At 60.3% G+C, this 120570-nt stretch overlaps 6 protein-coding genes across 12 annotated transcripts; 3 read left to right on the forward strand and 3 right to left on the reverse strand.

The window, feature by feature from the left end:
* Positions 1 to 476: 476 nt before the first annotated feature.
* LOC140628613 (A-kinase anchor protein 17A-like) lies at positions 477 to 11664 on the reverse strand. Of its 3 annotated transcripts, none has more exons than XM_072817955.1 (5): positions 11569 to 11664; positions 6936 to 7713; positions 6297 to 6445; positions 3572 to 3812; positions 477 to 2397 (listed from the first exon to the last, which is right to left on the reverse strand). In XM_072817955.1, exons 2-5 carry the CDS (start codon positions 7695 to 7697, stop codon positions 1450 to 1452), a joined length of 2100 nt encoding a protein of 699 aa, XP_072674056.1. In that variant the 5' UTR covers positions 7698 to 7713; positions 11569 to 11664; the 3' UTR covers positions 477 to 1449. The 3 variants fall into 3 exon arrangements, with proteins under 3 accessions (XP_072674056.1, XP_072674055.1, XP_072674054.1); XM_072817954.1 differs by having other exon boundaries at positions 11515 to 11656; XM_072817953.1 differs by lacking the exon at positions 11569 to 11664 and adding an exon at positions 8949 to 9184.
* Positions 11665 to 29527: 17863 nt separating this feature from the next.
* On the forward strand, positions 29528 to 66456 carry LOC140627722 (S-geranylgeranyl-glutathione receptor P2RY8-like). Of its 2 annotated transcripts, none has more exons than XM_072816265.1 (2): positions 29528 to 29664; positions 63140 to 66456. In XM_072816265.1, exon 2 carries the CDS (start codon positions 63168 to 63170, stop codon positions 64242 to 64244), a length of 1077 nt encoding a protein of 358 aa, XP_072672366.1. In that variant the 5' UTR covers positions 29528 to 29664; positions 63140 to 63167; the 3' UTR covers positions 64245 to 66456. The 2 variants fall into 2 exon arrangements, with proteins under 2 accessions (XP_072672366.1, XP_072672367.1); XM_072816266.1 differs by lacking the exon at positions 29528 to 29664 and adding an exon at positions 45637 to 45838.
* On the forward strand, positions 29528 to 90118 carry LOC140627721 (probable bifunctional dTTP/UTP pyrophosphatase/methyltransferase protein). Of its 2 annotated transcripts, none has more exons than XM_072816263.1 (13): positions 29528 to 29664; positions 73785 to 73916; positions 76055 to 76102; positions 76226 to 76290; positions 77661 to 77722; positions 78176 to 78284; positions 78923 to 79292; positions 80930 to 81092; positions 83394 to 83569; positions 85079 to 85196; positions 85857 to 86000; positions 87935 to 88057; positions 89394 to 90118. In XM_072816263.1, the coding sequence occupies exons 2-13, from the start codon at positions 73866 to 73868 to the stop codon at positions 89618 to 89620; spliced, it is 1656 nt and encodes a 551-aa protein (XP_072672364.1). In that variant the 5' UTR covers positions 29528 to 29664; positions 73785 to 73865; the 3' UTR covers positions 89621 to 90118. The 2 variants fall into 2 exon arrangements, with proteins under 2 accessions (XP_072672364.1, XP_072672363.1); XM_072816262.1 differs by lacking the exon at positions 29528 to 29664 and adding an exon at positions 72465 to 72621.
* LOC140628574 (uncharacterized) lies at positions 87664 to 94728 on the reverse strand. The gene is made up of 6 exons (XM_072817836.1): positions 94696 to 94728; positions 94338 to 94597; positions 94086 to 94194; positions 93800 to 93980; positions 89250 to 91306; positions 87664 to 88633 (listed from the first exon to the last, which is right to left on the reverse strand). The coding sequence occupies exons 1-5, from the start codon at positions 94726 to 94728 to the stop codon at positions 90312 to 90314; spliced, it is 1578 nt and encodes a 525-aa protein (XP_072673937.1). The 3' UTR covers positions 87664 to 88633; positions 89250 to 90311.
* Positions 94556 to 98114, forward strand: LOC140627724 (ADP/ATP translocase 3). Its single transcript, XM_072816270.1, has 4 exons — positions 94556 to 94837; positions 95823 to 96309; positions 96901 to 97041; positions 97539 to 98114. The coding sequence occupies exons 1-4, from the start codon at positions 94727 to 94729 to the stop codon at positions 97694 to 97696; spliced, it is 897 nt and encodes a 298-aa protein (XP_072672371.1). The 5' UTR covers positions 94556 to 94726; the 3' UTR covers positions 97697 to 98114.
* A 1373-nt stretch (positions 98115 to 99487) lies between these two features.
* On the reverse strand, positions 99488 to 114574 carry LOC140627723 (interleukin-3 receptor subunit alpha-like). Of its 3 annotated transcripts, none has more exons than XM_072816267.1 (12): positions 114475 to 114574; positions 113106 to 113197; positions 109591 to 109709; positions 107457 to 107574; positions 107018 to 107156; positions 106765 to 106940; positions 105208 to 105323; positions 103328 to 103354; positions 102580 to 102691; positions 101025 to 101127; positions 99934 to 100007; positions 99488 to 99677 (listed from the first exon to the last, which is right to left on the reverse strand). In XM_072816267.1, the coding sequence occupies exons 1-12, from the start codon at positions 114486 to 114488 to the stop codon at positions 99550 to 99552; spliced, it is 1218 nt and encodes a 405-aa protein (XP_072672368.1). In that variant the 5' UTR covers positions 114489 to 114574; the 3' UTR covers positions 99488 to 99549. The 3 variants fall into 3 exon arrangements, with proteins under 3 accessions (XP_072672368.1, XP_072672369.1, XP_072672370.1); XM_072816268.1 differs by having other exon boundaries at positions 99934 to 100015; XM_072816269.1 differs by having other exon boundaries at positions 114426 to 114551.
* Between the last annotated feature and the right edge of the window lie 5996 nt (positions 114575 to 120570).

Consider the following 120570-nt stretch of genomic DNA (forward strand, 5'->3'; position numbering starts at 1 on the left):
GAAAGAAAGACGCGAGTGTGCCGTGTCCATCTCGGTTTGTGCCAGGGAGCTGGGGTGCAGGAGGCCTGTGACCAGCCGTCCACATGCGGACAAGATCTGCGTGTTAGCGACACACGGGCGGGTGGAGGGATGGTTAGCGTCTGCAGTCCCAGCAGGAGCGCCGACTCCTGCCTGTTACGAGGCCAGGTGAGAAAAGAGCGACTTTCACCTTGATTGACTTTAGAAAGCGGCTCTTTAGCTTTCGTGAATCTGCTAGAGTCTAGCTCAGTAAATCGAACGCCTCTTAGGACGCAGGATCCTCCTTCCACGGGCAGAGTTCACAGCGACAGCCCTACGAAGTGCATCGTTGCCCACGAGCGAGCGGCTCTAAAGGAAGCGATGATTTCGATCTGTGTCAGAGCTGCTCAACTACGCTCAGCCCAGGAACGCAGCCCCAAGAGCTTAAACAAACAAACAGAAAGGCTGGAAAATATTAGTTCATTGGAAAAAGGTTTTATTTCACAAAAAAATGCAAACTGGAATAAACACCATCTTTCCTAACGCAAACATTACAGCTATTTTTAAGTGTTTCTTGAGCTTCACTTGGAGAAGCAAATGATTATAAAATTTAACAAGTTTTTAGCCTTAAATCTGTTTGAAACGTTCCAAGTAAAAATAATTTAGCAAAACAGCTTCTTAAAAAAACCACACACGCTAACCTCGACTAGAAACCAAAGCTTTTAACCAACCCCCTTTTTTTTTCTTTATATGCTTAATCACCAGTTTGTAACGTGAACGTCTCTGAAGCGAACGAGCATCGGACCGTGCTGGGGGCGCCCCCCGCGCACCGACGCCTTAGAAAGCACGTCTGAGTGTTGACCTTAAGGACTGGCACGGTCTCCAGGCATGACGTGACGGGTCACCAGCGCCGCCGGGTGCTACTGGCATCCTAACTGCGCTTCCCAATCAGTTAAAATCACAAAAGAAAAAGAAAAAAAAAAAAAAAAAAAAACACACCACCAGGGCAGGGCCTTTTCGAATTTTCGTGGCCCTGTGGGACCATGGCCGTCTGTCCATACGTGACCGTCTGTCCCCAGTGACGTGCAACCAGCCTCCCGAGAATCAGCGCACATGCGGGTGCCCCCAAAGGGGACAGAGACGCTGCTCCGCCTGCGTGTACAGGGGGCTCTGCACTCGTCACCACTCGGCAAGCGCGTTTCCTGACTGAGAGGGAATCGGTGACGTTAAAGCTATCGGATCAACAGTTTGAAGGGACAACTAAAGCTAGCGACTGAGGGCTGCGCGTTCCGACACAAGGGCCGCCAGAGGCTCACCAAGGGACACTTGCAAGGTGCGGCCGTCCTGCCCGGTGGCCCCCTGGCTGCGCTCTGCGGAGGCCGGGCAGAGGAGGGGCCAGAGCGCCACAGGGCCTCGTCTCCGCGGGACGGCCACGTGCGGGAACGCCCTGCATTACCTGTTCCAGGTGCTGCGGTGCCGGCTGGGGGACCCTGAGCGCGACCGGTCGCGGTCGCTGCGGCGGTGGCGGCTGCGCTTCCTGCCCGAGCCGCCCCTGCGGTCGCGGCTCCGCTCCCTGCGGCTGGAGCGCTCCCTGCTGTGGGACCTGCGGGAGCGGTTGTGGTCGGGGCTCGCACTGCGCCGCGGAGGGCTGTCGTCCTGGCGCGAGTGCTTCTTGTGCTGCCGCCGCTCCTTCCGCGGCTGCCTCCCGTCCTCCCGGCTGCCAGCCCGCCGCGGCCGGCTCCTCTCCCGCTTGTGTCTGTCGTCCTCCCCCCGGCCCCCGCTGGACCGGCCGCGGCTCCCGCTGGGCTCGCGGTTGCACTTGTCTTGCTCCGAACGAGTGTCCTTTTTGGGTACGCTCTGGTCACAGGCGGCGGGCACGCCCTTGGGTTGCTGGTTGTTGTCGGGAATGCAGGCGAGGACGCCGGGGCACCTCTTCTCAGGCGAGCCGTCCCCCGCGGCGGCCAGCCGAGCGCTCAGGCCTTCCCTGCACTGGGCCTCCTCAGCCAGGCTCCCGTTCACATTTTTGGGCGTGCTGTCGGCCTCCGGCCGGGGCGGGGTCTCCCTCGGGGTGCCGGGGGGCGGCTGGCCCACGAGGGGGTGCAGGGAGGCCGCGCCCACGCAGCCGGCCGACACGGTCTGCAGGATGTCCAGCACGGGCTGCAGCAGGTCTGCGTGGGAGACGCCGAGCTCGTCCTGCGTGTGCGGGTCGTCGGCCTTCTTGCTCAGCAGGATGCTCAGCAGGCGCTCCCGCAGCTCCCGCTCCTTGCGCTGCAGCCCCAGCGCGCGCTCCTTCTCCTCCTCCACGCGCCGCAGCTCGGCCTCCTGCAGCCGCCGCCTCTCCTCCAGCTGCTGCAGCCGCAGCGTCTCCTCCTTCTGCTCCTGCTCCTGCAGCTTCATGGCCTGCAGCACAAAGGGGAAGACGCGGACATGTACCTCGCGCACCCCACACGCTCCCAGGAGGCGCTGGGTTTGTGGATGCCCTGAGGCCTGGGGGTACCGGGTGGACGCTCCGGCCGGAGTGCGGCCCGCCCGTCCCTACCACGCCCGGGCCGTCATGCGTCCGAGCGAGAAGGAAACCCCGAGGCGAAGCTACGTGGCACAGCCCCGGGGCGGGCATTCCGGGTGGGGCCTGGCCCCTCCGAGGCGCACACGGGGCCTGCTGTGAGGTCGCAAGCGGTCACCAGCGTCAGGGAGCTGAGATTACGAGGCGGACACACGCTGCCGTGGCCGCCGCGGGACGTGCGGGGCCTGGCCTGGGTTAGCGTCTTCAATATTCACCATGAAACAAGAGCTGAGCTGCCACGTCTCAGCGCGCCTGCCAGTCTCCTTCCCGGGGACTTATCACAACTGTAATTAGACAACAGGTTATGGGGTCGCCCCGCGCCTGACTCCGCGGGGCACGCGGCCTGCCCAAGCACAAGGAGTGCCGGGCGGGGTCCCCGCGCGTCCCCGGCCCCCGGCTCGCAGGAGTTACCGGTCGGGCCTCCGGAAGGAGCGGGTGGGAGGAACGAGGCGGCTCTCAGCTCTGAGGCGCTCATCCGCAGCGCGCCGGCTGACACCTGTCAGATCCAGGGCCGCGGACGAGGGACGTGGGCCGACCAGGCCCCATGGCGCCCGCTGAGCCCCGCAGGGACGCCGCCGCACGGGCCCTGTCTAGCAGCGGGCTCGGCCCTCAGCCTCCCGCCGCCCCTGGCCGCTGGCCTGTGGGGTCAGAGCAAAGCCCACGGTCCCGACGGTCCCGGGCACAGCATCTGCCGCAGGCGGGCATCCGCAGGGGCCTAGGGGAGCTCGGCCACTCCCGCCGCCCGGGCAACGGTGACCCTGCGTGCCTGCTCCTTGCGGGCTTCGGGGACCGAGTCTGGGAGGCGTGAGTGCAGGTGACGCTCGTCACGGCGCTACAAGCTCTGCGCAACGACACACCCTAGCATCTGGGACCAGGCAGGAAGGCTACAAGCTACCGACGATGGCGTGGCTGTGAGCACAAACGTCCGTTCTCACGGGGCGGCGGCCGCCACCTCCCGCTCCGGGCCGCTGGCCAGACCCCCACGCCCGCCCATCCACGCGCCCACCGTACCTTGGCCCTGCTCAGCAGCTCGGCGATCAGCCTGATGGACTGCAGGTTGCGCTGGGCCAGCAGCAGCTTGCGCTCTTCCAGCTTGATCTTCTCCTGCAGCTTCTTCTGCTCCTCCGCCTGCAGCTTCTCCAGCTTCTTCTGGTTCCGACGGAACTCGCGATCGCGCTGCTTCTGCTCCCTCTTGCGCAGCTTCTCCTCCCGCTTCCTCTCTCTCTCCAGCTCTTCGAGTTCCTTCTGTTTCCTGCGCAAAATACATGAGGGCTCCGTGAGGCATCTACGCCGCGCCGCGGGTCAGCGCTCAGGACGCGGTCAGCGGGCACAACTAGGCAAGCGCGGACAGCATGGCCACCGGGGCACGTGCACAAGCGCCGCCCTTCTCTTCATCCCCGTGGATAAGGATGGGGGACAGGAGTACTCCCCTACTACTGGGACGGGTGGTAAGTTTCTGCGGAATCTGAGGAACTGGAGAACGGGCAGGCGCACGCCGGAGCGAGAATTTTCAGGACCTTGGGAGGGAGTATCCTACTAACCAAGCTCAAGCCTCAGAATAGAAGGGGTGGCTCTAATGGCACAGGGAGATCAGGTCTGAACAACACACACACAGGTCCAGAGGCCAGCAGCGGCCCCGGGATGCAGTACCAGGCAGGAGCACCGGGCAGGAGCACTGCGCAGGACTACTAGGGAAGAGCAGCAGGCAGGAGCACTAAGCAAGAGCGCCAGGCAGGACTAGTAGGCAGGAGCACCAAGCAGAACTAGTAGGCAAGAGCATTAGGCATGAGCACCAGGGAGGACTACTAGGCAAGGGAAGCAGGGAGGAGCAGCAGGCAAGAGCACCAGGCAGGAACACTGAGCAGGAGCACTGGGCAGGAGCACCGAGCAGAAGCACTGAGCAGGACTACTAGCCAAGAACACCAGGCAGGACTACTAGGCAAGAGCACCAGGTGGGAGCAGCAGGGAGGACCCCTAGGCAGGAACACTGAGCAGGAGCACTGGGCAGGAGCACCGAGTAGGAGCACTGAGCAGGACTACTAGCCAAGAACACCAGGCAGGACTACTAGGCAAGAGCACCAGGCGGGAGCACCAAGCAGGACTACTAGGCAGGACGACTAGGCAGGATCACCAGGCAGTACCGAGACACAGCGTGCCTGCCCCACAAGCCACACAAGTGGACAGGAGAGGAACGCTGGACCCGGGGCCAGTGCAGGAGGTGGAGAGGAGCGTCAGGACACACCCAATGCCCAGTGGCATGCCAGCCCATGACAGCATGGGGGGCGCACAGAGGAGGTCGTGCACACAGCAGCCGGTTCAGGGAATAACTGTGGGTACAGGCAACGCTGAGATGTAACAGCCCCCATCGCTAGGGCTCTGCAAACACGGACGAGTACACGTGTGTGTGGTCACACGGAACGTTCTGGGGGCGTTCTGCTCCGGGAACCACTGAAGACAGAACAGTATGTGCCCTGCAACCCCCCGTGAATGAGATTCCAGAAGAGACAAACGTGCACAGACGGGACAGCGAGGACGGTGGTCAGGAGCTCAGAGATCCCCGAGGCGCGGCCGCTTCCACACAGCCGGCCACCGCCTCAGCACAACCCCTGCAGACAGGCCTTCCTCTCACACGAACCCCACGGAGCCCAAGAACTCACACCCTCCGTGTTCCAGGGGTGGGGGCCCCAACGTGAGGATGGCGAGCGGCCAGAGCAGCAGGCTCTGCAGGCCCCGGCCCTGCCCCTTCGCGGCTCGCCATGACCGCAGCACCCGCAGCACCTGCGCTGCCCCCCGTCTGGGAGCCCCGTGTGCCCAGCTCGCCTGCAGCCCACACACAGGGAAGGCCGGTCCTCAGGCCGCGTGCGCACGTGTCCCACCACTAACACCCAGGGAGTGGGGCCGCACAGGGAACCCTGCCCGCTGGGGGCGTGTGGGTCGTGATCAGCAGGCACACGCACGGCGAAGGGCTGGGCTGCTGGGATAGTGCCGAGGTCAGAGGAGCCGCCCGTGCCCTTCCCGCCCCGGCCCCAGAGGTGCTGACCCAGGGAGCGGCCGGGCAGTGTGACATCCCCAGCACATCCCCAGGAGTGGCGTCCACGGCACAGCTCCGCGCCAGCACGCACCCCACTGCCCCGCAACCACCCCGCCACCACACGCTCCCAGGAGGGATCCGGGAGGGGAGCTGGGTCAGCAGTGACGCACACGGTCTGCACCCACCACCCCCGACGGGACGCTGGAGCGGGAGCAGTGCGCAGCGTGGCCCTCCGTCTGCAGTAGAGCGGAAGCTACGGAAGCAAACCTACGCGCGGCAGCCGAGGAGCGCGGAGTCCGCTCGACGCACGGATAAACCGCAAGACCAGGCGCAGGTGAACCCGGACACCACACGCACATCCAGCCTGCACACACACGACACCCACAGGAGGCTCTGCATGGAAGGCGCCATCTAGGCCCCTGGGAGGCACGTGCATGCACCTGCACACAGAGATGTGCACACACACACACACACACGACAACCACAGGAGACTCTGCATGGAAGGCGCCCTCCAGGCCCCTGGCAGGCACATGCTCACACCTGCACACTCAAACGTGCACACACACACACACGACGCCCACAGGAGGCTCTACACAGAAGGCGCCGTCCAGGCCCCCAGCGGGCACGTGCTCACACCTGCACACAGACTCACGCACACAGCGGGCATCCAGGGGCCGTGTACAGCCCTCGCGTGTGCACACACACCTTTCCTCCGCTCGCTGCCTCTCCTCGGCCTCTTTCTCTCTGCGCTTTTGCTCTTCCCTCTGCTGCTCCAACTCCTGAAGCTTCTGCCTCTCGAGCTGCCGCTTCTTAATGGAGGCGTCGCTCAGGTGTTTGGTGGAGTCGAAGGAAACCTTCGAGAGAAGAGAGCGCAGTGACCCACGGGCGCGCCACAGGACAGGCGGCCCCAGGCGGCTCCGCTCACGAGCAGGGAACCCCGCCCCCACAGGTGGCCCCACCCAGGACGTGGGGTCCACAGGCAGGCGTGCCTCGGACACGCGAACACACAGGGCCAGTGATACTCTGCCCTGCGCTCCCGTGTGAAGCCGGGATGCCAGCGGGGCGCGCGCTCTGAGACACGGCTGGCCTGCCCCGTTTGCTGGCAGGGAAGCCCGTCATGCTCCTCAGGGACAGTGTGTTCCCCTCCCCCCCAGCAGGGCCCCTCCGTCCCCTGGACCTGCACCACCAGCCGGCCGCCACAGGCCCCCCTCCGCCGCCGAGGGCCCCCGCAGCCTGGCTCCTCCGCAGGGCCGCCTGTGCGCCTGCCCACACCCGGAGCCGCATGCCACACGAGGGGCACGCTGCCCCCCACCGCCCGCAGCAGGCGGCCCGGCGGGGGCTCACCTTGATGTTGCACGCCACGGCCTTTCCGTCCTCCCCCTTGTACATGAGCTTCATGCCGCGCAGGGCGCTCATGGCCTGGATGAAGCCCACGTACTCGCGGTACTGCACGTAGGCCTCGAAGTTCAAGTGGCCCCCGAAACTGAAGGTGTGGAAGTTGCGCCCGGTCATCTCCTCGCGGTAGGGGTCCAGCATGGGGATGTCCACGTTCCGGATCTCCCCGAACTTCTCAAACACCTTGACCAGGACCTCCTCGCTGGGCTTCTCGGAGCCCGACTCCTTGAGGGCGAACCACTTGCAGGGCAGCCCCTCCAGGTGGATGGTGTCCGGCCGCTCCCCGGGCAGCGTCTCGTTCATGTCCTTGGCATCACGGAAGAAAGAGTCCCAGTCGTGGCGGGTGGGGAAGTCGATCTTGAACTCGGCGGCGCGCACCTTGAGGATGTCGGAGAAGCCGCTGAGCTTGATGGTCTTGCCATCCAGACAGGCCAGGAACGACTTGACCAGGCTCTTGTTCTCCACCTCGCCCTCGAAGCGGATGAAGTCCATGGTGCTCTTGGAGATGCGCAGCGTGGAGAACTGGTGGTTGTGCACCATGCCCTTCAGCCTCTCCATCACCTCCCAGTTGGAGATGGACTTCCCGGGCTGCTTCAGCTGCGGGAGCGCCACGCTGATGGTCATCTTCGTGATGGGCTTCAGGTACAGGCCGTACGGGGGGCACAGCTCCACCGCCTCAGACGTGTCGTGGACTATGGTAGCTGCGGCCATAGCCGGGACCTCGGGCCTGAAACACAGACACGGGCGGTCAGGGTGGGCGCGGAGAGCAGCGTGCACGCGCCCGGCCCCACGGCAGGCCTGCGGACACCGGCGTGCTTCTCTGCCGTGCCACGGGCACACCTGTCTGCTGCACTAAAACACGCCGTCACCTGCCCTCATGTTTTGTGTTTTTTAATCAGAGGAAACCAGGCTGACGAGAACCTCTAAGAGCAGCCGAGTGCACCAGCCTTTGTGGGTGCCCAGCAGCAGCAGCAGCGGGGCTCCCAGGGCCGTGGACCAACACTGCTAGGGGCTCCCACTGCCGTCCACGGGCGACATGCGGGCTGGGAGCAGCACCCAGGTCCCCCGGGCTGCAGGCTCAGAGGCTGGGGCAGGAAGGGGCACGAAGGGGCAGGAAGGGGCAGGAAGGCGCTCGGCTGCAGCCGGAGGAGGGTGTGCGCAGGTGGTGGCCCGGAGGAAGCAGGAAGGAAGTTCCCGGCTGACACATCCACCGACAACTGCCCCATGGACTCCCGTTCCCTCCGCACCCGCCATCAAGGGACAAGCACAAGGGCCCCTGCACAGCTGGGGCTCCCTGTGGGCACCCGTCCTCTTGCACCCTCTCTGAGCCCCCCCTTCTGCTCGGACCAGTGCGCGGCTTCCGGAGAGATCCGAGCTGCAGGCACGAGCCCAAACGGTACAGGTGGCTGCCTCCGCTGACACCCACGGGCTGGGAAGCTTCCCCACAGGCCCTGAGGCTCAGGTGGGGCGGGGTGTGCAGGGCACAGGAGCCCCCAGCCCAGTCTAGGGGGGTGCAGTAGGACAGTGACCTCCCACACAGGAGCAGCTGCAAGGCAGAGACTCCCAGCCTGGTCTAGGAGGAGCCCCATACTGCAGAAATGCAGTAGGAGAGTGACCCCCACAGAGGAGCAGCTGCAGGGCAGAGGAGTCCCCAGCCTGGTCTAGAGGGGAGCCCCACACGGGAGGGTGCAGTAGGACAGTGACCTCCATAGAGGAGCAGCTACAGGGCAGAGGAGCCCCCAGCCCGGTCTAGGGGGGAGCCCTACACCAGAGGTTGCAGTAGAGCAGTGAACCCCACACAGGGGGTGCAGGGCAGAGGAGTCTCCAGCCTGGTCTAGGGGGAAGCCCCACACTGGGGGGGGGGGGTACAGTAGGGGAGTGACCCCCACACAGGAGCAGCTGCAGGGCAGAGGAGCCCCCAGCCTGGTCTGGGGGGAGCCCAACACAGGGGGGGGTGCGTACAGTAGGGCAGTGACCCGCACACAGGGGGGTGCAGGGCAGAGGAGCCCCCAGGCCGGTCTTGGGGTTGAGGGGCTCTGGTGCTGGCTGAGACCCCAGACGTCTGCCCAGGACAGCAAGGGCCATCCGGGAGCCTGAGCAGACGGGGCAGTGCCCCCCCCAACAGCACCATCCACACCCACTCCATGACCCGGGTACCCCAGGGCCGTCCCCGTAACCCCCATCCCTGGTGGCTGCCCCGGCCCGTCCCTGTGCCCCGCCCCCAGCACGTCCTTCAATGCGTCACTGCCAGCCGCTCCCACCAATAGCTCCCCAGGCTCCCCAAGCCCCGGGACAGCCTGCGACACCGGCCCTTTACCCCAGCGTCTAGGGCACCAGGGCAGCCCCCAGGACTCTGAGCCTGTGTAGCAGCAGCAGCCCCTGTGTCCCCCACGGCCTGCCCCCCACTGCAGTACCCGTGCTGTCCGCAGCCCCCCGCCCCGACCTGACCCCGCCGTCACGCCCACACTCCATGACCCCCTTCCAGCCCACAGCCCCCAGGACCCGGGCCGGCCCCTGTAACCGCCGGAGACCCGCAGACAGCAGCCCTCGGAGCCCCGCCCCCTCCCGCAGCCCCACGAGACTGGTGCCCCCAGGCCTCCAGCCGCAGCCCCCCCTCCCGGCTCCACGGAGCCCCCAGCCACGCCGCAGAGCCCCTAACCCTGAGTCCAGCCCTGCACCGCAGACCCTCGCCTGCCGTACGTCCCCCGCACCCAGCCCCTGCCCTTCCCCGACTGCAGCGCCCTGCTATCTAGGCCCCCTGCTCGGGGAACCCCGGCCTCGCAGATCCCCTCCCCCTCCCCCCGCCCCCCCAGCACCCGGCCAGCAAACCCCAGCCCAACCACCCACCCAAGTGCCCGCCGCCCTCGCAGACTCCGGACCCGCCCGCCCCGCCCCGCCCCGCCCCGACGCCCCCTCCCCGCTCCCCGCAGCTCCTAGGCTCTCTGGACCCCGTCGTCTCAGCACCCCCAGCCCCGCAGACACCCCCACACCCCCTAACGTCCTCAGGGCCCCAGGCCATCCGTGACGCCGACGCCGCCCCCAGGCCATCCGCAGCCCCCGGAGCCCGGCCCCCTGCACACACGGCCCCGGGGCCGCTGGTCGTCCAGGTCCCAGCCCACCCCTCCGCAACGACCCCCTGCCCCACCGAGGCTGACGTCCTACCCAGCGGCCCCGGCAGCCCTCCACGCCGGGGCCCCAGGAGCTCCCACACCTCGCAGACCCCGCCCCCTGGAAGCCCCGCCCCGTAGGCCCCGCTCCGTAGGCCCCGCTCCGTGCCCCTGGAAGCCCCGCCCCCGGGACACCCAGACCTCGTAGGCCCCCCCGCGGTGCCCCGCAGACCCCGCCCCCTGGAAGCCCCGCCCCTGGAAGCCCCGCCCCCGCAGCGCCCAGACCTCGTAGGCCCCTGCCCCTGTGCCCCGGGGGCCCCCCCGCAGACTCCGCCCCCGCAGGCCCCTCCCCCGGTGCCCCGCAGACTCCGCCCCCGGAAGCCCCGCCCCCGCAGCACCCAGACCTCGCAGGCCCTTCCCGTGCCCCCGCTGACCCCGCCCCCTGGAAGCTCGGTCCCCGCAGCACCCAGACCCCGCAGATCCCTCCCCCCACCGTGTCTCCGCCGTAGCCGACCGCGGACCCCCCGCAGCACCGAGACTAGGAGGCCCCTCCCCCCGGGGCCCCCAGGGCCCCCGCAGACTCCGCCCCTGGAAGCCCCGCCCCCGCAGCGCCCAGACCTCGCACACCCCTCCCCGCAGTGCCCCCGGTCCCCGCCCCGCCGTCGCACACCCCGGCCTCCCTGGAAGCCCCGGCCCCGCAGCACCCAGAACCCGTAGACCCCGGCCCACCCCCCGGAAGCCCCTGCGCCCATGCACCCCTCCCCTCGCTGCCCCCCGGGCCCCCGCGCTCGCAGACCCCGGCTCCCCGACCGGAGCACCCAGACCCCTCGCCGCTCCCCCCGCTCCCCCCGGTGACCCCGGCCCACCCCCGGAAGCCCCAGCCCCCGGAGCGCCCGTCCCCTCGCTGCCCCCGGAGCCCCCCGGAGCCCCCGCCCTCGCAGACCCGGTAGACCCCTCCCGTGCGTGCCCCCGGTGCCCTCCGCCCTCGCAGACCCCGGTTCCCGGCTGCCCCCGGAGCCCCCGCCCTCGCAGACCCCGGTCCCCGGCTGCCCCCCGGAGCCCCCAGACCCGGCAGACCCTCCCGTGGGTGCCCCCGGTGCCCTCCGCCCTCGCAGACCTGGTTCCCGGCTGCCCCCGGAGCCCCCGCCCTCGCAGACCCCGGTCCCCGGCTGCCCCCCGGGGCCCCCAGACCCCGTCCCCGTGCCCCCGGTGCCCCCCGCCGGGCACCGAGACCCCTCGCCCCTCCCTCGGTGCCCCCGGTGCCCTCGCAGACGGCCCCCGGACCCCCGGACCCCCGGCCCGCAGAGCGCCCCTCCCCCTCGGTGCCCCCGCTGCCCCCCGCCCTCAGCGACCCCAGCCCCCCCCCCGCCGGAAGCCCCGGCCCCGTCCGCGGAAACGGCTGGTCACGGGGTGTCGCTCACCGGCGCGGGGCTCCGCCTGCGCCCCCGGCCACCGCCGCCCAGGCCCGAGCTCACCGCCGACCCGCGACGACCCCGCAGCCGCGGCCTCTCCGCCCGGCGCCGCCACCCTCCGCCGGAGGCGCCCCCGACGCCACTCGCCGTCGCCGCCGCCCGCCCCCGTGACGCACTTCCGCTTCCGGCGCTCGTGGCCGCGGAAGCGGCCGCGCGGCGGCTCCCCGTTTCGTCTGCCGGGCCTGGCCCCGCCCCGGAGGCGGGACTTCCGGGGGGCCCCCGCGAGGGGGGGGCGGGCCGGCCCGGGCTTGGCACTGCGCGTGCGCGAGTCCGCCCCGCCCCCCAGGCGCCAGCTGTGCCCGCGTCCAGCCGGAGGCCTCACCTGGGCCGCGCTTCTGCGGCAGGTGCACGGGCCGCGCCGGGCCCCTCGCGCTGTCGGGACCACGCACCGCCTGCCGCCGCGCCGCACGGTCAACGCGGAGCTCACTTATTTACTACTTAGTTACTATTATTTACTACGCGTCTGGATTGCGGAATTGAAGTTACAATGTAACCACGTCGAAGTATGTAACGGGATAGACACCCACGTCTTCGTGCTTTAGCGCCCTCGCGTCTCTCCTCCTCGTGTAGTTTGTTCTGACACACAATTCACTTTGAAATATGATTTGTTTCTTAAAGATTTAAAGTATTTTAAGTGAACGTTTTTATTTCACCTGTTTATTTATTTATTTATTTATTTTTAATTTTTTTTTTAAGGTATTTATTTATTTGTGATAGTCACAGAGAGAGAGAGAGGCAGAGACACAGGCAGAGGGAGAAGCAGGCTCCATGCACCGGGAGCCCGACGTGGGATTCGATCCCGGGTCTCCAGGATCGCGCCCTGGGCCAAAGGCAGGCGCCAAACCGCTGCGCCATCCAGGGATCCCTCACCTGTTTATTTAAATGAACATATTTATGCACATGCATATGCTCATTATAAAACTTGCAAATCCACATAAAATACTTTCAATGTGTAATATGTCATGATCTTTGACACGCGTATCTGTAAATGATGCATTAAGTTAACACATTAAGCTCCCACAGTAGGCGAGACACTGTATGAGGCAGGTGTTGAGGGAGGGGCACGTGGGTGGCTCCGGCCTGGTGAGCCTCCAACTCTTGTTTTCAGCTCAGGTCATGATCTGGGGATCATGGGGTCAAGCCCCCCTCCCCCCCCCCCGGGTGGGCAGGCTGTATGCTCAGCGGGCCATCCTGCTTCTCCCTCTCTCTCTCCTCCGCCCCCCTCGTCACACACTCTCAGTCTCGCTCTATCAAATAAATAAAATCTTAAGGGGGAAAAAAAAAGTATGTCACAAGACCGCCAAGTGAAAATCCAGGGTGGCAGAGCAAGCACACAGATCCTCTGTCGTTTGCACAGGTGCCAAAACCTGAGCTTCGGAGGGGGCCGGAGTGGGTGCAGGGACCCTGGTGTCACGTGGGGCTCCTGGCTCTCTGGGTGTCTGGTAGGTGTGAGTCACGTCGTCTGGGTGTCTTCTGCGTGTGAGTCACACCGTGCTGTTCATAAGCCGCCCATGACAGCGAACATGATCATGCACCCCTGGAGAGGACGACACAGAGGGTCTGTGGGCCCCGGGTTGGGGAGGGGCGGGAGTGGGGACCAGTCTTTGAACCCAGACAGGCTTCTGGGTGGGAGGTGCGGCTTTGCCGTCCTTATATAACTCCTCCTCCGTGTTGGGAATGGAGAGGTGCTTGGGATTCTCGTTAAAACCTTCTCCCCAAGGCTGCTTGCGAGTCGATGGCGCGTTTCCCCGGGGAACTGTTAAATTTGGAAACTGTTTTTCCTCTCTGTTCTCTGAAGCATTTGCAAAGCAAATTGAGAAATGAGATACTCTTTCAGGACCGGCACACCTAAGACGCGGTTGTAAGAATTAAAAAAAAAAAAAAAAAGTTCAAGGAAACCTCTTCTGTGTTTGAGCAAGATACCCCTCTTCTGGATGCACCTCAGAAATAGAGAAACAAAGTCCCTAATACCTGCAGCTCTGCCCTAGTGCACTAGTATGGTGAGAGCATAGCTGCATAAGTTACCCTCGCTGAGTGAGGATGAAGGCTGGCAGGATGATGGGATTCGCTCCCGGGGTGCTATGCCGAAGGTGAAGGCATTTTGCAGTTGTCATTAAAGTCCGTAATGAGTTCGTGCAAGCTAATCAGAAGCAAAAATCCGTCCTGGGTGAGCCTGGCCCAATCAGGTGTAGAAGTCAGGATTAAGACAGGCGTGAGATCTGCAGCAGCTGAGACACAGCCTGCTTGCCCTAAAAAAGAATCAAACCGCCTTATGGAGAAGATCATTTGGCAGGAACTGCCGGGTGGCCTCTAGGAGGTGAAGGTGTCACCGTTCCCACCACAGGGAACTGAGTTCTGCTAGTAACCAGTTAGCTTATAAGACAGCCCGGTGTCTCCAGTGAGACCCCACCGTCCCCAGTGCTGGTTGACATCTTCCCTCCGTGTGTGTCTGTCTCTAGGCCTCTGCTCTTCATAAGGACACCAGTCATGCTGGGTTAGAGCTGACTATCCATCCATCCACCCCTCTATCCATCCATCCACCCATCTATCCATCCATCAAGCCACGTATCCATCCATCCACCATCTATGCATCCATCAGCCCATCTATCCATCCAACAACCCATCTACCCATTTATCCACCCCCTCACTGACATCTCCATTCCACCATCCAACAATTTATACAGCCAGCCCTCCCTCTGTCCCTCCCTCTACCTCATAAATCATGCCTCTGAAGCCTTAATTCAAAACAACTCCTTTCCACCAGGTGGCGCACCCAGCACCCTAACGAACACTGGTGGGAGCTCTGCCGTTTTAATCCTCTAGTGTGGTTGGAAGCCAAGGTCTTGAGGGTCACTTAGTTAATCCCTCATCCATCCTCAGCAGAGACCTGTCCAGTGGTTTCCCATGAACGTTACCCTATTTACGAAATCCACCCTAGGCAACTCGTGCTCTTCCTGGAAAGTTCTCTATCGATCCCAGAACTTTTAACTCAACAAGTGCCTGACTAGTTCTAAAGCAGCAAGATAAAAAGAAAAGGGAATTCTGTTGTCTCCGCACCATGAGGGGGAGGCCGTGTGGGAACGTCACGCTCTCCTCTGCTGGTGTTGGGTATGTTAACTTCCCTGATTTTCCAAAGGAAATTGAACAATGTCTACTAATTACCATTTCTACTGTGCCCACATTCTCTTCGATTTGGCAATTCCATTGCTGGTAATTCATCCCAGAGGATTATTCCCTGTGGGTATACAAAGAAACATGTGCAAGTTATATTGCACGTATGTCTGTACATACCCAGATACTTATATAAGTATGTGCAGCACATTCACGTATCAGGGGTATCTGGATTAAACATATATATATATTTTTAAGGTATACAAAGCATATGTGCAATTAATGCTTCTGGCAGCATTAATTATGAGAATGGGAAGCAGCTCAATGCACACATACAGGGTTCTGAGTCAGCCACATATTGCACCCCTACGCTGAGTCAGGCATCATTGTACTCACCCAAGAGGAGGCGACATTACAGGAAGATGGCATGTTGCAGATATGTCATAGGCTCCCAGTGTTGTGATGGTTTGGTATTCCATGGTGACTTCAGAGTGTGCAACAGCACTTGGGGGTGGTGGAACCATGGCACTGGAAAAGATGGAGAAAGGGGGATGAAGAAGGATAGAGGACTTGTAGCTAAATTAAAGGTGTCCAGCTGAATTGCAGGGGTCGTGGGTAGGAAGGATAAGAATCACCCCGAGGTCCCCGGCTCTGGCCACTGGGTGAGACTGACGACATACACTCCATCATAGGAAAATCAATTAGGAGAAGGCTCTGTTTGGCGCAGGAAGGAGGCAGGTGAGTCCAGTTGGGATGATGTTGGTTTGGAGATGCCTGAAGCCCTGATGGAACTGCCCAGTAAGATCCGGAGATCTGAGTGAGTCCAGGAGGAGGAAGAACCGTGACATTGGAGCTGCAACCCTGAGACAGTGAACTAAGCCATCCATCCTTCCATCTACCAATTCAACCATCTCTCCCTCGATCCATCCACCCATTCAATTATCAATCCATCCATTCATCTATCCAACAATTCAATTATCCATCTATCCATCCATCCAGCAATTCATGCATCCACCCATCCATCCACGTATCTACCCATCCATCTATACTAGCGTCGATCTGTGACAAGTTGCGTGGGATATTGCCAACCTAGGAAGATCACCTGAGCCTTGCCATCAGTTAAAAAAAACAAAAAAACAAAAAAAACACTTGATACTCTCGTTGTGGCTGACCTTTAGTCTCACCTCCTTCTGGAGGTTCACGATAATATCTTCAGTCTTCACACCCTCTTGGAGGTTAAGACTAATAAAGCATGTCTCGAAGCCCTCATCATAAACCACATCACTATATGGTCAAGTGATCAAAGCTCCCAGGCAAACAAAGACAGGACAGGACATGCCGTGGCCTGGACATCACCTACCAGGAGCCGGGGCAGAGACCAGACCTCCTTTTATGTCAGGCTGAGTCTTCACCACATGAAAACAAAGTGCACAAGTCCTACAATTTATGGTAAGCAGTTTGAAAGGAGATGTGAAATAAAGCATGGCTAGGACAGGGAGGGGTCCCCTCAAGAGATCACAGCAGAAGCCTTAAGGGCGGATGTGCACGACAGCTTGTTGAAGGAAGTTGAGGGTATCCTGGCCTCTGGGGGCAGAGTGGTTTCCCCTAGGCAGGTACTGGGGAGTGGGGTGTGCTTGAATATGCTTGGAGGACTGACATTCCATGAGAAAGATCCTACAAACCTCCTGCGGGCTCCCACGCAGAATGGAGCTCTTGTGGGTCTAGGGGCAAAGCTGAACCCACAACCAGCTCTCCGCATCCAGGTGGAGGCTGTGGTTGTGTCTCACTGCTTTAAGCCCAACTTAACCCCTACATCCCCTCACCCACGTGGCCTGTCCAGATCGTACAGAGAAACGTGGTGCTTCCTGGACCTGAATGTTTGTTCGCAGAGTGTCCCCCTCTGTTCGTTCTAAGACTGACTCTACATTTCCTACATGGTTTGTTCCTGCTTTAGAGACATGGGTTTGGTGTCTTCATGCCTTGGGTTTTTCTACATGGGTTCAAATACGGCTTTAGTGCTTCTCTGTGATTTCTTGAAAGAGGAGTAGAAAAATCAGATGTAGAGATCAGATCAAAGGGCAGCCTCAGAACAAGAGATAAATATGCAAAACCAAGATATAGAAGTGTCCCTTCCTTTGATAGAAATGGTGTCCTCGTACTTCTCACCAGCGTACAGGACTTCTGCTTTTCTCTCCTTAGGGTCATTGGGGTATGATCCAGAATAGCATGTAAGATGCCAGGCTAGCGAGAACTGAACCAGGAAGGAGTGTGGCCTTCAGAGCAAACTGTGCAGGGATGGGCCACCTGGAAAGTTCAAGTGACAAGTGACCATTGCGAGAGGCCCAGGAGAGCAGCCCCATTATGAGGCCTCCAACAAAGAAGGCCTACCAGGGAGACCCGTAGGCAGGGTCCAAGCCTGAGACATCACTGAAAATTCCAGTGACCAGATAACTGAGGTAGGATCCAATGTCAGGGCTCTGGCAACCTCTGCACTCTCCATCCACTCATATCCACCCATCTATGCATCCATGCATCCACCCACTCATCCATCCATATACTCATCCATCCGTCCATCCATTATCCATCCATCATCCATCCATCCATCTACCCCTCCATCCATCCATCATCCATCCATCCATGCATCCATCCACCCATCCATCCATCCGCCCATCCATCCACCCATCCATCCATCCGCCCATCCATCCATCTCATCCATCCATCCATCCATCCACCCTTCCATCCATCCATCCACCCATCCATCCACTCACCCATCTCTGCATCCACCCACCCATCTATCCAACCATTCATCCATCCATCCATCCATCCATCCATCCACCAATCTGTCCTTCCAGATTTACATTTCTACCCTCTTGACTTTAACGGGAAGCATGCTCATCACACATATTTCTCAAACCCTCCTTCGTCACCTATTTCGTGTTTCAACTGAAAGAATGTCCACGTTGGACAATTTCTCTCGACCCAATGACCATCAACCTCTCATGCTTAATCAATCCACCTCGCGGGTCCCATCCCTATTCCAAACAGCAATGTTTAGCTCATCGCCAATGTCTGTAACCGCATTTGTTGTTCTCAGCAGCGTGTGAGGGGATCATCGTTGCGTTGGTCAGCGCGTCCGGGGCGCTTGTTTGCATCGCCTTCCCCAAGGAGATGCACTCGGCACACAGAGAGTCCATGTGTTATTTGTTTGGCGCAGTAGCTGGGTTGCTCTCACATGTCGGTTACCAAGGCTTGCAGGACGCTGGGTAGCCAACATTCAAGGTGGGGCTTCCGTGGGTGTTCCGCTCCCCAGCATGAGGAGGGAAGGTGTGGCTGGTTCATTTCCTGCCTTCTTCCGGTTGCTTGTCACCTTATCAGTCACCAGGCATTGTGTGGCCACCGTGACAAGACTCTCATGCTGAATCCCAGGTACATGTAGAGCTGGGAGGGGTGTTGGCCACCACGTCCCCACTCCCTCCTTCCATGTAGCAGGGCTCAGCAGCCAGCGTGGCCAGGACTCCATGCCCATGTCCCTCCATAAACTGGCCAGTCTCCTGGTACTCACAGCATGACCCTCCCATCCTGGGCAGCTGGAGGAACAAAACCTGACCTCCTTGCTTTTTCCCTTGTGTGTGGAAGGCCAGTGGAGACCTGCCCTGGGAGGGCAAGCTGGCCATGCAGCAAGGGGACAATGGTGGATCAGCTGGCCCACAAAGCCCAACAGGAGCAGGATCTTCTCCCTGGGACAGTTGTCCATGGAAGCACGGTGCCCTTCACAAGCTCCACATCTCAGTCATTTCTTCCTAATAAATACCTATGAGCCTCGGTGCCAGGCGGGCAACCATCACAGGCCTCCCCTCCCCTCGTGAAGGCAGCAGAAACAATTCAGCAACTTTACCAAAGCATGCACCACCTGCATGCTTGCAATCACACCTGGCCCACTCAGCCTTCTCGGAAACCCTTTTGGAGATTGGAGAATAGGAAAGAAAAAAAAAGTCTTATCAGTGGCACAAACAGGAGCCCTCCTCCCTTGGCCCCAGTCCCAAAGGCGTCAGCCCGGTTATCTTCAAACGGGTATTTTTCTGGGCGGAGGTGGAGTTTACGTCACATAAAATTCACCATCTTGAAGTGAACGGTGCAATGGCATTTAGCGCACATGCTCCCGGTTGTGCAACCACCGGCTCTACTTAGTTCCAGAACATTCTCATGTCCCCAAAGGACACCCCCCATCCGCATTAGGCAGTCTCTCCCCGTCCCACTCCCCAGCGCCTGGCAGTCAGTAAATCACTTTTTTCTGCCCTAGATTCACCTGTGTTGGACATTTCATGTCAATAGAATCAGACGCCGTGCAGCCCTCGTGTGTCCGGCTTCTCTCATGAGCGTCGTATGTTCACGGTCCATCCACGGGATAGCAAGTGTCACACCTTCACGGAGTCATATTCTCCTCTAAGGCTTCCCCTCAAGCATTATTTTAGCTTTGAAAGAGCCACGGGGCATCACTCCGCGGGTTTCATAAACCAGATTTGTTCTCAGCAAGAGTTCTGGGAGCAGGTGTGAAGCCGACAGCGTCCCCCTGTGAAAGCCCACCTAGCAGGCGCCCGGGTACCTGTGGGATGGGCAGGTGCAATGCGTCAGACCTAGAAAGCTGCGTGTTGCATGAACAACAGCTGCGGACGAGTGACAGGACCCCGCGTGAGCCACGCCACCGTCATCAGGGTTCAGAGATGTACCTGCGAGACTGTAATACCAGAGATTGTACTACCTGTGAGAAAAGGAATGCCCCGGCTCAGGCGTGGCCACTGGAAGGTTTCGGGGAGAGGGGAGGACCAGATGGGGTTTGTTCTTTGCCTCGTAGGCGTTGCGTTCTCCGTGGGGTCCTCCGGCGGTCGGCTCCCTGCGGACAGATTTTTCTCTGCTCTGCATGAATCAGATAAACAAACAGGTGAGCCCTCCAGCTTCTCGGCGCGTAAGGCCATCCGTTCATCATGGTTAATTCTACATGTCACCCTGGCTGGGGCATGGCGCTCAGATATGTAGCCAGGTACTATTCTGGGTCTTTCTGTGATGCTATTTTGTGATGGCACATTGAAATCAGTGGATTTTGAGTAGAAGACATTGCCTTCCCTAACGTTGGTGGGCCTCGTCCAATCAGTTGAAGAAGACAAACGCACAGAAAATGAGCTCCCCAGAGCAAGAAGGAATTCAGGCTGCAGAACAGCCTTCGGGCTCAAACCATCGGTCTTCATCGGGTCCCCAGACTGCTGCTTCCACCTGCAGATTCTGGAATTGCATCTGCACAAGTGTGTGAGCCAACCCCTTAAAATAAAGCTCTCTCTGTATCTATGCATCTCATTGGCCCAGCTCAATAGACAGACACCCACATACACAGATGATTGATATGTAAATGATAGATAAATACATAGATACATAGGTGATGGGTGGCTGGGTGGCTGGGTGGGTGGATGGATGGATACGTAGATACATAGCTAATGGATAGTTAGATGATGGATACATGGGTGATGGATAAACGACGGATGGGTGGATAGATATAGAGATGCCACATAGGGAGATAGGTCGATAGATGATTGATAAATAAATTATAGATAAGCATATAGATACATAGATGGTGGATGGATGGATGGTGGATTGATCGATCAGTCGATGGATAAATGGACAGATGGATGGATGGTGGATGGATAGAAATGATTGACAGGTAGATGATGGATCAATACAGACCTCACAGACACACACACACACACACACAGGTGTAGACAGACAAATGAGGCTGTTTGCTCCATTTCTGAGCTCTGGAAAACAGGAGAGTCTGAGAAGCAGGGAAGACGTGCCCCTGGCCCCAAGCAGGACTGTGTTCGCTGTGACCACAGGACTTGAGACGAGGGGTGGCGTCACGCTGACCCCAGAGGAAAACCCCAAACCACATAGGGTGGGTGCAGTCTGTGGGTGGACCCACAAGTACCAGACAGACGCCTCAGGATCAGCCCCTTGACTGTTGCAGAAGCTCGCGGAGATCCTGGACACCCAGGCAAGCCCCCGACACCCCACCCCTGCTGCAGACCAGCCCTCCTTGGGAGCTGAGGGCTTCGGGAAGCCTGTCGAGGAAGGAGCGGGGCTGGCGGAGACCCCTCAGGAGGCCGACTGGCGGCCCGGCCCTCCCACAGCGCTGGTGCTGCATCCAGGGCCCAGGGAGACCCCACGTCCAGTCCTGGCCACCCATGCTGAGGGGTCAGGGTGATGCAGGGGTCAGCACAGAGAAGGCAGGGGCGGTACCGCCACCCGTCCCCCCTACCAGTGACATGCTAGGCGGCCCGTCTCCTGGGGTCGCCCTGGGCCGTGACACTTTCTCAGACGCGCCCCGGTGCTGGGGAGCTTTTGGCATTTCGGAGGCCTGCTGGCCGGGGATTTTGTAGGACGCACCACTGTTGGGGTTTACTCGTGTGGGTGCTCTTCTCACGGTGAGACTGGGGTTGTGGGTTTCGGGGAGCACCAGCACCGAGGGGACGCGGCTCTGTGGTCACCTCATATCCCGCACACCTGCTCTCCGCCCGACTCGTTCCCCGTGGACGCCAACCTTGACCACCAGGCCCCGGCGTCTCTGCTGGGTGTCTCCACTCTCAGGCCGCGACTTCCCCAGCCATGTCCTCCCAGGTCCCACAGCACCTGATCCCCCACTAGACATGCAGTCCTTTGGCGTCGATGAGGTCGTTCCCAAAGCCTTCAGAACGCGTCGATTAACAGGAGCCACTTCATGAACTTTACCTCCAGGCAAGACGAGACCCGGGATGAGGAATCCCAAGGTCAAACAGGGAAGACGCCCTGACCTGGTGGGTTCAGCAAGCGGGCGAGGGCCCCTGAGGATTCGGGACACCCAGGGACGCCTGGCGGGGCCCAGGTGGAGCCGCACCTGCGCACCTGCCGCTCCAGGGCTCTGTCCCCGTGCGCTTTCTCGCTGACATGGTGGCTGTGTCCCGAATCCCCATCCTGTGTGCACAGCAAGCGCTGCAGCACACGTATGTCTGGCATTCCCAAGCTCTCCACGGCGCGGGTGTCTAAAAACGAGCCAGGCGTGCACGTGGGAGGGTCGTGACGGCCAACCACCCGCCAGGTTATCGATGACCCACACCCCAGAGCACTTTCCAGCGTGGCCCCTGGGGCGCAGAGCCCAGTCCAGGTCGGACTCCCCGCAGATGGTTGCGACAGAGCGCCGCACGTTTGCCGAGGACGGGCTGCGTGTGCGCCTGTGTGTACCCAGGCCCGTGTGCGTGTGACCATCATGGCTTTGTCCGGGGGCACAGGCGCCTAGGGGCAGCTGTGACATCGCACCAGAGATGCACCCACCGTGCTGCTTCATGGGAAACGCATGCCAAGACGCTCGGAGTCTGCAGAAATGTGGATAAAATGTGCTGTGTGAAAAAAAAAAAAAATGTGCTGTGTGTGCGATGTTATATAAAAACTATATTATATTGTGTATGGATCATGTTATATTGTACACGGACTATTATGTATTGATTATGTCATATAGATTATATTAGGTTATACACACTTGTATACCACTGGTGTATTATATAATCCATCATATAAAATACATAAGTACAGCATTTAAAAATATATATAATTATATATAACATGGTATATCTGTTAATATATTATAATTATATGTTTGGGGATCCCTGGGTGGCTCAGCGGTTTAGCAGCTGCCTTCAGCCCAGGGTGTGATCCTGGAGACCCAGGATTGAGTCCCGCGTCAGCCTCCCCTGCATGGAGCCTGCTTCTCCCTCTGCCTGTGTCTCTGCCTCTCTCTCTCTCTCTCTCTCTCTCATGAATAAATTTTTTAAAGATCTTTAAAAAAATTATATGCATACATGTACATATCTATATAATATGTAACAATATATAATGTATAATCAAACAATATATAATATACAGCTATATGTTATAAATGTAAATATATATATAATTATATAATACATAGCATGTGTGTATATATTATATAGACATGTATGTACAAAAAAAGACATGTATGTACATTATATGTATATATTGTACATATATATTATATATGTATATTAACACATTACATTATCTATAATCTATAATGTGTATATAATGTAACAGTACATAATATATAAGTATATATTACATATAAAATATATAATTATGTAATACATAGTATATGTGTACATATAATATATTGTATTATAATTATGTGTACATATGTTGTATAATAATTATATGCATTTGTATATTATATGTATATGTTATGTATATACATATAGGATATATATAAAATATATATACTGGGGATCCCTGGGTGGCGCAGCGGTGTGGCGCCTGCCTTTGGCCCAGGGCGCGATCCTGGAGACCCGGGATCGAGTCCCGCATTGGGCTCCCTGCATGGAGCCTGCTTCTCCCTCTGCCTGGGTCTCTGCCTCTCTCTCTCTCTCTCTCTCTCTCTCTCTGTGACTATCATAAATAAAAATAAATAAATAAAATAAAATCTCAAGGCATTGATAATGCTCTTGAATAAAAAAAATAAAAATAAAATATATATACTATAATAACACAACAATCTGTAACATAAAATATGTAAATCATAAACTATGAATATATATAGTTTATATATTTTTGATTATAGATTATATTAAATGATCATACAATATACTATGTTATCTGTAACATATTTCATTTTGTGTCTTTTGTATTTTAAATCTGTGTTTTATGTATTTACATCGTAAAGTGTCTATTACGCCTTGTATGTATTTTTACATACGATTTCATGTTTTGAATGATGAAGATAATGTGTCGGTTCTGGGGGTACCTTGGGGGGGGTAGGTTCTGGGGGGACCCTGGGGGGGCTGTTCTGGGGGGTGGGTTTTCGGGGGCACCCTGGGGGGGTAGGTTCTGGGGGGACCCTGGGGGGTAGGTTCTGGGGGGGACCCTGGGGGGGTAGGTTCTTGGGGGGAACCTGGGGAGTTGGTTCTGGGGGGACCTTGGGGAGGACTCTGGGTGGTAGGTTCTGGGGGGACCCTCGGGGGGACCTTGGGGGGTAGGTTCTGGGGGGACTCTGGGGGGTAGGTTCTGCGGGGGTAGGTTCTGGGGGGACCCGGGGGTAGGTTCTGGGGGGACTGGGGGGTAGGTTCTGGGGGGGGCCTCAGGCACCACAGGGTGACGGCCGCTGGTGATATTGTGGTCACTTGTGATAGCGCCTTGGAACGCTCGCAGTCTCGGGGGTTTCAAATATGGGAGCTTTTAAAAATGATGTAATAAGCAATCAGTAAATCAGTAATAAAGTGGGGAGCTTTTAGAAAGGCAACTCATCCCTGAATCACAATGAAGAATAAAATGGGGCAGTTTGGAGCGCTGGGTGCATGGGGAGAAGTCGGCCGTGCCCTCCCGTGTGGCTTCCCGGGTGCGGGCATCACCCGCCTTGCACAAGCACATGCAACGTGTCCCCAGGACCCTGTGAGCATCACTCCCCTACCCCGAGGTCTTCCGTGGGGGCAGCAGGTGTCAGAGCCTGCTGAGCCCCATCCACCCTCGGGCCGGCCTCGTTGAGGCGTCTCTCTCCGGGACCCCGGACACGTCCCACCGTTTGCCTGCTGGACACGTGGCGTGTTGGCCCAGGGCGTGGAGAGCACGATGCAAACCGCTGGCCCCTGGGGTGCAAGACGAGGGGGGAGGGTGGGTGACACGGCGACGCCCCTGCGGCCTGGCAGCGGGCCACCTTCACGCGGACCCTGCAGCGCAGCTGGGCCTCCTGCAGCCGCCAGCCCGTTTCCTTGCACCGTCTCACCGATGCCAACTAGAGAGCAACGGCCACCGCCAGATGGGGGCCCAGATAGGGAGCGGCGCTGCGCGCAGGGCGGGTGCGGCTTCCCTTCCTGCGTCGTCGCCCAGCTCCGGGGACGGGCGCAGGGAGCCACCCAGGGGGGCACAGAAGGGAAGCCGGTGACGGACAGACGGAGCAGGACGGCAGCACAACTGATGCGAGGCTCCCGCGGACGCACGCGGCGTGCTGGGGGTCCGCGCCACCTCCCGGGGTCCGGTGGGGCTGGGCTTCCCGCGTGGGCAGCCCCATCCCCTCCTTGGTGCCGGGTGACCCGCTCTGCCCAGAACAGCGAGCGCGCGGTGCACCCGCAGGAGAGCCCCCCAGATGCACAGGTGTGGGTACCAGCAGGGCTGGGCGCCTGCCGCCTTGGCACCGGCCATCCCTAGGTGGCCCTGCCATGCGCTCACTCCTCCGTGCGTCCCGCCGCCCGCCGCGGGGCGGGAAAGCATCGCGGCAACCGGGCAGAGAGCGCGCTGGCGGAGGTCCCCCCACGCATCTCCGTGCAGGCGCAATGCCCGCGTATCGCACACCCCGAGGGACGGGGACCCGTGGATTCATCCGCAGACGCACACGTCTGCAGCGCTCCCCTGTGCCCGGACCAAGGGCTGATGGTTAAGACGAGCCGGGGTGCACGCAGGTGTCCACCATGGCACCACGGATCGGGACGCCGCGCTGTCCGGGGGCGGAGGTGGAAACCCCGCTGCCCTGCGCACGGATCCGGACGCGTCGGGATGAACGCTCCACGACGCTGAGGACCTAAAACGTGCAGAACCAAGCAGAGACACAGACGCAGGCTCCTGGTCGCCCGCGCTGCTGACCGCTGACCCGCACTGACCCCTCCCGGGGACCGGGACCAGACCTCCCGTGGTCCCGAACCAGACTCAGGCGGTGCCCGTGCGCCCTGGGCCGTGCGCCTGGAGATCAGACGTGCAAACCACGTCACGGAGCACAAACATTGCCGCCGGTTGGTTAGTTAGTTACTTAGTCCCTGCTGGACGGACAGACAGCCATGCCGCGGGCTGTGCTTCCCGCACATTGTCTGGGTCCCGTGTGCCCCAGACCCCGCGGGTGGCTGCCGGGTGAGTCTGACCGCAGCTCCCTGCGCTCAGCCCCAGCTGCCCACTGACGACCCTGGTCCCTGGAGGTGGCCTCAAAACCCAGTTCTGACCACGGGTGACATGCGAAGTGAGCTGCATGGATGCTGACCAAAATGCTGCTGTCTTAACGGCGAAGCCGAGCTCGGAGGACAGCAGGCTGCACAGCTCTTGTCCTTCTCCCGAAACTGTGACATGGAAGGAGCAGGTGCTCCCGGGGTCTCCATCCCAAGCATAGGAGCAGGTAAATGTGTCCCCAGGGGGGCAGGTTGTCTGTGACCCCTCTGCCTCCCGCCCTCTGACACCATCCAGGGGTGCCTTCTAGGGCCCGGGCTGCCTCTGGGGACGCGCATGCTGCAGACGGCGGGGATGCATGAGGAGACGAGTCTGCGGTTGGCAGGCCAGTGGAGCCCTCTGACCCCCGTGACCACCCCCTTAGGAGGTGCCCTGCGGGAGCTCGCGGTCTGAGGGGGATCCCCCACAAGAAGGGAACTCATGCCATTGGAAGGAACCGGCTGTGTCCAGCAGGTCTCAGCCTGGCCTCTCCGTCCCCAGCTGGGGGCCTGGGTGGGGGGGCAGACAGCCGTCCACATGCCAGGAACTGTGCGTCCTTGCCAGACCGTACACGGTGCTCTGATGAAGCCCAGCCTGGTTTCCCAGGCCCCAAGCTGCTATTTTGGAAACTGCAGATTCCTGTCCCTTGCTCAGAACCAGTCCCTGGCTCCCCAGGGCACAGGGACATCCGGTCCCTCTGGCGTCCTTACGGCCAGCCCCAAAGGAGCCAGCCACAGAGAGTCAGTTGGCCCATACCCAGCGGCTCCCTTAGCAGCAGGATGAGACATTTCTGGGCTCTGGGGCACTTTCCAGACCCCACGAAGGACACTAGTCCATGTGTATGCCGGGTGCACGCCCCCCAGCATGACCATGGCAACGTGCATTCACAGCTGGCCTCGACTGTGCAGCTTAATGGCCACCGTCCTCATTGTTCTGCCCTGACGACAGCCACATGCATGGGGGGGAGGTGCACAGAGCAGAGCTCAGAAACTCAGCCTTCATGCCTGATGTGGCCCCCAACTTGGTTTTGTCAATAAAGTTTTATTGGAATGCTGCTGTGCCCGTTTGGTTACATATGGCCTCTGGTGTGTTCATGACAACCGCAGAGTCTGGGACACCTTGGTGGCCCAGTGGTTGAGTATCTGCCTTTGGCCCAGGGCGTGACCCCAGGGTCCTGGGATCAAGTCCTGCATCGGGATCCCCACAGGGAGCCTGCTTCTTTCTCCCTCTGCCTGTGTCTCTGCCTCTCTCTGTCTCTCATGAATAAATACATAAAATCTTTAGGAAGAAAAAAAAGAACCATGTGGATCTCAAAAGTGCAAATATTTATGGTCTTCTTCCTTACGGTCGCAGTGTTCCAACCATGAGCTATAGCTGCGTGTCCACACCGGGGTCTCGACTCCAGGATGCAGGCTTGGACACATATGGCCAATGGGGATGGATCCGGCACACAGGTATTCATCTCATCGTTTGAAGGCCGTAACTCTTGCCCTGGGGTTGTTCTACGACTGGCTGCTAGAACCCGTCCCCGTTTGGAAGTAACGGGACAGTGGATACAGGTGAATCCCATCTGATCTGGTTGAAGATGAGAGAACTTACCTCAGGAAGACAAAGGCCCAGTGAGTCACTCAGCATCCTAGAGCTCATATCTACCCAACAGGCCCTACAGATCTGGGATCTGTTAGGTACAGCGTCCTGTGGATACTGGTACATAGCACCATCTCCCAGAAGCCCGGCAGCCTGGACTCTTGAATGGCAACCATCAACGGTGTCGTGGCGGAGATGGGCCCACACCTTCTGCAGCATGTCAGCGCCAAGACCTCGTCCGTGTGGGGCTGACCCGTTCATCATGCGTGGGAACTTCCAACACAAGACCGCCACAGTCTATACGTGCATGGCATTCGTAAATAGACAGGAGGAAGAGTGGGTGGACAATAGTCCTAGGTCAATAGATGCGTGATGGATGATAAATACATAGGTCCATATGATGGATGGATAGATGGACGATGGATGGACACATATGATATGATGGATGGATAGATACATGGATACGATGGATGGATGGATGAACGGATGGTTATGATAGATAATAGAATGATAGACCAATAGGTACATATGATAGACATGCTACGATAGATGATGGATACGATGGATGTATGGGGAGATATGTAGATAAGTATGATAGATGCATAGGGAAGTAGGTATGATGGATGGATGGCTGATGGCTGATGGATGGATATGTAGATACATAGAGATAAGAGATGAATAGATCAATGCACTGAGGCATGGACAGATGGGTGGGTGCATAGATGGATGGAGCTGATGGATGGATGGGTAGATGGGTAGAGGTGACGACGAACAGATCGATGGATGAAGGGTGGACAGATGAATGGGTGCAAAGATATGAAAGGACAGATAAATGATAGAGAAGATAAATATGGATGATGGCTGATACATGATTGGCAAATAGATAATGTATGTACAGGGATGAGAGCTGGATAGACGCTGCTCGGTATTGACACATAGAGGTGGGTAGCAAGAGACTCATAGGGTAGCTACTTATTGATAGGTACTAATAGATTTTTTTTTAAGATTTATTTATTTATTCATGATAGACAGAGAGAGAGAGAGAGAGAGAGAGAGGCAGAGACACAGGAGGAGGGAGAAGCAGGCTCCATGCAGGGAGCCGGATGAGGGACTCGATCCCGGGAGTCCAGGATCGGGCCCTGGGCCAAAGGCAGGCGCCAAACCTCTGCACCACCCAGGGATCCCCGATACTAATAGATATCGATAGATACGGACACACGGCTGATAGGGTGAGACATGGATTCGGAAGAGCGGTGGAAGGAGATAAGTAGTTGACAACAGGTGGCCGATACTTGGACAACTGAGAGATGCGCAGAAATACAGTAGATAAATGATGACTATGTCCTCAATGGACGGTGTGTCCCCGATGGGCAGGTGACAGATATGCGCAGATAGGGTCTATGCAAGGCACACCGAGGGACCGCCGAGCCTTCCCCCGCGGCAGAGCGGCCCGGCCTGAACCTTCCAGAACATCGGCCCGGTGTCCGCAGAACTGTCCCCTTGCACGGAACACAGGTGCCAGACCCCGGAACGCCGCGCGCTGGCTGGCGCACCTTTCCAGCACCTTCCCCCTCCCTCCCATCGCTCATCCGCATGTGAATCCACCCGGTTGAGTTGTGGAAACGTCCGTGTGCACCTTGCAGCGTGAACGCGGCGCCCCGGACCCCCCCCACCTCCACCCCCGCCCCCCGAGGGCCGTGGAGGGACCGCAGCCAGGCGCACCCCATGGCACGTGAAAACGTGTCGCAATGCGCACAACGCCAGGATGTGCAACGAAATATGGTCTGCTGGCCGTTTTCTTTTCACTCTCTCTCTGTCTCTCTTTTTTTTTTTTTAGTTGAAAAACACAAAACAAAACAACAGAAACAGGAATTAGGTCCGTGTGGGTGGGCGTGCGCGCTCCCCCGCCCGTGTGCCCGCCAGCCCGCGCGCCCGCGAAGGAGGAGGCCGTGGTGGCGCAGGCAGGGGCGCCTGGAGGTTGCGGGGCGGCGCGCCCCGGGGCTGCAGGGTCTCCCCGCCGCCTGGCGCGAGCTGCCCCCGCCTCCGGGGCTGCGGGGGCCCGCACCCCGCCTCGGGCAGGGCGGCGGGGGAGCCTCCCGGGGCCTGGCCCTCGACAGCGCGCACCGACGGTTCGTTGCACAGGAAATTTCAAAACGAGTTTCCTCTGTACCCACCCTGCCTGCCGGGCGGCTGCGCCCCGGGAGGTGGGAGGTGGGCTCCGCGGCGCATTTGCATTCGCCGCCGGCCCGGGGTGACGTGGGGCGGGAGCGCAGGCCGGGCCTCTGCTGACACGGGCCTTTCCGAGGGGGCCGCCCCTCCGCCGGCAGCCGCGGGCAGAATGAGGACGGCGGGCTTCCTGAGTGCAGGCGCCGGGGCCCCGCGCCGCCGGGCGGCCCTCTGACACTGCAGGTGAGCCCGCGCTGCGCCCGCGCCGCCCTGGGGGCGAGGGGAGGCCCGGCGGCCGCGGCGGGGTGTCGGGGGCGCACGCGGGGGCCACCCCCGGAGCCGCGGCAGCCCCCCGCAGCGCTGCGCCCTGCCCCGGGACCCGGTGCCGAGCCGTTGGGCGCGGAAACTGCCCCCAGCAGCCACAGGGTGGAGGGCACCTGTCCGGGGGCGCAGCCTTGAACGCCACCGCGGGGTCCCGGCGGATCCCCCGAGGCAGTGGGTGTTGCAGCAGGTGCACAGCCGCCCTCCGCCCGCCGCCCCCCAGCACCCTCCGCGTCTAGGCAGCAGGGAGTAGGGCCCCCCCCCCCCCCCCCGCCGCGCTCCTCCGCAGCGGGTCACACGGGAGGACGCCCAATGCTACACCACGTGCTTCTCCGCGCAAACTGAACCCCGCTTCTTGGGGGGGGGGGGAGAACCTGGTCGTGTTGCTGGTGCAGTGCGTGCCCCGGGCTGCGGAGACTGCGGGGACCCGGGGACCCGGGGACCAGGCGCTCCCCTGTCGCCCCAGAAAGACGCCCATGGCGCTGCGGGGAATGTGCCCTCCCCAGTCGCCTCGGGCACGCGCGGCCACGGAGTCTGGGTTTTTTTAATGCTTTTTTTCTTTTTGGAGGTTTCTGTGCTGCCGGCATGGCGTTTCTGTGGCCACTGGCACACCCAGCGTGGGCGCAGGTGGAGGGGTGTGTCCCTGCCATGGCGCCCAGTGCCGGTGATGGCGCCCGGGAGGATGGATGTGAGCCGCCGGAGGGTGCTGGGTTCTGCATGACGTCCCCAATATCCTGGCTGGGGCCCTGACCCAGGGTGCGGGTAGGGCAGCTGGGCCCTCTGCAAGGCTCATCTGGGACCCCTAACCTGGGGTGTGGGTGGGGCAGCCGGGCCCTTGCAAGGCTCACCTGGGACCCCTGACCTGGGTGCAGGTGGGGCAGCTGAGCCCTCTGCAAGGCTCACCTGGGACCCCTGACCCGGGATGCGGGTGGGGCAGCTGGGCCCTCTGCAAGGCTCACCTGGGACCCCTGATCCGGGATGCAGGTGGGGCAGCTGGGCCCTCTGCAAGGCTCACCTGGGACCCCTACCCAACCATTCACTGTGTTGTTGTGTTCAGGACAAGGCAGTGGTGGGCAGGAAGGGACAGTTGGTGACAGGGTAGCAGGTAGCAGGTGGGTAAACACCACTCACTGCCCCCCTGGAGAACCCCTTGGCCGGGCAGGTGGGCCCTGCCTGTGCCTCCTCTTGCTGTCACCACCGGCCGGCAATGCACCGCGGCTGCGGGCCCCCCTTTCAAATTCCCCTTCATGGCTCTGGAGCCGACAGGGTGGGTGGGCAGGATCCGGAGAGCCCCATGTGCACCTGCCACCGCGCGCTGCCTCCCCGACTTGGAGCCCCCAGGAGGTGATCCCTACCTGCCACGGCCCCTATTGGCTTCTCCCCTGGGGCCAAGAACACCACAGGGAATCAAGACCCTGTGACCGTGTTCAGGGAGCAGCTGCAGGGACGTCCCTGGGGACATTAATCTGGGCATTAAAGAAGTCGTCACGTGCCAGGCTCTGTGCTGTTTTGGGCAGAGGGGAAAAATTCAAAATATTGAGATGCAGACCTGGGCTCCAGATTGCAAGGCGCTGAGGTGGGAAGAAATCCAGGAGGGCTTCCCGGACGAGGGTTTCCCTCGCCGGGTCCATGTGGTGCCAGGGATGTTGTGAATGGGAGCAGGGGTGGGGACCGGCTGTGTGTGTGTTCCGCGTGGGACCGGGGACGATCCCAAGAGGAAGGTCACATTTTAGCACCCATCCTAGAAAAGCCACAGAAGCTTCCAGAATCAAGTCTCAGATACACACAGGACCAGGGCATGGTCTCTCTGATAGGGCACTGGTGGCATTCAGGCTGTGTTACTCTGTTGTGCACTCTAGGGCATTGGGTGGCGTCCCTGGTCTGCACTTGCCAGACGCCAGTACCATTTCTTCCTCCCACATTGGGCTGTCCAGAAACATCTGCAGGCATTGCCCTATGTCCCCTGGGGTGAGAGGCTAAGTCGCGACTGGTCATGAACCACCGTGATACAGATGATAGATAGAGATGGATAGGTGGGTGGACAGATAACAGATAGATATGGGTGGATAGGTGGACAGATAACTGGATGAATGGATGGATAGATGATGGATACACAACAGATAGATATGGATGGACAGTTGGGTGGATGGATGGGCCGATGGATGGATGGAGGGATGGATAGATGAAGGTATGGATGGAGGAATGAAAGAGTGGATGGTGATGGGTGAATTCATGGATAAGTGGAAGGATGGATGGATGCATGGATGGGTTGATGGATGGATGGGAAGATGGATGGATGCATGCATGGATGGATGGATAAAGGGTTGGGTGGATGGGTTGTTGGGTGAGTGCATGATCAATGGAAGGATGGATGGAAGGATGGATGGGTATGTGGAGGGATGGATGGAGGGATAGAGGGCTGGGTGGAGGATGCATGGATGGATAAAGGGTTGGGTGGATGGGTTGCTGGGTGAGTGCATGGGTCAATGGAAGGATGCATGGAGCACTGGGTGCATGGATGGGTGCCGGGTGCATGGACCAATGAACCAAGAACAGATGTAGGTTGCCAGTCCCTCTGTTGGGATCTGTCTCTTACAGCAGCTGTGACAAATGAGCCCAGGCTGGCGGCAGGAATACGGGAGACGCTCTGGCGCTCTGCACAGGCGATGGCCGCACAGCCTGCTGGGTGCACCCAAAGCCACGGCAGTGCGCACTTTAACATGGAGCGCTGTGTCTCGGTGTCCAAAAGAGAGGGCGGAAGAAAACAGCTGTCCAGTGCCCGTGCTCTTACTTCCTCGTCCCATGCCCTGCACACTGTCTGCAGGACACACTGGCAGGGTGCTGGGTGGGTGCCCCGGGCTCTGACTCACGCTCACAGGAAGCTGGCGAAGGGGCGTTCCTGAAAGCCCCGCCACGAGAGGCACAGCCCCGGCTACGGCTGGCCGGTTTCCTTCCCTGAGCCCAGCCCCCTCCCAAATAAACACTGCCCTCGCCATGCCACTCGTAAGCGGGCGTGCAAACGGCGGCCTGGCCCAGTTTCTGCACGTGGGGTCTGTGCAGCGCGTCCTCCCGCCTGTGGTTTTCGTTTCTAGCTCCTGCCTTCCTCGCCGCTGGGTTCCGCGCAGGCTGCTCTGCCCAGGTGCCAGGCTCTCTGCACATCGCTGTCGGTGAAGACGGATCGTAGGGGAGAGAAGATGGGGGAGCAGGGAGATTGTGAAGGGAGCAGAGAAATGTTGAGGGACGCAGACTTTTTGGGAACAGAGCTAATTGGAGATGCGCGGTAAAGATCACGGCCCCGTGGTCCGCGTTCGGGGATCTCAGTGGGGTCACAGGGATGGGCTGAGCGCACTTTCCCCGAGCATGGTGACGGGCCACAGGGGCGCAGCCAGAGTGACCCCACTCACAGCATTTGACCTAGACTCCAGCCCAACACAAGAATCGCCCTCAGATCCTCTTTCCCAGTAAGAGTAGTTTCCATTTTGCTCATCACATCAGACAACTTCCTTAGTGCCTTGTACTTGTCCTCAGACTCTGGGAAGCAGGATGTCAACCCCAGGTCAGGTGCCTGGGACTTCCCGAATGGCACTTGGGGGACACGGGCCTGAGCCCCTACCTGGTGTCATCCCTACGTGTCCACCAGGCGTGCACCAAACACCCCACCTGCCTTCTCTGCACCCACCCAGCAGCAGACTACAGACTCCACGCCATGCCCAGGCTCTGTGACCCCTTCTTCTGATCTGGGCATGTGCAGTAGCCCCGGCACACTTGGGTACGACCCACCGTGTTACACCTCATGCACCCACATGGCACGCCCCACGACAGGTCCCCATACAAACACAGAGACCACAGGACACAGCGATTCCACTCACAAGCATGTACCCCAGACAATTCAAAACGGCCTCGAACAGGTGCTTCATCTTGGCGGCATGGTTCCCACCACCAAGCGTAGGGGGAAACCCAGACCCCCCATCAACGGAAGGAGGGATGAATATACTCAGAGAATGAATGGGGTGGGGCCGTGTATGACTGGGATATAAGTCAATCATTATTGGTGCTGCTGGGAGGGGCAATGAGGATGGGGATGTCCTAGTCCATTGGGGTGACCATAGCTAAACACCACAGGCAGACATTGATTCCTGACAGCTTTGGAGGCCGGAAGCCTGAGGTCAGGGTGTGGCTGATTTTGTGTCTGGGGAAAGCCCGCTTCCTGGTCTACAGTGATCTCTGTGCTGCCTGCTGAGGGAGGGAGGGTGGATACGAAGTGTCCACAGGAAGCACCAGTGGTGCCCTGATGTGGCCTGGGGATTGAATAGAATGGGAACTACTGTCCTAATGTTGGGGGCAGGGAGACCAGCCACGTAGATTTGCCTGGGAAGCAGGGGGTCCTAAGAGGCAGGACTTTGGGAACCAGCATGGGGACCATCCCAGCAAAATGCGTTTGGGAGCTGAGTGGTGGACCCCGAGAGTATGTGTCCATGTCCCAATCAGCCAGAAGCTGTGGAGCTTATGTAGAAACAGGGTCTTTGCAGATGGGATGATGGGAAGGCTCTGAGATGAGGTCATCATGGATCAGGTGGCCCTAAAAGCGATGAGGGGGGTCCTTGTAAGACACAGAGGAGGAGACATAGACCCAGAGGAGGAGCCACATGAGGATGGAGGCGGAGATGGGAGGTGCAGATACAGGATAAGATTGGATAGATAGCTAGATAATAGGTAGATGGAGATGGAGAGCGAGACGAGAGATGCATAGGTGGATGGATGGATGGAGGGATGGATGGATGATGGATGGATGGATGATGGATGGAGAGATGGATGGATGGATAGAGGGATGGATGGATGATGGATGGAGAGATGGATGGATAGATACACGTAATAGATGGTTAAATATGATGGATGGATAGATACATAGATATGATGGATGGGTGGATGGATGAATTGATTAGATGATGGATGAATAGAGATGGATGGATGGATGGATGGATGGATGGATGGATGGATGGAGGAATGGATAGAGGGAGGGATGGATGGATGGAGGGATGGATAAATAGACAGTCGCTCATGCTAGACAAGGACTTCTAGCCTCACCAGTGCTGACATCTGGGGCTGGATGCCTCTCTGGTGTGGGTGTCCTGGGCACTGTGGATGCTGAGCAGCATCTCTGGTCCCAGGAGCACCCCCCATTCCAGTGTGACCAGCAGAAATTTCCATGGACATTGCAGAGCATGCACTGGGGGCCCAGTCACCCCCAGGCAGAAACTCCTTTGCCCACGCTGAACCTGGTCAGGCAGGCACATTGGCTACATCTTACGGGCCGACCACCCACATCATTGAGGGACAGTGGCTTCTTCTTGGGGTCTTGGGAACATCCAATGATACTGAGAAGAAAAATCCACACACGTTTCAAATGCAGTGTGTTAGCACCGAGGCCAGCCTGGGTTGGGGGGGGGGTTCCTCCCTGAAGCCCCAGGGTATCTGTCTGGGACTCTGTGATGAGGATGGATCAGGAACAGCCTCTGAGCTCATGTGAAGCCCAGGATGTGGTACATGGGGACCACGCGCCCCCTGGATGGCCCCTCCATGGACCGCACATGGTGTGGCCTCTCCGTGAGCAGGTGTGTGCAAGGTGGGGCCTGCCATGAGTTTGTGTCTTCCGTGCAGATCCTCAAACACCACCAGCTGTGCATCTGACCACGGCCACACCATGACCTAAGGCTTAACCTCTATTTCCTCTTCCATGACACGACAAAAATACTATTCTCTCCCCTGCTCTCGTGGGTACCGTGCTCACACACAGGCCCCAGGTGACATAGGCTGCGCAGATACCCTGCAAATGACATGCCCTTGAGCGACAGGAGAGGACTCAGCTTGGCAGCTTAGCTTCGGGCCGTGGCTTCACCCAACGTCAGCTCAGCACTCCGTGTGATGCGTATATGGTTACTCCGTGGGGCCTTGTGAGTGAAATCCGCTCTGTGGCTCCGCCACGGAAAAACACGTCAAGTTAGGGAACAAGCATTATTAGCTCCGTGACTGGCTTCTGGTATCAAAGCTGGGTGGGTGCCCGGGTTTTCACACCACAGCCTGGTTTGGTGAGTGACAGACGGGGGCTGATGCTCTGAAGGACTCAAGCGAGTCAAGGTGATTCCACCATGGCTTCAAGCACGTACCCAGGGCCTCCTCCATCTCCCCACCTTCTGGACCCTCCTGACTGCTCAGGAGCAGGTGGTGGGTTGCATCTGGAGAACGGCCTCCAGGCCCCTGCTGGTGGTGGGACGGAGTTCCCGGGATGTTCTGACTGGAACCAGGGACCCAGTCCCTGAACTTTTCCCAAGACCAAGGTGTCCATCTCCTTGGGCTGGCCTACCCCTTGGGGCCCCGGGTCTCTGATGCTTCTGGCAAGGTTGCATCTCAACATCTGCCTACGTCTCATCTGGGTTGAGCTGCCCTGATTCATGCCCGGCGCTTCCACGTTAGCTGATTCTGTCGTTGAACATCCCGGGGTCTGCCTGGAGAGGGGATGTGCAGTTCATAGGCTACGTGGGCTATGTCTTTGGAACGCAGGGGGTCTTAGAAGTAGGAGAGAGAAAGGCATTCAGCTTCTGCACGGGAAAAAATTAGGATCAGCACCTAGGGTGTTGCTGCTCGGGGGGGTTGTGTATTGATGGACATTCTCAACAGACGTAGACTGGGGTGGTTGGTTTTTTTGTGTGAACATGACCTCGGGGGTGCATCTGGGTGTGTCTGGGTGAGAGGAGCCTTGCATCAGGGGACTGAGTAGGGCAGACGGCCTTCCCTAGGATGTGTGGGCCGCGTGCAATCCTGCAATCCTTTCCCGGCCCGCGGAGAACAGAAGGTGGGTGAAGGAGAATCAGCTCCCTCTGCCTCACTGTCTCCAAGCTGAGATGTGTGTCCTCTCCTGCCTTCAGAGTGGGGGGTTCCCAGTCTGCTTTCCTGGGCCTCCCGCTGCAGACAGGAGACCGTGGGGCTTCTCACCCTCCAGAATCATGTGAGCCAATTCCTTTAAGAGATCTCTTCCTATATATGTCAATTGTGTGTCTCCTACTGTTTCTCTGAGGAATGCTGGCTCACATAAGAGGCAGAGGATGGGAAGATGGATGGATGGATGGATGGATAGATAGATGGTGGTGGATGAGTGGAAAGTTGGATAGATATGATGGATGGATATGATGGATGGATCGATGGATCAATGGATGGATCAATGGATGGATCAACAAATATGGATGGATGGATGGATGGATGGATGGATAGATAGATGGATGGATGATGGATCAATGGATGGATCAATGGATGGATCAATGGATGGATCAACAAATATGATGGAGGGATGGATGGATAGATAAGAGATTATGGATGGATATGATGGATGGATGGATGGATGGATGGATGGATGGATGATGGATCAATGAATGGATCAATGGATGGATCAATGGATATGATGAATGAATGGATGGATAGATAAGAGATTATGGATGGATGGATGGATAGATAGATAGCATGGATGGATGGATGGATGGGTAGATTGATGGATGGATGGATCAATGGATGAAAATGATGGATAGATGGATAAATGCTAGGTAATGGATAGATAGGTGGATGGATAGATGGATAGATAGGTAGATGGTAGACGGAAAGATCTGTATCTACCCCAGGGACAGACAGATAAAGAAAAAGAGATATTTTAAGGAATGGACTCATAGGACTGTGGAGGCCGGCAAGTCTGAAGTCTGCAGGGTCGACCAGCAGGCTGAGCCCCAGGGAAATGCGGATGCTGCATCCTGAGTGTGAAAGACACATGGACACAGATTTCCTGCTTCATCACAGCAGGTCCGTCTGTTTCCTCCGATGGCCTTCAACTGATCAGACAAGGGCCACCCATTCCCAAGAAGGAGGGCCGCCTGCCTTACTCGAAGTCCGTGGATTGAAATGCTAATCCCATCCAAACGAAATGCCCACGGCAACCTGTAGACTCGCGTCTGACCACAGATGTGGATACCGTGGTGCCGCCAAGTGGACACACAACACCACTGTCACGTGGCAGAGAGGCAACATGGCTTGTTATGTTTTGGTTTTCGCACTCACCTTTGTGTGAATGTATCCTCTCATTTCTCACCTCCCCCCCCCCCCGGTTTTATTGAGATATAACTGACACCTAATGATGCGTGAGCCACAGGTGGACAATCTAATAATACAGCGTGTGACATGCACATTCGAAGCTTTGTTCGAATCGATAAACACGGTTTTCGGTTATTCAGGTTCGGAGGGAATAAGAAAGAACCCTCCGGATAGTTTACGGGGTGAAAGAAAGACGACGGCAGACGTCTCCTCTTGCATTTTCTTAATCTAACTCATGATCGTCTGAGCTTCTTCCCTGGAAACCAAAGTGACATTTTTCATGACGTCCGCAGAAACTCATCAGAAGTATCAGGACACGATGGCTCAAGTTTTCAATTTTCTTTCCTGGGGTGAATGTTGTGAAATCCAGCAAGTAGGGTATGAAATGTGGTTGCAAAGACCCCACAGATGAACAGAGGGGCCCACTGCCCACTGTGGGATCCTCATCGCTGTCTTCGCATAGAGATAAAGATCTGCTTCTCATGATATTATCAGTTTTGCAACACTCAACCCAGTGGCCTCCACACGACCCAGGAAACCCAGCCCCTGTCCTGCCTCGGAGAGGCCCTTCGGTTCACGGTGGGAGGTGGGGTGTGAGGTTGTGCATCGGCAGGAGCACACGCCACCCTGGTAAGAAGATGCGTGCGCATGGGGAAGTGATAGGTTCCTCATTAGGCAGCGAGCTCACAGAACAAGGTGTCTACTTCGAGAGGTACCAGACCAACGTGTGAACGTGGATAGGTTGCCCTTGTGGATACGGGACCGGGTTATTATGGGGTGAATTCCATCCCTGGAGAATTCAGCTGTCGGAGTCCTCACCCCGAGACTCAGGATAGGACCCCAGTCATAGGGGTGTTGCAGGTGTCATTAGGTAAAACGAAGGTCACCGTGGAGTATGGTGGGTCCCTACTCTGATATGACCGGTGTCCTTATGAAAGGGAGAAATTTGGGCGCAGACCCAGAGGGATGACCAAGGGAGGACACAGGGAGAAGTTGGGGTCTACACGTCAAGGAGAGAGACCTCAAGAGGAACCAGCCTGGCCCCCCCACCCCAGATCTCAGATTCTCAGCCTCCAAGATGGGGAGACACAGGTATTGGTTCATTCTTCCATGAGAAAATAAGTCGCAGATGCAGGTAGTGTTTATAGCAACCGCAGGAAGCCCGTACCGTCGGGATGAGTTCCTACACAGCGTCAGGACGCCAACCACCGTGGTTTTCTTCTCTGCTTCCTGCCCCCAACCTGCGACTTCTCAGAAGTGGAGACCAGTCCCGCAGAGGAGAAAACACCACCAGCGTCTGGGGGAGGATGGCCTGTCTCCCCTGGAGCCCTCGTTGGCCTGCGGGCCTCAGTGTGGTGTGTGGGCGACTTTGGCGGGGGGTAGGGGGGGGACTCGCGGTGTCCAGCTGGGACCTCCAGCTGGGACCTTGTAGGGACAGACGGACGGGCATGCACTGCTCCATGGCATTGGGTCTCCCGTCAACTATCCAATGGGGTGCCCCAGGGGTCAGAGGCCATGATGATTATATGGACAGGCCTCAGGCCTCAGGCCTGGATTTCCTCATCTAAACGCTGGACCCCACGGGCGTAAGGATCAGCTCTGCACAGTCACCAAAGAGGGGGTCTGCTGGGTCTGCAGCAAACCTCACACATTTCAAAGGCTTGAACGCTTTCCCTATATGGCTTTCCCACCCCGACTGAGCTGGAAACCGTTAACAAACGGCTGACCCTAGAGTCTTCCACTGCTGGACCCTTCTGAGTAACCCACAGGCCAAAAATGGTGATAAAACCTGGAAGGATTTTTGAATGATTGGCATCGCCGGCAGACACGGCCCTAGAGGTGCCCACATCCTTGTCCCCACGTGGTAGGGACACTGCCGTAGGCGCCTCCGGGATCTGGAAAAGGCGGGGAAACAGATTTTTCCCTTAGCACAGCCACGAGGAACCAGCTCTGCCAACGCGTCAACGTGCAGCTGGGGAAATGGATGTGGGGTTCCGGCCACGACAAGGGCAAGAGCACAGACACCTGTCGTGTGAAGCCTGTGGTGGTTGTTACAGCGTGAGGGTCACGCACGGGATGATTAAGACCCAGGGCATCGGGGATCCCTGGGTGGCGCAGCGATTTGGCGCCTGCCTTTGGCCCAGGGCATGATCCTGGAGACCCGGGATCGAATCCCACATCGGGCTCCCGGTGCATGGAGCCTGCTTCTCCCTCTGCCTGTGTCTCTGCCTCTCTCTCTCTCTCTCTCTCTCTCTCTCTCTGTGACTATCATAAATAAATAAAGAAAAAAATATTTAAAAAAAAGACCCAGGGCATCAAAGCACCTCGTGGGTGGAACCAAAGCGGGGAACAGAGGCAAATTCATAGCCTCGAATCCATATGTGACACAAGAAGAAAGATCGGCGTGCTCACGGCCCAAGATTCCATCTGAAGGATCTAGAAAGGACGAGCTGAATCCAAAATAAAGGAGAAAGAAGGAAATGATGAGGGGCACCTGGGTGGCTCAGTGGCCAAGCATCCGCTTTTGGCTCAGGTCATGACTCCGGGGGTCCTAGGATCAAGTCCCACATTAGGTTCCCCGCAGGGAGCCTGCTTCTCCCTCTGCCTGTGTCTCTACGTCTCTCTGTGTCTCTCATGAATAAATAAATTTTTTAAAAAAGGGAAAATGATGAAATGACATCAGTAGAACTGGGGGGAAAAAAAAAAACATGTACAGAACGGGAAGAAAAAATACGTGGGGCTTATCCTATAGCTGTGGGATCCCGGGTTGGGGTAACGCTGGCGCCCGCCGCACAGGGTTGTTTTAAGGGCTCACCTCAGCTGCACCCGCTAGGAAGTGGCCGCCAAACGCCCACCATTTCCCATCAGTCCCGGCAGAGCCAGCGCCGCCTCGGGTCGCGGAAACACCTTCCGAAAGCAGCGCTCGTTTGCCACCAAAGCGTCGCGGCCACGTGTCGGCCTCCCGAGCAGAGCCGTCAGAACCAGGGAGCCACTAAACTAAACAGAACAAAACGACGAATTCCCGACACACGTGTGAGATCCCGAGCCCCGTGGTTGAGTTCGATCGGGTCATGGATCACTTAACGCGCGGTTGCGTGCCCCGAGCTGCCTTCGGTGACGACTGGGCGCCTGGTGTCCTCGTAGGTAGGAAGGCTAGTGGGGGGATTGTTGGGGGAGCGGAAGTTCTCAGGCCCCCAGCGGTCTGGGGGGGCTGCGGCGAGGTGGGAGCGGGCACATTCCCGGTGAGATGCTCCCGTTGGTTGCAGAGACCGTTTGGCCGGGATGGCCGTGAGCGCCGGGTTCTCCCGCCTTGCACACGGACCCTGAAGCCTGGAGCACCCCGTCACCCAGATCACCCTTCTGGAAAACACAAAAGCCGAAATGTCGGGGTCCGTCGGAGGTTGTCTGACCTTCTGACGCACGCGCGACCACCTACAAACCAAGGCCGTCTCCGAGCGCTGCGCCCTCCCGGCTCGGAGTCTCCGTGTCTCCGTGTGCGAAGACTGAGGGCGCAAGGGGTCGGAGATGCCCAGGGCACCCGGGATCTTGCCCTCGTTGGGGAGGGGGCAGCACACTGGGGGGGGGCGCGAGGATGGGGCGCACACGGAACTCGTTTTAGATCAGCTGGTGACAACGGAAATAAGGCGGTTTCTTTTCCAAGCGACGTGGGACGGAAACGCGAGCTCCGAAAGTGGTAAATTCTCCGTGAAGAAGAGGAAGAAACCCGACTAGGACGCGTCCCCCGGCGGCCCTGGAGGAGATGCCCAGCTCGCTCATATCCAACACCAGGACCCCGAAATGTGAAGGATCCCGCGGCGCGCGGTCCTGGGGGCACCTGTGTCGATGGCCGGGGAAGTGACTCGTTCACCAAGCAGGTGCACGGGCCCGCGCGGGGGAAGCTCTGGATTCACGGGAGGCTGACGACAAAACGGGCATTTTCCCTTTAAAATCCCTTTAAAATCCTCCGTCCTCCCCGTCCCAGAGAGGGAAGAGCTGCCAGTTGGACGCACGGACACTTTTCAACGTGGCAGGGCCATTTGCCACTCGTTTGTGGATTCATGGCGGGGAATCCCACGGATTGTGCACGATTTCCACACCCCCCGCAGGTGGACGTGTCACCCCACGAGTTGGCCAAGACGTTGGTGGAGCGAGTCGTGGAGGCTCCGTACGGGGACACCGAGTCCTCCTCCTGGGCGCCTTGTAAGGCGAGTGCCGGCTGCAGCGCCGAAGGGAAGCGAACAGGAGCTGAAGCCGCGCCTTTCGCGGGGCGACGTTCCGTGTTATTCCGAGTGTGGGAAAACCTTGGCCACAGTCCAAGCTCATTCGGGAAGTGACATCGGCGACGTTTCTCACCACCGGGTCTCATCGTGGCGGGTCAGAGCGTGGGATGTATTCACGTCCCTCGCATCAGCGGGACCAGGATGTCCGCCGACTCAGAAGCAGCCTTTGAGCCCGGAGGCCGGCCCGGCGGACAGGAAGTGAAACACACGCGTGCACACCTGTTTTTACGGCTATGACTTGCACAGGGTCAGAGACCAAAGCCTTTCAGGCGTGTCCCTAAGATGACACTAGGCTCTGAACGTGCAGACGCGGGGATCACGCTTCTGGGGCCCCAGGCGTCCCCGGGCTGCTGGTGCGTCCCTCCCGTCCCTGCCGCCATCGTCACGGGGCCCCTTGTCTGTGTCTCTCCTATTGATGTTACAAGGACACCTGCCATTGGACTTATAAGGACCACGCGACCCAGGGTGAGCTCATCCCGGGTCCTTGAGTTCATCACATCTGCAAAGAGCCCCCCTCCCAGTTCCCCAGTAAAGCCCCATCCACAGGCTCCGGGGGTTGGGATGGGCTCAGATCCTTTTGGGGTCACCCTCCCACCACATTGGAGGCGCTGAATGAGAGCTTGCTGGGTGGATGCGATGAGCGGGGTCTGGTTCCTCGCAGGGCCACCGGCTGTCCCACAGGGGGGACCCCCGGTTGGGGCCAAGGCGTGGGCGGAGCAAGAGGTGCAGAGCCGCCCGGCGGGGTGCATGTGGGGGAAACAGCCAGGGCCCGTGAAGGTGAGCAGAAAGAGGAACCGGCCCCAGGTGGGGCCCTCATCCCCAACAGCAGCCCCAGGTTGGGGTGGGGGAGGGAGCCAGAGCGGAGCAGGTGAGAACATGGATACGTGGACCCGTGGTGTTTGCCGTGGGTACGCGGCGGCGATGGCCCCGCCAGCCTAGAAAAGGCTTTCCGTGCAAATACAGAAGTGAAACCCAAACAGAAGTATGGGGACGGGCAAGCTCCCTCCCCCGGCGGGACGCTGCCCGCGACTCCCGCCTCGGACACTTCCACCACCTGCAGTGTCGCCCCGGGAATCACCATGCAGGCCCCCCACAAACACACACTCACAAGGCAGGAGGGGAGAGCTGACCGCGACCCCCCAACCCCGCCGGCCCCAGGACACGCGCACACACCCTAGCCGGGTCCCTGCACCCCCTGGGGCTGGTGAAAACCTCAGGGTCGAAACCCCCCACCCGCATCCCGCAGGACAGAAGCGAGAGCTGGGAGCCCCCGCCCCGCTGGACGGCGGCTGGGAAGGCCCCGAGGTCGGGGATCACTTCCCTCCCGCCCGGGACATCCCGCTCGCGTCTGGGGAGGAGGTGTGACCAGCCTGGCCCTGCCGCCGGGGACTCTCTGGGCTCACCCTGAAAGTCCCTGCTCCCGGGAAGCCCCTGGGCGCCCGAAATGCGGGGCCCTGACTCCCTGGGTGTACTGCGAGGCCGGCCCTGGGCGACACCTCCTGAGGACACCCACCGCCCCCTCGCGCCCGGGTTTCATCCGGGAACTGCAAGCTGCACCTAACCCTCAAAAAGAGCACCCGGAGCATTTAGGTTTTTTTCCCCCGTCCCGCCCACATCTGCGACTTGCAGGGACCGCGTGGACCACATGCGGGGCACCCGCTGTTCCCATCAGGGCGCGCGGCGGTTCCTCATCCCCCCGGGGCCCACCACGCGCGGACCTGACGGCTCCTGGGGCCCCATATACGTGGGATCACACAGGGTCTAGGCCGTGTCACCGAGCGCCACGTCCCGAGGATGCAGTGACGTCATAGCAGGTGCAGGATCACAGCAGGTGCGGAGCATCCTTCGTTTTGAAGGCGGCGTCACCATCCACCGGGCGCGCGCGCGCACGCGGACCACGTCCAGCGTATCAGGCGCTCAAAGGATCTTCAAAGCAGAGCGACCCCGGCGTCCGGGGACCCCAGTGCTGCGGACAGACCCTGAAGAATTGAACTCGACACCCCGCGGGGTCCTGACCCCGCTACAACCAGGAGTGAGGACGCGCCACGTGCGCAGCGGGGATGAGCAGGTGCGCAAATCCTCCACGGCGCGCGCAGCCTCCCGCTGAACATCTGGTCCTCCGCAGCCGGGCTGTCCCAGGGCTTCCTACGGGGCCCTCAACCCCATCTGTGGCCCTACAACCTGCAGGGCACGCGCGGGCAGGCCGCGCTGTGACCCCAACACCTCGAAACCCGCATGTGCCGTGGTCTCAGCCCGGGAACCGCACCCTAGTGCGCGCATCCCGCAGGCGAATCCCCGGGGCCCAGGTTCGGATGCTTTGCAAACGGAGGGGTTGGGGCGTTTGTGGACGATATTGGGGGGGGGGTTGCCAGCCGTATGCCGGTCGGCTGACCCGCGTGGAGGTGGGCAGGTGCCCCTGGGTCGTCCGGGCCGCGCGGACCCCGCATCACGGGTCCTTCGCGGGGCAAGAGCGGCAGGAGAGAGAAAGTCAGGGTGGCGACCTCGGGGCGCTCGGCAGGCTCAGCGGACGGCGGAGGGACACGGGGTCTGGAGGCGCCGGCGTCCAGGTGCCCAGCGCGCCCGTGGATTGGAGCCCGGGGAGCCCCGCGTGGGGCTTTGCGCGCAGGGCGGCGGGAGAGCACAGGTGCGCGCTGCAGGCTGCAGGCTGCACCCGCGCCGACCCCCGTCCCCGCTGCGTTTGGCGAGGGGAGCATCACACGTGTCACGTAGGCACCAACAGGTGTCCCCGTCCGTCCCTGGGGCAGCGGCGGCTCCGGGGGGTGCGGGGCGGGGGAGGCTCGTGCCTGAAGCGCGGAGCGCATCCCGCGCGTCTCCGAGGGCAGCCGGGCTCGCGCTCACCCCACGCACCATCCCCCGCAGGTGCGCACGCGTGTGCACACCTGGGGCGGCTTGGGCAGCGGAGATTTAGGGATCCCGGGCCCACACGCGCGGTCTGAGGTCGGCGGGGTGTAGACGCCGCGTGCTCACGTGCGTGTCTCCCCCGTTCCTATAAGGACCCCACTGCTCTGGGGTCAGGGCCACCCTGGTGACCTCCTTGTGCCCTCGCCGCCTCTCTAGTGACCCCGCGCGCATGCAATCCCACTCTGAGGCTGCGGGCCCTAAGGGGGGGGGGCGACAGGGTTCAGCTGCCCACTTGGGAATCCCACGTGGCCGGCTGAGCTCTTCCCGCAGCCAAGTGGACACATCTGCGTGAAAAGTGGAGCAAAAGCGAGCGGTTTTAGACGTGTTCTGCGCGTGCGCCCCGGACAACTCCGCTGAAACCTTATTTTTCATCACTTTTTTTTAAACTTGCATATAAAAAAATATGCAAAACCCCCTGCAGTGACCCAGGGCACCCTGTCCCCCCCCCATGTGCCGCCCACGGGAGTCGCTGTGAAAAAGAGGAAGTTTTCCCATGCCCTGCGGTTGTGCCCCAGGGCTCCGCCTTTCATGAACTTTTTGCGACGAATTAAATCTCCAGATGACAAGCTGCCGTTAGCAGCAGCCGGCTGGGTCCCCCCCGGGAGGATTGGGGACCCTGTCGCAGTCTCTGGGGGGGACGGACAGCAGGGCCCGGTGGCCACGCGTCCTTCTGCAAGGTGACAGCCGCCTCTGCAGCTGCTGGAAGGTCCGCAGCGCTCGGTGCACACAAGCCCCACGGGGTCAGCTCGCCCAGGACTGTCGCCGTAAGTCGTGGGGGCCTTGCCACCTGGAGACCGCCCCCCCATGGGGACCCCCTAGAGACCCCGCCGGCGCCCGGGACCGCAGCCCAGAACCTCCCCGGTGCACCTGCCAGATGCTGCGGGATGGCGCGGTGTCCGTGGGGTGCAGGGGCTCCGGAGTCACCCCCCTCACATCCCGCGACCGCATGCCCCTCGGCCCGCGTGACCCTTGTCCCAACACCTGCCTTCCGGCCTTTCTTCTTTCTGTCTCTCTTTCCTTTTCTCTCTTTCCCTCTTCTTTCTTTCTGGTTTTGGTTTCACCGGGGCGGGGGATGTTGTTTTCGACTTTTGCGCATCGTGCTGAGGCGGAGGGCGGGCGGGTGGCCTTGGGGGCCGCGGCCACGGGGGCTGGGTCCTGAGCGCTGTCACGAGGCAGGTGCTGGGGCCCCGGTGGCCGAGGCCAAGACCCTCGGGGATCCGCCCAGATCCGGGCCCGAAGCCAGCGAGCGCAGGGCAAGGCGGGGGCCTCAGGCAGGGGTGTGGATGTGCACCCAGGGCGTCGGGGCGGGCATGGTGGGCCGCTCTGGAATCCTGTTCCCGACCTGAGGGGACCCGGCTCCCCGGGCACGAGCACCAGGCTTGCGGTCGCACACAACACGCTTGACTCCTGCCGTCTCGGGTCCAGAGGAAACTGTCAAAGGGGGTAACTGGAAATGCAGTGGGCATCAGGTGTGGCTGGATCCAGCACAGCAGTGGTGCTCAGCGCCTGCTCTGTCACCTCCACTGTTTCAGCCTGGAACCGTCCCCATCTGTCATGTGGGAGGGGGCAGTCCAGGCACCCGGTGTGGACAGACACGGGGCCCCAACTGGCTGGACCCGCTCGGATAGAGGAGATCGCAAATGGGAAAGACACCCCTCCTCCCAGAGCGTCGTGAGGTGGAGGGGACCCAGGTGTCCCCGTAGCAGGGGGATGACAGGGAAGGGCCCCAGGAGTTCCTGCAGAGGGCGATATGACAGGGAGGGGACCCAGCTGTCTCTGCAGCAGGGGGACATGATGGAGATGGGACTCTGGTGTCACTGCAGCACAGGGACATGAGAGGAGAGGACCCTGGTGTCCCTGCAGCAAGGAGACATGAGGGAGAAGGGACTCAGGTGTCCTTGCAGCAGGGGGACATTAGGGGAAGGGACTCAGGTGTCACTGCAGCAGGGCGATGACAGGAAGGGGCCCCAGGAGTCCCTGCAGCAGGGGAACATGAGGGGAAGGGACCCAGGTGTCCCTGCAGCAGGAGGACATTAGGGGGAAGAGACCCAGGTGTCCCTGCAGCAGGGAGACATTAGGGGAGGGGACCCAGGGATCACTGCAGAAGGGGGACACTAAGGGGAGGGCACCCAGGTGTCATTGCAGAAGGGAGACACTAAGGGGAGGGCACCCAGGTGTCCCTGCAGCAGGAGGACATTAGGGGGAGGAGACCCAGGTGTCCCTGCAGCAGGGGGACATTAGGGGAGGGGACCCAGGTGTCCCTGCAGAAGGGGGACCTGAAGGGAGGGGACCCAGGTGTCACAGCAGCAGGGGGACATTAGGGGAGGGGACTCAGGTGTCCTTGCAGCAGGTGGACAGCAGACAGAGTTCGAAGAGCTGGGGCTGCCGTCCCAGGGTGCTCGGAGGTGCTGGGTGAACGTGCCTAGGGCCATCCCTCCGTTCATCCATCACACCCTCACACTTCCCGTGTCCCTCTCTCATTCTGTCCCCCGTCCCCCTCCCCCTGCCATCTCCCTCATGCTAGAGATCCTGCTGTGTGGCCTGCACTCCCCCACTCTGCGTTTAGGGAGAAGGCCCCGTGTGAACGCGTCTAAAGTCAGGACAGAGCTGTCACCCGGCCAGGCCTGGAGGGGAGCCTGAGCCAGCGGCGTCACTTCCATGCCGCGTGCAGGTGCACGGGTGTCAGAGAGGACAGGGCGCACACGGGCTGGCGGGGAGGGACCCCAGGCCCGTGCCCGTGGAGTGGTGATGGGCTGCGTTGGCACAGGAACGGCAGGGAGACGGTGGCGCCTCGGGGAGCAGGTCCCCCCGGGGAGGGCCGACAGCGCATCTCGGCCCCGGGCCACCACGGTGCGCAAGGGAGGCATCCAGCGCATCCTGTGTGCCCGAGGTGGAAGCTGGGAACATCCCTCGCGACGTGTGTTCAGAGCCGCTGTGCACGGACCGGCCTCACTGCTTCCCCCCAGGGACGTGCCAGCAGAAGGCCCGTGGGCTCCCCCAAGCCTTTCTGCGTGTGCATGAGGCTGGGGACCCCCGGGGGCCTCCCCAGACAAGGGGACGCTGCTCACCCCCTCTGCTCTTGTGTCTCCGTGTTCTGACTTGTGCCCCCACCCGGGGTTCACACCCTGAAGCTGGACACAGGGCACGGGCAGAACTGAGACAGGACGGCGTGCCGGGCTCACGCATCACTGTGCAGGGCGTGCGGGATTCTCCACCCGAGGAGGGGAGACGTGCGCCTGTTTCCTAGAGGCGCGTGTTGTGAGGACGGCTCTAGCAGAACGGGTTTGCAAGCTCTGCACGGGCCGGCGCTCCGCCCCAGCCTTCCCGTCACCCCGAGACCTGTGCCAGGAAGGTAGCTGTCTGTGGCCTTGGGATTGAAGGAAATGAGAACAGAGCCCCCTGGGAACCTCGAACCCATAAACACCGGCTTCCTGGGAGAAAGTGTTGTGTAATGAGTGAAGGTGGCTGTTGTCACCCCTTCCTCTTTGCTCAGGTCACACCACGGGTTCAACTGGCCATGGTGACCACAGGCTAGGACACGTGGGCGGCCAGCTCCAGACACCCCAGCAGTGACCGGAGGGGTGGGGACGCCTGAGCAAAGAGAGGGAAGTCTCAGAGGGGCAAACCGGGGGGCGGGGGGGGGGCGGTGAGCAGGGAGCCAGGAGGACCCGGGTGCGAGAGCCCGCTAGGACACAGGGAAGTTAAACCTTAATGTCCTCAGGCTTCTCCTTGCCGCCATGCGTGAGGCATTTGTCTGTATTGAGATATAATCCACACGGCCCACAAGCAACCCGTTAAAGTAGACAATTCAGAGGCATTCAGTACATTCACGACGGTGTACAGCCACCACCTGTATCTCGTTCCAGAACATTCTCCTCCGCAGGGAGACCCCATCCCCATAGTGCAGTCCCCTCCCCCTCTTTCTTGGAAGCCCCAGGTGACCAGCAACCTGCTCTCTCTCTGTGGGCTTCTCTGTCCTGGACGTTTCGTGTAAATAGGATGACACAGAGTGTGGCTTTTAGCGTCTGCTTATCTCCCTGAGCATCGTGTTTTCCAGGTCCAATCATGTGGTAGCGGGTGTCGGAGCATCACCCCTTTTTCATGGCTGGGTCATATTCCATTGTGTGCATGGACCGTCTTCTGCTCATGTATCCACCCGTTGATCGAAATTTGGGTTGTTTCCACCTTTTGGGTGGTTTGAATCGTGCTGTTATGCACATGGGCCTACATGTTTGTGTGTGGACACATGGTCTTCATTTCTCTTGGGGTTTACGCAGGAGCAGAACTGCTAAGTGATAGGTAGGTAGGTTGGTAGGTAGGTAGATGATAGATAACATATCGATGGACAGATGGACTGACAGATAATGGATGGATGGTGAGATAGATACACAAATCCATAGATTGGATGGATGGATGAACAGATGGATGATTAGATGGATAGAGATGATAGATAGATAGATAGATAGATAGATAGATAGATAGATAGATAATAGATAAACAATAGATAAACAATAGATATAGATGGATAAATGGACTGATGGATGAGGGATGGATGGAAAGAGATGGTAGATGTTGGAGATAGATAAATAAATTAGATACACAGATGATGGATGGATAGATACATATGGATGGGTAGATGGATGGATGGATGATGGATGGAGATGACAGATACATATATACATAAATATATAGATGGACTGATGGATGGATGGATGATTATGATGGATGAATGGAGATGATAGATGATTGGGTGGATGGATGGATGATGGATGAATGGAGATGATTGATGGATGGATGACGGATGGATGATGGATGGATGATGAATAGTGAATGAATGGAGATGATTGATGGATGGATGACGGATGGATGATGGATGGATGATGAATAGTGAATGAATGGAGATGATTGATGGATGGATGACGGATGGATGATGGATGGATGATGAATAGTGAATGAATGGAGATGATGGATGGATGGATGGATGGGCAGAGATGACAGGTAGATGATACACAGGTAACACATGTCGGTGCATAGATGCATGCACAGTCTACATAGGTGGGTGGGAACATCCACGTGGAATACTTCCCCCTCCACTGCCTTTGCTTCAATGCACCGTTCACCATCTTACTTGAGGAAGAGCTCACTTGCTCATAGAACCCTCCTTCATAAGGAGCCGGCCCTGCTGACACCCTGATTTGGGACTCCTGGCCTCCAGAGCTGGAACAGAGAACTTTCCCATTGTTTTAAATTCCCAACTTGTGGTCCCATGTTGCCGCAGGCACAGAAAAGCAATACTGTCCCATCCTCCACAGTGGAAACTGGGCTCACAGAGGGCGGTCCCTGCCCAGGGCCATCCAGCTCCCACTGGAAGAGCTGGGTCTTGAACCCAGGTCTCACTAACCAAATCCCCTCCCAGGCTAGGCTCTCATCACTAGGCCATCATGCCCCCCATGGGACACACCACACCATAGGGCAGGCCATTAATTTCACATGGAAAAAACCATAAATGGGTCTACGTGGGGGATTTCCCCTTCCCCCACCCCCAAGTCACCCAAGTTTTCCTTTCATTCATGTCATGAGCCTGCTTGTTTGATGAGACAATAAACATCTCATTTCATATCAATTTTACCTGTGGAGGGGGGACCTGCAGATGAGCTTCAATTAACAAGTGACGTCTCTCTTAAGCAGGATGATGAACTGTGCATTGAAGGGAGGCAAGGGAGGGAAACTATGTGAGGCAGACGTGCCTCCCTCCTCATCTCTTTGTCTACACAGTCCATCTGTGTGTCTGTCATCTACCTGTCTACCTGTAGCCATCATCCACCCACCTGTCATCTACCAGCTATCCATCCATCCACCTACCTGTCCATCTATGTCTATCTGTTATCTATGTCTCTATATCTATCCATCTGCTCTTATCTATTCTTTTCCATCCATCCATGGATCCTCTTATCCATTCATCCATTCATCCATCTGTTCTTTATCTATCGTCTATCCATCCACTTATCCATTCATCCGTCTACATCTTTCTGTTATCTGTTGCTCTATCTACCCAACCATCCATCCGTCATATCTACTCATCAATCCATCTCTCCATCTCTCTATCTATATCTGTTATCTGTTTATCCATCTATCCATGTCTCCATCAATATGTATCTGTTATCTATGTTTGCATATCTGTCTATCCATCTATTCCTTTCCATCCATCCATCATCTATCTATCTATCTATCTATCTATCTATCTATCTATCTATCCTTGTATCTATCACCTATCCTCTATCTACCTATCAACCATCTACCTATCATCCATCTAACTGTATCAATGATCTATCTATTTACCTGTCTACCTAACCCCAGGTTCCAGCAGTCATCTATCTGTCTCTATTGTCTATATATTGATCTGCACACATACCTGGTGCCTTCTTTAAAAGGCCCTTCTCTGGAAGCCAAGCCCTTCCTGACATCACCCGGGGTGCACCTGTGTCGTCTTCATCGGCATGTTGGGCAGCTCTTCACATCCACTAGAGACAGGTCCCCACTCTATGTGGAAAGCAGGAAAACGTGCACATACCCAGGGCGCGTCACCCGGAATGGCTCCTGTCCCTGGGGGTTTGAGTCAGGAGGACAAGGGAAGGGGCCCATCCCCGGGGTCAGGCAGGCGTGAGACCCTCGGGATGACTTGGTCTCTCCTCAAATGTCCGTTGGGCTGCTTTTCTCTTTGGCAGCTTCGCAGCCCACATTGCTGCAAAGTGGACGCGTACCGTGAACCCAGGTATGGTGAAACTCTTGCAGGGCACGTCGATCTGTTAACTGAGAGCAAAGATTTGAATCCCCGTGGTTGAAGAGAGGGCAGCTTTAGTCAAGTTGACCGCGTGCCCTCCGACCCCTCCGTCCATGGGCTCATTCTGCAAAAACCCCCTCTGACACATTCACCCAGTTGCGTTTGTAGTTCGGTTGTGGTAGGAAGTGCCCGAAATTCCTGTTATGTGCTGCTTGCAAAGTGCTATTTCCTGGCAGCTCACCGCCTGCCCCAGGCCGGCCGGGTTTTCTTTCACGGAATGTGTCTTCACGTTAATTAATGCCTGCATGCGGCGGCTTCCTGCCTCACAGACAGAGGCTGCTTTGGCAGGTGCCACTCAGACGGCCCGGCTGAGGAACGTGTGCATAGGGGGGTGCGGCTTGAAAGTGGAAAAGAATTAAAAAAAAAAAAAAAAAAGCAACAATGTCAGGCAAGCAGAAAGCAAGGGGCTGGTTGCATTTCAGAGAATCGGGTCTCTGGTTGGCGAGGTCGCCCTCCGGTCGTGTCCCACCCTGGGAAAAAAAAGACGCAGAAGGCGGGAAAGATTGTGATCGCGGCTGCTGCATTGCATGAGGTGTAGATTAAAATCTGCACAGTCCACACGCGTGTAGACAGACCTCGGCATGCAAATCACCTGTCACGGACGGCGCGCTCCGGGTTGTGCAATGCAGAGGGAAATAGGAGAACAGAGAGCGACCAGACCGTCACGTGAGCGTGTGTGCTTAGCGGGGACGATTCCTGCACCGTGATCTGAGCAGACGGCCGGGCCCGCGTCCCCCGCCCGCCCCCCCGCCCTCACCCACCAGCTGTCCCCACGACTGCCGCTCTTTCACCCCTTTGAAGTCTCAGATCAGACTGTTCGCCGGGAGGTGAGGCGGCGGCAAATGTGAGACTCGAGTCCACAAAGACTGGGGACCTGGAGGTGGGGAGGCATGGGCTGTATCCTGTCACACTCAGAGAAGCGCTTGTCACAGCCCGCAAAGTGACCCGGAGGCCGCCAGCAAGGCACAGGGCCCCTGCACAAGGCCCCTTGTGCACAGACCACCCTTCCGCAGGCCTCCTGACTGGCGCTTGCCGTTCGCAGCGCTTCCAGACCCCAGGCATTCGGATACCCCGTCTCATGGGGGTGCTCGTGTGACGCACCCTGGGGGCCTGGGGGCCACCTTCCCGGAGGCCTTCGTGCCATCGTATGGCTTCTTTGCCGAGCTGTCATGCAGATCTTTTGCACATTTTCAGAAGGGGTCACATGGGGCCATTTCTTCTCTTATCGTTGACTTTTAACAGTTCTTTGTATATGATAGATAGATAGATAGATAGATAGATAGATAGATAGATAGACAGATAGACAGATAGATAGCTTATTTTTGGATGTGTCTCTGGCAGATATTTTCTCTGAGTCTGCGTGTTGTCTTCACGTGCTCTTGACATTATCCTTTCTTCATTTTGATCAAGTCCGGCCTATCCGTTAGCTTTCTCATGCATCATGCCTTTGGCGTTCCGTCTAAAAGACGACCGCCGTGCCCGAGATGATCTGGATTCTCTTTTCTTTTGGAGACCTTTTGTACTTTTGTATTTTGCACTCAGGTCTGTGACCCATTTTAAGTTCTTTTTTTTTTCCCCCCAAAAGATGTAAGATCTGTGTCTACATTCTTGGGTTTTTGTGTTTTTTTTTTTTTCTAAGTTTCGGGGTTTTGTATGTGGATGTCCAGTCAGTCCAGCAACATCTGTTGAAGAAATTATCTTTGCTCTAGTGGATTGCCCTGGCTTTTTGGTCAAAGATGAGTTGACTCTATTGATGGGGCTGTTTCTGGGCCTTTGTTCTACTCCATTGATCTATTGGTGTCTTCTTCTGAGAATATCACCTTGTATTCACTGCTGTTGCTTTATAGTAAGTAGTGAAGTCATCCTTTTCCTTCAACATTATGTTGGTCGTTTGCCTCTCCAGGTCAACCCTAGGGTCGGTTGGTCAATGTCCACATCTGTTAAGGAGGTGTTGGGGTTGCAGGTATCTCTCCTCTCTCCTACACAGGCTGTAGCACCTTAAGGTGATGGCTTACAACCCCAGTTGGGGGAACAGTCAAGCTCAGATGGGCCAGTGAGTTCAGGGATCTCTCAGGTACAATTAGTTTCTGATTTTTTTTTTGTTTTCCTAGATCCCATCATACATTTGCTCAGCAGACACCAGGCTGGGGTGAGGCGCACACATGATGACAATCCCTCTGTGTGACAGCACACAGGGAACAATTATAACACACTTGGGCAGCAGCCCGAGGATGACAACGGGAAACTTAAAACTGTAAAAGCAGTCAGAAAAGAGGAAGGAGAATATTTTATAGTTACAGCATGGGAAAGACATATTTCATATAAGATAGTCGGTATTTAAACCTGAGAAAGGTATAAAATATAGAAGGCATCGTGGGAAAGATTTTGTGACATAGGGATATAAAATGTTAATGCAACATGAAACAGCACCAACGAAATGGGTGGGTGGATGGATGGATGAATAGGTGGATGGATAGAGAGATGATAGATAGATAGATAGATAGATAGATAGATAGATAGATAGATGATATGGATGGATGGTTGGATGGATGGATGGATGGATGGATGGATGGATGGATGGATGGTTGAATGGATGAGTAAATTGTTGGATGGATGGGTGGATAGATAGATGATAGAAAGTATGAATGGGGATCCCTGGGTGGCGCAGCGGTTTAGCACCTGCCTTTGGCCCGGGGCGTGATCCTGGAGACCCGGGATCGAATCCCACGTTGGGCTCCCGGTGCATGGAGCCTGCTTCTCCCTCTGCCTATGTCTCTGCTTCTCTCTCTCTCTCTTTCTCTCTGTAACTATCATAAATAAATAATAAATAAATAATAATAATTAAAAAAAAAAGAAAGTATGAATGGATGATTGGATGGATGGACGGGTGGGGTGGACCAATGGATGTATAGAAGATAAGAATGGATCATTGGATGGATGGATGCTTGAATGGATGAGTAGCTTGTTAGATATAGATGCATAAGTAGATGGATGGATGGACAGATAGACGATATAGATGGATAGATGGCTGGATGGTTGAATGGATGAGTAGATTGTTGGATGGATGGATGGATGGATGGATGGATGGATGGATGGATGGTTGGATGAGTAGATTGTTAGATGTATAGATGCATAAGTAGATGGATGGATGGATAGATAGATGATATAGATGGATAGATGGCTGGATGGTTGAACTGACGAGTAGATTGTTGGATGGAAGGATGGATGGATGGATGGACAGATGGATGGATGAATGAATGGATGGATAGATGATAGAAGATAAGAATGGATGGAGGGATGAATGGATAGATGGATAAGTAGATTGTTGGATGGATAGATAGATGATAGAAAATATGAATGGATGGTTGGATGGATGGACAGGTGGGGTGGACCAATGGATGTATAGAAGATAAGAATGGATCATTGGATGGATGGATGGATGGATGGATGGATGGATGGATGGATGAATGGATGGATGGATGAAGGGAGAGAGAAAAGGAGACAGGGACGGATGTATGGATAGATAGATGACCCAGGGGTGGGGCCTCCCGTGGACCATAGCATCAACCCTATCTCTGCCTCCATCTCCACATGGCGTCCTCCCCATGTGCCTCTCTGTGTCCAGACTTCCCCCTTTTCATCGAGACGCCAGGCATACTGGAGTCTGGTCCCATCCTAATTGGATAACTTGCACAGTCTATTTCTAACGAAGGTCACATACTTTCTGAGGTCCGAGGAATTAGGACTTCAACACATGCATTTGGGGGAGGCACCTTTCAGCCCACGACAACCGCAGACTTTCTTGTGTCTTTGGTGAGTGGCCCATGGTTGACCAGAAAACCCAGCAGCTTCCTCTCCTGAATCACATGACAGATATTGGGCATGTCTTGGGGTTTGGGCAAGAAGGTGGTGTCCCAGACGAGGCTGGTGAGGGGGTGCACAGCTTCCCGAGGGCCACGTGTGAATGCCCAGAACCTCTGGGTGTCACGGTCAGATTCCAAACCCCAGGCTGGGTGTCCCGAGTCCTCTCGGCACTGGCGGGGCCATCGCTGTAGCCGGGAGCACGGCCCTCAGGTGCTCCGAGGGTCAGCCCCAGTTGGCTGCACCCAGTTGGCTGGGTCTCGGAGGGTGGTTCTCATGCTGATGACGCCTCAAGAGAAGTCACTCCTGACGGACACTTCTGTCTGTCCGTTGAAGGTGGAGGATCCAGAAAATACTACAAACAGCTCTTAGGAATATTCTCCTCCTTGACACCTCGTACGGTGGGCTGAGTGGGGGCCCCCGAAGACGTGGTCCCCAGAACCTGGGAATGTGATTTGTTTGGAAATAGGGTGTTTGCAGATGGGATGACATGAAGGCTCTGAGACGAGGTGGCCCTACGTCCAGCGACAGGGGTCCTTGGAAAAGACAGGAGGAGCCGCAGACACAGAGGAGGAGCCCCGTGAGGATGGAGGCGGAGACGGGAGGGACGCGGCCACCAGCCCGGGGATGCCTGGGGCCCCAGATGCTGGAAGAGGCAGGAGGGCCCCTCCCCGGAGCCTCCGGAGGGAGCACAGCCCTGCCCACCTGCAGCTCCGACTTCTGGTCTCCAGAGCTGGGGAGGACGAATATCCGTTCAAAAGCCACCATGCATTTGGATCCTGCAACGGCACCACGTGAGGGCTGCCAAGAACCAAGACACCCTGAAGGGAGACCAGCCTGCAGTGCAAGGGCTGGCCGGTGGCTTCCTGTCCCCGCCGTGAGCGCAGCACCTGGGCCGGCCCCCAGGGCTCAGGAAACACGAGTCGTGACAGTGAAAGGACGCTCGGGGGCCCTGAGAGGAGCTCTCAAGAGCTTGAGTCACTGATGCTCTTCACCCATTTACCCTCTGCTTTTCCCCAGACCCTTGAGTCAGCGTCACCTCAACTGACCCAAAGGACCCCTGTGCTACGTGTTGTGAGCCTTCGCGTGGGGTGGGGCGTGTCCGGGGCTGCGGGTAAAACCAACAGCCCTGTTCACAGTCACCAAGCAGCAGGAACAACCCCAAAAGTTGACGCGACCCATCCACGGAAGGATGGATGAACCGAATGGCGCCTCAGCCACCGAAGGGACCCCGGCTCTGACACCTGCTGCCCCCAGCATGGGCCTTGAGAGCACGATGCTCTCGGAGACGCCGGCGAGCACGGAGCGTGCGATCCCGCGTCGGTGAAGCTCCAGAACAGGCACATCCGGGGAGACCCAGGATGTGGACGTGCGACCCCTCCGGGGGCTGGGGGCGGCGGCGAGGACGCGGCCCCGGCGCCCGGCTTTCCTTCAGGGGTCGCATTGTGCTCCTGCCGGCACATCTGCGAAGACGTTCAAAACCACAGAATTGTCCACTTCAAACGGGTGAACTTGACCATATGTAAATCATATCTCAGTGAAGGTGTGAAACACCAAAAAAAAAAAGTTTTTTTTTTTTTAAAGAAATGAGGGGCATCCGGCCGACCCAGGCCTGAGCCCGTCGGCCGTTGGCGCCCCGGCGCTGACACCGCGGGCATTTCCTGTGGGCACAGGCTGACCGGCCGCCCGCCGAGGCCCCTCTGCAGGAGCCCCCTCTGCTCGCCCGCTTTTTGCTCCGTTGGTAAAATTTCCATCCTGCCGCCCACCCGCCACCAGCCGGGCCCAAACCACAAGTGCCCGTGTGTCACAGGAGCCGGGTCTGCAGAGCTGATTTCTTTATTAATCACCCGTGGCGCTGGGCCGGAGGGCACGCTGCAGGGGCCCAGACACCCCGAGGCCGCAGCGGGGGCTGTGCAGCCACAGCGGGCTGCTTGTCGTCCTGAGATGACACATGGGAGCTGGGGTGTCATCTTCCGCCACCTGCCGCGTGCGCACCTCTGCTTTCAACTCGGCTGCACAGCATGCAAATGGGCGCCTCCCGGGCCGCCACCTGGGGGGACAACAATAGATCAGCTCGGCCCTCTTTGCTGCGCTCGCCTCCGGAAGCAGAAAGGGAAACAGTTTCCCACCCCCAATTCCCGCCCCGTGCGGGAAGGCTCGGCGTTCCCAGGGGCTGGTTTCCTGCGTGCACGTCCGTCTGTGCCCCAGGACACTTGCTCGGCACCTGGCCGTGGACGCATCCCCGTGGTGCACACGTGCGTGCGACCTGCATGTCCCCAGAGCACAGAGTGTCGTCCCCGCTCGTGCTCTGCACCCTGCGAGGCATTGGTGTGTGTCCCCCCCCGGCTCCGTGGATGGAGGTGGCCACCGGGTGACAGTAGGAGCCACCCCATGAGCAGAGCAGAAAGCATCACAGTCAAAGTGAAACCCGGGGCCGTTTTTAAGCCGGTTTGAGGAACCTGTCCGTGCAGATGCGGGCGGCAGGTGGCAGGCCTCCGCGGCAGGAAGCCACGCCACCCCCCGGGGCAGCGGAGGGGCACATAGATGGGCCCCGAAGGCCGTGTCTGGGGCTCTCCAGCGGCCTGCAAGCAGACACCCCCGGAGGGACTGCCCTAGGACGTGGCGGCCAGTGCCCAGGCTGGTGGGCATCACGGCGACAGAGGGCGCAGCAAGGCCCCCGGGGGAGGCCGGCGCCATCTCTGGGGCGCCCTCCTGTGTTCTGAGGCCCATGCCACCATGTGTCCACCATGAGCCCGGCGCCCCAGGGTGGGGGTCCCTTTGCTGCCGGGCTCCCCCGGAGCAGGGGTGTGCAGGTTTGTACACTTCTCTGTGCGCTTTATCAGGCCGCGAGATAGTCAAGCCGAATCAGCTGGCAGAGGGGGCTCGGTGTCCAGGGTCCCCCTGCAGGGACTCCAGCCCATGTTCAGGGGCATCTGCACCTCAAGGCCCCGTCCCGCGGCACCTGCAGCTGGCGGGGAGCTCCTTGCCTGCCCTGCAGAGCTCCAGAAGCACTGGGCGTGCGGCGCCGGGGACGTGCCCGAGGTCCCAGGTGGGTCCAGCTGCAGAGCCAGGAGCTGGACTCTGTGTCTGGACCCTGGGACTGAGCACCCGTGTCTACGCCAGGCCCCAGCATGATGCCAGGTCCCTGTTGCCAAGATGCACATAGACACGTAAGCCGTGGAAGGTGCCGTGGAGCTGCCCAGAAAAGTGCCTCCTGGCAAAGAATGATTTTGCTGCAATTCTGCAGAGAAGCGGCCTCGGTCTGTGTCCACCTGTGCTTGCCTGGGCGCTGCAGGGGGCGCGGCTCCGCGGGATGCACCGCACCGGGGTTTTCAGCAGAGAAGGTGTCTGCATGAGCGCGGCAGGGAAGCCCTTGGGGAGGCATCTGGACATGTCTCACCTCAATGCAAATGAAGGCCCAGGGACCTTCACCCAGGACGGCCTACGGCAGCACGGGGCAGGCGCCCTGGGTGCAGAGGTCCCGGGCAGGGTGTGCATGCACGGCACCTGGGGTCCCGGGGCGACATGCACCGTCAGAGGAGACCCCGTCCCCCAGGAGCAGCACCTATGTCCTCATGGGACGGGCCTCTGCAGAGACCTGGGGAGAGAGGTCAGAGGCCAGAGCTGTGGCCACGCCCACCGTCTGCTGTGGGGGTGCCGGTGAGGGGCACGTGGGGCTGTCCCCTGTCTCCTACGGGAGAATCAGGACTAAGATAATGAACACCTGGTCATTGTCTCCCAGCGCCCACGAGGCCCCTTGCAGGCCACCCTCGCTGCATCCCCGCGGGTTCTCCGGAGAAGCAGACCCGAAAGGCTGCAGATGGATGCACATGGCTTTGACGTCCATAGGTGGCTTGTGAGTGTGCCTATACGTACAGGGCTGCTGCAGCTGCAGGCTGCGTACATATGTACGGACAGAGCGCCGCCATACCACGTCTAAGTGCAATAGGACACGCGTGCCGGAGGACACATGCCTGTGCCTATATAGACACAGATGTGGAAAGTAGGATGTGAAGTAAGAGAATATACGCGCGTGTGCTGTGAGCTTCTGCATAGGCAGGATACATATAGGATATATGTGTGTGTGCACATATGAACACACCATAGGATGTGTGTGTGCACTTCTGAACACACCATAGGGTATATATATGTGTGCACATATAAATACACATATATGCAATAAGGTGGGTGTGTGCATATGTATATATACAAATGGCAGGGTAGATGTGTGTGTAGAAATACATACATGTAGATGCAGTAAGACGTGCACGCAATACATGCATCTGGATGTGTACATACATATGAATGCACACACAATAGGGTATGTGTGTGTGTATATACATTTATGTGCAACAGGACAAATATTCAAGAGGATTGCATGTGTGTGTATACAAACGTGCATGTAATAGGCTACATGTATGCAATAGAATGCGTATATGACCGGGCATACGTGTGGCTACAGGTACATCTTCATGAAAGAGGGTACATATGCGATAGAATGCGTGTGCACATACATATGCAATAAGATAAATACACAACAGGACGTGTGTGTGCATACATGTATTTACAACATCATATGTGTGTATGGATGTAAATACAGTCGAATGCGTGCAGAGTAGGCTGCGTGTACACACCTATTTGCAACAGGATAAATATGCACTAGGATATACGTGTATGCATACATATGCACGTGACAACAAATATACAATAGGACGTGGGTGTGTATATTCACACGTGCATATGCGACAGGATAAATACGCAGGAGGATGTGCGTGTACCTACATGTATTTACGGCATAATACGCATGCGTGTATATAAAAGAATAGCATGCATGCAGGATCGCCGTGTGTGTGTGCATACTTGTGTTTGCAACAGGATAAACATGCAGTAGGGTGTGTGTCCATATACGTGCATGTATATGCCATACGGTGAATACACAGTTAAGATGTGTGTGTGTACACATGCATGTACGCGATAGGATTAATGTGTACCAGGACGTGCACACGTACACACATATGCGACACAATATGCATGCACGCGTCTGCGGGAAGGTAAATGCACAACAAGATGCGCGTGTCCGTGTATCGTGCGTACATATGCGACAGGATAAATACACAAGAGAATGTGCGTGTACGTACATGCATGCACCTGGATGTGTGCACACGTACATATACACACAATACGCACGTGCACATACATGCGACGCAATGCGCACACAACAGGCCATGTGTCTGTGCATGCACATGTATAAACATGTACAATAGAACACGTGTGTGCGTGAGTGTGGACCTGCACGTATGGAGGCATATACAGATACAGAAAACCTTCCGTCAAGGCCTGGCCCACACGGCTGCGCAGTGTGAGCGTGACATCTGCGGGCAGGAGGCGGGCGGGAGCCTCAGGAGAGAGCTCCGGCGTCCGGAAGTTGAACACCTTCTCCTCTGGGAAACCTGGCTGCGCCCTCGGGCCTTCCCCTGATGAGACGAGGCCCACCACGGGCTACAGCATCGCCTCTTTCCTTCAAGGCGGCTGCCTGTGCTCCGGGGGCCACAGTCATGAAACCCTTGCATGGCCACCGCCTCATGCACACCCAACTGCATTGGCGCGCGCTGTAGCCCGGCCGCGTGGGCGCATCGGCCACCCGTCTAGGTAGGGTCCACCTCTCCCGGCACACTTGCTCCCCTGCGCCCCTGGGCTCCACCAGCAGGCAGAAGAGTGCCTCGTGGGGGCGGCCGAGAACAGCACGCAGAGGTGAGGCTCGGGTGGCCGTGGGGACAGGGCCCCAACCTGCGTACCTGCGAGTCCAGGTTCCGTAGTGCTGTGAGCGCTCCAAGAGGCGGGGACCTGGGGGATTTGAAGCCACACGGGAGGCGAGCGTGTGCTCGTCGGGGCAGGTGCACGGCCGCGGTACCTTGAGCAGGTGCGTGTGCGTCGTGGCCTTGAAGCTCAGATGTGGAGCAATCAGGTGACACACGTGTGCACTCTTCCCTCCACCCCTCCCCGTGGTCGTGGACGTTCGCATGAGGGAGGGACGGGGTGCTGTGCTGGGCCGTTGGGATGGAAGAGGGGCTTCCCGCGGTGTGCGTGCGCCCCTCCCAGAGCCCGTTGGGGTCTCCAAAGGCCCCCCCAGTCGGTGATGAGCACCCTGCACGGTGTGCGTGCGCCCCTCCCAGAGCCCGTCGGGGTCTCCAAAGGCCCCCCCAGTCGGTGATGAGCACCCTGCACGGTGTGCGTGTGCCCCTCCCAGAGCCCCGTTGGGGTCTCCAAAGCCCCTCCCAGTCGGTGATGAGCAACCTGCGGGGTGTGCTGCGCCCCTCCCAGAGCCCCGTTGGGGTCTCCAAAGCCCCCCCCCCCAGTCGGTGATGAGCAACCTGCGGGTGTGCGCCCCTCCCAGAGCCCCGTTGGGTTCTCCAAAGCCCCCCCCCCCAGTCGGTGATGAGCACCCTGCACGGTGTGCGTGCGCCCCTCCCAGAGCCCCGTTGGGGTCTCCAAAGCCCCCCCCCAAGTCGGTGATGAGCACCCTGCGGGTGTGCGTGTGCCCCTCCCAGAGCCCCGTTGGGGTCTCCAAAGCCCCTCCCACCCCGGCGGTGATGAGCACCCTGCGCGGTGTGCGTGCGCCCCTCCCAGAGCCCCGTTGGGGTCTCCAAAGCCCCCCCCCAGTCGGTGATGAGCACCCTGCACGGTGTGCGTGCGCCCCTCCCAGAGCCCCGTTGGGGTCTCCAAAGCCCCCCCAAGTCGGTGATGAGCACCCTGCGGGTGTGCGTGTGCCCCTCCCAGAGCCCCGTTGGGGTCTCCAAAGCCCCTCCCACCCCGGCGGTGATGAGCACCCTGCGGGTGTGCGTGGGCCCTTCTCAGAGCCCCGTCAGGGTCTCCAAAGCCCCCCCCCACCCCCCCGCCATCACCTATGAGCACCGTGCAGTGTGCATGCGCCCTCCCAGAGCCCCATCGGGGTCTCCAACCCCCCCACCCCATCGGTGATGATGATCCCCCAAGATCAGAGTCCCCGCTGCGGGGGAGCTGAGCCACTGCATCCCGTGAGGCGCAAGGGCGGAGGAAGCAGGGCCGCCCCGCACAGGGTGCCCGCGGGGCAGGTGGCGGGTGTCGAGGCGGTGGCACAGTGCCCCTGAGCGGCCATCCAGGGCAGCAGTCGTAGCCAGCGCGCTCCGGGGTGCCCCCCCCACCCGGCCAGGGTTTGCACCCAGAAACCGGGTCAGTCCCTTGGCATGCTGCCGTGTGCGCACGTCCCCCGGGCTTCCACGGGGAAGCACCGCACCGCCCCGGGCCCTGGTGTGGCCGCGAAGTGCGGGGAGCTCCCGGGGCAGCCCCACCCGCATCCCTCACCCAAGCGCCCCTTGCCTTGCAGACCCGCGTCCCGCGGCACCGGCGCCACCATGGACATGAACGTGTCGGGGCCGGACAACGCCACCATCCTGATGCTGCGCGACCCCGTCATCGCGGTGGCCCTGCCCGTGGTGTACTCGCTGGTGGCGGTGGTCAGCATCCCGGGCAACCTGTTCTCGCTGTGGGTGCTGTGCCGGCACATCGGGCCCAAGTCCCCGTCCGTGGTGTTCATGATCAACCTGAGCGTCACGGACCTGATGCTGGCCAGCGTGCTGCCCTTCCAGATCTACTACCACCGCAACGGCAACCACTGGGTGTTCGGCGAGGTGCTGTGCAACGTGGTCACCGTGGTCTTCTACGCCAACATGTACTCGTCCATCCTCACCATGACGTGCATCAGCGTGGAGCGCTTCCTGGGCGTCGTGTACCCGCTGGCCTCCGCGCCCTGGCGCCGCCGCCGCTACGCCGTGGCCGCCTGCGCCGCCGCGTGGCTGCTGCTCCTGGTGGCGCTGTCCCCGCTGGCGCGCACCGACCTCACCTACGCCGTGGAGGAGCTGGGCATCGTCACCTGCTTCGACGTGCTCAAGTCCACCATGCTGCCCAGCGTGGCCATGTGGGCCATCTTCCTCTTCACGCTCTTCATCGTGCTCTTCTTCATCCCCTTCGTGGTCACCGTGGCCTGCTACACGGCCACCATCCTGACGCTGCTGCGCGCCTCCGACCCGCAGGGCCGCGGCCAGCGCCGCCGCGCCGTCAGCCTGGCCTTCGTGGTGCTGCTGGCCTTCGTCACCTGCTTCGCGCCCAACAACTTCGTGCTGCTGGTGCACATGGTGAGCCGGCTCTTCCTGGGCCGCAGCTACTACCACGTGTACAAGCTCACGCTGTGCCTCAGCTGCGTCAACAACTGCCTGGACCCCTTCGTGTATTACTTCGCCTCCCGCGAGTTCCAGCTGCGTCTGCGGCGCTACCTGGGCTACGGGCCGCTGCCGGCCACCTGCCGGGACGCGGGGCGCGACAGCCTGTTCTCGCCGCGGACGCTGTCGGCGCGCTCCATGTCCAGCGGCCACGGCGACGGGCTGGAGGCTCCGGGCCGGCCGGCCCTCAGGAGGCAGGAGAGCGTGTTCTGAGCCCCGCGCCGCCCCCCCGGGGCTGCAGGTGCACACAGGCCGCCGCTGGGGGACGGGGCGCGCGGGGACGGACGGCGCTGCAGCGGTGCAGGACGCATGGTGCCGGCTCCCTGACGCCCAGCACCCACCCTGACCACGCACTCAGCCGGCCCATCCGGGTCCCCGGGGTCCCCAGCGTCCGCCGGCCTTGCTCTGTGCACCTGCTGCTGGAGACCCTGGACAGCCTGGACCGCGTGTGCAGAGCAGCCTCGGTCAGTGTGCATGACCCCAGACACGGGTAGACGTGCCCCTGTTGACCTCTGTGCTCCCGGAGCTCACCAGCACCCCCTCCCCGCGCTGCTATGGCAAAGGGCCCCCCCGCCAGCCAGGAGCAACCACAAGGGCTTCCAAATGGGTTGGTGACTCTGGTTCCTCCAGGCTCACGTTCCCCAAAATGTCACAACTCCCCACGTCCGCACACGGCGGGCAACCACGCAGGAGGCGCGGGTGGAGAGCCTCCGGCTGGAGCACAGACTGCTGACGATGAGTTCCATGAACGACGATGGCCGGCTGCTGCCACCACTGGGGTCCCGGACATCTCCAGGCCCCGAGGCGCCCTCCGGACGGTTCTCAGCCTCCTCCTCCCCCCGGGTGACAGCCGCTGAGCCACGTGCGAGTCCTCCCAGGGTGTGGGCTGACCTCGTGCACCTCGCCTCGCCCAAGGAGCCCTCTGGGACCCGGGCACCTGGCCAGACCACCGACCCTACATGTATGAGTGCCCAAGGCTCTCCGGGACCAAGTAGTGACCCCAAACCCGTGTCCGTCCAGGAGCTCAGAACGTGATCTCCTGCATCGGGGCGGCCCTAAATCCAACGACAGGAAGAGACAGGAGAGGAGCTGCAGACGCAGAGGAGGAGCCCCGTGAGGGCGGAGGCGGAGACGGAAGGGACGCGGCCACCAACCCCGGGGATGCCTGGGGCCCCAGGCACTGGAAGAGGCGGGAGGGACCCTCCCCGGAGCCCGTGGACCTCAGCGCTCTGGCCCCCCTGGACCTGAGATGTCCAGTCTCCAGAGCTGGGACGGGATGTGGTGTGCAGGGCTCTCCGGAAGATGAGACAAGCCGTGGCCTCCGGGGTTGGCCTTCGTAACTCGCGGGGTGAATGCGGGGCACAGAGCCTCCAGGAGGGTCCCCGGCGTGGTGGCACCGAAGATGCCCCGTGCCCTCGATGCCCTTCTGCACACGGTGACGTCCCCGCGTGGAGTCCAACGCCATGCACACGCCGCCCTTCACAGGGCACCTGCTCCGGGGAGTAACCGGAGACGCACACGCGGCTCCGGCGGGAGGAGAGTGTGGCCCTGGGACGAGACCCACGTTCCCACCCCTGCCCTGCGCCCCTGCAGGTTGAAAGTGGGCGAGCCCGGGCTGCGCGTGCCCCTGGGGCCTGAGACTCGGCTTTGGGGGCCCGTCGACACTGTCACCATGGTCATCACCCACCGCCTTGCACCGGAAGGTCCCCGCCGGGGATGGCATCCAAGCCACTTGGTCCTGAATGCCCAGCTGTGAGCACAGAGTCCGAGGCCACCATAAGGACCCTTCGGAGAGACCCCTTGAGACTTACTTGCAGAGGCATTTACCTGGGGGGGCTTGGGGGGTGGGGGGAGGCCCAGGTGACTCCAAGAAGCCTGGCCTTAGCGACCTGGATTCTGCGACCAAGTAAGCACGTCCCCCGACTGTCTTAAACCCTAGAAAGCATCTTCGAGGCAGCAGCATCCAGGGCCGGACGTCCTGAGCCAGCAGGACGCCCCCACCCACGCTCTGGGCGTGGGCCTGGCCTGTCCGCTGCGCAGAAGCTGTGAGAACCTCAAAGCAGCCGCACGGAGCAGCTCACGGCGTGAACGGGAGGAAGCCCGTCTACATAACATCGTCCGCCGCCGCAGGATGTCAGGGCCCCGAAGCCGTCGGGGGGACAGAGGGGACTGGCCCCGGGGTCACCGTCCTGTAAGCGGGCAGCAGCCGCATTAGCTGGGGGACGGGGCCTCTTCCCAGCTGCAGAGGTCGCGGCTTCGTGCCACGGAGTCTGTGCTGGAGCCCGAAATGCCAGGACGGGCCTTGCTGCTGGCTGGACACGCCGACCGCGTGTGCCTCGTGTGTGTGCGTATGTGCGTGTGCGCCCCAGAAACTCCACCTGTCTGCCTGTTAAGTATCGAATAAAAGTATGACGTGTTGGGGGTACGCACGGCTTGGGGGCTTTCTGGAAAGATGTGATGCCCGGATTGGGCTCCTGCTGCAGGAGAGGCAGGGGCGCCCGACACCTAACACCCGGGCGCCACCCCATTTTCTCCCCTTTCGGGAGGTGAGCACGTTCCCCGTTCTGACCTCGGAGCCCCCTGCTGTCCAACGACGGTGCCCACGTCGCTTTGGAGCGCACGCTGCCCTCGGCCAGACCCTGGGGCCTCCAACCTCAAGGCTCTTCTCCGAGTCGGGGTGCTGGGAAGCACGCGGCCTGCGTCGGGGCAACACAGCCCGCAGAGGGCGCGCGATGCCATCGAGGGTTTGTTCCCTGGGACGGTGGCGCTTTAACAAGAAAGAAATCCTTTTTTGTAAGAGATACGTGTGTAAATGTCCATGTGTCTCATGATATGACGTTTGATGCTTGGCTTAAAATACCAGAGCAGACACATGCGTGCACACGCATGGACCCACGTTCGTGCATTATGCGGGCATCCATCCACGCACACACATACGTGTCTGCACGTACATGCACACAATGCACCCATATACACACGCACACGTGTGGGCATCCATCCTCCATGCACTCCTACGCATGTGCACATGCATGTACCCATGTACACACATGCGTGAATGCAGGTGTCCATCCATTCATGTGCTCATGCACGCATACACACATTCATGCATGCGTGTGGGCATCCACCCATGGACACACACATATGCACGATATACCCATGTACGTGCATGCATACGTGTGGGCATCCACGCACCTGCATGCACCCATATACAGGCATGCACTCATCCATCCGTGCACACACACCCATGCACACAATGTACCCTATACATGCATGCACATCATGCACCCATATACACACATGCACGCGGTATCCATCCATGCATGCACACATACATGCACACACATGCGTGCACACAATGTACCCTATCCACACACACACACATGTGGGCATCCCTCCATGCACATACTCTTATATGCACACACACATACCCATGTGCACCCATATACACGCATGCATGCAGATATCCATCCATGCACACACACATGCACACACGGGTACACACAATGTACCCTATACACACATGCACACACTCTTATATGCACGCACACATACATGCACAGACACATACCCGTGTGCACCCATATACATGCATGCATGCACATATCCATCCATGCACACACACATGCATGCACACACACATGCACACAATGTACCCTATCGACGCATGACACGTGTGGGCATCCATCCATGCACACACATACCCGTGTGCACCCATATACATGCATGCATCCATTCATGCACGCACACATAGATGCACACACACACGCACACAAGGTACCCTATCCATGCATGCACACATGTGGGCATCCATCCATGCACACACTCTTATATGCACACACACATACATGCACACACATACCCACGTGCACCCATATACACACATGCACGCAGATATCCATCCATGCACACACACACATGCACACACGGGTACACACAATGTACCCTATACACACATGCACACTCTTATATGTACGCACACATACATGTACACATGCCCGTGTGCACCCATATACATGCATGCATGCACGTATCCATCCATGCATACACACATGCACACACACATGCACACAAGGTACCCTATCCACGCATGCACACGTGTGGGCATCCATCCATGCACGCACTCCCACTTGCACACACACATCCATGTACGTGAGCTTGCAAACACATTTGGGGGACTGGAAGAAAAATGGCAGAACATTGAGCACTGATGATGGGTGAAGGGAATGTGGGCTTCCATTCGATAATTCTCCTTCCTATGAGCCTGTTTGAAAATATCTACACTAAAAAAAAAAGAGGCGTTCCGGTAAACATCACACAAAACCATCGATTTCTGCCCAGAGTCACCTCTCCAGAGCGCTGAACACGGAAAAAGCAAACATTCCCAGCGTATCTGTCCTTTTTTTCTCTTATCTTTTCCTTCTGAGTATTTCTTTGTATATTGTGATAAAATACAGAGACACAAGATCCACCGTGTTAACCCTGTGACGGCGTCGGGTCACTGGTCGCAAACACATCCGTGGTGCTGTGCCACCGTCCCCAACATCCGCGTCCAGAACTCTTCATCCTGCGGCACGGAGGCTGTGACAACCCCAGGCCCGCCGCCCAGCATCCGCTTGCTGTCCCTACACAGGCGACACCTGCTATACATGCGCGGTCACGCACAACGTGTCCGTCTGTGTGTCCCTGGGTCCCCGAGCACCGCGGCCCCCGGCTCGAGCCACCGCACGGTTCACTGGCCTGTGGTCCGCTCGCAGAGCTGTCCCGGAAACACCACAAGGCAGCTCTGGGGTATTCCCATCGCCCCAAAGAGACGCCCGACGCCCGTGTGCTCCCCACCCCGACGGCCAGCCTCGGGCAAGCACACGCGCAATCTCTGCTTCTGCACCCGTGTCCTTCCTGCCCTGGTGACGTCAGCGGGGTCATACACCCTTGGTGTTGACGATGACGCTGAAGGATCGGAACGTCTAGAACCCGGTGTCTATCACAAGGCGCCGGGAATGTCTTTCTACCCTCAACGGTGCGCTCTTTCTGGAAACCACAGCCCGGAAAACGCCTCCCACACTTAGCAAGACGTGAGAATGCCGCAGTTATCCGGCCACCTACGACGTAACCGGGCTCAGGCTGACTTGCTGAGCCAAGGTTGACCTTGGCTGCTTTTTTTTGGTGGGGGGGGGCTGACCTCTTTGGACCTCTGTGTGCCTTGGTAAATGTCGCCGAGGTTGCCTTTCAACGCCGTGAAGGTACCTCCAGGGAGGGAGTAAATGCAAGTGAAGGTACAGGGTGAGGGCTTGGGACGGGGACACGCTGTGTGATGGCTCGGCTGGTTTCGGGGACTCCCGGGTCAACCCCACACAACGGGCAGCAAGCAGAGCATCAACCCCACACCCGGGCATCCCCCGGTCTGTCACATGCATAAGCTCCTACGATGGGGCAGCTGTTGGGTCCACTTTGCAGAGGAGTAAACTGAGGCACAAAGCGGTGGAGGGACTCCTCCGGGGTCCCAGAGCTGGGGAGCGGACCACCCTGGGCTTGAGCCTTGCTGGCACCTGTCCCCGGAGCCCGATCCCACACCTGCCGGGGCCCCTTCCTGCATTTGGGGACGCGCCCTTGTTGGTCCTCACCTGCCCCCGATGCACCAGGTGATGCGACGATGTTGTCAGCAGGATAGGGGAGGGCGGGACGGGTGTGCGGGGACACGCTGTGCTACGTGGGCAGCCTCCCCGCGAGCCTAAAAGCACCGCACAGCAGCCCGGCCCTAAATGAGACGCGGGCCCGCGCACAGAAACGACGGGGCCAGGGAAAGCTCGGCCTGGCCCGCCCCGACTTCTGAAAGATGCGGGATATTTGTGGCCGCTGCTCTGGTTCTCCGGCCCTCTGTGGGGACAGCCCCCGGGACGGGACGGGGGCCCCTGCGATCCGTGCTGAGGGTCCCCAGGCTCTGGGAGCTGCTTCCCCGGCCCACGACCCCCACCCCGGCCCCCCGCACCCCTGCTCACTCCGCGTCCCCCTCTGTACCCCACACGGGCTCTGGGCGCCTCGGCCTGCTCTGAGCCCCCATCCACTGCCTCACGGGACATGGGTCCGCACAGAACACTGAAGGGGACGAAGCAGAGACGTAACAACGGCAGCCAAACGCGTCATCAGTGGTCGTGTCCAAACGCGCCTGCGCCGCATATACACGGACACCTGCACACGGACACGCACATACAGGTGTGCAGTGTGGCGTGGTGGGCACGTGTGCGTAGTCGCCGGGGCACGCCGGTGGTCACAACGGCGCGGGGCGCTGGTGTCATCTGGCAGGCGGACACGGGGACAGTGCTCAGCCGTCGGCCGTGCCCGGGACGCCCCGCCTCACACGGTCATGCAGCCCCTGATGCCGGCAGTGCCCGGGGCGGAGAAGCCTGGCAGGACAGACGCTTGTCTGTGTCCCCGTCACATCCATGTCCATCCGTCCGGCCACCGCGTATCCATCCAGGCACCCATCCGCTCTATCCATGCACCTTCTGTGCGTAGGCACCGTCCTACCTCCCCACCCACCCACCATCTCTCCATCCACCATCCATGCGTCATCCATCATATCAATGAACCAGTCATCGATCAACCATGTCTATCTCCGGTCAGGGTCCTCCACCGAGGCCTCCTCTGTCCCCAGGGAACCTGGAGCACCGCAGACCATTCCGTGGTCACAGCTTGAAGAGAAGGCAGCACCATCTAGTGGCGGAAGCCGCGCAGGCGCCCCATGCCCCGGTGTGCCCAGGACGCCCCCACAAAAATGAGCCATGGACCCCAAATGTCAGTAGTGGTGGCGCGCAGGTCCCCCCTTAGCCTCAGCAGGGGAGATCGTGTCCGTCTACCGCCCTGCCTACCTGCTCACCCGTCTCCGTGCCGCAGGGTTCGCGGCCACACTCTTCCGCCTCCCGGGGGAACCCCTGCCCCGACGCCCCGCCCGCCACCACCGCCATCTCCGCTCCCCCTACCTCCTCCCTCCTCCCTGAGAGCCCCCCCGCCGTCTCCGCTCCCCCCGCCTCCTCCCGGGCACCTCCCAGGGGAGCCCCACCTCCGCCCTCCCACCTCCTCCCGGGGACCCCCGTCTCCGCCCCCCCACGTCTTCCCGGGGACCCCCGTCTCCGCTCCCCCGCCTCCTCCCGGGGACCCCCCTGCCGTCTGCGCTCCCCCCACCTCCTCCCGGGGACCTCCCAGGGGAGCCCCATCTCTGCTCTCTGCACCCCCTCCCTGGGACCCCCGATCTCCGCTCCCTGCACAGCCCAGCGACCTCCATCTCCAGTCCCCACACGTCTTCCCGGGGACCCCTGTCTCCGCTCCCCACCCCTTCCCGGGACCCTCCCAGGCGACCCCCACATCTCCGCTCGTCCCACCTCCTCCCAGGGACCCTCCCCCGCCCCCCCCCCGTCTCCGCCCCCCCAACGCCCTCCTGAGTACTCCGTCTCCGCTCCCCCCGACTCCTCCGGGGGACCCCCGTCTCCGCCCCCCCCACGTCTTCCCGGGGACCCGTATCCGCCCCCCCCGCCTCCTCCCGGGGACCCCCGTCTCCGCCCCGCCCACGTCTTCCCGGGGACCCCCGTTTCCGGCCCCCACGTCTTCCCGGGGACCCCCAGTCTCTGCCCCCCCCACGTCTTCCCCGGGACCCCCGTCTCCGGCCCCCACGTCTTCCCGGGGACCCCCAGTCTCTGCCCCCCCCCCCGCCTCCACCCGGGGACCCCCGTCTCCGCCCCCCACGTCTTCCCGGGGACCCGTATCCGCCCCCCCCGCCTCCTCCCGGGGACCCCCGTCTCCGCCCCGCCCACGTCTTCCCGGGGACCCCCGTTTCCGGCCCCCACGTCTTCCCGGGGACCCCCAGTCTCTGCCCCCCCCACGTCTTCCCCGGGACCCCCGTCTCCGGCCCCCACGTCTTCCCGGGGACCCCCAGTCTCTGCCCCCCCCCCCGCCTCCACCCGGGGACCCCCGTCTCCGCCCCCCACGTCTTCCCGGGGACCTCCCAGGGGAGCCCCACCTCCGCCCCCCCACCTCCTCCCGGGGACCCCCGTCTCCGCCCCCCCACGTCTTCCTGGGGACCCCCGTCTCCGCTCCCCCGCCTCCTCCCGGGGACCCCCCTCCCGTCTCCGCCCCCCCACGTCTTCCCGGGTCCCCCAGTCTCCACGCTCGCCCCCGCACGGCCCACCAGGCCCCCCGGACGGGTGCTCCCGAGGCCGCCCACAAGGACCCCCACCGTCCCCGCGGCGCCGCGGGCTCTGGGGCGCGGCGCGGAGAGGACGCGCAGCCTCAGTAGGGCCGGGAGGCAGGGGCGGGCTGCGGGCCTCCTGGGGGCGGGGGGACGGGGGCGGGGCCTCGGGGCGGGGCGGGGCGGGGCGGGGCGGGGGCGGGGCCCCAGTGCCCGCGGAGCGCGCGGCGCGGAGGACCGTGGTCGGAGCGTGCGCTGCGGTCCGGGCCGGGGCGGGCGCGGGGTCGGGGTCGGGGTCGGGGTCGGGGTGCGGGCGCCATGGCGCTGAGCCCGGTGATCGGGAAGCTGCTGCACAAGCGCGTGGTGCTGGCCAGCGCGTCCCCCCGCCGCCGGGAGATCCTCAGCCAGGCGGTGAGCGGCCTGCGCCGGGGCTGGGGCGGGGAGGGGCGGCCGGGGACCCGGGGCCTGGGGCCGGGCTTAGTGACCTGGGGGCCTCGGCCGGGAGGTCTGCAGACTGCAGGCCTGGGGCCGGGAGGACCTGAGGCCGGGCACCTGGGGACCTGGGGGCCTGAGGCCTACTGACCCATGGCACTAGTGCTCAGGCACCCGGTGACCTAGGGGCCTGGGGCCTACTGACTTGCGGGGCTACTGCTGGGGGTCCAGGTGACCCGGTGGCCTGGGGACGTGGAGGTCTGTAGACCTGGGGGTCCGGGGCCGGGAGGACCTGAGGCTGGGCACCTGGGGACTTGGAGGCCTGAGACTAGTGCTCGGAGTCCTGTGACTCCGGGGCCTGGAGACCTGGGGGTCTGAGGCCGGAGACCTAGTAACCAGGGGCACACTGACCTGCGGGGATACTGCCCAGGGGACCTAGCGACCAGGAGTGCAGGCCAGTGCCGGGGCTAGGGGTCTGTGTGACCAGGGGGCAGGGGTCTGCAGTCTGGGGTCTTCGTTGGAGCAACGGCGTAGGGATTCCAGGTCCCAGTGACAGGGTGCTTGGGGTGTGTGTGGTCTGCGTGGCCTAGGACTGGAGACTTCAGGCCAGGCCCAGTGGCCTAGTGACCTCCTGGCCGAGGGACTGCCCGGCCAAGGCCATGTCTGTGCCTGAGCTGGGTCCGTCCTGTGGTGTCACTGTGTGACTGGCCCCCCCACGGGGACGGCCTTGCCTGTCCACACGTGTTTGGGGACCGCGGTCAAGCAGTGTCCGTGGCATTTTGTGCGGGTGGTCAGTTTCCAGCTGCTTGTCCCGCCCCGGGGCTGACGTGCCGGCCTCGGGGACACTCCGCGAGCCCTTTGACCGCTCAGAGCCTCAGACCCCGGCCCAAGCAGGCCGGCCGGCTGGCCTGTGCGTGGCCGCTGCATGGACGGCAGTGGCTTCCCTCCAGGTCCGCTGGGCCCCAGCCAGCCCGCTCCCCCTGGGCCGCTGGGCAGCACCCACGGGTCCCTGTGCCAGGAGGACAGGCCAGGCAGGAGCCGGCGCGCAGGGAGGGCCTCGTGGACCGCAGGGGGGGCGCTCGCTGCTCAGGGTCCGTGGGCTCTCCCCGCGGCGCCTGACACCCCGTGTTCTCGTGTTCCAGGGTCTCAGGTTTGAGGTGGTTCCTTCGAGGTTCAAAGAGACGCTGGATAAAGCCTCCTTCCCCGCACCCTACGCCTACGCCATGGAAACGGCCAAGCAGAAGGCCCTGGAGGTGGCCGCCAGGATGTACCAGGCGAGCAGCCGGGGCTGGGAGGGCGGTGGGCTCGGGGCTGAGCGCTGGGCTGGCCTCACCGTCCTGGGCTCTCGGGTCCCAGCGTGTGGGCCCAATTCCCTGCAGCGCGCGCTTGAGGAACCCAACAGGACCACTGAGCACAAAGGAGTGACGGGGCCTAATTAGGATCCGAGCGCCCGGGCGGCATTGGGGTCTCCCGACGGGGCCGGGGTCGGCGCTGACCTGCTCGCAGGCAGCCTTCGCAGTGCCCAGTCCTGCCGGGGAGGACGGCGTTCACCATCTGGGTTACTTAACGCTCCATCGTAACGGATAGAGCATCAGCTAGGACGTGAGTTACCTGGGACGCGATGTAACGCTGTCGGTCACAGGATAAAGTCATGCAATGCACCGTCGTAATGAATTCGTTATTATGTTTAATATAGTTATTTAATACACTATCCTAAGGAGTATAACATTGTTTTTAATATAGTTATTTTATACACTATCCTAAGGAATATAACATCATTATTTACAATATAGTCATTTAATACACCATCGTAATGAATATAACATCATTATTTACAGTATAAGGTTACGTAATACAGTATCGTAATGAATATAACATTTTTAATATAGTTATTTAACACAGTATCGTAATGAATATAACACTATTATATGCAATATAAAGTCATTTAATACACCATCGTAATGACTATGACATTATTTTTAATATAGTTATTTAATACACTATCCTAAGGAATATAACATCATTATTTACAATATAAAGTTATTTAATACACCATCGTAATGAATGTAACATTATTTAGAATATAAGGTTATTTAATACACTATCGTAAGGAATATAATGTTATTATTTACAATATAAAGTTATTTAATACACCATCGTAGTGACTATAACATTTTTATTTTTTATTTTTATTTTTTTCATTATTTTTAATACAGTTATTTAATACACTATCATAAGGAATATAAGATCACCATCTGCAATACAAAGTCATTTAATACACCATCGTGATGAATGTGACATTTTTATTTACAATATAAGGTCATTTAACACACCATTGTAATGAATATAAGGCTATTTATAATATACAGTAGTTAATACACTATCGTAATGAATATAACGTCATTATTTATAATATAATTTAATATACCATCGTAATGAATGTAACGCTGTTATTTACGATATAAAGTCACTTAATACGCCATCGTAATGAATATAACTTCGTTATTTTTAACATAGTTATTTCATACACTTATCGTAATAAATGTAACATTATTTACGATATAAAGTTACTTCATACACCATCGTAATGAACACAACGTTACTATTTACACCGTGAAGTCGTTTCATGCACCATCGTGAGGAGCGTGGCGGCGGCACTTCGGTACAGAACTCGCATCGCAGGGTGTCCCTGCAGGTCACTAGACGCCGTCCCACCGTAGGCGTTCACGGTGCCCGATCGCCGTGCGCCATCTGTCACCAGGCGCCACAGCGACATCCCACCGCGACTCCGGTCATACCACACGTGCTGTGTGCCCCGCGCTATAACATCAGCTATTGCAATAAATACTCGAGTATTGATTAATTGATTTTCAGCGGTAGAAAGGTTAATGTTTAAGGACGCCCAGGGTTCAAGGTTCCCTACAGACAGAGGTGATCCCAGACGAGCGAGCTCGGCCCCGAGCCTGAATTTTCCACGCGGACTGATTTAATTGCCCAGACGGCCTTCTCCTTAATTGCCATTGAGCGGGTCAGGAGAGGGCTTTGTCCTTAATTCTGGATAGCTGGGGGAGGATTTGGGGCGGCGCCGGGACCGGTGCCCCCATGCCCCCCCGTGCCGTCCACCCCACCCCCACCACGAAGGAGGAGGAGCCCCTGGGGCGGGACACTGCTGTTTGCAGTGCTGCCCAGCAGGTGCATCCCCATCACGTGACCACAGAACACCTGCAGGCTGCAGCCCCTCACATGCCGGGGTCCCCAGCTCACACTCGGGTCCGTGCTGGGGACGTCGAGGAAGCCCAGATCCCACTCTCCCAAGTAGGACTGGCTTCATACCCACCCCTCGCGCCACCAGGGTGTCTGCACAAGACACACACGGGCGTCATGTCTAAAGCTGCGTTTGCATTTCCCGCAGAAGGACCTCCGGGCCCCCGACGTGGTCATCGGAGCGGACACCATCGTGGTGAGTGCCCTCGTGGCCTTCTCTGGCCGCCTGTTTGCTGTGTCTGTGCTGGGGACAGAGACCGAGGTGCGGACGCTGAGACCCGGCCTGCTCAGCGCGCGGCCCTCCTTGGTTCTCTTGCAGACGGTCGGGGGGCTGATCCTGGAGAAGCCGGTGGACAAGCAAGACGCGTACAGGATGCTGTCCATGTGGGTGTGCGCCCTGGTCCCCCGGGAAGCAGCGGGGGGGCCTGGGAGGGGTCGGGCCTGGGTCGGGGTCCGTGCCCGGGGTGGGGCTCATGTCCCGGGTGGGGGGGGTCCTCAGCTGAGGTCCTTGGGGAGGGTCAGGCCCCTGGGGTGTGGCCTATGTCCAGAGTGGGGTGGGGTCCTCAGCTGTGGTCCCAGGGAGGGTCAGCTCCCTGGGGTGGGGCTCATGTCCCGGGTGGGGGGGGTCCTCAGGTGAGGTCCTTGGGGAGGGTCAGGGCCCCTGGGGTGGGGCTCACGTCCAGGGTGGGGTGGGGTCCTCAGCTGAGGTCCTCGGTGGGGGGGGTCAGCCCCCTGGGGTGTGGCCTATGTCCAGGGTGCAGTGGGGACCTCAGTTGTGGTCCTGGGGAGGGTCAGCCCCCTGGGGTGGGGCCCTCACATGAGGGTCCCCGGTAGGATCAGCCCCTGGGGTGGGGCCCTCACATGAGGGTCCCCGGTAGGATCAGCCCCTGGGGTGGGGCTCATGACCAGGGTGGGGGGGTCCTCAACTGAGGTCCCGGGTAGGGTCAGCCCCCTGGGGTGCGGCTTATGTCCAGGGTGGGGTGGGGACCTCAGCTGTGGCCCCGGGGAGGGTCAGCCCCCTGGGGTGTGGCCTATGTCCAGGGTGCAGTGGAGACCTCAGTTGTGGTCCTGGGGAGGGTCAGCCCCCTGGGGTGGGGCCCTCACACGAGGGTTCCCGGTAGGGTCAGCCCCCTGGGGTGGGGCTCATGTCCCGGGTGGGGGGGTCCTCAGCTGAGGTCCTCGAGGAGGGTCAGCCCCTGGGGTGGGGCTAATGTCCCGGGTCGGGGGGGGTCCTCAGCTGTGGTCCCGGGTAGGGTCAGGCCCCTGGGGTGGGGCTCATGTCCAGGGTGGGGTGGGGTCCTCAGCTGAGGTCCTCGGGGGGAGGGTCAGTCCCTGGAGGGGGGCTCATGTCCAGGGTGGGAGGGGTCCTCAACTGAGGTCCCGGGTAGGGTCAGCCCCCTGGGGTGCGGCTTATGTCCAGGGTGGGGTGGGGTCCTCAGCTGAGGTCCTTGGGGGGAGGGTCAGCCCCTGGGGTGGGGCTCATGTCCAGGGTGGGAGGGGTCCTCAACTGAGGTCCCGGGTAGGGTCAGCCCCCTGGGGAGCGGCCTATGTCCAGGGTGGGATGGGGACCTCAGCTGTGGTCTCGGGGAGGGTCACACCTGTCCCTCCGCACCTGTCCCCGCCGTGTCCCGTGGGCGGGCCCCTCACACAGCAGCCGCAGCAGCAACGCACGGACAGACAGACACGGGCTGATGGCGGGTGGCGGGGAGGCGCCCCCGCGGGGTCCGACCCGTCACGTCCAGGGCGTCCTGCAGGTTGAACGGCAAGGAGCACAGCGTGTTCACGGGCGTCGCCATCATCCACTGTTGCAGCAAAGGTACCGCGCCAGCCGCGTCCGCGTCCCCGTCCCGGGTCTGGGCCTCCGCGGGAGGGGCAGGTGTCCCTGCAGAGCTGAGCCCTCGGGTCCCCCGTGAGCGCATCTGCGCCCCTCTCTGCAGAGGTCAGGGCTGCCTGGAGGCCTGTGCGCCCCCACGGGACACGGGGTCACTGTGGGTGTGACCTGCACGGGCGCTTTGCTGGCTGGTCCTGTGCGGCGCACAAGGCGTGGCCGCCGCCGGCTCACCTGGCCGCACACCTGGCCGCAGGGCGGAGGTCCTAGAGGGAGAGCCCGAGGAGCCCTGTGCGCCGCGGTCCCCCCACTCGCGGGGTTCGCTGGCTTCATGTTCCCCGTCCCCCCCAGACCCCGCGGTTGACCATCCCCCCTGGCGGGTGGGGCGAGCAGGGGCAGAGAGGTCGGCGGGGGGCGCCCTGACCTCGGCCCGTGCTGCAGGCGGCCAGCTGGACACGGACGTGTGTCAGTTCCACGAGGAGACCACGGTCAGGTTCTCCCGGCTGTCGGAGGAGCTGCTGTGGGAGTACATTGACAGCGGCGAGCCCATGTGAGTGCCCCCGACGGGGACGCGTGCCTCCGGCCCTCGCGACGCACCTGCTTCCCGGCAACACTGCCGTGCGGGGGTCGCTGTCACCGTGACGCCTCTGGGGGTGGTGGGACGCGTACTCACAAGCCTCAGCGGCGCGGGGACACCTGCCCCAGAGGAGCCGCCGTGTGCTGTGGTTGATGTGACCAAGGCTCAGGCCTGCGTGCACGCGCCGGGTGGGACGGGGGAGGGCGCCCCTGCGTCCCTCGCGGCGGCACCGGGGAGGCAGGTGTCAGCGCCCAGGAAGGAGCGGCTCTTGCACGGCCCTTCCTCCATCCTTAAGGAGGTCTCGGCAGAGGCACAGGCGCTGATCGGGGTCCTCAGGGCCATGCCCCAGGGTGCATGTAGGAGGCAGGGAGCCCGGGGACCGCCAGCCAGTGACACCTGGCCACTGCCCGTGCTGAGGACTCAAGGGTCGCTTAGCAGTTTGCGCAGAGCCAGACTGGTCCCCGAAGGGCCCCGGGGTGGTCGCTGGGCTCCCTGCCCCAGGCTGTGGGATCGGAGGGCCACAGGGAAGCGATCGTGCGACCCCCAGGACTCTGGTTGGTCCCGTAACGGTCCCGCCATCTGCCCCCCGCCCGGTCGCTCCCCGCGCTCAGGGACAAGGCGGGGGGCTATGGGATCCAGGCGCTGGGCGGCATGCTGGTGGAGTACGTCCGCGGAGACTTCCTCAACGTGGTCGGCTTCCCCCTGAACCACTTCTGCAAGAAGCTGGTGGAGCTCTACTACCCGCCCGGCCGCCACGACGTGCGGCGCGTCAAGCACGACTCCATCCCGGCCGTCGACACCTTCGAGGACCTGAGCGACGTGGAGGGTGGCGGCTCGGACCCCGCGGGGGGCATCAAAGGCGGCCCCGGAGGACAGGCTGCTGCGGGCACGCGGGGAGCCGAGGCCAACGGCGCGGTGGAGAGCCCGCCCCCGTTCCCAGCGGACCTTCTAGGACTCATAGATGGCTTTAAAGCGTCAAAGGTACCGGTCTGAGCGTCCTGGGGCTGCCGTCAGCGATGACCGCAGATTCGGGGAGCTTAACACCACAGGGTGTCTGAGCTCCAGGGGGGCAGGACCACCGAGGTCCAGGGCTGGGGCTCCAGGGAGGGGCCCTCCCGCCTTTTCCGGCGTCTGGGCCCCAGGTGTCCCCAGGCTGGTGGCCGCGTCCCTCCCGTATCCGCCTCCGTCCTCACGGGGCTCCTCCTCCGCATCTGCAGCTCCTCTTCTGTCTCTTACGAGGACCCCGGTCATTGGACGTAGGGCCACCTCATGTCAGAGCCTTCACGTCCTCCCATCTGCAAACACCCTGTTTCCACATTCGACTCCCATCTCGGGTTCTAGGGGTCAGGACTTGGGCATATCTCTTGGGGGCGAGGTGTCTATGGGTATTTGAAGGTGCACAGGGTCTGATGACTGCAGCACGGGGACACGGTGCACCCCTGAGAGGCCTCTACTGTGGCCCAGGGAGACAAGGCTGGAAGGCTGGCCGTTGCAGCAGCCTCGGGACGCCCAGCGCATTCCCTCTGGCCAGGTGGCAGGTGGGGTCTGGCGCCAGCTGTGTGCAGAGATCTGTGTCCTCACCATGCCGTGGCCTCGGGATCCCAGCCACAGGGTGCCCCAGGTGGGGTGAGCGCCTGCAGGCCACTGGTGCTCGCGGGAGCCCGCGGGTGCCAGTGCCTGTGGCCTCCTCGTCCTTCCTGCGTGCTCACAGGCCTGCCGGCACAGCGTCTCAGGCACACGCGCACCTGGCCGTCCTCACGATCGCGGCCACGGCGGCACGCCCACCCGGCGGTCTCCTCTTCTCTCCGGCCTTCTCCCGCGGCCCCGCTCGGCCAACCTTCCGGCTGCCCGAGGGCTCTGGGCCCCTGAGAGGCTGCAGGGGGGTGGCCTTTCCCGTGCTTGGGCTCCGCAGGGGTCGCCACATCAGTGGCTGCGGGGGTTGCTCCCTCCCACACCCCTCACACCCCACCGGCCGCCTCCCTCTGACGGCCTTGGCACGGCAGGAGCTGTCGTGATCAGGTGGTTGTGCTGTGTCAGGCCTCAAAATAATGAATTTTCCTGCAAATAATAGTTAAAACAGAGCTCAGGCAACATTGCATTGTCACAGGATGGAGGTCCGCTGTGCTCCCGGCATCTGCTCGTCTATGATCTCTTAGCTACCTGCCTACCAGTCATCAAACTATTACCTGTCCGCCCCCATGCGCATCACCAGACCGTCAGTTATCTGTGTCCATAAATCTACTTACCTACGTGCCATCTCCCAGATCTAGCATCCATCCATTTATCGACCTACCTGCCTACCTGTGCACCCATCTGCCCACCTATCACATCATTCTCCTGACAAAGGGCTCCCGGCGGTCAGGTGAGCTGACCAAGCCGAGGGGCAGAGGGAGAAGCAGGGCCCTGCGGGGAGCCCGATGCAGGACTCAATCCCGGGACCCCGGGATCACGCCCTGAGCCAAGAGCAGATGCTCAACCACCGAGCCACCCAGGTGTCCCTGGAGAAGTTGCCGTTGACAGTTTTCACAGCTTTGACCTCCTTCTTTCGGGTCCGTAGCAGTAAAAAGTACCTGACAGGTCACGTAGTAAGTGTAATTGTACTTGTTTTTAACGCACAGGCCCTGTTCACGGCTTGCAAGCTGAAGGTGTTCGACGTACTGAAAGACGAGGCCCCCCTGAAGGCCGCGGAGGTTGCGGGCAGAATTGACGCCTCAGTGTGTGGAACTGGACAGCTCCTGGATGCCTGTGTGGCCCTGGGGTTACTGGAGAAGACAGACGGAGGTAAGGGGACCTCCTACGTGTTGTGCTGACAGTGTTCGCAGGTGGAAGTCGCTCACCGAGTAAAGGTGGCTTCTGAGCGAAGGCGGAATGTGGCATTTCTCAGAGAATAAGAAAAGAGAATGGGGGAGAGGAAACGTAGTGAGTGTACGTGCATGTCAGGAGAGTGACGTCATTACGGGCTCTGCTCTCAAAGGAGCTGCATCCCTCAGGGTTCACGAGAGAAACACAACCAGTGGAATAGGCATGTGCACAAGGCAGATACATGTTTTTAATTATTTAGACAGATGAGATAAAGGCATGGATACACAGGTACATAGATATTAGGGAGGGGAAATAGCTAGGTAGGTAACAGGAGATTTGGATGGATAGACTGAGGTTGGATAGATGAATAGGTGGATGGATGGATGGATGGATGGATGATGGATGGATATGATGGATGGATGGATGGATATGATGGATGGATGGATGGATGGATGGATGGATGGATGATGGGTGGATATGATGGACGGATGGATGGATATGATGGATGGATGGATGGATGGATGGAATGACAGATGGATAGATAGGTACATAAGTAGGTGGGTGAATGGATGGAAGGAAGAATAGATGGGTAGATAGGTGGATGGATGGATAGATGCGTGGATGCATGGATAATGGATGGTTGAGTGGATGGATGGACAGATGGATAGATGCATGGTTGGAGAGGTAGGTAATTAGGTACATGTATGAATGCAAGGAAGAATAGATGGGTAGGTAGGTAAGCATGTGTGGGTCTATGGATAATAGATGGGTAGGTAGGTAGATGAATGAATGGAAGGAAAGAAGAATAGATAGATGGACAGATAGGTAGATGGATGGGTGAACATAAGGCTGGTGGATGGACGGATGGATAGATGCATGGATGAATAAGTAGGTAGATGTATGAATGGAAGGAAGACTAGATGGTTAGGTAAGTAGGTAGATGGGTGGATGGGTAGGTAGGTAGATGGATAAATGGAAGGATGGTAGACTGGATGGATGGGTGGGTGGATGGATGGGTGGGTGGATGGATTAATGGATGCATGGATGATGGATGGATGGTTGAGTGGATGGATGGATGGGTAGTTAAGTAGGTAGATGTATGAATGGAAGGAAGGATAGATTGGTAGGTAGGTAGATGGATGGGTACATGGGTGGAGGGATGGATGGATGGATGGATGGAAGGATGGTTGAGTGGAGGGATGGATGGATGGATGGATGGATGGAAGGATGGTTGAGTGGAGGGATGGATGGATGGATGGAACGATGGGTCAATAGATGAATAGATAACTAGGTAGATGGGGAATGGAGGGAAGCATAGACAGGTAGGTAGGTGGATGGTGGGCGACAGCGTGTTCGCCGAAACGAACGAGACTCTCGAGCATGGTCTCCGAGCAGACAGTCCAATGGATGGTCCCTCCGATGCCTTGGGAATGACAGGGGGCTCGAGGTACCTTCACCTGCGTGATAAGGAGGAACGTGGGGTGCCGGCCTGGGCCCCAGGAGCTGCCCTTTGCACAAAGTCGTACAAGCATGCGGTTAGGATTTGGGGCGCGGGAAGCGGGCCTTTCTCCCCAGCCAGATCATTGTCACGATCTCCTCCTCCTCTATCAAAAAGAATGACAGAACGTGGAGAAAGCTCCCGTGTCCAGACTTTCAATCACCCGGGAGGTTCTTCGGGCACGTTTTCGCGGGGCCCTTGCACGGTTCTGCGGGCGAACCTGTGAGCAGTTCCCACGCACACGCACAGGTCGTGCTGCTCTTCCAAAGGCTCAGAAGGAACAAGGTTTAGGCGTTAGGACGGACGCAGTGCGGCTCCTCGTCTCGATGAGGACAGTTGGTGGAGCCCTGTGTTGGCGGATACGGGTCTCCCATCACCACCTGAGCCCCCAGCCTCCCATTCTCTGGGTGCGGGTGTCCCACAGGGGCTCCCCGGGGGGGCCAGGCCCTACGCACAGCCACCCGGGTGTGAAGAGGGGAGAGAAGGGAAGAGCTCCGACCCACATCGCCCACGGCCTCATCCCCTTCACGTAAACGGCCGTAAGTGTCAGACCACCCTGCGCAGCGGTATGCAGCCTGGCGTGGCGTGGGTGCTCCTGGGCCCCCGGGCTTCGGGGGAACCGCCTCTGGGAGCGTCCCCATGTTCGGGTCACACTTCCATGAGTCTGGTTCCGGGTGGGTCTGGGCTGAGGTCTCCGCAATGACCGAGCCCTGAGCAGGTGCGGTGCGTGGGGTCCCTGGGGCGTCCCCGGCCCGAGCGCCCACAGTGCCCTGTCGTGCCAGGTTACCGCAACACGGAGGTGGCAAGCCGGCACCTGGCGTCGGACGGCGAGTATTCGCTCCACGGCTTGGTGACGCGCCACGACGACCACACCTGGGAGCTCTTCACGTGCCTGGAGGTGGCCGTGCGACAGGGACCAAACGCAGCTGCGGGCGGGAAGGTGGAGGACCCGGCTCAGGTACTGGGGCTCCGGGCGCACACCTGCCCATCACACGCGTGTGTTGCAAAAGGACCCACGGGTATGGCTGCGGTCCGTGACATGCACCTCCTACGAAGCCTCTGGCCGCCCGCCTTGGCGATGAGGAGGTCAGGGGAGGTCATGGGGTGGGAAGGACACGGGGTTGGGGGGGCACCACCCGCTAGGGGGCGCACAAGCAAGGCACATCCTTGTCACGGTTCTCAGTCCCGTCCCGGGTCCAGGCGCCTGCGGACTCCGGTCCACCCTCCATCGTGGAAGGGGCAGGGCGCGTCTGCCTGGGCCCTGCAGGGACACCAGGCCCGTCGTGGGGCTGCACCCTCATGACCTCATGACCCCGCCGCCCCAGACACTGTCCCAATGCCAACCATCCCCTCCGGGTTAGGTTCTGACATAGGAAATTGTGGGGGAGGACACCATCCTGAGCAGAGACAGTGGGGCACAGAAGCACCAGGCAGGGTCCCAGCAAGCAGAGCCGGGGGCGAGGGGGGTAGGGGGTCCCGGGGAGCAGAGTGGGTCCTGGGGAAAAAAGCGGGGCCAGGGGTCCTGGGAACCAGAGCAGGGGCAGGGGTCCAGGGGAACAGAGCAGGCGCAGGTGGGGGGTGGGGTCCTGGGGACCAGAGCGGGGAGGTGGGTCCTCGGGGAGCAGAGCAGGGGTGGGGGGGTGAGGGGAGGCGGGGTTCCCGGGGCGCAGAGCGGGGCAGTCGCAGCCTCAGCCCTCCCCACGGCCCCCATTGGAGAGGCAGCGCGGAAGGCAGGGCAGGGCTGGGGGGAACCACGTCCCAGGTGGGGGCTCAGGTGGGCGCCCCCCAACCCCGCCTGTCCCTGTGGGACTCAGGGCCACTTCCTGCACATCGCCCCCACCCCGTCCCCGCTGGCCATCTCAGTGGCCACCTGTCCCAGCAGGGGCTTGGGTCCCCCCTCCCCCTGCAGAGGCCCTGCCCACACGCGACCCCGGGATGGGGTGGTGGTGGTGGTGGCTACAGGGTCCGAAGGATCAGCAGTCAGAGGGTCACCAGCACGGTGCCCGCTGCATGGGCCACTGGGGAGACCCCACCTGGTCCCTCCCGCCTGCTGTGCAGCGACACCCTTCCTGGGGAGCCTGGGGGCTCTAGGGTGAGCCCAGGTTGGCTGACTCCAGATCCTGGCCCCGGGCGTCTGTTTTGAAGGGCGGATCTGGATCCCACTGGAGCTGCCCTCCCTCCCTCGCTCCCGGCAGGACCCCACCCTGAGCTGGACCCTGCCCTGCCCCAGCAGAGCCCGCCTGACCCGGCTCCGCCCCCCCACCCCTCCCCGAGGGGCTGGGCCCCATAGGAACACCCACTTGGCCCAGGCCTGACTGCCCCACCCCCGCCCCAGCCGCTCCCTGCCCCAGCCGCTCCCTGTCGGGCTGCCCCCTCATGCTCCCTGCAGAAAGGCGGGGTGGGGCCAGCAGCCGGGCCCCAGGAGCCCCTGGGCCTGGTGGGTCCCTCAGACCCCGTCCCGTTTCAGAGCCAGCAGACGACGCTGCAGTTCATGCGGGCCATGCACGGCCTCAGCAAGCTGACGGCCCGCCGGGTGGCCACGGCCTTCGACCTGTCCCGGTTCACCTCGGCCTGTGACCTGGGAGGTGCGTAGCCACAGCACCCCCACCCCCTGGGGCCAGGAATGGGGCGCAGACGACTTTGTGTGTTCCCCGGGAGAAGTCCCACCCGCCTCATCTGCTAATGCGATGTCCAAAATGGGTTCCCCTCTCCACGCAGCAGCGAAGTCCCTGGGTTTGGCCGTGCCGCCGGCTGGGGCTTGGGGGCAGATCATCCCAAGTGCGAGGAGGTTCTAGGGATGGGCAAGGGGTACATTGAATCTGGGGGCCCACGGGGAGCCCAGAGCTGCCAGCTTTCATTTCCCGGTCATCTGTACGCCGCTCCTCCTGGTGGCCCAGAGCAGCTGCTGGGGCGCCAGCCATCACATCTACATTCTTGCCGCAGAAAGGAGATGGGAGGAGTGCAGCCCCCCCCCCCAGCTGGGCCACGATGCTCCCTGGGTGAGTCTATGCCCACCCGGAGCCCCGGCTCACCTGCGCTGGGCCAGCACCGGTCTTGCCGTGCCTAGCCAGGTCCTGACCCCGAGAGGCCCCGCGGCCTGTGTGAGACAGCAGAGATCTCTGCCAGCGGCTGCCTTCCGGCCGCAGTGTGCGTGCTCAGGCATCACTTTGGTTTAGCCAAGGTGGAACCGGGGCGGCCGGCCAGGGGGCACGGGCGGGTCACGGAGCAGGTGTGCGTCCCCGCAGGCTGCACGGGCGCGCTGGCCCACGAGCTGGCCCACGAGTACCCGCGCATGAGGGTGACGGTGTTCGACCTCCCGGACGTCCTCGAGCACGTCGCGTGCTTCCAGCCCGGAGGGCGGCCCTCGGAGCAGATCAGCTTCGTGCCAGGTGTGCGCTGCTTTGTGTTTGCCGAGCGTCGACGTTCGGCCGACCGTATGGGCTTCTACGGGGTGTGCGTGCAGGGTGTGGGTGTGCGTGTCTTCTGGGAATGTGAACATGGGTGTATTTGTGTGTGTGCACATGCGGTTACCTGTGTGGGGGATGGCTCTGTGTGTGTCTGGGCGTGTGCGTGCGTGTGCCTATGCATGCACATGTGTGCCTGGGCACGTCTGTGCGGTGTGCCTGTGCGTGCTTATGATACGTGTGTGTTGTATGTGTAAATGCAATCGTCTTTGCGTGTGTGCATGCATGCAGTTGTTTCTGCATGTATGTGCATGTGTGTGTTGTCTGTGTACATGCAAATGTATGTCTGTCTGCATGTGTTTGTGTGTTCATGTACACACGTGTGTCTTCTTTGTGTGGGCATGTAGTTGTGCCTGTGTGTGTGCTTGCATCTGTGCATATCTCTGTGCGTGATGTCTTTGTCTCAGTCTCTGTGCACATGTGCATGCACGCTTGTGTGTCTGCACGTGTGCATGTATGCATGTTGCCTGTATGCATGCACATCTGTGCCTGTGTACATGTCTCTGTGTCGGTGTGCCTGTGTGTGCTTATGACACGTGTGTTTGAATGTGTGTGTACGTGTGTGTCTGTGTAAACGCAAACGTCTGTGTGTGCATGCATGCATTTGTTGTCTGCATGTACATGCATGTGTGCGTTGTCTGTGCGTGCAAACGTAAGTCTGTTCTGCATGTGTTTGTGTGTGCATGTACACACGTGTGTTTGTGTGTGCATGCAGTGTGTGTGTTTGCATCTGTGCATATCTCTATGTCTGATGTCTTTAAGTCTCAGTCTCTGTGTGCATGTGCCTGCACGTGTGTGTCTGTGCGTGTGCATGCCCGTGTGTTGCCTGTCTGCATGCACGTGCCTGTATACATATCTCTGTGTCGGTGTCCCTGTGTGTGCATATGATACGTGTGTTGTCTGAGTGTGTGTTGCGTGTGTGTATGTGCATTTAAACGTATCTATGCATGTATTTGTCTCTGCATGTTCATGCATGTGTGCATCATCCGTGTATTTGTCTATGCGCGTGTGTGCAGCTACGTATGTGTGTGTGATGTGCATGTGCATGCAGTGTGTGTGCGCCTGCGAGTGGTCTGCATGCGTGTGTGCATGCACATGAGTTTCCGTGTGTGCGTGCACAGTCGTGTGCATCTCCACGTCATACAACGTGAGCGTGAGCGGCCGTGTCAGCGGCCCTGGAAGCAGCGGTGCTGGGCGGGCACGTGGGGACGTGGATCGGCAGAGGTGGGCGTCTGCAGGTGTCTGCACCCACCACGGCCACACAAGCTGGAGCAGGAAAGCCTTGAGTTAGACGCGAGGGAGAACTTCCAGGGCCGGGGCAGGGGGTGGATGCAAACGTGGGAGCAGCTTGAAAAGAAACCCTTGTGGTCCTGAATCCCGTGGGCGCCGCGACCCGGCCCAAGGGCACGCGTGCTGACGGCCCAGGGTTCGGACTTCTGGCATGTTTTGGGATCAGGACACAGTTGTCCCTGCTGCCAGCAGTTCTGGGGAGCGGCCGACCCCCCCCCCCGTCACGTGTCTGTCGGGTGGACACGTAGCTCCCGCGTCCCTGACGGGCTCATGGCACCTTGTTTCCACACCAGGTGACTTTTTCTTTTTTTTTTTTTTAACTTCATTTAATTAATTAATAATTCTTTTTTCCACGTGAGTTTTCCTTTTTCTTTTCTTTTTTTTTAATTTCATTTTATTTATTTCTTATTATTCATTTATTTTCTCCTGAGTTTTTCTTTTTTTCTCATTTTATAAATTTTATTTTACTTAGTATTCTTTTAATTTCCTTATTTTTTATTTATTTTCTTATTTCTTTTTATTATTATTATTATTTTTTTTATTTTCTTATTTCTTTATTTTGTTCCCAGGTGACTTTTTCAAGGACAGCCTCCCGGAGGCAGAGCTGTACGTGCTCTCCAGAATCCTGCACGACTGGCCGGACGACCAGGTGCACGCACTGCTGGGCCGGCTGTCAGGCCGCTGCAAGCCAGGTGAGACGGGGCCCGGGCCGGGGCCTTCCTGCACATGCGCACCCAGAAAGGAAAGACAGGACGAGGTGGCTTGGCGGAGAGCCAGGTGACCCGGCTTGGTCCGCGGGGAGCGTGCCGGGAGCTCTGGGAACCTCTCACCGGAGCCCCGTGTCCTGGCCCCATAAAGCCGGTGACTGGCGTCTGCGCTCTGGGGCCCCGGAGGCTCCTGGACGCGCCCCAAGTGGTCCCTCTGAGGACGCAGGCTGTGCACCTCCCCTGACTGCCGGCCTCGGCGCTCCGTGTCCCCGGGGCCGTGTCCGAGGCGGTCACAGCCGCCATGGCCCGTCAGGCCGTGCAGCAGGATGCATCCAGCCACCCCGCGGCCCCGTCGCAGGCCCTCGAGGTCCCAGTCCCGGAACCACGGCTCTCATTTCCGCGTCCTGAGCTCCTGGCATCTGGCGAAGCAGTTCTGGGGGGGCCTCCCTGCGGCCTTGGGGAGCGTAAACGAGCCGGCCATCCGCGTGTCCTGTTTTGTGCACCGTGAGGCTGCTTGTAGTCTTGCACTTGGGCCGGGAGGCGCCCGTCATGTGGGGTCTCCTATTTTGCACAAAAAGAAAGAAGGAACTGAAGTGTGAAGTGCAACCGGGCGTGTATGCGTAGAGACGGGGCTGTGGCCCAGGCGACATGCAGAGTGTGCAGGCGAGAGGAGGCAGGAGGGCCCCTCCCCGGAGCCTGTGGAGGGAGCGTGTCCCCCCTGGACCCCAGAGCTGGGCGAGGATGTGACCCTGGGACAGTGCGGTTGCAGGCGACGTTCATGGCCAGGAGGGCCGGCTGGGGGAGTGCAGGGGCGAGCCCGGGGCGCTGAGGCTTCCCCCCAGACAGGTTCACAGATGTCAGAGCTCGCACCCCAGGGCTTCCCTGCACCTGCAGAGCTGCCAGTTCGCGGGTGGCCTGCACCCAGGGCGCAGGGGTCGCAGAGCTCAAACTGGCCTTTTGTAAGATTTTCTTATGGGATTTCCAGCATGCGTGCGCCGTGATGGGGCCGCGGTCCCTGCACCCAGACTCAGTTTCTCCCACCCGTGTGCACGAGGTGAACCATCCCGGCCCCGGGTTGTGTCCACCAGCGCTGGGCTCGCCCCCGGCTCCGCGTCCCGGTGCTGTGTCCTCCTCCCATCCCAGGGTCTGGGTCTCTGTCCCCTGTGGTTCTGCTCACCCTGCACACTGGCGGGCAGTGTCCCCACCTCGCCACAGGAGGCCCGGCAGTCCCCTCACTGCATCCCACCCCCGTGCGGGGTGTCCCCACGGGGCCCACCGTGGAAACCTTGCCCTTGACCGCAGCTGGCTGTGTGCTTCGTAGGCGGCGGCGTGTTGGTGGCCGAGGAGACCGTGGACGAGGACCCAGCGGCGGCCCGGAGCAACCTGGCGGCGGCCCTGAGCCTGCTGGTGCGCCCCCGGGGGCGCGGCCGCAGCGGGGCGGAGTACCGGGACCTGCTGGAGCAGCACGGCTTCCGGGACGTGCAGGTGGCGGCCGCGGCGGGGGGCGCGCTGCACCTGCTGCTGGGCACCCGGGCCTCGCCGCCCTGAGCCCCAGCAGTGGGGCAGGCCGCAGCAGGCGCAGGGCGCTCGCCGGAGGTCCCGCTGCCGTGGCGGGAGCCGCGCAGTCTGTGCAAAGGCCCGGTGGCACCCAGGCCCCCTGGGCGCCTCCTCCACGCCTCTTTTCCCCGCGCTTCTGCGTGTGTTTAAGCAGCTGCTGCCTCACGCAGGTGGCGGGTCATGGGGTGGACAGGACTCCTTTCCACCCAGGTCCCCGAGCGACGCGTGTCACGCTCAACTCTTGTGTACGTGTGCCTTAATTTATCTTCTGAACAGGCAGGTGCCTTGCGCTCTTCTGTATATCGGGCAATGACAGTGCAGAGCAGCTCGCAAGGTGTCTGTGAGCGGACGTTCTGGAATTATTAGGAAAACGGTCCAGTCGGTCACATCCCTGGTGGCTGACGCGCCTCCCACGCGCGCGTGTGCACTGGTGCACGTGCGCGCTCTGTCTCAAATAAATAAATCCTTAAATAAAAATAGTAAAAATGAGCAACTGCGCGGGCCTCCACATGCTTATACGCCCAGTAGCTTTCTCTGTCTGGACGGGTTTTCTACAGAGACGCCAAGTTACGTCTACGTGTGAGCGTGTAGACTCACACCAATCGCGCCTGTGCTCGATGTTGTCTCATTAGATGTGCCTTCACGCAGACGTCAATGCATTCTTTTGGTCAGAGTCCAAATTTTAAAAATAATAATAATAATAATAGTAATGGCAAGTTGGGTGTCGATCGGAGCCTGGGGTGGAAGAGGGATGAGGTGGTGATGAGCGGGGCCGCGGCGTCCAGGGCGGTGCCCGCAGCTGCCCTGCTGCAGGACGAGGGTTCGGGCTCAAGGCCTCACCTGGCGCCCCTGAAACAGGCCCTTCGCGCCCCGCCCAGGCCTCTCCCTCCGCGTCCGACCCCTGCGCGGGGCTGGGGCAGGTGACCGAGCTCCTCCCACCCCGTCCAGGCTCCTCCCACCGCGTCCGACCCCTGCGCGGGGCTGGGGCAGGTGACCGGGCTCCTCCCACCCCGTCGGACCCCTGAACTGGCCTGGGGCAGATGACCCAGGCCCCACCCACCGCGTAGGTGCCGCTGCGCAGGCCTGGGGAAGGTGACCCGGGCTCCTCCCACCGCGCCCAGGCTCCTCCCACCCCGTCCGATCCCAGAACCGGCCTGGGACAGGTGACCCGGGCTCCTCCCACCGCGTCCGACCCCTGCGCAGGCCTGGGACAGGTGACCCGGGCTCCTCCCACCGCGTCCGACCCCTGCGCAGGCCTGGGGCAGGTGACCCGGGCTCCTCCCACCGCGTCCAGGCTCCTCCCACCCCGTCCGACCCCAGAACCGGCCTGGGGCAGGTGACCCGGGCTCCTCCCACCGCGTCCGACCCCTGCGCAGGCCTGCGGCAGGTGACCCGGGTTCCTGCCACCCCGTCCAGGCTCCTCCCACCGCGTCCGACCCCTGCGCGGGGCTGGGGCAGGTGACCGGGCTCCTCCCACCCCTTCCGACCCCTGACCCGGCCTGGGGCAGGTGACCCGGGCTCCTCTCACCGCGGGGTCCCCTCCTGCACCGGGTCCGCCGCCCCTGTCCTGGGCTGGTGCTAAGCAGGGAGGGCTGGTGCCCTCTCGGGGTGGCCGCGCTGCGTGACGCTGACGGACCCGGTGACATCGCACACCTGCTCTCGGTGGCTGCCACTTGTCTCAGGGACGCAGGGGTAGAAGCAACCGCGCTCCTCACCAGGCCCCTCGGAACATCCAAGTCGTCCCCCCCCCCCGTGGTCCCGGCTGCTCTGTGCCTGCGCCCCCGACGCCCCGACCCCACGACCCCGGGCCCAGCACGGGCCGCCCCTGGGCGTGCACATCCCCCGGCGCCCCGACCCCACGACCCACGGAGACCACGGCTGGGAGCCAGCGGCCAGATAACATCTCAGAAGGCGGCGACAGTCCGTGGGTTCCTTACACCACGCGCTGTCCCGTGTCTCTTTTGGTAGTAAAACACCAGAAAAATGAGATTACGACCTGGGGCCTCGCTGCCACACGACCTGCCTCTTCGTTTGTCGGGAATACAGCTCTTTTTAGGGGCGTCTGACGGGGAGCAGAGCCGGGTACGCGTGTCTTTAAAGGGCCTTAGTCTTCAGGAGCCAGGGGGGCTCTGGAGGGTGGAATTCTGCGGCTGCCCCCCCCCCCACCAGCACCTGTGCAGGGGACAGTTATTCCTGGACGCACCCGGCCTGTCGTTGGGCAGGTGTGTGACCCCAGGGCTCCAAGCAGCGCCCCCGGGGAACGCGTCACCACCCTCCTGACCACCGGCATCGCAGGGTCCCGTGGGGGGGGCACCATCTGACCCAACCGACCGGGTTCCTTAAAGGCAGGCCTCAGGGAAGGTACCCCCACCCCCAGCGCGCAGCCCACCCCGTCGTTCTCAGCCATCAGCTGCAAGGCACAATCTTTGCCAACAGTTTTACTACAATCTTTTGTTTAATTCCCACACCCGTTTTCCAGACACCGTGGGGCCGCGGCGTGAGGCCCCTGCTGGCCCGGTGCCAGGCGAGCACCCGGGGCGCCCCGTGCAGTCTTAGGCTCGGGGGTGCTTCTCAGGGTCCCCGCGCGGGCTGGAAACAACCCTTTGCAGGCCCCGGGCCTCCCTGCCTCCCCTGCCACCCCTCCCCTATCCCGGTGAGACCGTGCAGGCTGTGGCCTTTCCCGGGACACGAGCTTCTTGGTTTCTAGTGTTCCTCAGCCCCCTGCTCTGTAGGGCCAGCTCCCGTGCATCCCGGGCCCTGTGTCACCCGCACACACACTCCAAGGACGAACAGGTCAGTGCCTGAGCCTACCCGCCCACCCCCCCCCCACCCGAGGGAAAACGTGTCCTGAACCTCAATTAGCCCTAAGTGCAAGGGCTCCTGTTGGTTCGTGCAAACGGATTCCAGAAGCTTCCCGGGGCCCCCAGGGCTCCGAGCCGGCTGCTGGGAGTTCAGAGCTAGCGGAGGGCAGAGGCTAACCGCCCCCCACGGCAGGAGCCCCCCACGGCCGAGCCCGGCGCTCTAGAGAAGCTCCTCGCTCGTCCCAACTCCATTGCAGTCGTCAGCCTGGGCGCCCCCCCTCCCAGCAGACCTCTGGGGCACTGGCACTCGGTGCCCGGCCCTTCCGGCCCAGACAGGCCCGTACTGTTGTCACCTGGAGGTGCCCCCCACGGCCGCTGCGCCAAGCCTGGGGCCCTCCGGGGACCTTCCCGCTCCCTGTCCCAGCGAAGCCCCCAGAATGTGCCAGAATCGCCATGTTCGCGAGCCCAGACCCTGGGGCCCTCTAAGTGACTTCTGGGTGCTCCCCCAGCACCCCCTGCACCCTGGCCAGCACGGGTGCTCCAGCCTCACCTGCCTCTCCCAGAGGCCAGGCCTGGGCGGAGCCGGCATCCGCAAGGACACAGGGAACTGGACAAGGACACAAAGCTCCGCGATGCTTTGCTGGCATCCGGCCACCCGCTCAAGGGTTCCCTACCTGCCAGGGGGACGCAGGGGAGCAAACACAAGTGGGGCGAGCACGGGAGCAGGGAGGAGGAGGACGGAAGCGGAGGCAGGGACAGGAGAGAGACAGGAAGAGAGACAGGGAGGCCTAAAGCCAGTCGGGCGGAGCCCTGAGGGCGCCTCCTGGAGCTGGAGTCCCGCTGCGGCCAAGCCAGCGAGCGACACACCTTCCACTCCGAGCGACACACCTTCCACTCGGATCGCTCGCTCGGTTACAATCCAGTAAGAGGTTCAAGGTCAATGGAACGTTCCGCAGGACACAATGTCCGGGCTTGAGCTTCCCTCCAGGGGGTGCCCGGGGTGTGTGTGCATGTGTGTGTGCAGGTGCACGTGTGTGTGCAGGTGCCTTCTGCGTGTGCACAGGTGCCGTCTGCGTGTGCAGGTGCACGCGTATGTGCAGGTGCCTTCTGCGTGTGCACAGGTGCCGTCTGCGTGTGCAGCTGGACACACAGGTGCATGTGCGTGTGCAGGTGCCTTCTGAGTGTGCGCAGGTGCCCTGTGTGTGTGCAGGTGCACGAATGCACAAGTGCGTGTGCGTGTGCAGGTGCCCTCTGTGTGCAGGTGCACGCGTGTGTGCAGGTGCCGTCTGCGTGTGCACAGGTGCCGTCTGCGTGTGCGTGTGCAGGTGCCTTCTGCGTGCGCAGGTGCCCCGTGTGTGTGCAGGTGCACGAATGCACAGGTGCATGCGTGGCGGGCTCAGCATGGCCCCGTGCAGCGAGCGCCGCCGCGAGTCACCCGTCCATGCGGGCTGCAGCACCCCACATGAGGGCGCGGGGTCTTGGGGGGGCCCAGGCTTGGGCTCGCTGGTGGTGATGGTCTGGGGCGTCCGCATGGGCCAGTGGGCGGGGCGCTGGAGTGAGGACGGGTCGGGCGGCCAGTAGTGGGGACTGTGGGCTTTTGGAGAGGGAGGAAGTGCAGGTGGCAGGCGACCTGACCTTGCGGTCTTCGAGCTGACCTTGGGGTCTTCCAGAGGAGCCCGGGGCCGCGACGTGACCTCGGGGTCAGCACACGGGGCCAAGGGGTCGCGGTCGGGGGACGGGTCGCGCAGGGTCAGGGTCGCGGTGCTGGGCGCGCCCGGGGGGCCAGCGGCTGGAAGGAGCCCGGGCTCGCGGACCCGCCGCCGCCGCCCCCTCCCCCCGCCGGGAGCGGCCAGGGCCCGCGGCGACCTTCACAAGGTCACGGCGGCGGCCGAGCCCTCGGGCCGCACGGCGCATGGGCGGGGTCCCGCTCCCGGCATGCCTCGGGGCCCGGCGCGCGGGAAGGGGCGGGGCAACGGCAGCAGCGCAGCCAATGGGCGCGGCGCGGGCGGGCACGGGGCGGGACGCGCTGCGGCTCCCGGCAGCCCGCGGGGGCGCGGCGCGCGGGAAGGGGCGGGGCGTCGGCGGGTAGCGCGGCCAATGGGCGCGGCGGGCGGGGGCGCGGGGCGGGGCTTCGGGCCCTTAGCGGCTGCGCGCTGGGTGCCCCGTCCTTTCGGTCCCGGCGGCGGCAGCGCGGAGCCAGCGGCGCCCTCCCTCCCTCCCTCCCTCCCTCGGTTCGCCCGTCCGTCCGGCTGTCCGCGCCCGCACTCCGCCGTCCGCCGCCCGCCCGCCCGCCGCCATGACGGAGCAGGCCATCTCGTTCGCCAAGGACTTCCTAGCCGGAGGCATCGCCGCCGCCATCTCCAAGACGGCCGTGGCCCCGATCGAGCGGGTCAAGCTGCTGCTGCAGGTGCGCACGGCGCGTGCGCGCTCGGGGACCCGGGACGGCGGTCCCGTCGGGGGGGGGGGGTCCGGGCGTGCTGGGAGGGCTCGCGGTGGGGGGTGACAGCGGGGCGGGCCGGCCGCGTGCACCGGGACCCGCGGCCGCCGGAAGTGCGAGGCCGCGCCGCTTTGTCCGCGCGCCGCCCGCTTCCGGGGCCGGGCCGGCCGCGCGTCACGTGGCGCTCTCCGCGCGTGCGCGCTGGGGCCGAGCTCTCGGGCGCCCGGAGCGCGGGCCTCGCCCCCGCGGTTCCCACCGTCGAAGCCGAGCGGACCGCGGGAGCCCCGCGAGCGCCCCCTGTGATGGAGGCCGGGACTTTGCTCCGCCCCGTTCCGGCCTGAGAGGCGGCGAGCCGCGGCGCTCCGCTGGGAAGTCGTTGCGCCCGCGGCCAGCTGGCGGCAACATTGTTGCGGCGCCTCCTTGGCAACATTGTTGCAGCGCGTCCTTGGCAACGTTGTTGCGGGTGGGGCAGTGGGAACATTGTCGGTTGACCCGTGCGGACCTGCGGGGACCAGTGTCCTGGGCTGTGCCCCGTCCTGTCGAGCCAGTGCACGCTCCCGTGCACGGATGAGCGGTGCGGACTTGCAGGGATCAGTGTCCTGGGTGTGCCCAGTCCTGTCGACCCAGTGCGCTCCTCCCGTGCACGGATGAGCGGTTCCGACTTGCAGGGACGCACCTCCCGGGATGAGTGCCCTCCGGTGCTGGGTTGACCGGTGCGGACCTGCAGGGACCAGTGTCCTGGGCTGTGCCCCATCCTGTCGACCCAGTGCGCTCCTCCCGTGCACGGTTGAGCGGTTCCACTTGCAGGCATAGGCCCCCCGGGATATGAGCTCTCCCGTGGAGCTACCGTGCTCACATGCAGGAATTCCCCTCCAGGGACTCGCCTACCCTAGGGACGCTGGTTGGTACTGCGTGCGGGCCCTCTAACGAGCATGTCCGCCCGTCTATCTCGCAGGTGCAGCACGCCAGCAAGCAGATCGCCGCCGACAAGCAGTATAAGGGCATCGTGGACTGCATCGTGCGCATCCCCAAGGAGCAGGGCGTGCTGTCCTTCTGGAGGGGCAACCTGGCCAACGTGATCCGCTACTTCCCCACGCAGGCCCTCAACTTTGCGTTCAAGGATAAGTATAAGCAGATCTTCCTGGGGGGCGTGGACAAGCACACGCAGTTCTGGAGGTACTTTGCCGGCAACCTGGCATCAGGCGGGGCCGCGGGCGCCACCTCCCTCTGCTTCGTGTACCCGCTGGATTTCGCCAGAACCCGTCTGGCGGCCGACGTCGGCAAGTCGGGCACCGAGCGGGAGTTCAAGGGCCTTGGAGACTGCCTGGTGAAGATCACCAAGTCCGACGGCATCCGGGGCCTCTACCAGGGCTTCAACGTGTCCGTGCAGGGCATCATCATCTACCGGGCGGCCTACTTCGGCGTCTACGACACGGCCAAGGGTACGTGTGTTCTTGCTGTGGGGCTGCACGTGCGGCGGGGGCTCCGGGATCCGCTGTTGGCAGAGCCGCACTCTGCAGGGTGGGAAGTCTGACATCCACACGTCCACGGGGTTGCTGGCGTTCGTGGCGTCTCCTCGGTGTGTAGATGGCAGTTTTGTCCGTGTGTCCTCACGTGGGCCTCTTTTGTGCGTCTGAGTTTAGATTTTTTACAGGGTGTTGATGGTGTTGGATTAGGGTCTCCTCTGAAGACGCTTTACACTGTTTTTTAAAGGCAGTTATTTTTAGGTATCCGGGGTTTTCAGCGTGAACATTAGGGTGTGCCGTTCACACCCTGAAAGCTAGTGTCTGTGCAGCAGAACCGCCTCTTGTGTGGTACATGCACTTACCAGGCTCGCCTGTCCCTCTCTGTAGAGAGAGCCCGTTCGTTCCCAGGCACTACGCGTGGGCCTCAGGGACCGCTCTATGCCCTGCGGGTGGTTCCATGCCGTTCCCTGGTCGCGGGGGCTCCACGTGGCACCAGGGCAGGCAGTACTGCTCTTGCCCCGCTGTGCGTGTGGCACTGGAACCTAACGCTGGCTGGTGACCCCGCAGGCATGCTCCCAGACCCCAAGAACACGCACATCGTGGTGAGCTGGATGATCGCCCAGACTGTGACGGCCGTGGCCGGCGTGGTCTCCTACCCCTTCGACACCGTGCGGCGGCGGATGATGATGCAGTCCGGGCGCAAAGGAGGTACGTTGTCTCGGTCCTGGTGACCGGGACTTGTCCTCGGAGATGAGAGATACAAGAGCTCCTGGAATGACGGGCCCTTTGGTGGCCTCAGGCCATGGGAAGCGGGGCTAACAGATGAGGTTCTTCACAGGGTTTGAGACCGTAACTGTTGATCCAGGGGCGCTAGAACCCTGCAGCCCTGCCGGGTACCTGCCCGGGCCCTTGGTGCTGCCCGTGCTTTGGTCTTCTCTACGCTGGCCCGGGACCTTGCACTGATCCCAGGAGTGGACACGGGGCTGCAATTTGGGTGTTTTGGTTATAGCCACAGCAGTGGGCTGAGCAGCGGCCAAGACCTGGAGCTGTTGGTGTGCAGAGCCTCATTTTTCCCTGGGATGAGAAATCCAGGTCGCCTGGAGGGTGGCATCCGGTTTCAGTGTGTGGACCGTGTCTTCTGGGTTTCCCTTTGCTCTTTTCCCGAGTAACCTCCCAGTAAGCTCTCCTGTCTGTCCCTCTTGCAGCTGACATCATGTACAAGGGGACCGTCGACTGCTGGCGGAAGATCTTCAAAGATGAAGGGGGCAAAGCCTTCTTCAAGGGCGCGTGGTCCAACGTCCTAAGGGGCATGGGGGGCGCCTTCGTGCTGGTTCTGTACGACGAGCTGAAGAAAGTCATCTAGACATTCCTCCTCCAGACACGGGGGCCAAGGGAATCACGTAGAATCCTTTTAACTGTTACGGACCATTGATCTTCGAGAAATTCCAGTGTCCTTGTCCCGGCCAGATCACGTAGACAGGGCTGGGGAAGGTTCCAAAGGGGGCTCATTGTGATCGATCATCGGCACCAGGTTCCATGTTTTGATTCCGGGGGGAGGGCAATCATGACGTCTTCGTGGGTCCACGGGCTGGCAGCTCCGCCGCTCAGACCATAGAGTCCAGGTGCTTGTGGGACCCGGGTTGTGTTTAAGTATTTATTTAAAAAAAAGAATCATGTCTCCATTTGTACTTAAGCACTGTTCTCTTTTGCACAGCCGAATATTTGCAATTATGTTCCACGTCGGGCATTCTGCTGCAAAACCATAAAAACTGGGACACAGAGTTTCTGGTGCATTGTTTTCAACGGAGCAGCTTGTGGGCTCTGGGCTCGGGCATGGTGAGCGGAGGGGGGGGGATGCAAGGGGTCAGGGAGGCCACGTTCTGCTCTCCCTGGAGAGTCCTTGGGGAGAGTCCTTCGGGGACTCTCGGATGAGATTCCTAGCACCCTGGTGAGGTGATGGAAACAAGCTCATCTGCAGCTCGTTCTGCCCACAGACCACCCTGGGTGCTGAAGACAAGCCAGTGCGAGGGAGCCTGGGGCGTCTGACCCTCCCTGCTCCAGATCCAAGCCTCCCATTCTGTGCCACCTGCCAGGACCTCTGGGGCCTCCTGAATCTTCCCCCGCCCTCACCCCCGGTGAAGGAGCCAGTGTAGCCAGTCTCCCTGCTGAGAAAAACATTCCGGAAGTAGCCCCAGCAGCCACATCCTGTGGCCCAAGTCCGCCCTGGGGCAGGTCTGCATCCTGTGCGGCTGTTTGTGCAGAAACCCCCACGTGAGGGTGAGAGAAAAGGTCTCCAGACTGAACCTTGGACCTGCCATTGCTTCCACCTGTGAAGCAGGAGACCTGGGGTAGAAAGGCCAGCTGGGTTCTGAGAGGACACGGATACAGAAGGCAGGTCTGGTCTTCCCGAGACCCGGGTCAAGTGCAAACCCTTGTTTTTGCTGCAATGAGGGGTCCAGTCCGAGATCAGGAGGTTTGGGGGTTGCCCAGGGTCACAAGGCAGCTTCCAAGGACACATGACAGGACTACGCACTGTTGACCAGCCAGGTTTGCCCTCCAGGCCGCACAGACGAGCCTCTGTGGGCACCTGGGCTCCCCCTGCTGAGCCGTGGGGGTTTGGGGGCCATGGTCACCATCTCCCTGGGCCTGTGCTTTCACCCCACTCCCCCGCCCCAGTTCATCAGCTGGGTGCAAACCAAGCGTGGCGACGGCTGCAACGATGGGAGCTTGCTTACTGCCCTGCAGGGAAGGTTCAGAGGGGCCAGAGGCCCCTTCCTCAGTGAGTGTGGGAGCACAGGGTCTCTGGGGGAGATCCTGGTTCCTGGGGGTGGGGGGAGCAGCTGTATCTGCAGGTTTGCATACAGCTGGCTGTCTTCCGTGGCCCCGCGTCCCACATCAACCCTGGCCCCTGAGCGGTGGTGGGAGACAGCCGGGCTCCCGGGGCTTCCCACGTGCCACCTTCTGCACCTCGGGGTGTCAGGTGCTTACGCGGAATGAAGCCGGAAAACGAGAGCAGGCCCGGCCGCTGAACAGGCTCAGAGCAGCGAGTCCCGGGGCCTTGCGAGCAGCATCTGGGTCGGTCCCATTTCAGGGGAGACTGGAGGCCCCAGGGCCCCACATGACTATCTGGATCCCCCTCCCCGGAGTTCAGGGACTGGGTGCAAGAGGCCTTTATTTACACGATGAGCCTGACACAGGTGTTCCCTCCCCAGCCCACTACGCTCCTCCGGGCTCCTGGCCAATCGGGGAAGGACGTCTGAGGTCCCGCTTCATGTTTCCCCCAAAATGTGCACCTCGGCCACCGGACAGTCCTCCTGGCTGGCTCTGCTGGTGTCCCAGTGCTCCTGCAGGAGGCAGGGGTCAGGCTGGGCTGCACATACGCCCCCTCCCCCCCATGACAGCCACAGGGGCCTGGCTGGTCCTGGCCGTGCGGGTCTGGGACTTTGTCCAACTCCTCGCGTGACTGTCACCTGGCAGCCTTCCCCATCCCCCCACCATCCTCCCTCCTACCAGGACAGGACCAGCTTCCTGCTCCTCGGCGGGCGGGGCTGTGGCCTCCTCCTCCCGCACCCCTCCACCCCTGCACGTGCCAGGACCTACCAGCTTGGGGCTCTGGAGGTTGTCCGTGATGGGGTCCTTCATGTGAGGGATGGGAGGGAAGAGTTTCTGCAAAACTGAGTACCTCAGAGGAGAAAGACAACACATGCTCTGAATCCAGAACTCAGAGGCCACAGGCCGCCGGGATGGACTTAGGAATCCAGCCCCAGTCCCCGGGTGCAGTGGGGGGTGGTCTCGACTGCCTGTCCCCCAGGCCCAAGTCCTACAGCAATGAGGAATCCTGATCTGCAGGGACAAAACATCACCACATAACAAGCACACCTGCATCTCCTGCTGGGGGGGGGGAGGCTGTGCACCCCACCCCGACCCCTGCCTGGGACCCTGGGAAGCCTGAAGGTGGTCCATGGGTTGCTGGCTGCATGGAACCTGCCCCTGCCCTTCCTCATAAACCTCAGCAGGTTGTGCGTCCTGGGCGGGGCCGCTCAGCCTGAAGGGCTGGGAGGGGGCGGGCGTGGGTGAAGCCAGAGAGGCCAGAGCCTGCTAGGACACACCTCCCCCTCCCCCCCACCCCAAACACACACGGGGCAGCGCCTGATAGGACTTAGCAACTAGGCATCTGGAAGGCACCTCAGGGGCAGGAGTTGCTCAGGCGGGAAAGGTCATGATTATCCCATCACTGGACTCTTGCCTGCTGCAGAGGGGAGTGGGGGGAGGAGGAGGGAGAGGGGGAGGAGGAGGAGGGAGAGAAGGAGGAGGGAGAGGAGGAGGGGGAGGAGGGCGGATCCCAGAGGAGCCCCTTCAGCCCCCCCCCCCGAATGATAGTGGGGGACGAGGAATCTGGGCACAGGGTGGGAAACCGAGCATCAGGGAGATATGGGAACATGCGACAGGACTGAGGACAGAGGGTCCTGAGGATGCTGCACGGGGCACCCAGCTTCTGGTTTCCGTGGGTGGCAAGGACCAGAGGGCCTAACAGGGTCACGTCTCACAAACCCCATGGGGTCACCTGAGGCAGCGGCCTGCCCCCGGGGACAGAGCAGTCCAGCAAGTGAGACCCGCCGGTGGTGGGGGGCGGGGACGGCAGGCATCACACTGCAGGGAGGCCAGCGAGGTGGTGGGCGCGGAGCGCTCACCTTCTACACAGCAGGGCCACGAGTCCCAGGACCAGCAGTGTCCCCAGCAAGACCAGTACTGACACCAGCCAGTCACGGCGGTGCTCATCCTTGGGGTCACACACTAGGGAAGAGGGTGCACGGGGCATGTCAGCGGGTCCCAGGGGTGGTGGTTGCATGCAGTCCTGAATGCTTCCCCAGGGGCCCCCTCCAGAGGCAGCAGGCGCGTCCAGGAGGGGACGGTGGCCACCTGCCTGCCCGGGGGTGGGGGGGGGCTGGTGAGGCCCCACCAGGAGAGAGACGCCCGCCCCCCCAGCCCCTACACCTCTCCCAGCCCAGCGCTAGTCCCAGGCCGCGAGCATCCCCTGCAGCGTGGCCAGTAGGGGGAGCAGCTGGCTCACAGATCTGCAAGGACCTCAGGCTCCCCGCTGGGACAGGAGGCCCCCAGGAAGGGTATGAGTTTCCTGGGGTGCCACAACCAAGCCCCACACACTGGGTGACTTAAATAACTGATTTCCCAGTCCTGCAGGCAGCGAGTCAAATCAGGAGGGGCCAAGGCTCGTTCCCCCTGAGGCCTGTCTCCCTGTGTTCCCCCTTGGCCTTATGTGGTCGCCCCTCTGTCCTCATCCCCTCTTCCTACAAGTCCTATGGGATCAGGGCCCACCCTATTGACCTCATTTTACCTTAACCACCTCTTTAAAGACCTTATCCCCAAATACAGTTCCATTCTGAGATCCTGGGGGTGACAATATGTGGAGTTGGGGGACACATCTGAGCCCACAGTGGAGGGTCTTTGCAGATGTAATCAAGTAAATGTGAGGTCCCACTGGAATAGGATGGGCCCCGCATCAACGACAGGGGTCCTTGGAAGAGACGGAAGAGGAGACGCAGATGCAGAGGACGAGCCCCGTGAGGATGGAGACGGAGACCTGGGCCCCAGACACTGGAAGAGGCCGAAGGGACTCTCCTCAGAGCCTCTGGAGGAAGCGTGTCCCCCCCTGGACCTAAGACGTCCGGTCTCCAGAGCTGGGGGAGGATGGATTTCTGTGGTTTTAAGCCCCCTCCCCGACCATGTGAGGTCATTTATTGCAGCAGCCCCAGGACCCCACTGACCGACATTTCCCACATGGGACCCCGGAAATGGGACGTTGGTAGGTGTGGTTTCAGAACAGGTCAGGGAGAAATAGCAGGTCTCATTTTGGGGAAATCCTTGCAATCAGAGTCAGGAGCCCAGGCAGGCCCCCTGTGGGATAAAAGAGGACCCTCCCCACCCCTTACCTGCTGACTGCTTTGTTACCAGAAGCCCTGGGGCCTCTTACTGGGGGTCTTGTCCCGCCCACTCTCTGCCCTCCCATGGGGTGAGCACGAAGTGCAGGGTCACCTGTGATCTTCAGAGCCCTCTTTGGGGTCACAGAAGTGGGTGGAGCTCCAGCCCTGCTCCTTTGGGGGCCGAGGGCCCCAGAGCACGGATGACGAGCCCGTCAGAGCACAGGAGGGGGCTGTGCCTCCTGGCCAGGCGCGGTGGCCCCCAGCGTTCAGCACACGGGAGGGCGAGGTGGAAGGGCGCCCCACTCACCAAAGAGTTGGGGGGCGCTCCATTCGCTCCAGTCTTTGCGGAAGAAACCCTGCACCTTTAGTTTCGCCACGTAGTTTCCGGGATTGTAAATCACGAAGTGGTTTTCGTAGAGCTGAGGTTTAAAAGAAAAGGAGGGGGGAGAGACAACGGGCCCTGGCAGGGGTGCCGCGGGTCCTCCCCCAACTCGTATGTGCAAGTTCTCACCCGCCCAATCCTAGAAGCTGACCTTATTTGGAAGCCCCCTCAGCCCAGACTTTGTGGGGTCCAAACAAAAATGTTCTTCGTCATCACTGGGACGTGATGCTCCACAGCCACCCCTGATGAGCCCCAGACATATGTTGTTGTGCACGGCGTGGGCCCCGCACGCTCTGCAGCGGTGACCTCCCACCACCTCCAAGGAAGATGCGTCCCCCTGGAACTCCTGGTCGGGACCTTATTCGGAAGTAGGGTCTTTGCACGCGTGCCTAAGTGAAGGATCTCAAGAGGAGCTCCTCCCGGATGAGGAGGCCCTGAGTCCAACGACAGGGGTCCTTATACGGGACAGAGGAGGAGACGCAGTCACAGAGGAGGAGCCACGTGAAGACAGAACCTCACGTCCCAGCTGTTTCCCCTCCGCACCGACTCCTGGAGACCGTGGGGTGGGTGCGTGGGGCCCACGCGGAGTCCGGCACGGCGGAGAGGCCGCACAGTAAGGAAAACACACCTGCGCTTCGGGATGCCCGGTTCTGGGCACGCGGGGGACACTCACCTTCTCCGTGGACGCAGGATCGGTGCCCTACAAAACAAGACACGAGCGGCGGCTGCCTCATGTGGTCCCCTGACGAAGGCCCTTGTTTCTTTGAGCCCTTTTAGGTTTAAAGAGAAACTGAGCACAATATAATCAGTGACTGGGTCTAAATGATCGATATAACATATAAATAGAGTATAAAGCAGGGATTAGCGTAAAAACACCTTATTTTTTTTAATATAGAACTAATAACGTTCATCCTTCCAAGCAGTTTTAGGTTTACAGAAACACTGAGTATAATCGCTAGTTGAACATCAACAATAAATATAAAAGAAATAAAGAAAAATAATACATTCAAGTCGATAATGGAATATGAAGTACTAATTACCTCAAAACATTTCGTCGTTTCCTTTTAATCTATAGACCTAAATATTTTTTAAGTGTATTTATGGTCTCTACACCCAACGTGGGGCTCGAACTCAGAACCCTCTACACCAACGTGGGGCTCGAACTCGAGTCGCACGCTCCACCCGCTGAGCCAGCCAGGTGCGTCCATAGTTGGTCATTTTTTAGGATAACTTTATTCAGGCAAAATTTGCTTGAGCAAACCACACACTGAGGGCACAGGATTTGCTGGGATTTTTTGAGCAACGCGTGCACATGAAACCACCGCCCGTCGCAGGCGAGGAATGACTCGGTCACCCCCAAATTTCCCTGTGCCCCCTGCCTTGCCTTCGTCCCCGCTCACACCCAGAGCACAGGTGTGTCACTCACTGTAGACCTCCTGCACTACACCTCTCCCTCTGTAGGAATGGGATCCCCCAGGGCCGACCTTGACCTACCTGGCTGACCTTGCCTGGGGGGCCGGATTCCAGGCCGGGATATCTTTTGCTCATCCCTTCCCTTGAGTCTTTCCCACACTCCGGTCCCCACTCAGGTGGGCCTACGTTTTCATTTCTCTCCGAGCCAGACCCAGCGGGGGAATGGCGGGCCCTGCAAGATTCCGTCAATGCCTCTTCCACAGGGCCTGCGCCATGTTTCCTTAAATGGATGGGATTTTATCTTGGCTCGTACAACAGGGGGAATGGTCATCCACGAGGAACGTTTCAAAGAAGAAGGAGCCACGCGTACCATTCTCAATGGCCACCTCTTAGTGCCAAGCAAGTGTTGCAACCAACTGGGTGACAGCCTCACCCACCCTTGGTTTGGCTAGAATTTGCCATTGTAGCCAATCTAACGAGTTTATGGAGTGGCCTCTCCCTGTGGTTTGTATTTCTCTGGCACCATTTCATGTGTTTATGGGGCATGAACACATCTTTGGGGAAGTGGCTGTTTCCATCATTGCCCTTTGTTTTTTGTTTATTTGTTTGCCCTTTGTTTTTTTTTTTTTTTTAAATACAGTTGTTTGTCTTCTTGGTATTGACTTGGAAGCCTTTCTTATCTACCCCAAACAGGAGTCCTTTGTCTGACATATATGCTCCTGGTGTCTTCCATCTGTGACTTGACCTACCTGCCCTTCCAATTTTACCTCTGTCTTTTGAATAGCCAACATTGTTACTTCTGTTAAAGTCAAAACTTTTTTTTAGAGTTTGTATGGTTTCTTTTGATGATTTTCACACATATACAACATCTTACATGATCTTCAGTAGTTTTTTTTTTAGATTTGTGTGTCTGTGTGTGTTAACAATCTTCATTGTTATGTAGGGTTTAGTTTCTATGTATTTTAAAATCTACTTATGCTTTATCTTTATTTTTTATTTATGTTTAATTATTTTCAAAACACTAAAACACTTTTTTTTTTTGGTTCATATTTTTGTTGAGTGTATGTTTTATCTGCCTCCAAAGCCTTGGGGGTACAGATCCTAGAGAACCTAGAATTGTCAGCTAGGACAAGCATTTACCTTTTGTATTTGAAGTTCATACAGAAATCTGTGATTGAAGTGGCTTAATACTTTCCACTCCATCATTGAATAGGATTTATTACACGTTGCAGTGATGTGGGGTGGACTTAATCTCTCTAGAACAGGAGGAAAAAACCCACCAAAAACATTTAATGAGTAAGAAAAAAATCAACATCCCCATCCCCACCCCCACCCCACCGAAGATACTTTAAAATAGGCTTCATACAAATTTGGGGTGTGGGGAGGAGAAGAAAGGGCCACTCTAAGGTTAAAGAATGGGCAAAATATCAATATAGATGCATGACCAAATATGTTGAAATATCCTCTTGAATCGGCCTTAGGTCTAGCTGCTCAGGCTCTAGCTGTGAGAGACCCCGCCCGCCCGAGACCCCCTGGAAAGTGCTCTCAGGGTCTACACCCGATGTTTCCACTAGTGTCCAACAGAAGGAGGAAGGCCTCTTGCAGCCCTGGACTCCCCCCCACCCCACCAGCCTCTCCTCCGTGCCTGGCCTGCTCCCCACTCCCCACCCTGCGCAGAGCCAGTCCCATGTCCAATGTCCTGGGCCAGCCAGCTGCACTCCCGGAAACATCTGCCCCTGCCTTGCTGCATCCTCACCTCCCCCCTGACCGGGCCTCTGCCCTGCCAGCTCCTCCCCGGACATCCGTCCGTCCATCTGGGCCTCCCTGCTGGGTGCTGGGACCCTCCCGCCATCCCCTGGGGGCTGCAATGTTGGGGCTCAGCCCTGTGCCCTCCCTCTGGGCATTAAGTGCCCTCCTGACTCTGTGGCTTCTCCAGCTTCCCGTGTGACCACATCTGAATCTACACCCCGGGGCCCACCTGCCCCAAGAGCCCAGCCTTGGGTCCTCCCTCACCTGTCTGCACCAGGCGCTCCACCTGGACACCTGGCTGAGCTCAGTACAGGGCAGCCCCCCCAGATCAGGTCCCCTCCTCCTCCCCGTTCCATTATGTCACCGGGCACCCAGCCTCCCTCAGTTGAGGACTCTACCTCAGCAGCACCCACAGAATCCATCAGAAATTCCATCCCACAGATAATCTCCGACCCAGCTCCCCTCCCTCCTCCCTGCAGCCGTGCAGGCCGTGGGACCCCGCTTCCCGCTCCAGCTCCACAAATGGCCTTCTCCCCTCAAAAGAGGAGAGAGGGCAAGTGGCCTGCTTGGGAGGGTGCGCCCACTGGTGGGACCAGGGAGTGAGGCCAGGGAGGCGGGGGTGCCCCAGAGGGCAGCTGGGCCAAGCACCCTGGAGACAGGTCAGAAGCCGCCCGCTGGGAGCCACCGAGGCCAGGCGAGCGAGCAGGGTGACCCTCCCGCCTCTCCGACTTCGGGCTGAAGGATGTTGAGATGAGCTCGTCCTAGATTGGGGAGGCCCTACGCCAAGGACAGGTGTGCACATAGCGGAGGAGGAGACGCAGAGGAGGAGCCATGCGGGGACGGGGGCGGAGATGGGACGCAGCGGCCACCAGCCCTGGGACCATGGTGTTATTTCATCAGGGCCGCTGAGCTCGGACACCAGCGTGCAGAGGCAGGCCCTGGACTCACCGATTTCCGGTAATTCGACACAGAGGTCGGAGCAAGGGATTCCGGAGCGTCGGCTGGTGCCGTTCACCCAGAACTGGATGTGCCTCTGCAACCTGGACACGTCATCGAACCGGCACCGGACGTGGACGCCCCGATCGTCCGCCTCGTATCGTGGACACTCCTGCTCGCGGTAGGCCCTGCGGGGACGGAGCGCCCGCGGTGACCGGAGGCCCACGGGCCCGGGAGGCCGCGCCGCGCCCACGGCCACACCTACTTCAGGTCCCGCCAGTACAGGCGGTACTGCACGTCGCCGGGGGCCGCCCTGCCCACCTCCCAGCTGCACGTCAGGAAGTCCACGTCGTGCACCCAGCAGTCCAGGCCCCGCGCGGCCGCCGCCGGCTTTCCTTCTGCACCTGCAGGGAGGTGACAGGAAAGGCAGTCCCGCGGAAGGGGGCCTTCGGGGGTCCAGGTCCTGCGACCTCACACGCACTTGCCGCAGGAACGAACCCGGACACATCCCGAGGATGCTTGCCTCGGTTTCTCCCGGTGACGACCCCTCGCCCAGGGGCCTGCGGATGAAAACCTCCGGCAGCCGTGATGCCCGGGGGCGCCCGCCTTTTGCCACCCAAGCCCAGAGTCATGCCTTTCCCATCCCCAAGAGCAACCAATGGCTGAAGGCAAAGGGACGGCAGACAGGAGCGCGCCCCCCTCACCTCGCGGGACGTACTGAAGCCCCGTGGAGAACGGCGGGTCTTGCTTCACGGAGATGGTGAAGTTTTTCACTTCACATAAGGGAAGCACATAAAACTGGCAGTAACGGCTGTCGATGGCCTGGGAGAGACAGAGACAGAGACAGAGAGACAGAGAGAGATGGAGGGAGGGAGAGAGCGAGATTTACTCATCGTTGAGACGAGACGTAGACTCTGGTGTGGATGATACTCAACAGCCGCAAACCATCATCGCCCTCCACCTGCTCTGTGGATTCCACGCGATCTTCACCAAAACCCCAGCAAGTAAAAAACAAAAACAACAACAACAACAAAAACAAAACAAAAAACCCAGGCAGTGATTTCGTGGCGGCCGACAAATTGGAGACGGTGAAGAAATCACAGGTTGGGGGAGATGGAGGGAGGGCCCAACAGGTGGAACACAGGATTCATTAATTTTTAAAAAACTGTACAAAAACGTCTATAAATTAACTCCATCTGCCAATAAATAAAGAAATAAATCCATTTATAAATAAATAAATCGATCCATTTATGAATAAATAGATCCGTTGAGGAATAAATACATAATAATTCCGTTCACGAATCCCGTTACAAATAAATTGACCCTTTTCTAGGGACCGAACGATAAAAGGAACTGGCACGGGAAAGCCGGGGAAAGGAGGAAACCAACATGGAAGCTCGGGAGGAACAAAAATGAAAGGAAAATGTGTATAAAGGTCATGGGGGATTCCAGCTTCGCACCTGCACGATTTAACACGTGAATATAAACGGGGAGCGTGAAGCCCCGGATGGATGAATAAGTAGAAGGTGATTTCTTTTTTTCTTTTTCTTTTTCTTTTTCTTTTTCTTTTTCTTTTTCTTTTCTTTTCTTTTTTTTTTTTTTAAAGATTTTGTGTTTAAGTCGTCTGTACGCCCCACGGGGGGCTCAAACTCATGACCCCCACGTCCAGGGCCATGATCTACCAGCCGAGCCGGCCCAGGGCCCCCGATTGGTGGAAAGTAATTGATAAACGCCGCCGCCCGGTGTCCCGTTGATGTGTCTGTAACAGGTGCAACCAGACTGGGGGTTAGAGGCCTCGTCCCGCAGCGCACGTGGAGCTCTGGGGCGCCAAGCACCCGGTGCCTTCTCCGGCTCCGATCTAAGACTTCCTCGGGTGGCTCCGGGACGGCTCGTAGCCAGCGCGGTCTCGCCAATTGATTCGATTTACGGAAGAGCGCAGCGCCGTCGGGGGGGGGCTGCCGGCAGGGCCCAGCACCTTCCAATGCCTCTCGGCCTCGGAGCTGGGGGAGCCACCCAGCTCTCTCCTACCCCGAGTCCCGGGCCGGCCCGCCCGCAGCACCAATCCGGCCGCGTTTTACCGCATTTCGGAACCCGGGCCGACTCCGTGGTCCGTCGTCCCCACCGGCCTGAGCGGTCCGGGTCTCGGGGAGGAGGTCCCGCCGCGTCCTGCTTCCCCGTCGTCCGCCTCCTTCAGCCATGCACGCCTTCTCTGCACCGCACACTTGCAGGAGGGGCCCCTCTGCCCTTTGGAGACGCGGTGGGAAGGCGGATTCCTGAGGCTGCTCTCCCTGCCGGCGGTCCTAGGCTTTCGGCAGCCCGCGTGTTCCGCACAGTCAGCCGGCTCCAGGAAATCCCAGCGAGGCTTCTCATGATCTGGACTGTGTTCCCCAAAATTCATGTGCTGGAGCCCTCCCGCACCCCCAGGACCTCAGACACTGGTTGTATCTGAGGATGGATTAGTTAACGACAGGATTAGGGTATAATGAGGTCAGCAGGGTGACCCCTGACCCCCTAGGCCTGGGGTCCTTGTAAGAGGAGACGAGGCTGCAGATGTGCCCAGAGGGGCAGCCACACGAGGATGCGGGGACTTGGCTGGGCTCCGCGCCTGCCACGGCTGAGCACAGTCGCTCTCCACCGCTCTCTGGGGCCGCAGTCTTGGACGTCAGAGACGCACTTGCACCCCCCGCCCCTCGCCTGCACGTTCCATGGCCAAGCCCAGACTAGAACCCCCGCCGCTGCGACGTCAGAGCCGGACGTGGCTTTTGGGCTCTGCTGGCTCTTAGGTACCCCAAAGACACGAGCATCTGCGGCGTGCCAAGTGCGGGGAAGATGCTTTACCTTAGTGATATATTTTGAGTTGATGAAACACTTAATTTCAGAGACATTTCCACTGAGGTCCCAGGTCAGTCTCCTGCTTCCCGGCTCCATCCTGAGGTTCTTAATCGGTGAATCTGGATCTGAAACGTTTAGAGGTCACAGTGAGATGAGACACCGCGTGGATGCTCGAACCCGTATCACCACGGGGGCTTCCTCCTCCCACCCAGTTCGCCGACGTCCTCGGGAAGCAGAAGTCTAGATGGCCGAGGACCCTCGCGGACACATTCTCATTATTATTTTTAAAAATTTTAAAAAGATTTTATTAATTTATTCATGAGAGACACAGAGAGAGAGAGAGGCTGAGACACAGGCAGAGGGAGAAGCAGGCTCCACGCGGGGAGCCCGATGCGGGACTCGATCCCGGGACCCGGGGGTCACGACCTGAGCCGAAGGCAGACGCCCAACCGCTGAGCCACGCAGGCGTCCTCGGACTACGTTTTGAAATGCAGTCAAAGCACATGTATTCCTGCTGCAGGGTCGATGGGCAGGGCGTCGCTCGGAGCCGACCTCAGAACTCCCCAGATTTCACCCAAGACCTGCTCGCCCTCGTACAAGGAGCAACGGGGCCACATCTCGCCTGTAACTCAAAGCTGTAAAGCTCCACCAAACACCTCATGAGGTTTTCTCTGTGACCCCCCCCTTCAACGAGTTACAGGATATGACTTTCATCAACGTTCCCATAGTTTATAAACTGGCGTTGTGATTACTTATCAAGATCAACAACGTTTCCTTCATAGTCAAGACCAAACCATATCGACACTTTGGCTTCCGGCATCATTGTCCTCTGACCTGTAAGGACAATGGATTCCTTAGTAATAACAAAAAATTACATTTAGGGAACTTTTTTTCTACGTCAAAATGTACTTTTTGATAGATTCTCATCCCTCAAGATTTACACTCAGGTCTGCCAACGCATTAACGATCATTAAAACGGATAGGAAGGGTGAAATAGTAAGTTTTTTTTATGATTATTTATTTAGTTATTTTTAAATTGCTGTTCAATTTTGAAATAGTAAATATTAATGTCAGCATATTTCCATCGTGTTTTATTTTTTTATAAATAATATAAATATATAAATCATATATATATTTAAAGATTTTATTTATTTATTCATGAGAGACACAGAGACAAAGAGGCGGAGACACAGGCAGAGGGAGCAGCAGGCTCCATGCAGGGAGCCCGATTTGGGACTCGATCCCGGGACCCGGGGGTCACACCCTGGGCCAAAGGTAGACGCTCATCCACTGAGCTCCTCGGGTGCCCCAAATTATCAGATATTTAAGGAAGAAGTAGTATCATGTGCACAAAATTTCAAAAAACAAGGAGGGCGGCCAACAGGAAATATGTTCTAACTCATTTCAGGAGGCCAGCATTATCCCAGTATCACAATCAGACAAATGGTTAAAATCAAACCGGAGGGCAATATCCCTGATTAACACAGACGTAAAATCCCTTCAGAAACTATGACTCATTCCGATCCAGGAATACATCATGACCCAGGAGATTTACTACGGGAATGCAAGCTTTTAAAATCATGAATATAATTCACCCCCATTAACAGAGTAGTAATGATCTTCTCCAGAGAAGCAGGAAAAAAACAAAAAAAACAAAAAAAAACAAAACGACCACATTTACCAGCCCTGTGGTATTAGGAACTCTCAGCCAACCAGGCATGCAGGAAAGAGCTTCCTTACCCTGATCAATGTATGAAAAGAATCTTTGAGCTAATTCAGACTCAATGGTGAAGGACTAACCACTTCTCCTTAAGACTAGATCCAGGCGAGGCGTCTGGTTTGGACGCCCGTGTTTCACCGTGTGCTGTCCCCAGGGCCCTTGTCATGCGCTTTGGCCAAAGTGGAAGGGTTGGTAGGATGGGGGGTGGGGGGTTTTGCAGCTTATGAGCAAACATGTGAAAGCTTTATAATTATTATTATTATTTTAATTAATTTATTTATTTTTATTTATTTTTACATGAAAGCTTTAGATGGCGTCAGCTGCTTCCTCCAGCCTCTGTTCCTAGAAAGCAGCTCCCACCTGCGGTCGGTGATCCCGAGTACCCCGGGCCTGACGTGACCACAGAGGCGACCGCGGGGCAAGACAGGCAAAGCAGAGGTGGGACCCGGGAGAAGAGACCACACGATGCTCAGAGCCGGGGGTGACGGCCTGAGAGGTGGAGGACGCCCCTCCTCTTCCCGCCCTCCCGCATCTCCCAGCCCCTGGGGCGTGCGGTGTGGCCCCCTGAGTGGCTTCCAGGACAGCAGAGTGGGTGGCCCTTCTGGCTCTCACCCATAGGGCCCCCTGCAGGGGCCGGGGGACCCTGGATGTCTGCATGAATATTTGGGGCAGAGCCACCGGCGTCCCCTCGAAATTCAAGCCCGAGGCCTGACTCCCAGCACTTCTTGATGGGACCTTATTTGGCAATGGGGTCGTTGCAGGTGTAACTAATTAAGATGGGGTCATCCTCGGAGGGTGTGGACCCTAAACCCAATGACAGGGGTCCTCGAAAGAGGCAGAAGAGGAGCCGCACACACAGAGGAGAAGCCCCGTGAGGACGGAGGAGGAGACGGGAGGGACTTGGCCTCCAGCCCCAGGACGCCTGGGGCCACAGAGGCCGGAAGAGGCAGGAGGGACCCCCCGGAGCCCCTGGAGGGAGCGTGTCCCTGCCGGAGCTCCGACGTGCAGTCCCAGAGCTGGGACGGGATGCAGTGTGCAGGGCTCTCTGAGGACCAACACCGTCCCCGCCCCCGACAGGACATCTGAATCCCAGCCCTGGTTGAGGAAGGAGCAAACGCCAATCCCCGATCGGTTACGAAATCCTGTGGCCGTGGCCGCAGCCAACATCCTCGGGCCTGACGCAAGCGCCAGGTGGAGACGCTGCGGGGCCCCGCGGAACCGCCCTGCCTGAGGCCCTCCCAGTGCGTGGCCGGGGAGCCTGGGGGTCCACGCAGGACTGACCTCTTGTACGAGCAAGGACAGCGTCCTTGGCCCACGTGGCCTTGTTCTTGCGCACACGTCTGCGGCCACGTGTCCCCTTCCTGTGAGGACACCAGCCCTGTTGCATGAGGACCCCCCCACCCCACCTCATCCTAAATTCCATCTGTAAAGACCCCACCGCCAAAGACAGTCACATGCACGGGGTCTGGGGTGAGGGCTTCCAGGGCGGAGCTTCCTGGGGACACGGGGCAGCCGGCAACCACCGTGGTTCCCGCGACCCCGCCCAGGAAGAGGTCCCGCAGGTGGGACTCAGTTCCGCCCCGGGATGATGATTCAGGACCGCGGGAGGCGACGGCTGCTCGTGCTCGAGCACCTCGACCACATCACACGCGGCACCCCGGCTGGCGCGTGAAAGCGTGATCCCGTTGGTGGGGTGGGGGGACGGCACGGGCCAGTCTCTGCACCACCTCGCGCGGCCGCAAGGGCGTCTGTGATGATCTGAGGTTTCCCAGCCACACACCGCACTCGGTGCTCGTCCTACCTTTCTCGGAGCGCAGCAGACAGACAGACATCACAAGCACCGCGAGCCACAGCAAGGCCATGGCGCCGCCGCTCCCGAGCAGGGGCCGTGCGCTGCAAGAGAAGGGACGGTTAACGTGTGGGATGCAAGGGGTGCACGCCCGGAGCTCCTCTCGCCACCCTGCAGCTCCTTCCAGGAGGGAAGGCGCCGGGCATGGGCGTGGCTGGGGGCGTGCATTCACAGTCACACTTGTGCATGTGTGCCTGGGGGCCTGCATCGTACACACGGGCTTATGCTGTACACACTGCCGTGTGCGTGTGTGCATGCATGCACATGTGCGTACACACAGGTTGTCATGTATGTGCATGTCTGGGGGTGCAGGCGTACATCTGTGCAGGTCTCCTGTGTGTGCATGGGTGCACATGTACCTACATTACACACATGTGCATATACTGTACACACTGCCGTGTACATGTGTGTATGCGTGCCCATGTGTGTATAAGATTGTGCACATGTCTGCGTGCATGTGTACATCTGTGCAGGTCTCGCATGTGTGCACATGTGCCTACATCACACGTGTGCATACTGTATACACCCTACGGTGTGCACATGTGCTACACACGTGTGCGTGTCTGCGTGTGCACACATACACCTACGCAAGTCTTGTGTGTGTGCACATATGCCTACATTGCACACATGCATGTAGTGTACACACTGCCGTGTGCATGTTTACATGCGTGCACACGCGTGTGCAAGCCTGCATGTGCATACGTACATGTATGCACACATATGCCCACATTGCACACATGCATGTAGGGCACACACTGCTATGTGCGTGTTTACATGCGTGCACGTGCATGTGCATACATACACGTATGCATGTTTCGTGTGTGTGCTCGTGCGTGCATCCCTGTCTGTGTGTCCGCCCGCCTCTAGACTTCCACCCTGAGGTCTGCGCGTGCTCCCGGCCCCAGCCCCGTGCGGAAAGCAGGAGAGCCCACACGCGGCACGCGGGGCACCAGGAAACGGCGGCGTCACAAAGCCCTGGAAGGAAGTGTCATTAAAAATACGAAGTCAACCCAGATGCAGTTTCCTGTAAGTGGACGCGCGGGCTCCAGGGGCCCCGCCGGGAGCCTCCCAGGGCAGCCGCCTGCGCAGCTAGCTCTGGGCCCCCGCCCGGGCCCGTCTCCGGCACCCCCGGAACCATCAGCCGCGGGTCTCCCATGGGACCCCCAATCCTCCCCACCCTGTCATCCTTGCACACACCACTTGCGGCCCGGGACCAGCTCCGTCTGCCCCTCCGAATCGCCCTCAAAACGTGCCCCCTCCGGACCATCCCACCTGGAAAAATCTCAGCCGAGATCCAGGAGGGAGCGGGGACTCCCCGTACCTCGTCCTGAGCATTCACAGCCCCCAGCGCAGGACCCAACAGGGACCGCAGTTCAGCCTTGGGGCTCAGGGAGATTTCCGTGTGAGCAACGGGGCTGACGATGGTTTCCCGCAAGTGCCAGCTCTTACGCAATCAGATAGCAAAAGGGCTTCTTGTCAAACCGGGGAGCCCTCCCAGGGGCCCCTTCCCAGGAGAGGAGCCTGGCAGCATCCAGCACTGCCTGTGTGTGCGAGGTGCCCCGGGACAGGTGCCGTGTAGCGGGTGTGTAATCCAGGGGTTCGGGTGAGGCGCGACCCGCATTGGGCTCCGTTTCCGGGTGTGTGTGTGTGTGTGTGTGTGTGCAAGCTCACATTCACCATGAGCCATAACCATGAAGGGTCCGTGCAGGAAATCACAATGACCGAAGATGAGAATGTGCAACAGAGAGACCGCGTGAGCGCGGCCCTAGGTGCTGAAGTTGGGTGGCCCCCGGGCGCCCGCGGCGGACACGGTGGGTGCCCACGTGCACCTGAGTGTGCAGGGGTGTGCACCCCACTCACATGCAGCCTTCAGCCAGCCCAGAGGACGGGTCACGGGGTGCGCGCCCTAGGGCGGGTGGAGTGGGGGCTGCCCCAAACGCTGTCTGCGGCCTCTCTGGGGGGCCCCACCCCATCACCTTTGGGACCTCGGTCCCCCCACGACCGGCTCAGGGCGAGTCCTGGAGTGACACCCGCCCTCTGCATTTTTCAAAACGTCTCTAGTCATCAACACGTTTATGAAAGTGAGACTCACACCCTGCAAACGTCACCCCTTCCAGATGTCACTCGGGGGACATCTGGTGCCTTCACCACGCCGGTCCGGTTCCCGAACTTTCCATCCCGCTCAGAGACCCTCCGTGAGCATGAGCTCCCCTCCCCGTCCCCCTCCCCGGAGGCGGTACCGCTCACCCACTTTCCGCCCACCCGGTGCATTTGACCGTTTCTGCACATTTTCCAAACAGCGGGATCCCGGAGCGGGGCGGAGCGTGCGCTCCGCTCCCTGCGCATCGCTCCCGAGGTGGGGCTGCGGGACTGCAGGTGCGGGGCTCGGTTTCCCTGGGGCCCTGGGGCCTCCTGGAGAGCTGGCGCGTTCTTCCAGGGAACACCCGGCCCAGGGCCGGCGAGGTGCAAGGGCGCGAGCATCCCTCCGTGCGCGGCTCAGCGCCTCGGGCCGCTCACCTGGGGAGCCTGTGCCCCCGCCCCCTGCTGCTTGCGCCGACTCCCGCATCCTCCTCGTTTGCGGTGCGCGCTGCGATTCCCGGACGCAGTGCGCACGGGAGCGCGGGGGGCGCACCTTGGCTGCAATGGTCCCCACTGGAATGCGCGTCGTGGCTGCCCGGGGGTCAGGGGGGTCTTACCTGGGAGGCAGGGACAGCCCCGCGTGCGAACCGCAGCCGGCCTGCCCGGGGGGTGCAGGGGCGCACGGGGCGCGGAGGGCGCGGAGGGCGCGGGGCGGGACCCCAGACGCGTCCGCCTGTGCAGCCTTCGCAGCTGTGCCGGAGGAACCGTCCCCAAGGCGACAGCGAAGCCAGGTCCCCGTCCTCCGCCTTTTTATGGTCCCCGCGAGGGGCCCCACCCCGCAAACCGCGACCCAATGAGGCTCGGGCGCCGCCGTGACCCTGCGGGCGGGCGCCTCTCCCCGGGTGACCGTCCCTGCCCGGCAAGCCCGGGTCAGCCGCGCCGCGAGTTCCCTGGAATGACTCCCCTCTTTCTCTGAAAAGCCGTATTTTCCGGTTTTCATCCGGGCGGGTTCCTGTTTGCTGCGATCCTAATTGCTGCTCCCCATCCAGGGCCGCCTTGGGCAACTTCCTCCGGTGCCCAGCGCGGACTCTGCTTTGCAAAACGGCCTTCGCAGGTTGGTGAGGAAGCGCGAGGCTGCCGCGGGCGCGTCCTGCGGGGCTGGGGTCGCCGGGAGGGTTAGTGCCCAAGGGTCGCGCACCCGATGCTGCCGCCGCCCGGATGGCTGCTCCCGGCAGCAGCGCTCAGGACGCCACCTGTCCCTGGAGGTGCCAGGCCTCTGCCCTAGGGGCCCCGGAACCCCTCCCTGGGCCCCGGAGCCGCTCCAGCCGGCTGCTCGCCCTGCGCTTCCCAACCGCCTGCAGGCCGCTCCCCTGGGGACACACAGCCCCGACCTTCGTTCGACCTGCGTGCGGGTCTCCCGGTGGGGAAGCGGGACCAGCCACTGGGTCCCGGGAGGGGTGCGGGCGCTTCCGGGCTGAGCACCCGGGGGTGGAGGGGGTCAGGCGGTGCACGGGGGCGGGAGGGGAGCAGGCGATGCACCCGGTGCCCCGGGGTGGGTGGGTGGGGTGGGTGGGTCAGGCTGTGCACCCAGAGGTGGGGGGTGCAGGCGGTGCACCCTGGGGTGGGGGTGCAGGTGGTGCACTCAGAGGTGGGGGGTGCAGGTGGTGCACCCTGGGGTGGGGGTGCAGGTGGTGCACTCAGAGGCGGGACAGGGGGGTGCAGGCGGTGCATGGGGGTGGGGGGGAGGGGGGCACACGGGGGTGCAGAGAGGGGGCACCTGCTGCTGCACCCACGGACAGGGCCGGGTGCGGGCAGGCGGTGCACCCGGGGGATGGGGGGGCAGGCAGTGCACTCCGGGCGGAGGGGGTCAGACAGTGCACGGTGAGGGGCGGGTACTGAGGAGCAGAAGGGGAACCAGGAAGGGGTGACGCAGGACACACAGCTGCCAGGAGGGCAGGCCCCAGACACACCTCGCCCAGCCGGGGTGGGGCCGCCCTGCTCGCAGCCCCCCCACCCGGGGACAGACCTGCCCCAGGACAGACGTCGTCCCCCCGGGTGCTCTGAGCCCCACACCTGGACAGACCCCCAACCCCGCCGCCTGGAGCAGCCCCAGACCCTGATCCTAGGGACCCTGCGTGGGACTCCCTGGCAGTAGGAAGCATGTCCGGAGCCTGTTTTGGGGACACCGGACAGTTAGGTCCAGAGTTCCCTGCACATGAACCGCAGCCGCGGCCTCCTTTCTCTGCAACCCCTGCCTCCGAAGTAAGAAGTCCCGTGTCTTGGGGGCCGACAGCCTGGGCTGAGCAGGTGCGGGGTGCAGGACGGCACCGGGGGTCTCGGCCTCGTGGCTGCCGCCCCCTGCCCTGCACCCTCCGCATGCCCGCGTGGGTGACGCTCTGCAGGTCAGCATCCGGCACGTGCGGGCCGCCCTGGGGTGACGCAGCTGCAGCAGGCCTGCGGACCCGCATGAAGGAGTCCCTCCGTTACTGGGTGCCAGGTCAGGGCGCACCCCGGGGTGCTGCTGTGCCACAGCCCAGGGCGGGAGCAGAGGTGACAGGTGCGCCCGAGAGTGCCGGAGGGCTCTGCGGTCCAGCCCACATCCAGCCGCGTGGACCCATAGCCTTGCAGGGGGATCCGATGGGGCTGCTTGCACGACCCCAGTCCCCGTGTGCGGGATCCCCCGAGGTACGGGGCTTCCCTCGTGAACTTCCCCCCTCAAACACCACAACCGCCAAACTCTGTGCCCCTCGCCACGCAGGGGACGATGCTCCTTGCTCTGAGGTCACCAGCCGGTCGTCCCCCCATCACCGAGGGAGGCTTGTCCTCCGCTCCAGCCGGGGGCTCCCCCACAGACCCCGTTCTCCCCGAGACCTTCGGAGCATTTACTCACCAGCAGATGCTGTAGGGGGTGCACATCCCTCCTGCAATTATGTGCTTCCCAAGGAAAAGACACTCATTTAAAAAATTAATTGTTATTATTATTATTGTTATTATTATTATTTACAGGTGATGGAGCAAAGGGAGAGCGAGGGAGCGAGAGAGCGAGAGGGTCAGTGAGGCCCAGCGTGTGAGCCCGATGCGGGGCTCCATGTAAGGGTCCTGAGAGCGTGACCCGAGCTGAAACCCAGAGTGGGGTGCTTCACCGACCGAGCCACCCAGGCGCCCCGGGAAGTGACCAGCTCCGGTGACTGCGCCGCCTGAGTGGTGGGGACCCGAGCGTGTCCATGGCGCCTGCGCGGGGGCCTCCCGTGCACACAGGGTCTTAGCAGGTGACGTGGACGAGCTGGGACGAGCGCCCTGGATCCCGTGGCCCCAGATGCAATGACCGGGGTCCTTGTGAGAAGCCGGACCTCAGATCTCGGGTCCCCGGAGCTGGGGGATGGTGGATCCCTGCGGCCCTCACCCCGTAGCTGGTGGTTGCTTCTTAGGGCCGCCCCGGGATCCCCCCACATCATGTCATGCTTCCCTCCACACCCCAAGCATGGACACTGTGGCCCTCACTCTGGCTCCTGCAGGTCCAGGAACCCAGGCCTGGCCATCCCGTGGGCCCCGAGCCCACCGAGGTGCACCGGTGACCCGTCACCCTGAGCCTGCGGCCCCAAGGCCTAGGGCTGGGTTCCCAGGTCCCGGGTGTTAGGGGTGTCAGAGGCCCCGGGTCGTGCTCATCCCCTGATGGAGCAGGTGTTTGCAGCAGGACCTTCTCTCTTGGGGTCCCGAGCGCCCCCCACCCCGTGGTTGTGCGCTTATTGCACGCGGCACCTTGAGGGGGCGGCTCCCCCAGTGGTATCCGGGCCTCCTGACAGCTGGCCGCCGTGATAGCGGGGAGCCAGCGCGCGCTTCCTCCTCCGTGCGGCCCACCCGGTTTCCTCTTGAGGTGCACAGAAGTCTTTCGAAAGACGCCGACTCTCGGCTTCTGTGCATCTCCACGCCGCCCGACCCCGAACGTGGAAGTGGTTCGGCCCACGCCGTCCGTATCGGCCACCATCGCCTCTTGTGAAATGCGTTTCTTCACCGTGTAGACTGCTGAGCGCGCCGCCGGCCCGTGTCCTCGGAGCGGTCTACGTGAGCGCACACCCGGGCCAGCGTTTTCTTCCCTAGATGGTCACCGCCGAGCCCCGATGTTTTGTCTGTGGTCAGCGAGGAAGGTCCTGGAGGGGCACGGTCCCCAGAGCCCCTGTTGTGCGCCCACGAGCCCCGTGCCAACGTGTGTGTCACTCGTCCCACGTCCTGGGGGCCTGGCCTCAGCCTCCCCCGCAGGTGGGACACACGCGTGGCCCTCGTTCCCGATCCCTGTAGTCATCCAGAGAGCTCGGCGAGAGACGCAGACCGTGGGACGTCTGCACAGCACCCGTACCGCGTCCCCATCACTCTGGACACACATGTCCACCTCTCCCGCTGGAACCCCTGCCCTACCGGCATCGTGGGCCCATCTGCGCATCAGCCTCTGTTTCTTGGTTTTTGAGGTTTTTTTTTTATTTTTTGGTTATAGGTGCGTCACTATTTATGGGGTCGTCACTAAATATTGCTCCATCAATGCAGCTTGGTGGCTATTCGGTGGTCATGGTTCAAAAGACCCAGTTTGGGGACCAAGGTCGTCTCCAAATGCCCTCCCGGGTCGCGGTTGGGCTGTGGGTGTGAGTCCAGACCTTGCAGGGCAGTACGGGATTGGCCAAATCCTGTGTGCAGAGCCCGTGGGTCTGCAAACACAACGCTGGTGTAGACAGCCAGTGTAGATGGCGGATGGCCAGAGGGCTGGGGAGGAGGCCAGATGGGAAGCTTCTAGACAACAGATGGGAGAGGTGAGAGCCATGGGGGCAGCCCCCAGGGCCCCCCTGTGACCCTGAGCCCTAATGAAGACGGGTCAAGAGGGGGGTCCCCTCACAACGCACGGTCCTCCCCGACCTGGCCACATGCCCTTCGCGAGATCTGAACAAAGCGCCCCACACTGCGGAACATCAGCATCCAGGAAACCCGGGGACAGAGACACCTGCTTGCTGGGGGCGGGGTCTCCCCTCCTCTGCCCAGAGGGACCCGCCGTGCACCTGCAAAGCTGTGCGGCGAGTGGGTACCTGGCACGCAGGCCCACCGCGCCATCCACGCCCTGGCGCCCACCCTGCACGGGTCCCCGTGTTCCGGGGACGCCCCCTCCCCCCCACTTTGCGTTTCCCAAAGTGACCTCCGCGCCCCTTTGCCACCTGTGCAGACGGCGGACCGCGCAGGGCCCCTTTCAGGACCAAAATCCCCGTGAGTGACCTTTCTTCACCAGCCACGGGATTCCTCGCAAACCAGCCTTCCCGAGAGCAGAACGTGTTCATTCCTGGCAATTTGGAAAATCACG

Source organism: Canis lupus, chromosome X (assembly GCF_048164855.1).
Source record: "Canis lupus baileyi chromosome X, mCanLup2.hap1, whole genome shotgun sequence".
NCBI lineage: Eukaryota > Metazoa > Chordata > Mammalia > Carnivora > Canidae > Canis > Canis lupus.

Excerpts from the sequence above, each read along its gene's own strand:
- LOC140628574 (XM_072817836.1), bottom strand. The coding sequence starts at position 94,728 with ATGGCGGCGGGCGGGCGGGCGGCGGACGGCGGA. Across the intron at positions 94,598-94,695 it reads GGCGGGCGGCGGACGGCGGA|GACGGGGCACCCAGCGCGCA; the intron begins GTGCGGGCGCGG and ends CGGGACCGAAAG. Across the intron at positions 94,195-94,337 it reads CGGGACCCCGCCCATGCGCC|CACCGCGACCCTGACCCTGC; the intron begins GTGCGGCCCGAG and ends GGGCGCGCCCAG.
- LOC140627723 (XM_072816267.1), bottom strand. Across the intron at positions 105,324-106,764 it reads TGTCGAATTACCGGAAATCG|AGAGATTAAGTCCACCCCAC; the intron begins GTGAGTCCAGGG and ends CTCCTGTTCTAG. Across the intron at positions 99,678-99,933 it reads ACCTCCAGAGCCCCAAGCTG|GAGCACTGGGACACCAGCAG; the intron begins GTAGGTCCTGGC and ends TGCCTCCTGCAG.
- LOC140627722 (XM_072816265.1), top strand. The coding sequence starts at position 63,168 with ATGGACATGAACGTGTCGGGGCCGGACAACGCCACCATCCTGATGCTG.
- LOC140627721 (XM_072816262.1), top strand. The coding sequence starts at position 72,529 with ATGGCGCTGAGCCCGGTGATCGGGAAGCTGCTGCACAAGCGCGTGGTG. Across the intron at positions 76,291-77,660 it reads GCGTACAGGATGCTGTCCAT|GTTGAACGGCAAGGAGCACA; the intron begins GTGGGTGTGCGC and ends GGCGTCCTGCAG. Across the intron at positions 79,293-80,929 it reads ATGGCTTTAAAGCGTCAAAG|GCCCTGTTCACGGCTTGCAA; the intron begins GTACCGGTCTGA and ends TTTAACGCACAG.
- LOC140628613 (XM_072817953.1), bottom strand. The coding sequence starts at position 9,169 with ATGGGGGTTACGGGGACGGCCCTGGGGTACCCGGGTCATGGAGTGGGT. Across the intron at positions 7,714-8,948 it reads GTGCGGGTCACTGCCCTACT|GCCCGAGGTCCCGGCTATGG; the intron begins GTACGCACCCCC and ends TCTGTGTTTCAG. Across the intron at positions 6,446-6,935 it reads CCGTGGCGTGCAACATCAAG|GTTTCCTTCGACTCCACCAA; the intron begins GTGAGCCCCCGC and ends CTTCTCTCGAAG.
- LOC140627724 (XM_072816270.1), top strand. The coding sequence starts at position 94,727 with ATGACGGAGCAGGCCATCTCGTTCGCCAAGGACTTCCTAGCCGGAGGC. Across the intron at positions 96,310-96,900 it reads CGTCTACGACACGGCCAAGG|GCATGCTCCCAGACCCCAAG; the intron begins GTACGTGTGTTC and ends GTGACCCCGCAG. Across the intron at positions 97,042-97,538 it reads GCAGTCCGGGCGCAAAGGAG|CTGACATCATGTACAAGGGG; the intron begins GTACGTTGTCTC and ends TCCCTCTTGCAG.